The following is a 139,052-nucleotide window of genomic DNA, read 5'->3' on the forward strand; positions in this document are numbered from 1 at the left end:
CCCTGCTTGCTCTGAAATATGATGTTCTAACAAACAAGAATGGTTCTGGTTTGGTGAAATATTGCTGTTCACACTGTGGCAGCAGCAGAAGCATCAGCCAGTAAGCCAAGACTCCTCCATGCTACACAAGGTGCAAAGATACACCAAGAAGATTGTCCCTCTCCCAGAGGGGACATCCAGTGTTCTCAGCTTGTTTTAAAGATGTGAGGCATGTGCAGTCTATTACTACAGTGGGCTGTGGCTGCTGAATTCCGCTCCTGGCTCTTTCACTGACCCACAGCCTGGCCTTAAGTATATTTCTTCACTTCTGCTTCTCCTTCCTCATCTGCAAACTGGAGTCTGACAATTCAGTATAGTGGATTATTTTAAAAGGGTTTAGGTGTCATAATGGTACAACTCAGCATGTAAAGAGGGCTCTAAAGGGTTAAACAAGACACTCCTTTCCCTGCTTTTGCAACAGCTGTATGCTAGCAAAAGAGAAGCATGCAACCCATTGGGGCAGTTGCCCCAACTTCTTTACCAGCTACACATTTATATACATACATATATATGGTGTTGCCTCCTAAAGTGCTGCTGCTTTATTTTCTCCCCTTGCTGTTCTCACTGGGCTAGAAAGTGGCACTGAACTGAAAGTAATTTCCTTTCATTTTTAATAAATAATCATATAACAATGTATGCTGCTGCATTCAGTCTCTTGCATCAAAGGGAAGATGATTGCACTTCCCAGTCTGGAAAGACAGAGAGGGGAGCAAGACACAGCTTTATAATTAAATTTGCTTTCCCTTCTTCCATTGTGCATCTCATAAAAAAAAAAAAAAAGGAGAAAAGAGAAAAGCGCACACAGAACCTTGTGTCACAGCCCCAGAAAAAAAAGCAAAAAGTCCCTCTTGTTTGTCTCTTGCTGCTACTTCCATATGACAACAGGGATAACAGAGGTAAGGGCACACGTTCAGTTCTGCGTGGGTGCCCAGCACAGCGGGAATTAGCAGAACCACTTCAGATGCTGCCTGAGAAAAGAGCAGAGAGCTGAAACCTGGACAAGTTGCTAGGCATTTTCTTTGACATCTCATACACGCGATGTGCTATTAGGGGCACTATTCACATATGTTAGAGCCAATGTGCCACAGCAAAGAGCACTGTGATATGTTTAGGATTATCAGGCAATTAATTCACTGGCTAATTGTGCTGATGTGGGACCTTTCTGGTCTGGCTACTCTAGTTACAGCTGTCTAGGGCTGCTGAGCACCGTCCCTCATATAGAACCCTGATTTACCTGTCAATCTGCAGCATAGCCAACTAAAGACAAACAGTTCTCCTACAGACACAATTTAAACGCAAGGAAATAATAAAAAATACAAAAGTGCCATTACTGTGCATTATTAAATAATGAAACCATTTTTTTTTCCCCATTTTGTTTCTACCCCAAATAGTGGCAGTGATCAGCACTTTACAAAAGATGCTTCTTCCACATCCTGGCATATGTTATTACAGTTATTAATAGCAAGCCATTCGCGAGGGCAGCACTCTGTACAGGTACATTTATTTCCTTCACAGCCGTGTCACCCCCTCGCTGGTGCTCCTGCTCCTGCAGCACGCCCTGCGGGACAAGGGAGGCAGACGGACGTTGGGCACCCCTCTGCCCCACTCCAGACACAGCTCAGCCTCCTTCTGTCACTCAGGATGTGCCTGTTCTAGTTTTATATCATCATAATTGCAATACCTGTGTCTCATACTGCTGTTATTTCCTGTTCCTTTCCCCTAAATCAGAACTGCCCTTAGGGTAGGTCAATACTTGGACACTACCAGCTTCCCTCTGAGCTGGAATTACCACTCTCTGGCCAACCAGGGTGAGATAAAATAGACAAGCAGGTCAGTGTATGCCTGTTTCTCCACTTGTACGCTCTCTGTCTTAACCTACTTGAGCCACCAGCTCTCTGGGGAAGAGACATCTCTCAGTACCTAATAGAGCAGGAACCAGCCCTTTGGGATTCTGTGTGCTGTCCCAGTAGAAATCACAGTGATAACCTGGCCTCAAATCCTGGCAAAACAAGCGCAAGGGAAGCATCTTTAGAAAAACTCACCGCTTTAGAAGTTTCTTAGGCTGGATTCAAAATACATAAGGTACAGTCTCTTCTGAGACAGATGTTGTTCTGAGCTCCCTCCTCTGCTCAATTTGTAGCGACTTCTGTGGGTCACATTTGCCTTCCCTAGGCAGGATGAGGCTCCAAGCAGTCACTAAAGTGCTAAATCAACTCTCTGCCAGCAATGCAATCCAGAATTCGTGAGCACTGGAGAAATTAATACAATTGGGAAGCTTAGCTTCTCTTTGCCCACTGGCCATGTTCGTCACCAGCACAAGGTAACAGTGTAGAGCCATTTAATAACACAGCTCATTAGGTTTCTGACAACAGGAGATGATGGAAGTACGGCCTCAAACACAGAGCCTCATGAGTCTATTTGTACACGCAGTTTCAGGCCAGGTATGTTATACTTCCCAGCATGGGAGGAATGCATGTCCAGCACAAGATCCAGAGGGAAATTCCCTGGGAAAATCATGTAGGAATCTCCCTGGGGGAGCAAGATCCAGTGCAGTTGTGCTGAAAGAGTCTCATTAGTTGCAAGGTTAGAAGTTATTAGGTTCCTGCACCAGCCAGAAGAACAGAACAACAGGCATGAGGAGATACAAAGCACAGCTCTCCTGGTGGGACCATCATGCCATAGAAAATTGCTAAAATGACCAGGAGTAAAATCCTGATCCCTTTGAAGTCAGTGACCAACCCACCACTGATTTTAATGAGCTTTATCCACAGCTTCTCTATACACCCTTTATATTGCTATGAGAACGTAGGAGTGAAGTGGAAGCAAGAGCAAGGCTCCTAGCTGTTATACCCTAAGGAAACATTTTGATCATTAACCTGCATAACACGGTCTCCCACCTAGTGCAAGCCAGAAAACAGACCATATCATTTCTGCAACAAGCCTAGCCAAGATATCATACACTTTTTGGAAAGACACCCAGCCTGATTCAAAGACTTCTGCTAGCAGATAATCCACCACAATCCTAGGCAAGCTGCTCCAATACCTAATTACTGCATTGTTTAAATGTTATTTCCAGCCTAAGTGAGTCAAACTAGACACACTTCCAGCTATTTAGCTTCCAGGCACTGGATCTCACTGTGACCACTGTCTGATAGATTAATGAGCCTTCTATTATCAGAAATCTTTTCCTTGTACTTCAAGACTGTGATCAAGTCACCTCTTTAGCTTCCTTTGTATAAACCAGATGCAACTTCTTGGCACTGTCACACCTCACACAGTTGTATAAGGATAAATATGCACAAGTTGTGATTCTACAACAATGGTAAACAATTTCCAGAAGAGTAGTCATTATTCAGAGCTGCTCACCGAGTTTGTCTGCACTGGACATAAAATTTTGATAAAAATGTACCGGCTTGAGTAGCTGTTCCTTTGCTGTTGGCCAGGTAAGTCAGATAGAACATTTACAACTGAAGAGCACAGAAGTGTGTAAATGTTCACATTGACTCCACTGAGTGCTTGTGTGTGCAGCTTTAAATTCCTTCAAAAACACTCTGTGTTAGGAAAATACACCTGCTTAAATATTTGGGAAAAGCATTAGGGGCAAACTAAGAGTGAGGCTTCCCCTAAAATTCTTCTGCTTTTAACAGGAGGGGTAATATGATTTCGGTAGAACGTATGAACAGATTCGGTGCACACAACAGGCTCAGCACCTGGCTGAGTACAGGCTGCTTTTCTGAAAACCATGCATTAGGAACTTAGCTGAAATCATGCAGTTTAATCACAGTGCTTGTTTGCAATACTGCATTCTCGTTCCAGCTCTTTGGCTGTTGCAACAGCTTTCGTTTCATTATTCATACGTCCCCCTTGACCTGTATGAGTGGAGCAACCTATTTCTCTTCTCCCTCTACCTCATTAGAACTCATATAAAGCAGCATGACAGGTAAAAGATCTGAAACACATTAACAAACACAGCAACACAGCTGAACCAGAAGAATCAGAATTAACTCAGTTTGGTTCTTGCCTGATCAGTCCTGGCTTTCTTATTCTCTACACAAACATACTTCCCTCAGCTTGAAATTACCACTCCTTTTAAGTGTTTTCACACTCTAAAATTGTTCCTAAATGTGCATATTAGGTGGTGAAACAACTTACTAAGCTAATCTACACAAGCTAACATTCATTTCAGCAAAAGCCTATTATACTTAATATGCCTTTTCCTCACTTCTCAGGATCATAAAACTCAGAAGCACTAATGAAACCAGCATATTGATACTTCACCCAGAACTAGAGGGATCAGGGTGTCAAAGACAGCAAAAAAGCATAAATTTTAATTGTAAAAGCACAGGACAGACAGGAGTTTGAAAGCACTCATCTGCAAAATGGGAAGGGAGGTGATTTTAGGCATTGGTTTAACCCATCTCTGAGACAGAATTGGGTCAGACTCCTGGGAAGATGCCCACACAGCGCTGGCCAGGGAGGAGGGAGCTGGTAGTGTTGTCTTTCCCAGTTCCCAGCATAAACACTTCCAACAGTGAAAGAGCTTTGCTCAATCTATGTAACGTGTAAAGTCCCACCAGGAAATGCCTGTCAGGTTTAAATGTGCTCTTGCATTGTTCCTGTTAAGCAAGGAGTAAAGGGATTATGACAATTTATTTTGGGCAGAGAGGGGTTTCAGAAGGGTTTGGACAGCTGAAAGGTAGGTGAGTGTGCTTGGGACACTTTGGGGATGGTAAGGATTGAATTAGGGCTATGTTCCAAGCTGGATATGCACGTATTGGGCACTGGGGACTGTGGTGGCAATGAGACAGTGGGAATAGTGGGGGAGCCCAGCTGGCAGCCTCCATCATCAAGGGGAGCACAGGAGCTGCCTGTGGGATGTAGAGCACTAGAACCATGTGTATCCTGCTCAGATCCCTGCTGCTGCTCCACAGGAGGGAAGGGGCCGGGGGAAAGCTCAGCCCGTGCCTCCGCATTGCAGTGAGGATGCAGAGCCCCTCACCCCGCACAAGGGGAAGGGACAAACGTGCCTGGCCCCACCCCTGTCCCACCCATCCTCCCCAAAACCACAGCTCAGAAATCCAGCCTCGCTGGCAAGTTTCTCCTTTCCTCCTCTCCTCTTTCCACCTACATGTTTGCCAGGGATAGCGTAAAGGGGGCAGAGAATAAATCAGGTGCTATATCAGAGAATTCTATCCCTGACTGTGTAAAGAACAGCTTTTGTGACTTCCTGATGTGATTTACCATACAATGACAACCTTTAATGTCCGCTGGTGTTATAATCTACTTTATCTTAATACAATCTTCCCCTGCTGAACCCTCCAGAGTCTTAACAGCTATTTTCAATGGAGTTTTTTTTATTATTATGACTTGATACTGTGATTACTGTCGCACTCCCGCTCTTTGTGGAAGGGGAAATTAATAAGTTTTTTCTTAAGCACTTTGCGCCAGAGCTGAATACCAATCAGCCCCCAAGCTGGGTTCCAGAGCCTGCTGGATTCAATTACGAACCTCTGCTCCGACTTTCCAAGACACAGCACTTTTCAGATCAAGAGCATGCCAGCTTGTAAGGCCCTGTTCCACTTCCCAAAGGCTCCCATTGTGGGGAGGAAAGGCGACAGACACTGAGTGGGGGAATATGTGGCTTTTCCTCTGCTCTCCTACAGCTGCCCCATTCGCAGTTATCTCCACAGACGTGTCCCTGTATCAGGGCATTCAGACTCATCATGCCTTGGACAGGAGGGTTAAAGCAATACAAGGCAACGATTGCAAGACAGAGTGACTTTGTATCTGTGCCTTGGGTTAGGCTGTTCCCACTTTGCACTTTTTTCTATTACTAGCTACAATGCAAAATGATTCCTTTCTGCTAGATAGCATTTCACACCTTATTTGGACAAGTGTAATTGAGCACATAAGGGTGAGGATATGATGGGGCTCTCATTTTTTATTTTTTTCTTCTGAACATAGGCCTGAAAGGCATGAGCTGCCTCCTACAACGGGAGATGCGCATGGAACAGATGTTTAACCCAGAAGGCTCCACAGAATAGATACCCAGATGCCTAAACACATCCAGGCAAAGCACTTCCCACCTCCCTGGAAAACACACTATGGTACAAAAGCCTAGATTCCACTAGCTGTAAAATACTGCAGGAAGAGATCAGGGCACAGCGTGGGCACTGCCTGTACCTAGGCCCTTGGGGATGATACTACAGCATTTGCCTGTCCCTCTCCTGTTACTTCAGGACTAATGAACCCTCATCATCTCCCAACCAGCCGACTGCTAGGGCAGCAGGAGCAGCGGTGGAAGCGTGAGCAGGTCGGCTCGGAGCCCAGGCTGCAGAGCCAGTGCCAGTATTGATCAGGAAAACTGAAAAAAATAAACAACCTCTCCGTAATTACTCAACTTGATGGATGCCAGTAGGTTTGTTTGCTTTCTGCAAAGATGCCAATAGCCTAACGGAGCAAACACTGCCATTACGTAATAAAACTATACAGGTAATTAAAAAACTCCTGGCCGGACTACAAACAAGAACATTATCTATTAACTGTTTCAGTGGAGCAAGAGGGAATGCATGCTGAAGATTCTGTTTCATTTAAGGGAAGACAGATTTAATGGATACTTGAATAAGAGCTGAGCCAGTAAGGATTCACTTATCAGTGGATAGAATTCCCAAGGCAGCTTGTATTCTAAAACATGTGGGAAATAACATCTCTCAATGACTCTTCTCCAACACAAAAGGGTTTGTAACAACAGTGCTGACAGGATCTGAAACTGGAACTCCAGATTTTCAGCTTTGACAATGGAATTATCGCACATTATTCTTTCTAAGTAAATTAAACCCATTAATCATCATAATTAGTAATGTTCTGTGTCAGTGATATGGTAACACAGCTAGTCATTATACTGTGTTATTAAGAAACTAAAGAATGATACTACAGCCAGTACATGCTGCTGCTATCACTGGCTGGCTCTGGAGGAGTATGTTAATGCCCAAGGTTTAAGAAGGACTCCAACTTCAAAGAGATACCATCTCCCATACTGGCTTTAAAGCCCTGGGGAGGCTGAGAGACAGCAGAAGAGAACAAATTCATCCTTAGTATGATTCTGCTTGAGCCAGTGCAAGCATGGTGGAAATTATTTTGGCCCATGAGATTTCCATCTTGATTTATACTTAGAAAAGCCAATGTCATTTAAGTGTGAAGACAACTCGCGTATCCCCAGGGATGGGCTGGGTTGCACGCACAGTCCATTAGGATTCTGAGCTTTGGCAGTTTCCCTGCTGCTGCTCTCATTAACATTTCATCACAGTGTATATCAGAACTGCATTAAAAATGTGGTTACCAAACACTAAAGACCTGTACATTAATAAATGACTGGCAGATTTTTATAAACCTTTATCATGATGCAAGTGCCTCACACCAACCCACAACATTTAACACTCAGACACTAGGCATGTGTTGAGCCTTTACAACCTGTTAATGAAGTACTTTAGTCTTGTTGTAGTCCACTTTTATTAGTCTGACTTGAGTTATACACATAGGCCACCAGTGGCAGAGGGTGGCCCATGTGCTAGATGGGCAAAAAAAGGCCCCCGATGATCCCTGCCCCAAAGAGCTTATTAGCCAGGTAATCACATCAATAAGTTTCTCAACAAGTTTTTCTTCCTTCTTTTGCAAAATGCCTCTGGACAGAGGGAAAAAATTATACCTAATAGATTTGTTACTTGAAATCAGTTACCAAAATATTTCACTATTTTCATTAACTATAGTGCTCACTAGTCAGATGAGGTTGCTTAGTTACAATTGTCATTTGGAATTATTTTTGCTTTTGTGACTTGACAAACCATGAGTTCTCTGATTGATTCTAATGTTGCTGTTTCTTCTAAAACAGCCAGCTCAGTCACTAACACAGCATTTGGCTCTTCTAAGTCAAGTTTTCATGTTGTGAGCTCCACCTAGTGATGTATCAGAAGCCTTATCTCCAGCCAATCTTGACACTGCATGCAAGGTATTTCGTGCTGGACACAAGGGATCTGGGATTGAACAGCACTGGGATAAAAAGCCTTTCTGCCTGTTGGAATTTCTCTGAAGACATCAGTAACTACAGCGTATCAACATCTAAGAGTTGCTGTGCGGCACAGGCAGCGCAGTCAGCTGGGGAGATAGGTAGAAAGCTAGAGGAAAACAGGGTGAAACACAGCCCAGCAGCTTCAAAGGGGACTGTCTTTATATTCATCACACACAGGTCCTGGCAACTCTCTGCAATGAGACAGATCTCCCACCCCAGCACCCCCTGGCACCCCAGTGACACAGTCTATATAGCATCTCCCTTTATTCCCCTTTCAACAGCCCTGGGAGCTGCTGACATTTTAAGTACTCAGCGTATTTAAATGTAGATTGGAGGCTGGGAGGGCATATGAAGCACAACAGCAAGGAGAGGGAGGTGGACAAGAAAAGCAAGAGGCATGCAAGGTGTTCTGAGTACACAAAGTTTATGGATGACTTATTCAGTAATAGACCATCCATTATAGTGCTGCTGTCCCAGCTGGATTAACTCCTGCCAGACAGGAGACATTTCGGAAGACAGATTTGCTTTTCTGTCAGTCATGATCAAGACCAGCCTTCCCCACTCAGTCAAGCAGGTACATGTGCATTCTGTCCTGCAGAGGAGTTACTGACAGCACCACAAATTTCTGCAGGAGTTTGACAGCCATTTGCTGCTTTCCTACCTGACCTATTTGGCAGGTCATTGTAGGGAAGCCAGCACCACTGGTTCCCCCTTTGGCACAAACTCTTCATGTTCAGCAAGCATAATTGCAGAACACTCCAACTCAGAAGATGGGGGCTCAAGTCTTTCAAATATTTTAAACTGCTACCTAGAATCCACTGCACTGTGAGATAAGCAGCCTCCTTGCCAGGCACAAAGTGCTTCAGGACCCCTGGAGGGAAGGATTCCCATGGGGCAGGTGTTTATCACCAGCAAAGCACCACACACAAGATGAATCATCACACCCCAACGGCAGCCTCTGCAGTAAATTCCTAAGCGTACAGGCCAAGAAGCAAAAGACGATGCCCGTCTGCTTTCTCTTCAGCTCTCCTAGCTGGTCCTTGTCATCACTTGTTTGTTGCTTGTGAAGGGAGTTTTTGTGCTTGTGGATTTCTGATCCTGCCTCTGGATCTACAATAATCCCATAATTGTGATGCCAAGCAGCGCTTGAAGACAATTTTATCACAGTCTGTATAATGAGTAAATACCATTAAGTTAGACGGATTTTCACATTAATTCTCCATCCCAGTGACAAGCCAGGAATTAACACAATTGATTTTCCAGTCCCTGCTCATTATCAATCATCCAAGAACTTAGTCACATCTCATCTGTTCCACCTGGGTCCCAGCATTTATTTGTAGACTTCAACATACATTAAACTAATAAAAAACAATGGCCATAGAGACCTCCGTGCTCCAAACCCAGACAAGAACAAACTATATGTGTTCCTAACTCCTTTGGTGGGAAACTTCCCACTATGAACAACTATCCTGCAGAGAACAAGCAGTGGGGAGGTCAAGGAACAGCCTGTTGTATGCTGCCTGTTGCACTATTTTCCATTTTGCAGACAAAACAATTGCACACCTCTGTGTCACTCTCTAAAACCTTAAAGAAAACAGCAACTCATAGGGTGACACTAAAACAAAATCTGTTTGAAACCAAGATTTTCTCCTTTATCAATGGCTGAGCTCATTTCCCTCCACAGCCTGGTAAGTATATCCATTTGTGTGTAAGTAGTTCTACGGCAGATTTCAGACTGGAAAAGATTTTTATAACCCAACCTTGAACTGTAGCAAGTATAGAATCCCAGCTGGTGAGGCAATAAGCTGCAGCATCAGCCACAGAGCACAAGGACTACCAAGAGGTGCCACAGTGAGCTAACAGGCACTGGGGATGGGCTGAATAGGGCAATTGCTGCCAGCCAGCTCCCTCAGCTCCCGCAGGATCACAAGCACCCTGACACATCCTGGCAAAGTCAGACAGCTCTTCAGGTCTGGGATTACACAAAGCTCTGCCAGATCCCTTCAGCTCTATTCTATTTCCAGTCTTGGTTCCCCATGTACAGCTCTTCCAGCTCACTTCAGTCCTGCCTTGCAACCACATGGACAAGCTATTCTGCCCATCCAGGATGTCTACAGTGAGCACTGACTGAAATTATATTCATGAGCTAGGCAACAAGCCAGGGAACTCTTTTTACTGTCACTCACTTGGCAGTGACTGGAACAATTTATAACAAATTGAAGCGTAAGGACTTGATAATGAAACTATTTCATTCTCATCTCTGATTCAGCTGCCACCTGTAAAACAGCAGCCAGGAACAGGCTCTGGAAATGCACTATAAGACCATTAAACTTCCACCAGGCACTGCCTTCATCTTTATGCCTTTACTTCTGTGCCCACCCACATCAGCTTTGTTATTGTAGATGACTCCTCCTCTAGCTGGTCCCTGAACTGATCAAGGACCCCAGACTGATTTACTGCCACAAGGACACAGAATAATGCAGCTGTCTGCATCTTTTAGACACATATCACGTGCAGAGTCCAAAGCCCCCAGCACTCACATGTCCTTTCCTGTCCAAGTGTCACCCCAGAAAGGGGAGGCAGTGCCTGCTGGAACACCACAGTCTCTTGGGACAGAGGTTTCACATCAAGGACAAAAAAGTGGGGCAGAGACTGTGTTTAGCCACTGACATTTTACAAATGCCTGTGCTAGTATTGTGAACAGCCCTCCTGTCCCAGGAGCAAGTTTCTGATATTCACAGCTGGACTGGCACCGTTTGGTGGTGGTTCTTTCCATCAATGTCAACCCCTTCCCCAAGGTGCTTTATGCTACTATTTTAGCCAAACTGTTCAAAGCTACACAAATTTATAATCTGAAATAATTTTATCAGCTGTTGGGACAATGGCTAACAAGCCTGGGAACACGGTTTTTTAGAACCTCTTTCCATTAGGTTGAAGTCTGGGAAACTGCTGATTTCCCAGTGTGATGACTTTTCACAACCTTATTTGCAAACACTGAGATGCAAATTGGGTTACTGGAACACCTAAAAATACGTATTGTCTTTATTCTTTGTGCTAAATCAGTGACAAGGCCCCGTTTCCCATACAAATTGAACCACTGCTATAAGAACTTTCCATTCAAGGTAAGAAGACTCTAGCCTTTGTGAAAATTGCTGGGCTATTCAGCATTTCCCAGTTAACAAACTGCCCACTAATTTAGCACTAGAAGAGCAGATAGATACCAGGACCTCCCACCTCAATTAGCACCCGATGTCTTTGCCAGAACAGTAGAGCTGTCCAGTACTAGGCTAGGCTAGGCCAAGACACCTCTGGTCCATCACTTCTCTCATGGGAATCAGGTCTTTTTAGACTGTGGAACAAGGTCAAAGGCATCAGGACAATCCAAGAGCCCTTGGTGGAGGATCCCTCAGCCTAGGGTACAGGTACTCTGGGTGCTGCAGCAGTGCTGGGAGAGCAATGCTGCCATCTGGGGACAGCCATGCTTTAGGCTCATTTATGACACGTGGGACGTGTTACGCTGTCACAGTCCTATGGACCAAATAAAAATCATTACAAGTCAGAAGCAGAGACCATGGAACTTGAAGAATGGCAGACCACACAGGTGAGGATGAAAATATCCACCTTTATTTAAAAAGATATAAAGTTCAGCTGAAACCTCCTTACAAATGCTGAACAGTACATGGCAGAGAAAAGTGCAAAGAAAATTCTGCTCATTGATTAAAATGCTCTGAAGTCTGCCATTAGTATGAGATGATCACTGCTACTGACCTTTTTATCTGATGATATAGAAGGATAGGACTGTGTGATTCATAAAAGGACTCTTACACCAAAAAAATTATGATCTTTCATGAACTTGTACTATAAACACAGCAGACATAGATCCTTCTCCTTCCAGGAAGATGCTCCAATACATGTGCAAAAATACAACTGGAGTGATATAAAATAATCAAACACAGCATAATTAACAGAATAACATTCAGACACTTTATTGGATAAGAAGAAAGGCCAGGAAGTGCTTTAGGACACATTAACAGATGGGCTACAGATCTGTTCATCTACCAGCGTAGACTCATCACATTGCAACACAGCTTGTCAAGAGAGACCTGAAAGAAGTTTTAGAAGATTATATTCAGGGAAAGTAGCATGGGGTAGGGAGGAGAGGGGTAGGGAAAGAGACCCAGTACTCATCACAAAACAAACCCACAAAGGAATCTCTCTTACCACTCAATGTCTATGTGGAGATTTTTTTGGTCTACCTACATTGGTTAAGTCACCTGTTAGGTTAGTTCATACCTAAAATGTTTTCCAGTACTAACACGCTTTTTGGAAAGCACACAGAGATAAAGCACTTTTTACTTTCAAAGCTCTCTATGACAATGATGTCGGCTCAGCATCCCTGTGAGGTAGGCAAAAATTAGCTGTTTTCTGAGGCAGAGAAGTTAAATAACTTCCTCAAAGCCATGATGAAGAATGTGTTATTTATTATTAATAGCCTTAAGAACCTGGAATGATATTGTTTTTCACAGACAGGGAATTGGAGGCAACCAGCATCTGCTAGTAAGGAATTACTGATTTTTTCATCTCCTTCTTACTATTGAAATGCTTTGAATCCCCCCCACCTTAAGAAGTGTTCCACAAAGATACACATGTACTAGTGAGCTCTTCCTTCATCTCTGTAACAAAAAGCCCTGGTCCTTTCCCGCAGTAAGGAGACACCCTACACAGGGCGCTTTTTCTTGCTAGGAAAGGGCAGCCTAGATACAATTAGAGTTACATACTCTACTCCACCAATGATCAGATCCTAGATCTTTCCACCCTTACAATTCATTATCAAAGATTTGAGCCAAGTATTAGTTAAGGAATTTAGCTTGAGTACTCTAGTTTATGTAAAAGGAGTAGAAAAAATGTAACTGTCCATTGTTTTAAACTGATGGCTATACAAGAACAAGGTATCACAAAATAAAGCACGCAGCTGCTACACAGGGCAGCAACAAAGCCATGCTAGGATTAACCTAATAAACCTACATATCCCCAGCTGCAAGGTTATAGATTCACCAGCTCTGTCCATATCCCTAGAAAAGCTTTTGCTTTGCCAAAAAGTGAAGTGTGTCTCAGAGCCAGACTAACTGTTCTTTATTCTGTAGGTCCACAAGGAAGTAACAGTAGATACTGTGTTGTGTCTGTATTGAAAACAGTTTCCAAAAGCTTCTTCCTGCATCCAGCTGAGCTGAACTTTTGCATTTTCTCCTCATGTTTCCAATCTAAATGAGTATTTTACTGTAGCAAGCAGCACGCAGTTGCTGAAGTCCATCTCCTCTTTTCTTGTGTCTAGTCAGATTAGAGAGATCTTTTGCCCAATTTTAATAAAAGATGAAACTGTGGCTCATAAAATACACCTCCAAAGAATCCTTCTCATTGACTACAGCTCAGCTGTAAAGCAGGAGACGGACAGCTGGGTAGCACTGGACAACATGAAGCCATAAAAAAATCACTTAACTGTCTATACCACATAATTTTGTACCATGAACTCAGCTTTACCACTGTCAGCACACTCCACTAATATAACAGTCAGCACTTTCAGATGGATGCCCCAAGGGCAACACTTACCTAAGACAGATGTGAGATACCACCATGCTAGTTTATTGCTGGTTTATTGCTCATGTTCAAAAAGCCCTTCAATTAGTGGTTAGCACACTTCCACTTGGTTCAAAAGCAAGGGTGTGCTCCAGGCACCAGCAGCTCTAGTTCAACATCTCTATCAATCCCTTTGAAGCTTTCTACAACACCTGTAAACAAACTTTTCCCCAAACCCCTGCATACAGGAAAGGAATACTTTTTCTCCAACACAGAAGAGAATTCAGTTGCCACTGAGTAACACGGTATGGATCAAATGCATCTTTGCACTGGAAGTCACGCTTTTTCCCAGTTGTGTTTGGCATGTTTTTCACACTGCTACACAATTGCTGAAACAATCAGTTCTCCAAATGGCCACATGAATGTCAAGTGGCAACATCTGCAGGAGAAAACAAAACAAAATCATAAGGTGTATGGGGCAGAAAGAGGTGAGGAACTTCACTTCAGAGCTAACTTAACATTTAAATGTGATTCACTCTGGACTAGTAGGAAAAATCTTGTTAAGAAAAATGGTTTCTTCCTGTTTCCAGCCCTAATTTTTATGCAGAGACAATGCAATAATCCTGATTTCATTTTTCTAAACCTGTATTTTCTCCTATGTTGAACAGAGTTTCTCTTTGGGCTTCTTATAATAAGACACTTGACTGGAATAGTCCAGGCTCCTAAATAAATGGAGAACGATAATTGAAAAAATATCTATTTTTTTAAACTAAGATTTGTTCTTCCACTCAGTTATCCATTAGTCCATATCCAGCCAGAGAAATCTGGCACTATTTTGGCTCTGCCTTAACTCCAAGACTGCCATTTCAAATAATAAATTCTAGGCAATTGCAAAAATTGAAACCATTTGTTTTTCTAGGCATTGAGGGCTTTTCAGTTGTATGATTTGCATTTACAGCTTCAGTTTTCATAGTGGAATACAAATTTTGGCTTAAAGTTTGTGCAGTGGGCTATTCGTGCTCCATTTTAGCACCAACATTCCACAGAGATACATAACACTGAAATTTCTAGACTATCAGGACCAGGCAGAAACAACAGTTAATGAATTAGGATCTAGTGCATTTCAGGGGGCTTGGAAATAAAAGCTCAAAATTTGTCTTGGAAAAACAAAACATACAATAGATGAAGATGAACTATGCTCACAAGGGAGTGAAGTAATAGCACCTACATCGTTGTGATGCTAAACATTTGGCAGTGTTTTCTGTTTACCACACAGGAGACATGAGACTCCTTGACCATGGTAAGAAAAGGAGTGATAAGAGCAATCACTGTGCTTGTGAAGGTAACAGCAAGTGTGTATTTGAGGCTCAATCTTACTTTTGTTGAGTTGACAGTGAAAGAATTCAGTGGCAGAAGGATGAGGTTCTTTAAATGTTTCCTTGTCCTCATGTCACCTTGCTCCACACTGAAGCAAAGCTGTACAGTTCACACCTTCCGAAGAACTGACAAATAACTTTTTAAAGACTGTTGCACAAGCTAACCAAGATCAGAAATCATCAAATTCACATACAATCAACAACTCAACACGGTCTCTCCATTCTTCCCACTGTCCATAGTGGGTCATCTCCCCACATCATCCACTGTTAATTGGCATTAATACTGGATTGTGAGGCCTGTCTCTACAGCTCTCGTTACAGTTTGGGCAGAGCACCGGCTGGTGCCAGCATAATACCAAAAACATAGAAAAGCCCCAGGAGGAGGTTGAGTTTGGCTGTCCGCTGAGGAATTTTGTTGAAGCTCTGACTCCGAAACTGCCTCTCCAGTGAAAAGGCCATGGGGATGGTGAGGAGCGGCAACGCCATGCTGATGGTATAGCGTGTGGCCAGCACACAGAAAATCAGGTAGGGCAAGAAGAGTAGCACGGTGTACAGAATATAGGAGAAGGCAGGACCGATGAGGATAGCCAAGGTGACAATACCCGCCTGCCGATCAGACTCCATGTCCCGCGTGTTGTTGCTGTGCAGGATGGCCTCAGTACTGAGCGCTAGCGGGACAGCGTAGAGCAGCGGCGAGACAGACAGATAACCAACCTGCACAGCATGGGCAAACATGACAGCCAGGGGCCCAAAGGTGATCAGGATCACCACGTCTCCAAGGGCAACATATTTAAATCCAATTCCTGTGGCAAGACACAAGAATAAAATGAAGCATCGTCAAACAACTCAAATGACAGAAGAGAATGGATAACATAATAGATCAGCCCTTCCCACAGAAGTATTGTAAAACAACCAACACACATGTAGCTGTGACCGAGAAGCGTATTTTCTCTTTTTTTCCAAAGATAATAAAGGAAATGAAACTTCTGAATTTCTCCAGTCAAACAATGTAACAGAAACTAAGGGTCAGGTTCTAATACCCATCTTCACATCTAGAAGTACTGATTTCTGCAGAAATCTATAGAAATAAGGTACTTTCTAGTGTCATCAGGCATATTAGAACCTGATCCTGAAGAAATATACAAAGCAGTCAGAACAAAACACAAAACTGGCAGGATTCTTTCCAGGAAAGTAACATAACTGAAAGTTTGACAGCTTGAAACTGACTTTGTTTTCATAATAATTATGTTTGTATCTATTCAATACAGAAATACAATAAAAATATCCTCATCTTATTAAGAACAAACACAAACTGTTCTACTCTCATAATGAAACTCCACCCAAAGAATAACAACAAAACTTTCCAAACCAAAGTAAGAGATGCCACCAACGTAAAAGAACATATGCAGTAAGCTGTACTGCTGAGGCATACGAGATACACATCACAGAAAGTTCCAGCAATAGTTCTGATGAGCGTCTAAAGCCACATATGTAAATAACAATGTCTCAACACCACTTTTCAACTGAAGAACTTCGTGTACCTCTTCCCATGCCTTCCCACAGCAATCAATGAAGAATACAAGTTTATGAACCAGTACTTCAGGAAATACCACCAAATATTTTTAAGGAGGTTAACTAGATAGATCACTTGTGTCTTTTCGAAACCCTTGACAAGTCAACTAGTTCTGTCCCATTTACATTCCCACTCACAGCAAACGGGATACAGCGCTTACCTCCAGTGTAAAGAAAGGAGCTGGAAAGTCCTCCAAAGTAAATCAGGGCCAGGTGCTCCAGCTTGAGCGTTGAGAGAGTGTAGAGCCCGGCCGCACAGATACAGCCCACAGTGTAAAGGAAGACTCCAAACCACACCACGTCCTGGGGCTCCAAAATCTGGTCCACCAACGTCCTGTCATCGCTCTTCTTGTGATCGATGCCTTTGGAGAAGTCGTAGTAGGTGTTCACCAAGTTGCCGGCCCCATGCACGGCCAGGACGGTGACAGCGCTCCCCAGCAGCAGCCTGGGGTCCAGCGTCCCCTCGGCGCGGTACGCCAGGGCGCTGCCGAGCGCCACCGGCGTGAGGGACGCACTGAAGCTCCAGGGTCTGAGCGCCAGCACATAGGCCGCGCATTTCTGCCTCCAGGAGCCGGGGGGGCCCCTCTCAGCGCCCGCCAGCGCGGAGCCGGACTCGTTCCTCTCGCTCCCGCGGGGGGTCTCGGCGCTAATGCTGATCTTCTGCACCAGGTCTCCCGGCCCCATGGCCGTCCCGGCTCACGGCAGCAGCGCCTGCACGGGAAGGGCCGTTAGCGCGGGGTTCCCGCCGCCACGGCCGCGCGCGTGCGGCGCCTCAGGGGGCAGGCGCGCGCCGCCCCCACCCGCCCGCAACAGCCGCGCGCCCCGACCTCCCGCCCGCGCCCGCCGGCCGCTCCTCGCCGCCCCCACCGACTCGCGCAGGGGGTTCCGCGCAGGGGCGCGTACCGGAACGGCGCCCGGTGTAAACATTTAAACGGTCCAACGCCGTCAAGCGCGGCTGTAAGGAGTCACCCTGAAGCACAGCCCACCACGGCTCTACGCGCCATTACGGCAAGGGAACACCTACAGCCGGGCACCGCCCCGGCTGCCCTTGGTCCTGATGTGGACAGCCGGACGCATTTCGGCGGCGCACACTGGGTGCGGCCCCGCACCGCGCTGTTCCCTTCACGCATGCGCAAAAGCGCTACGGGAGGGAGGAGCCAGCCGGAGCCTGGAAGGTGGGCCTAAGCGTGGACGTTTCACCAATAGAACACTCTCAGCCTTCTGATTGGTCAGTTTTACTGCCACTCACTCCCGGTTAGCTTGATGATTGGCAGGAAGGGGACGGCATCTCCTTGCGATTCCTTGGGAAAAGGGGCGGAGCTGCGAGCGCTCCTTCCCTTTTGCTCTTTTTCTACTGGTCAGATGAGGTGCTTATCAAAGTCCTTCTGTCAGGCTATTGGCTAGTAGTGGCTCGCCGGTCCGTCAGGCGCGGCGGAGGGGAGGGCGCGGGGCCCGGAGCTGGGGAACCGGCGGCGGTCGGGGCGGAGGCGGTGAGTGCGGCTCCGGAGCCTCCCCTCAGCATCGCCTCCCCCTTCCTTCACCCCACCTCCCGTCACGGCCCCGCCACCATGGCCCTCCCGCGCCCTATCAGCAGCACCGGCTTCTCGGCCCCGCGCTGCGGTTCCCCGCCCAGACCCGCCCGCCCGAGCCCCGCGACCCCCGCGGTGCCGCTGGAGGCCCCGTCCCCGCTCCGGCGGCGGTGCCCGCCCTGCCCTGCCTCACCCTTCCCTCACTCCCGGCCTGTGGAACGCCGGTCATGCGATCCCCGCGGGCTCGGGCCTGCCGGCTCCTGCCCGCCGGCCGCCGCGTCCCCCCGCGGGTGCGGCGGGGAGGGAGCCCCGCGCAGGGCCGGCCCGGCCGGCGGGGATGGGGCTGCTCCCTTGGCCCGGGGGAGGTTCTCCGAGCTCCCAGCCGCGGGGGAGCCCTGAAGCCACCTCACGGTGTAATCCCGGTGGATCTTTGCGTGGGGAATATTTAGGGAGAGAGAAGTCGAATTTTCGGTGCCTTGTGTCGCTGTGGGGCCTTCTGTCGAGTACTCGGGTTGGGCTTATGTAACCTGAAAATCGAGGAGTTCAAACCTCTAAAATATTCTCCACATAAAGAGAGACTCGTGAGAGAGTTTGGTTATGTGTTGTGATAGTAAACATCCTGTTGCAATGATTGGTGTTGCTATAGTTAGACTTCCCATCTCTAAATATCTACTGGAGAATGTAACAGGCCCTGAGTGCTGAGTCTTCCTTGTGTTGGTATAAAATGAGAATTTCTGTGGAGAAACTTGGATGAAAATGTTCAAAGAGGAGTCAGATATGATAATGATATAATCATGGGAATGATTGTGGTGACTTGTTGTAGGATAAACCCTAATCTGACCTTGCTATTTTTCAGCTATTGCATGACTCTGGATTTAGAATTAGATCACCACGGGGTGGGCAGCTGACCTACTGGAGTGTATTTGGGTATTTGAGGAACTGGAGAGCAAGTAGACTGTTGTATGGTGATACAGTTTTATCACAGGGTTGCAAGGCTTAAGGAATGGTTGTGACTTGTAATTTTATGCTTTGCTGGTACAGCATCCTTGCATGCAATGGAATGTGTGTTTTGGAAACAGCAGGGACAGCATTAAGAAAGAAGCTCAGAGATTTCTACAGCTGAAAGCAGTAAGAAAAGTCTTTTTCTGAACAACTTGCAGGACTTGATGCCCCAAAGCCCCAACATACCACCATCATGTCGGGCACTGTGTCCATTCTCCAACAATTTGCCAACGGCTTGAAGAGTCGCAGTGAAGAGACGAGGGCGAAAGCTGCCAAGGACTTGCAGCATTATGTCACCATGGAGCTCCGCGAAGTGAGTGCTGCAAATGAGATCGTTTATCCCTGTTTGTCGTATGAGCGTAGGGCTGAGTACTTTGGGGATGGAGGTTTTGGAAATATGGAAGCTGGTCTTAAGAGAGGAGGTGGGGCATAGCCGGGGGCTTACCTTCACCCCAGCGTGTAGGAGAGATGAATGAGTTGGTGACACAGACAGTCTATCAAGCACCAGAATAAATAAACATGACATGTCTAGGGCACAAAGAAGAGACACTGTTTTACGTTTATAATGTATGGTTGGTTTAATTTGTTTCTGTTTAAGTGACATAAGAAGCATTGTCTTTATGGAGGTTTTGGGGGGTGGGAAGGAATGAAAAAATGCTAAAAGCTGATTTGAACTTTTTCTTTTTACAGATGAGTCAGGAAGAATCTACCAGGTTTTATGATCAGCTGAACCATCACATATTTGAGCTGGTCTCCAGCTCCGATGCAAATGAAAGGAAGGGTGGCATTCTAGCTATAGGTGAGTGAAAGTGCTTAATGCCTCTGGCGAGTTTTCTCTTCACACATCTGTCTTTAGGGACAAATTTTCAAAAGGAATGAGCTTTTATAACTGGGCCCTTACATCTGACTGCTCAGTATGCTGGGTGTGTGCTAGTTGCTGGGCTCTGAAAAACTGTCTGTAAGTGTCAGCACGGGAGCTGCTGAGTGGCTGAAAACCTGGTGCTTAATGGGCTCTGAGCTCTTCTGGGAGCCCAGCATCAAATGTGAGTGCTGAGCTCAGCTGAGAACAGCTTGTGCTGTCCATTTATATGTATCAGGGTGGTCTGACTTTTCTCAGCTTTCTTCTGAGGAGATTGATTCTTGTTATTGAATTTACCTGGCTCAATAACAGCAGCTTCCACCCCTGACTGAGGGAGAACCTACAGCATTGCTCCCTTTCTCTACAGCGAGCCTTATCGGTGTTGAAGGAGGTAATGCCACCCGTATCGGCAGGTTTGCCAACTACCTGAGGAACCTCTTGCCATCCAATGACCCTGTTGTAATGGAGATGGCCTCCAAGGCTATCGGGCGGCTTGCGATGGCAGGTGACACCTTCACAGCTGAGTATGTGGAGTTTGAGGTGAAACGAGCTCTGGAATGGCTGGGAGCTGACAGGAATGAAGGTCGAAGACATGCAGCTGTAAGTGATTTATTGTTTTTCTTCACTTGTCTTGGAATGGGATGGTTAGGATTAGCCAACAGTGATGGATGTGCACAGAAAGCTGTGGAAAAGCTCTGCTCAGAATCAGAAAGGCTGCCAGTCTAAGTATCTGTTACAGATATGGTGCTGCCTCATTGCTTCTGCCTTAGCCCAGTGACTAAAGTCTGAGACACCATTGTGCCAGGAGCTGTAAAAGTATGGAGCTGAAAACAGCCCAGGCTCACAGTCATTAACGGCCTAAAGAAGTGATCTACGGTCTAGAAATTAAGAGGTTTGTTAATGGGTGCTCATCCTCACAGATTGTTACTGTTTGTCTTCCCACCTCCAGGTTCTTGTCCTGCGTGAGCTGGCAATCAGCGTGCCTACCTTCTTCTTCCAACAAGTGCAGCCATTTTTTGACAATATATTTGTGGCCGTGTGGGATCCCAAACAGGCCATCCGAGAGGGAGCTGTTTCTGCCTTAAGAGCCTGCCTTATCCTCACCACCCAACGTGAGCCGAAAGAGATGCAGAAGCCCCAGTGGTACAGAGTAAGAAAATAAGTTTGTTTTGAAGCAGCTCCTCATAATGCAATGCAAATGATCAAATGCCAGTTTTTAGAAGATCAGTCTAAGTTAAGAACCTGTGTTACCTGTGTCAGAATGTCCAGTTGTCAGTAGAAAACTGCCTTCACTTGAAAGGGTTGAAAATATAATGACTTACAAAAATGAGTACTTCCTTTAACCCCATGTAAAGGTAAGCAAGAGAATTAATTCCATCAAGAATCTATTACTCTGTCTGCAGCTCATTTTCAGCTGTTGAGCGTGACCTAGTTTTACAGCCATGCAGTCATCTATCGTCCTCTCTTACTAGCAGATGGTTTTATTAGTGTAGATAAACCATGAGTGAAAAGGTAAGGGTTCTTTTGCCTGAACCTTAGCTTTGCTGCCACTGTCACTTGGATTCAAGCTTCATTATATCAAATAAGGATTTGGCAGTGCAGCCAAATGGTGTGAACTTGGATTTCTCATAGTCAAATATGTGATGCAGATATGGATGAAGTTTATACCATGGCATGGTTGACTGGCTGTTTGATTAATGCTGTTGAAAGTGCTCAGCAGCAGAGTCCGCAACTTCTGGGTGAATCTGAATTTTGTGGTGTTGTACTCTGTTATTACTCAATTGAGGTTTGTGGCTACTCTTGCAAAATTACAGGGCATCAGTAACTCTTGACTGGTAGTACTACTTTATTTCCGCAGGCTTTGTTTGTACATGATCACAGAGACTTTTTTTCTTTTTCCCCAAGCATACATATGAAGAGGCTGAGAAAGGCTTCGATGAGACTTTGGCCAAAGAAAAAGGAATGAACCGTGATGACCGAATCCATGGTGCCTTACTGATCCTCAATGAGCTAGTGAGAATCAGCAGTATGGAGGGAGAGGTGAGCAAATTAACAAGATGGGGATTATGGCTTTTGGTTGCCAGATTGATTGACAATGTGTAGCATCTCAGCAATCAGTGGAACTACCCCATTGTGTCTGAAATGGGGTTGCTGGGCTGAAAAGTCATCTGAACATAGTCAGAGTGTTGATTATTACAAATGAAAGTCTGTCAGAAATAACAGTGACAAGTTTGGGATGAGTAGGTGTTAAGCTCTGATGGAAAGTGCTATTAACTGGATTAATTACAACAAAAAAAGGATTTTATATAGAATGAGGGCTCTCTTCGTATTAGACACCAAAATATTTTTGCTGGATTTTGCATGGTTGATGCTTTACAGCCATTTGTATATCAATGATGCTGCTCAGGAGATTTGGATAGCACTGTGTTGGGAATCACTTATTCAGCTACTTCAAATAAAAAATCCTGTGTTTCTACTTTGTCCAGCGCCTTAGAGAGGAGATGGAAGAGATCACTCAGCAGCAGCTTGTGCATGACAAGTACTGCAAAGACCTGATGGGCTTCAGTACCAAACCTCGCCACATCACTCCCTTCACTAGCTTCCAGTCTCTTCAGCCCTCCCAGTCAAACGCTTTGGCTGGTCTTCTGGGGTACAGTGCGCACCAAGGAATCATGGGGTTCGCAACCTCACCTGTCCCAGCAAAGTCTACATTGGTAGAAAGTCGATGCTGCAGGGATCTAATGGAAGAGAAGTTTGATCAAGTAAGTGTTTGTTCTTCAACTTGTCTTCCACCAGCACTGATTCTTGTAGAGTGATTGTCCTCCATGTCCTTACTTAGCAGGTAATACTGCCTAGTATTGAACTGAAGCACCAAAACCCATTAGTTATATGTATCTTGGCTTTGTCACTGTCTTAGAGCAAGTGATTTACCTTCTTTGGAAGCAATCTTAATTAGCCATTTTTCTGATGGACTCTGAAGCCAAATGCCAGTAGAATGCCTTATAGCGTGCGGGTAATAAACATTCATGCATTACTGCCCATGGCCACCCTTCAAAGCCCAATCTATCTCTTTTCAGGTGTGCCAGTGGGTTCTCAAGTGCAGAACCAGCAAAAATTCTTTGATCCAGATGACGGTTCTCAATCTGCTACCACGGTTGGCGGCTTTTCGGCCTTCAGCATTCACAGGTGACAAGACAGATGGTTGGATATTAGAAGTGTTGCTGCAATTGAGCTGGAAGTTATCCAGTTTTCTTTGGTCCAGATGAGCTTGTGCAGGCAATGCAGCGGTACAAATATGCTTGTAAGATGAACGAATTCCTCTGTGGGAGGACAGTCTTTTTTTCTGAATAAGCGTGACTTCATATCTGATGCCAAAGTGTTGCTCTGATGAAGAAAATGGATTGAAAACTATTGTCTAAATTCCGTGATCAATACCCTAAGAGAGAGAACCTCCTTTTTGTGTTGTGTTCTTTTGTTGTTGTTATCAGAGTTGGAGGCAAGTCACAAGCTGCTCTAAGTGAGTTGGAACAAACTTGGTGTTATTATTTCAACTTTCCAATTAACCACTGTAAAAACAAGATGCTTGGATCTTATTTGCCTATAGAACTTGTTGCGATGTTTTTTCTCCCAGTTCTTTTATTTTGGTGATTTTTTTGTTGTTGTTCTTGTTGTTAAGAGAAAGCCTTCTGGGCTTTAAACATTTTATATGGTGAGGTGTGTTTGCTGCTGCTCATGTCAGCAAATTTTGTGTCTGTTCCCTTGTATTTGTGAAGATTTTGTTGCAAATGTGATGCAACTGCATGAATCTAAACAAGTTCCAATATCCTTATTTTCCTGTCTTGTGGGCAGCTGATCAGTATCTTCCCGACACCATGAATCACGTTCTCAGCTGTGTGAAGAAGGAGAAGGAGAGAACAGCAGCCTTCCAGGCCTTGGGTTTGCTTTCTGTGGCTGTGAGGTCTGAGTTTCAAGCTTACCTGCCAAAAGTCCTTGAAATCATAAAAGCAGCTCTTCCACCAAAGGACTTTGCTCACAAGTAAGTCTGTGAAGGTTAGAGAAAGAAACTGAAACACCTGTTCTTTGTGTAGATTTGTGATGTGGAATCAAATTATTGTATTAATATCAGTGGTGCTTCTGTTAAGACTGATGACACAGAAGTGGGATGAGGAGAGATGTTTGAAAAATAGCAGCTCCTCTTGAATAACTTTTATGTGGTCCCTTTCCAGGAGGCAGAAGTCTGTGCAGGTTGACGCCACAGTCTTCACCTGCATTAGTATGCTGGCACGAGCCATGGGACCCAGTATCCAGCAGGATATCAAAGAGCTTTTGGAACCCATGCTGGCTGTGGGCCTGAGGTGAGGACAAGGCACGGGAGCACATTGTTCTGTTAGCCACTGGATGGCATTGTTGATTTTACAGAATGAGACCTTGAAATTCTTCAGGTTTAGAAGGAGGATTCTTGCTTTTAAATGATCTTCCAGAAGATCAGTTTAGCTCTTTCAGAAGAATAATATGTTTTAAGTGTTAATGTGTTTATTGAGTTACTTAAGAGCATTGGTCTCTGTGTAAAGAAATCTACTTGTAGAACAACTAGTGAATTCAGAAGCAATCTCCTTTACTTCCTGCTATTCAAACACTTTTGGCAACAGCCTGCAAAAATTTAAAAAGCTTCTGAAGGCCAGCAGGTTTCTGCCATATCGAATTGGCAGGGAAGGAGAATTGAAGAGCTGAATTATTTGCTCCTAGCTTCTTTCACCGTTGGAGCTGACAGTTCCTATTGGAAATTTCCTAGCTTGTGAAACTGTAAGTATGGGAGGATATGGAGAAAGTACCCAAGTGATACAAAGCTGTTTAGATTAGATTAATGTTAACATCTGGAAGTGAATTTAGTTACCTTTGTGTCTAAAAAGCACAAGTATAAGGAATCACATTTGTAACAGTATTCTAACAGTGTTGCCAAATGTAGCAATGTGTGCTGTGGTCTGGGCAGTTTGCTCACCAGGTTCATGCAAGGTCATCCTGCCTGAGTTCATGCACTTGTGCTCCGCTTTCAGGTGTTGCTGTGATGTGTGAATGCCCACAATTATCTTCTGATGGGCAAAGGCATAAACAAAAAGGTGAAATATGCACCTCACTGTTTCTGTTCTAATGACTATCTGCCTGCTTCTTGCCCTCAGCCCTGCTCTGACAGCCGTGCTGTATGACTTGAGTCGTCAGATCCCCCAGCTGAAGAAAGATATCCAGGATGGGCTGCTGAAAATGCTCTCCCTTGTTCTAATGCACAAGCCTCTGCGACATCCAGGCATGCCCAAGGGCCTTGCCCACCAGCTTGCCTCCCCTAGCCTCACCAACATCCCAGAGGCCAGCGATGTGGGTAGCATCACCCTTGCCCTTCGTACGCTAGGGAGCTTTGAGTTTGAAGGTAAGATGAAATAAGGAAGCAGGGGGCCAAGGCATATGGGATATAAACACTAGTGCACTGGAGTAGAGTACAAGTAGCAGGAATACTTTGTTAAAACTCCTGTTTCCTGGTAAGACCAGTAATTGAAGTGTAAACCTGTGTTAAACTCCCCATCTTTTTCTTTCTAGGCCACTCTCTGACTCAGTTTGTTCGGCACTGTGCAGACCACTTTCTGAACAGCGAGCACAAGGAGATTCGGATGGAAGCAGCCCGCACGTGCTCTCGCTTGCTCACGCCTTCCATCCACTTGATCAGTGGCCATGCACATGTGGTCAGTCAGACTGCAGTGCAGGTTGTGGCTGACGTTCTGAGCAAACTGCTTGTGGTTGGAATAACTGACCCAGGTTTGTGTGGGGTTCAGGAAGAAAAGGAGTTCTCCAACATGTTAATTTTAGCACATGAGCAGGTCATATTAATGTTGTGGTAGAATTTGAACATATTTGCCACTAACGTAAGCTGTCCTTCTTTGCAAGATAAAAACATCTCTCAATTTCTCTTCCCATGTCTTGATTTTTGAGATATTGAGAGAACAGTACTGCAAAATGCTCAGACTGTGCCCTTGGTAATCCTTTGAACTAGAGCCTTGAGAGTTCTTTTGCTGCTATACTGTGTCATGACCTTTAACTTTGTAGTTTGGGAAGGGATTGGTCCCTCCTGTTGAATCTTCCTACCTGATTTTTTTTTTTTTTTTATGCTTTTGGTTGTAATAAAGTAACCTGAGATGAGTTTGTTTTCTGCACACTGCCTCTAAATGTGCCACTTGTACTGATCTGGGTATTGGGGCAGCACTGAATCTGTTGGGCTGACCTATGCAGTTTCTCCTGTGTGGAACACTGATATGTATTGTCTCAAGCTGGGGAAGTTCTCAGCATTTCCCTGAGGCTGTGAAGAATTTTTGAGGTCAGTTTGTGAATAAGGCCAATAATAAGGAGTTTACTGCTTTTAAAGAGAAACAAATGTGTGTTCTTGCAGATCCAGACATACGTTTTTGTGTGTTGGCTTCTCTGGATGAGCGATTTGATGCTCACCTTGCCCAGGCGGAAAATTTGCAAGCTCTTTTTGTGGCCCTGAATGATCAAGTATTTGAAATCCGAGAGCTGGCCATCTGTACTGTGGGTCGTCTGAGCAGCATGAACCCTGCTTTTGTCATGCCTTTCCTGCGCAAGATGTTAATCCAGGTAATGAAGAGGGTTGCCTGCAGTGAAAATAGAGTGCCTGGTGTTGAGATTAAGATGGTGCTAAAGAACTGGGCTATCTAGTTGCAGTGGATGTGTGGGAGAGTGGGAGAGTATCTCCCTTTTCGGAAAAGATTTATTACCCAACTTAGTAGGTTGCAGGAAGTCTTTTTAGTGATAGATGTTTCGACCAAAGCTCTAAGGGTGTAAGAAAAAAAACACCAGCTGTTGTAATTTTACCCCACAGTCATCATGCAGGAGTGCTTTCCGTCTGTATGGAGGAAGAATGTTCTGTGCTTCTTTTAGGTGAATGTATGGCACCACTTCATAAATGTAGATGGTTTTGGAGCCATCTATTCAGTTTTAGGCTTATTAATTTTAGCTTCATTTAGACATAAATGACTGAATTGAGCCTAAATGTAGAACACCCTTTACAGGTGCTGAGATTGTTTCTTTCTGTTGTCACTGGACAGAAGAGGAGGAAATCCAAAGAATTTTTGCCTAGCTTTATGTTTCCTGTTCTCATGCTTCCATTGTCTTTTCTGCAGATTCTAACTGAGCTGGAACACAGTGGTGTTGGCAGGATTAAAGAGCAAAGTGCCAGGATGTTGGGTCACCTGGTTTCTAACGCTCCACGCCTCATTCGCCCGTACATGGAGCCTATTCTTAAGGTAGAGTTTCTGTACATTTCCTGGTGACTTTGGAGTGAGATGATACAGCAAGTGGATATGTGACCGTCAGGAGCTGCAGTTCTTTTACTTCATCATAGCAGGAAAAAATCAGATTGGCGTGGGTAAAACCCCCAGTAATACATGTATGTGACAGCGTAGCCTATTTTGATTCTGGATTTGCACAAATGTTGTGAAATTACTTTTGTAATGCTTGCCATGATGCAAGTTGAGCCCCTGTGGAATCAATTTTGGGTGCAAACAAGCAGAAAGACTATTTTGGGTATTGTATGTACAGCAAGGGGTCTTCTAAACACATTCTAATTTGTTCCCCTGTCACCTACCAGGCACTGATTGTGAAACTGAAAGATCCTGATCCAGATCCAAATCCAGGAGTGATTAACAACGTCCTGGCTACCATAGGGGAGCTTGCACAGGTAAGGATACTGCGGGTACCTCTTTGTTGTCCTTGTCAGTTGTTAAGCTTCTGGCCATGCTAGATGAAGGACTTTGAATTTTGTCTTTCAATAGGTCAGTGGGCTGGAGATGAGGAAGTGGGTAGATGAGCTTTTCATTATAATTATGGACATGCTACAGGACTCCTCCCTGCTGGCTAAAAGACAAGTAAGTGTTTGATAACTACATTAAACTTGCCATCTGCTGTGACCAAAGCTGTAATGAAAAATCCATATGTCCTATTGTAGCTGCTAAAATGAACCTTTAAAATTGCTCAAGTTTCTCTTGTGGAGTGTACGGTCACACTCATGACACACAGACAGGGATTGCAGTGCCTGTCTGTTGTGACAGTGCAGAATTGTGAAGGGAAAAGAAGAAGAAAAAAAATAGGGAAGCGTTTTTATTGGAAGGCTTGGACTCACTGAATTTGAATTCTTTCTCTGAGTGGTGGCAATTATGTCAGTCAGAGTCTAACAAATTATTATCACTTTCTTTACTATTGCTTATTAAAAAACTATGGTTTGCAGTGTGATCCTAAAATGCTCAGAAAAACTTTACAGAAATTGAATGCCTGGTGGATCAGGAGACATAATAAATTCCATGGTCAAAACTAATCTCTGGGCTTGATCTTTCCAGGTGGCTCTTTGGACTCTGGGACAGCTCGTGGCCAGCACTGGTTATGTGGTGGAACCCTACAGGAAGTATCCGACTTTGCTGGAGGTGCTTCTGAACTTCCTGAAGACAGAGCAGAACCAGGGCACCCGTAGAGAGGTATGAGCATGAAGCTGTCGCACAACCATTTCTAAAAGTTTTTTGGGGGGAGAGAATCACTTTAGTTCTGGATCTTCTTTGTTTAATCCTTGGGACCTTTCCAAACATGTGGATTCATTTGTTGATTTTTACCTTGCTGGTGAAGTTCTGATCAGTTTTCTTTCTGTCTTGCCAGGCTATTCGTGTGTTAGGGTTGCTGGGTGCTTTGGACCCTTACAAACACAAAGTGAACATTGGAATGATTGATCAGTCACGAGATGCTTCAGCCGTCAGCCTTTCGGAGTCCAAATCCAGCCAGGATTCTTGTAAGTACCTGACTTTCTTTCAAGTGAATAGCTTTATAATATACAAACAGGTCCTGATATTTTTATTATTATTTTGTTGTTGTTTTGTCTTGTTGTTAGCAGTTTGCCTTGTCTTCTTAACAAATCATTAGTGTACATGTTTTCATGTAATACTAGTGTGCTCATGCATGTGCCTAATACTAGGGTTCTTCAAGACCATTTGGTATGCAGCTTGTGACACTGCCTTCTTTCTTCTAGCGGACTACAGTACCAGTGAGATGTTGGTGAACATGGGCAACCTCCCCCTGGATGAGTTCTATCCGGCTGTCTCTATGGTGGCACTGATGAGAATTTTCCGAGACCAATCCTTGTCCCAACACCACACTATGGTGGTTCAGGCCATCACCTTTATTTTCAAATCTCTTGGGCTGAAGTGCGTGCAGTTCCTGCCTCAGGTCATGCCAACGTTCCTTAACGTAATACGGGTTTGTGATGGTGCCATCCGAGAGGTGAGTGTACTAGGGACCACTCCTTCTTCCTTCCTGTTCTGCTGCCCTAACATAAGAATCTATTTTTTAAGAGAACGCGACTGGCTTTTCGCATTGCTGTGCTGTGTGTTGCTGCCAAGCATGCTGCAGAAGTGAGGTTCAGCTTTGCTTTTTCTGTCCTGTGAGCATTTTGTAGAATATCCAGTGGAAACCATTTTTCTGTTTTGTATTGAAACAGCTGCTTCTGAGCATAATCCTTGGAAGGCCAATATTGGATTTATTTTTTTTTTTTAATCAAGCTGGTCTTGTTCAGGAAAACAGCCTGTGCAGCTTCCAGAGCTTTCAGTGATCTCTGCATTAATACACTGTTGAAAGCAGTATTATTAAATAATAGACATAGATTCTTTCAATTTCTGATGCAACTGTGTGCTTTGACTCATCTGTGAGAAGGAAAATTCAATTTGCTCCAGTCTGTTAACATTCAGAGCAGCGTGGGTGGTGATTCCACAGCAGTGCTTTCTCTTCCTCCCCACTGAAGTTACAGCTTTAGAAGGAAATGAGAACTATGTGAAGATGATAATGAGCTTAAGGTTCACCCCACCAGAGATGGCTGCTCTTTGCCAAGCCTTTTCCCCAGGCAGCTGAAAATCATCTCTGAGGTGGGCAGGGCAGTTTGTACTGGTTGTTGGTGCTGTGTTTTATAGGTGGGATGGGTGCTCCCTTAGCAGAATCCCAACCCTGCTATAGAACCGCTGTTTTCTCCCAGACTGAACTACTACTCAAATTGGAAGGAAAACATCTCACACACCTGGGTTGGCCGAACTCCTAGACCTGACTGATCTAACTTGCTTGAAAGCTATGCAGTTGTGCACACTCTGTTTAAAAATTTTCAGGTAAAAGAAGATGGTGAAAGTGTACTGGGGAGAAGAGCTGAGGTGGGTACACGTGACACTAAAGCCTAAAGGAGGCAGGTCCTTGTCTTACATGTAAGCATCCTTTCACAACACCAAAAAAAGGCACAGGACAGGAGCTCAGGGTCCATTTTGGTAAATGTAGGTGTCCTGCCTTCACTAATGTAGCTGATGTTATTTCTTTCTTAGTTTTCACAAAAAACCTGTTATCTCTTTTCCTGAGCTCCATATTTTTTCACTATAGTCTTCAAATACTGCATGAAAAAATGAAATTTAATCTATGATAACTTACATTTTCCTATAGGAAAAAATGCTATATTCATTTACTTTGTGGAAAAAGTGATTTAACCCTCATTATTTTATACCAATCTCAAAAGTAAATTCATTGTGATGATTGGGGCAAAAGAAATTGCAATACTGTCATAGTATATCCAAATAAAACTGTCACAGTCAAAATTATTCTATGGTACAATCAACCATCTTTCAAAACCACATTTCTTGCAAGGACCAAAGTCTCTTCCCCAGTGACTTTTCACCAATATATCTCGGTGGGGATGGGAAAGAGTACAGAAAGAGTATCTTAAAATGTGTGCCAGTTTGGTTTACAGGCAGAGGAAAAAGATGAGGGACTACATTTTTGGAAGCATCCTTCAAACCTAAATTACAAAGCTCTGTAGTTGAGATGTTTGTGCTTGTAAGTCTGTTCTGACACTTTATAAATTTGCTGACACATTATAAACCCCTGTGTGTATGCCTGGCTGTCTAAGGCTTTGAGCTTAGAAAAATGTTGATGCAAGATGGGGGATAAAAAACCCAAAATAGACCCCCCCACACACACACTCCCAAAACCCCAGACCACTGAGCTGAAGCTGCCAAGAATTTAGCCCCAGATGTTGAGCATATAGGAGCTATGCATGCTATTTGTTTGTTAAATGAGCTTGCAATTGGCCTGTGAAACGCCGTTTACTCAGTGCTGCTTTGATGTTTGAATAACCTACATTGATCACAACACATTTCTTTTCCTTCCAGTTCCTGTTCCAGCAGCTGGGGATGTTGGTGTCCTTTGTGAGAAGTCATATTCGGCCCTACATGGATGAAATTGTCACCCTGATGAGAGTGAGTAGAATCTTTAAGCCAGCATTTTATTGTCCGAAAAGGCAGATAGCTTTTCTCTCATTATCAAAGCTATCAGTTACTTCATAAACTCATATGGAGAGCAGAATTCCCTGTATTTGAAGTAATAATTGTGTTTTGAAATAGCATGTATTTGAAACATTAATATACACTATTACTAGTAACTGCCGTAAGAGCAGCTCCTAGGTTCTGCTGGTGTTTGAGTTCTTTTGAGTGATTGTATTTTGTGCACTTATTACTTTCAGAAACCTAGCTTTAGCAAGAGGTGTTTGGAGTTCATAAGTAGGTGGCATTTCACTACATTTTCACTTACTGTTTGCAAACACTTAGAAGTATTAGGAAAAATCAGTTGCCTAGAGGCTGGTTTTAGCAGCTATAAATATACTGGAGAGAGAGAGTGTTTTGAAAACACATCAAAACTGCCAATTTATCTTAGTCTATAAGGGAAGTATAGCCCTTCCCTGCAATCTTGAATTTATTTAGAGACTGTCTCCTACAGCTTGCTTTTCTTGTAATTGGTACAGCTCAGATGAAGAACTGTTTAATTTTTTCCCTTTTTTTTTTTCTTTTGTAGGATTTCTGGGTCATGAACAACTCCATACAGAGCACAATTATCCTACTTATCGAGCAAATCGTGGTAGCTCTAGGAGGCGAATTCAAGCTTTATCTGCCTCAGCTCATTCCTCACATGTTACGGGTCTTCATGCATGACAATAGTCAGAGCCGCATCGTCTCTGTCAAGGTGAGCGGGAAGCTGCGGCAGCTGGGTTGGTTTGGCTGTTACCAAGGCAGGTGATGCCCAACATCTTGTGCTCCAGCGGGATTTCGTGCTGTGTTGCAACTGTAGTTCAGCAGTGCCTTAGTGTGAAATGATGCAGACAATACTTTGTTTAAAGGGCACTTCTCACTGACGTATCTAAAATGCATCTCTTTAATGGTTTTGAGTCATATTGGATCATTTTTCCCTCCAGCTATTGAATGCGATCCAGCTCTTTGGAGCTAACCTGGACGACTACCTTCATTTGTTACTACCTCCCATTGTAAAGCTATTTGATGCCCCGGATGTCCCAGTCGTGGCTCGCAAGTAAGCGTTGGTGGCTTTGCAGTCTCTTATTTTGCCTGTGGGATCCAAGTTCTGCAGTGGCTGCTTTAGCCGCTTGTAGAAGTGAAATACTGCTTAGTTCCTTCCATAGGTTTTCTCTCTGTTAAATCATTTTGGAAGGTTATTTTTGTTGGATGTCAGAGCACTGTTATTAGCTTTTCTTGGTTATAGACTGTTACTTTCTGGTTTTCACGTGCCAGTATGTTGGTCACTGCAACTTGCAAGCTGTCCTGCAAGTACTAGCTGCATTAACAGAGCCTGTTTTTCCTGTTACTATTGATGCCTAGGAGGACTGAGCATGAATTGCTGATGTATTTTTTACATCTCATTTCTCCTGTCTTACACCACAAGAGATAAGTCCTCCCTTCTTTCTGCTCTGACTTTAGAGCTGCTCTAGAAACAGTGGACCGCTTGACAGAGTCCCTGGATTTCACTGATTACGCTTCACGGATTATTCATCCCATCGTGCGAACACTAGATCAGAGCCCTGAGCTACGAACAACTGCAATGGACACCCTCTCCTCTCTGGTGTTCCAGCTGGGAAAGAAGGTAATATTCTTCTTAGGCTTGAAAGCTCATAGAAGGAGGAGAGACTGTCCCAAAGATCAAGGCTTTAAAGTTTATAGTGCACTCATTCTGGTTTTTAAAGAAAATAGATTTTTCTTCTTTGTTGTTTCTGGAATTGGGAGTTAGTTGGAATCAAACTTTCAGAATTGGTTTCTTGTAAGATGAATGAAACAAATTTTCTGCTTTTGGTGGGACTGAGTAACTGGCTGTTGATGCATTCCCCTCTACAGTACCAGATTTTTATCCCGATGGTGAACAAAGTTCTGGTGCGACACAGAATTAACCATCAACGCTATGATGTTCTTATCTGCAGAATTGTAAAGGTGAGTTGACAAGTATATAGGTGAGTTGTTTGCATAAGGGCACTTTGAGGATGTGTTGATGTTGGAACAGATGTAGCTGGAAACTGAGTTACTCGCAACATGACGAATGGTTGTTGCTCAATTTGTGTGTGAAGTGCAACTTTTTAAGGAGACATTGAGATTGCATTGGGAAAATTAGTGTCAACAAGTATCAATTATTTCCTACAGAAAAATCACTGCAAGTTCTAGGTAAGAGCTTAAACTTGTAGTCAATGTCATTACTTTTTTCTCAGTAGTTCTTAAATGTGGACTTATCCTATTTTTTCCACAGTTTCAGGACTTAAGGAGACCTCGTTATCTCTGTATTTTCTATACTACGTCCCACATTTCAAAAACTCAGTAATTGCTTTGCAGTTTGAGTGTGGAACAAGCAGCACACTGCTGTTCTTGCCTTACTAGTGAGTCAAAAAGGAAGGAGTACTTGTTTTAAGAAATCTTATCTCCTAGTATTACAAGTCAAAGTAATACATCTTAAGAGTTACCTTGACTAGAAAAGGGATATAATTTGAGTCTTCTGTTTTTTAAGGTGTAATCATAAAATGAAACACTGTTGCTCGCTTCACAAGTTTTGCTGTGAGACTGGATACTGCTCTGACTTTACCATCCATTTGGCCTGTAGAAAATTCCTTTTGTAAGTGTGGGTGTGATCTTCATTGTAAGCTCTTTACTGCAGGGCTATACTCTTGCTGATGAAGAAGAGGATCCCCTGATTTATCAGCACCGGATGTTGAGAAGCAATCAGGGAGAAACTTTGGCCAGTGGTCCTGTGGAAACAGGTCCCATGAAGAAATTACATGTTAGCACCATCAACCTGCAGAAGGTGAGACTGGAGCGCTGCACAGCATGAGTTTGCTACTGAAGGGAGGAGCTACTGTGTCACATCTAAGGAGTTAATCCAGTAAACCACATTTATTTACATCTCTCTTCTGTTGCCCGTTCTGTACAGAACTGAGGTCAATGTAGTGTCTGAGACTCTTTAAAATTGGGAGGTGCTAAGCAACTTTAAAGATAGGAGCAACTGAGTTATCAGGCTCTTAATGGCTGTGAAGTAATCTTGACACTCATTATGTGAAAGATTAACAAGGAATTGTCTGTAGCTTCTAGAGACATCTGTTGCAGAGCCTCTGTCTTTTTTATCAGTCACTTCTCTTGTATCTTAGTGCTATATTCTCTTGAAGCCTATATAGAACTTAATAGCTAAGCACTAAATAATTTGAACAGTAAATGCATGTAGTGCTCAGTTCAGTAGCAGGATGGATTGGTTTGAAAATGCTGGGCTCAAAAATGTAATTCTAAATGCATTAAGTATTTAAGCTGATGTTTCAACAGTGGCTTTCAGCTCTTGATGTATTTTTTTTTTTTTAGGAAAAGGATTATTCATGTTAAATACATGGCATGTCATGACAGGAATACATTTAGGGAATATTTCTTAGTAATGAGGCTGAAGTACTGCAAATTGTCTGGTAAAAGTAATAGATTTTAGGGAATTGAAAAGGGAATCTCAGCAACATGACTTATAGCTATAAAGAAGTAGTGCTGCCTGCTGATGGATTTCTTCTGCTTTTGGATAGTGCTACAGTTGGTAGTTGAATTGTCTTGCTTTTTACTGCAGGCCTGGGGAGCAGCAAGAAGAGTTTCCAAAGATGACTGGTTGGAATGGTTAAGAAGACTGAGCTTGGAGCTGCTGAAAGATTCTTCCTCGCCATCCTTGCGCTCATGCTGGGCCCTGGCTCAGGCATATAATCCCATGGCTCGGTAGAGTAATTCTGGTTATTTCAGATCACTTGAAATTGCAGATGCGAGCCAGATATTATAAGGAAAAAGAAAGTTACTTAAAAGCTCCTAGGTTCCATAAATAGAGATGTTTCCTGCTTTGGGACAAGTCAAATAGCTGGCAACTTGATTTCATTTCCACCCTTCCCAGCTGGCTGCTCCTTGATGTGCACAAAATCTTTCCATGGAATTCTGCGTATTAGTCTACAAATAACATAAGGCACATAAAAATGAACCTGGAAAAACAGCAGAGTATGAAATAGTTTTGAGGATCTACTGTGCTTGAATAAAAATGCCTCTAAGTGGAATATGCCACAGCACTTTATTTCATTTTCAACCGGTATAGCTGGAGAAACTTTGAGTTTCTGTAAGCAATTACCTGTTTGTCTCTTCTTGATGATATACACTTGTCATCTTAGTGCATATGCATCTGACTATTGCTGCTAGAAAAGTGTTCATTCCTGGTTTAATTTTGTTCTCATGTTTTGTTCTTCATAGCAGAAGAGAAGAGCATCCTTGCTGCTGTGAAAAGTTTGGTCTAGCTAAAACACTTGCTAGCATACGATAGTACAATAGTTCTACTCCTGTAGTATCTCATCTATTATATATTTTTAAATGCAGGTTTCACTAAGTATTTGGTACAGAAGGTAGCTTGATGAAAGCTAATTGCTATTTATTGTGGGTAGACATATAAATGTATTTTGTGGCTCTCTTCCTCTGAATAAGAAGGCAAGTGCACTGTGAAATAGACTTTTTTTCATGAATAGTGGATATGAATAATGAATCCCCACCTCTTACTCTCTTTTTTTTTACCTCCTCAGAGATCTCTTCAATGCTGCCTTTGTTTCATGCTGGTCTGAACTGAATGAAGACCAGCAGGATGAGCTGATCAGAAGCATTGAATTGGCACTGACTTCTCAGGACATTGCAGAAGTCACCCAGACGCTGCTGAACTTGGCAGAATTCATGGAACACAGTGACAAGGTAGAGATGCTGTTAGGCTGCTCTTTTCCAATTCTGTTTAGGTGGCTGATATCTAGTTTATAGAAAGGGTGTGACAAGTTCGTGAATACTTTCTTCTTGTTTATATCCATCCCACTTTTTATGTATATGCTTCTACCCAGGGTCCACTGCCATTGAGAGATGATAACGGCATTGTCCTCCTGGGGGAAAGAGCTGCAAAATGTCGAGCGTATGCCAAGGCCCTTCACTACAAGGAGCTGGAATTTCAAAAGGGTCCCACCCCTGCCATTCTGGAGTCTCTCATCAGGTAGGACCACAACTGCTGAGATTTCTGCTCTTGCATCAGTACCCAATCAGAACCCATCCGTTGTCATCTCTTGTTTTTCTGAGGAAAATATGGACTTGAGTGTATTCCCTTTCTTGGCTTCAATCACTTGTGCAGCTGTTTCTTTGTATCAAAAAACAAGTTAAGAAGCAAAGACTTGAAGTAAAGCAGGATTAAAAATGAAAGACAATTTATTAGAAATTAAGAAGTTTAGAAACCTTTAAAAATCCATTTTATAGACCACAGTTAAAATAGTTCCAATTCTAGTTCCACACAGTTGAAATTTACAGCATGAATAGTCAAACATGTAAGGTAATTCCCGAGACACCTTTATCTCCCATTTTGCACAAGACTCAACAATTTAAATCAGATTCGAACTCTCTTTAAGGTGAACAAAAATAGATATATTAACTATATCTTTTCCAACATAATAAACCTTTAGGTGATCTGTGGGTAGGAATAAGCATCACAGAGCATACAGGACAAGTCCTTCCTCTGGGGTTTCTGTCTGCTGGGTGCATCCTCTGGGGGGGCTTGTTTGAGGCAGCAGCAGGAGATGGCAGTACAGCTTCAGGAGAGAACCTGGCCAGGACTAATTAAGCCAGAATTTTTGAGCTGCTTTTTTTTCCCTCTGTGGAAAGATAAGCTGCTTACTATACACTAAAGAAAGATGCATCAAGGACACTTGTGATGGATTCCTCAGGTTTGAAATGTGTGTGTCATTTTTGTGATTTGAGTCCCTCTCGGAAGGAGTTTACTCAGCAATGCTTAGTGGACACGCTGAAGGAGGCATTCTTTTTTCAGTCCCTGCCTAGCTGGTTAATACTAAGACAACCCACTAGTCACAATGCTAGTGGAAACACACCAGTAGGTTTTCTGAAGGTGCTGTAAGTGCATTTTGTTCTAACCTATTCTAACGCAGTATTTTTCCCTTTGGAAAGAGCCTTAAGAGGAGGAAATAAGTTGGAGCCCTGATAACGCTGGTGGCTATGGCTGGTGCTCAGTGTGCCTCCGTGTCTGTGTGTATACAGAGCCAGCATGCAGCTGTTGCATGTATTAGATGAAATGAACGATTATTTGGCTGATTTTGAGCTGTCCTTTGCCCACCTTCTGTGCAGTGGCATCGTGTAGCTTTACAATCAAATATTGGTTCCCTCTATGGTTTGAAATCCTCTGGCCGGATCTTCATTTCAACTCTCTTCAGGGAATAGGTTGATCCGTGCCATCCGTACCAGGTAATGCCATCCATGTTCTTGGTGTGTTCTCCTTTGCGGTAGTAAACCCCGTTCAGGTTGGAATCTGTGCAGCAATTGTACCAATATCCACCTTTGCAGAAAACAAATTAATAGATTCCTGGTGAGCCATTTACTTAGAACAGGTATGTTTTGTATTAATGATAAGAATTATTGCTCTTTCTTGAGGAGAATGACCAGAACGTAGTATTTAATCCCTGGAGTTTATAGCTCTAATAGCTGGGATTGCAGGTAAATTCAAAACACAGATACTGAATATGTAAAGGCTTTACAATTAGATGGTCAAATTAGTATGGTAGTTGCCCATTCCTCTTAGACTATTTCCTTGACATGTTTCTGTCTCTGACTCTGAGAGTAGCATAGGAAATGAATTTGGGTTCTTAGGTTGGGCATCTTAAGGCATATAAAAGGTTTCTGGACTCTGCAAGTAAGCTGTCCTGTTTTATTGAGACTGGTATTAACAATTTTATTTGTGTGTCACATGAGGGCACAATGAGGAAACTAAAAATAAAGATGCAGTGAAGACAATTGTCTCTTATAAAGATAATAAGTTGAATGAAGAGAGTAACCTTATGAGAGGCTCTTAATGGAGCAAGAATCAAGATTAGAAGCCAGGCTGAACCTTGAGGTGCATGTAGGATAATAATATAGGGCAATAATTACAAGTCTCTAATACTAGAACTTGAAATCTCACAAAAATATAAGAAAAATAAAAAAACTTCTAGATATAGTACTAGGTATTTACCATCCAGATGCTACTGACTAGTTACCTGGAAAGAGCAAGCCCTGGGTTCCCTACAAATCACAGCTCTCAGGACAGGAAGATGTTAACATGTGTTTTACCTTTACGGAACTGGGCACAGTCATCCACGCACTTGTCATTGTCCTTGTCCTTCGTGCTGAAGGCTGTGTTGTTGTGGTACCTTAAGGAATCGCGGCCCGTGTTCCCAGTGTAGTTCCCCACGAAAAGACGATAGCTGTTTATTTCGTTGCTCAGCGTGAATTGCTTGTATTGTGCATAGCGTATGTTACCTTCCCAGTCCTGCCACAGAATGGTGAACAAGAAATACATCCTATTAGAATAGTTATGAAAAGACTCCATCTATGGTTATGTACACTGCCTGTATATATGTCTCAGCCTCAGATTTTTACTGGTTTTTGGTTTTGTTTTTTGTCTCAGACACAGACTGCAGAAACTTATATGTTAAGGCAAAGAGACTTTCCAGAGCAAAGCATCATATTTCCAAGTCTTATCTGCACTGGTATTAAACAGTATGTATGGAAACCCGGTGTGCAGCTCTTGCATTCAGCATCCTTGTCTCATAGTGTGCTGCCTCAAGTAATTTTTTGCTTCTCTGACAGAGTGACTTTTAGATATAAAGCCTTTCAGCTCGCTTTTTCCATTACACGTATCCCATCCCTCAAGGCTATTATACCAGCTATCAACTAGTCAAAGTCAAACCCAACCCTTTGGAAGACTGTAGAAATTGTTTTGGGGTAATACAATGCAAACTCTTTGGTACAGAGGCTGGAAAGAAGTGCTGCAAAAGGAGAAGACTCAGAGTCTTTGAAACTTTATCTGTGTGAATCTTTCAATCCGAGGTGGTCAGCGGTTTGATCTCTGTCTGCAGTGGGTTCTGCAGGTTCCTTTAGAACCCCATACATTCCTTAATGCATCATCTGTATCCAGACAGACGGTCGTCCTACTGACTTTGCATGCTGGAGAATGTGATTCTGTCTCGTCCTTGAATGTATCACTAGCTCCATCCTATCTCCTTTTCCTGTAATTAAAATATGCAAATTCTTTGGACCTCCTTTAGAGATAGGAGACAGTAGTTGCTACTAGAGAATCACGTTGTACAAAAAACCTTTTGCTGCTGAAATTGAGAGCTTATTAATTACCTCCAACTCCACTCGCAGAACAGTGGGGCGTCTTGAAAGTCGGTAGATATTTTCATTTCCCAGCCAAAAGTCTCCCCGAATATTGCCAAATCCATCCCTGTATTGTTTCCAGTCCCTATTGAAAGATGTCAAACCAACTTTACGTCTTTGGATGATAGTCCAGCCGCCACCATCTGTCTCCATGTCGCAGAACACCTAGAACAGGAAAAAATACAGTGTTTACTTGTCAGTGGAGCTAGAAATGTTCCGTTCTCTTAACACAAGACAGGACATTCTTCCAGATTTCAAAACTTGAAGAAATTCCTATTTTCTTTAAGTCATGGAAAAAAAATTATAACATGAACCATTTTTCTGTTTTCTTCCTTAAATGTGCATTCTTTCCTCTCTTAAAGTTTGCCTACAGAAAGATGCTGATTCAAAGTGCAGGGTGTCATAACTCAGTGTGCACTCTTTTAATCTCTGTGGTAGATAAGTATTTCTTGATTATCTTTGAAAAGACATGCCCATATACATTGTGTACTTGACATCCTTACCTCCAGATCTGGACTCCCCAAAAATTCATCAGGAGGTAGCTTGTAAACACCAGAGATTCGGTAGTTCCTCTGGTAAAGTGAGGAGCAGTCATAGACAGCATCTACTTGAATCAGAACCAGAAGGTAAGAATCTGAACAGCAAGAACAACTCCCCCATCAGTGTTTTTCTGTAAAGCTTGGTTCATAATATGAGGAATAATTAAGTAAAGACAATTTCCCACAGGTCTGATGCTTTCCTGAAGTGGTTTAGTTTAGATCTATGCATGCATTGGAAAAAGAGACATCCCTGCTTTCCCTTCACAGTGCTTTTAGCTGCGGTGTGTCAGTCTCTGAAGCCTCCTCCCTGTGTCGGAGGTAAAACGCACAGGTATTTTTCAGACAGAGATAAACTAGCTGAAGCAAGGCTTTATCCATCCTGACAGTTTTCAGTTTAGTACAGACTAAATGTCTCTTACCTGGTGAGGTGAGACACATGTTTTAAATACCTTCGGCGCCAGTTGTATTTTTTCCAAACCTGCACTACATCTCTGAAGAGATTCATTACAGTAAAATTTTTGCTTAAGACCTGCTGTAAACAGTGGTTTGGCAAAACCAGCTACACGAAGCTTTTTGTGAGAAGAATTTACTAAATAGATTGAGAAGTTTTTCCTTTGCATTTAAAAAAAAATCCAAACAATCTTTTGAGAAACCAAATCATCCTAGACACCAGCAGTCTCTTTTTAAGGAAGGTTTAATCTTGTTGCAGTGAATTTCATGTTAAGAGAAAAGCCAACAAAAATGACACCCTCTTCCAGAAGCGGCTTTGCAGGTAGCTGACCTACAAAATGCACCTGCATTCCATGTTTAGTACAGGCCTGTGCAATCACCGTGCACAGTGAAATCTTCCCCTCAGGGAAGAGAATTTTGAACAATTTAACTGTGCTCTGGCTGGGCTTGTATCGCAGTTTGCATCTTGCCTCATCTCAGCCTTGAATATTTGAGAATTATCATTCAAACAACAGATCACTCTTTTACTCTGGTTCAGAGATAGTCATAAAGATACAATTACAAATCTCCAGTAATGATTGGAGAGCAGTTCTAATTGCTTTACCAACTCCTAGTCCCCTGTCAGCACTGTGAACTCGGAGAATATTTCTGCCAGAGCTATTCCTGATGGAGCCAGCTCCCTTTCTTTTTGGATTTGCACTGTAATGCTCAGAAATGAAATATAAGACTGAGTTCCTCACTGAATACAGCACCTGTCTAGTTTTTCCACTCCCTGATAACAGACATACAGATATTAAGGTGCAGCTGGATCTTTGGACTTTTGACAGATTTCAAAATAGGATCACCTGCCTGCAGAAGTATGCAGTATGCATCCTTGCTAGTCACATTAGTGGGACATGCCAGCATTAAGAACTAGTTGTTAGTTCATATCATGCATTAAGAGGTTTATCTGGGAGCTTGGTGACTCCCTTCTTACCAGCTGAAGTTTGCGTGACCGTCTGAGCTGCCTGGAGTTGCATGATATCGATCTGGTTGTTCATTTCGGAGTATTTGCTCTCGGCGTCGATGAGGCGGGACTCCATCTGCTTGGTGCTCCCTTCCAGCTCCATCACCTGCATCACCACGTTCACCCAGTCACCTTCCTGCTTCTTGCTCAGCTCCTGCAGCATTCTGCTCAGGTTGGCCACTTGCAGCTTGAGCTCCTTCATCTCATCGCAGCAGCCTGTCACCTTGGACTGCGCGTTCCCGTTGATCGTTCTCCTTTTCGGAGGCTTCTGCAGCAGCGCTGGGTGGATTGCCACGGACACGGTGACGATGCAGAGCCATGCCAGCTGAGCGGTGGATCTCGCTGGCATTTTTGCTTACAGCAACAGAAAAAAGTTCCAGCTGACTGCGGGTAGTCTGAATGCAGCTGGGGTAGGGATGAACGTTTCTGCAAGTGCTCCAGCAGACTGGTACCTCGCTTTCTTCCAATGAAGTGAGACTCCGAAGGTGGAGCCTGAAGAAGTAGCTTGTTTCTTTTTTTTTCCAGACCCTTCCTGTCAGTCTATGCACTTTGCAAGTCTGTCTCAGAGCATCTTATATACTATTTTTCTGCTTACCTCCAGCCCCCTGGAGCTATGAAGAGCTTTCCGGCCCCTCCCATTTCATCTGTTCACATCAGGTGTTTACAGGGTGAAATTGGAACAAGTTTCAGCCAGGAGAGGTTGGGGAGAGCAGGAGAGACTTCGCTCATGTCTGTCTTGAAGGGGTGTGGGAGAAGGCTCGGAAATGAGGAGATTTTCCAGCAATTATTGCCTGTTGGATTGTAGCCCTCTTGATGACTAGTTCTGGCACTTCAATAACATAAGAACATTAGAGGTCCAGAATGTGGAAAGGCTGCCCAAATAGGATGAGTTTCTAAAGCTCAGAGGAGGTGACTGCCTAGCAGGTAGCCAGCCCTTGCTGCAACAAGTCCCTACGAGTATATTTCCCAGAAGCAGGGGGTAACACTACCTAAATTAACAAGTGCTGCAAGCATAATATTTCAGCAAATTCCTCAGTTCAGCATCTAATCCTTCTCTCTCTGGACACTGGTATCTCTGCACTATTTGTTTAGTAGAATTTGGTGCTGCTCTTTTGAGAGACAGGATGCCTGAGGGTGGGATGGAAAGCAGTCTGCAAAACATGGTACAAAAGTCAAAACCCAGGCCTGTGTTTGCTTGTAGTGAACAAGTGAAAGGACGTAAAGTAATGCTGAAAGACAATCCGCTGAAAATTGACAAGAGGTGTATTTTTTACAGGCAACGTGATCCATCTAACTCCAGTATTATGGAGGCCGGTTTATTAACAGGTTTTTAAGAGAGGAAAATCTATGGATAATTTAAATATCCACAGTTACATAAAGTGTAGGTAAGCATAAATCTTAAGTCTTTAAACATTCAGAGTATAGGTCAAGTATCATCTGGCTAAGATAGTGACTTCCAGTCTCCTTGTTTTTATAGTTCAAGCTGGTTATGGTGGTCTGACTCCAAAGCAGAACTGTTTCAGCAGTGGTGCAGCCTTTGCAAAAGGTCTGCAGCTTTTTTTTCTAGCTCCTTACAATAAGTTGTTTCTCCACAGGCCAGCTGCTCTATAATTGCCAGACATGTGGGTTCTTGCATCTTCTTGCGAAGTGTCTGATTGTGGTAACTGGCAGAGATAAGGTGCAAATAAAGGAGTAAATGGCTCGTGTACCTGCTTCTGAAGGAAATGCCATTAAAGCTTCTTGGTGTCCAGGAAAACAAAAGAAAGCTAATTATGCTCCTTTTACAAAGAAAATTAGGACAAACCCAACTGAGAGTGGCTATAACATCTAGGTTGCTTCTGCTGATCCAAAGTGGCTGCAGGATTTCTGCTTAATTAGAAAAGATTAGAGAAGCCTTGCTGATCTGACGCCCACTTTTAGAGAAATAAGAAGCACAATGTCTTGCTGGTGCAGTTTCTCTTCCTCCTTAGCTTTTTTACACTTGTTGCTGGATGCTTTATTTCTGCCTCTCTTTTCACCACAGCTGGCTAATAGTTTTCTGCACAACAGGAATGAGAGACCTTATGGGGTGCAAAGATTTAAGATGAAAGCATCAAAGCACTGAAGGAGTGGAATGTGAATGCAGATGTTTCATAAACCTGAGCTTGCTCAGAGGAGGAAGAGGGATCTTTTGGAGGAGATCAGAGTTAGACATCTCCAAACAAGCCGTGTGAGCGTCTCGAGTTCCTCTGTGGGTGACTGTGCAGGTGTTGTACATCGGGCAGAAATCACTGTAGTCTGGAGTATCAGCTGCTGAGGCTCCTGTGTGGTATCGGTGACCTGAGACATTGCCAAAGATCTGCAAGTACGGTTTGATTAAAGTACTGAGTAGTATTAAAGTACCTGCGCAGCAGACGGGAGGCTTCAGTCACATTTTTGTCATGGACATTCCAGAAACCTTCCATAGCAAAATTGCTTTTTGAGACTTCAGACTAGAAAGTGCCAGTGCACACGGATGAGAGCCTGACCTTTTTGTTCTGCCTGTAATCCTGTCTGAGCCCTCTTCCAGCTGGAGCTTCTGTCATTCCCAGGGGCAAATTCTTCTCAGGCTTCCTGTGATGAGAAACGTGTTTTTGTCAAAGTTGGAACAAAGAATAGTACAGGCCAGACTATGGTTTCTCAGCCCCAAAAAGCCACCCTGCAACCACCCCCGCACTGTGTTACATAGGTCTTCATTGTGCTGCTGCACTCGCTCCCCGTAACTTTTCTGTTTGTCTTGTACAGTCTGAATTTCACACTCACATCATGAGGGACAGATGTGGAAGAGGGGACCCACTTGTAGGTTCATACATTCCCTCTTGATACAAATTTTGGAAGGATCTAGGAATCAGCCGAACTCTCTTTTTGCGCACAGATGTTAGAACACTGCGCAAGAAGGCCTGTGAATCCCCTCTCTCAACTGGAATATTTAATTGGAATTTAGACAGCCAGGGTTTTATTTTGGGTTCAGCCTCTGACTTGTGTATTCTAGTGCAAGCCATCTTTTTTTTTTTTTGCCTACTTTGATTTACCTGTTTTAAAATGGAGATAATACTACTTTGTTCTCTCACTTTGCTCTGTGTAAGGGGTCACAACAGACATGCTATGCAGGAATGGAAAAGAGAACAAATCTTCCCATCTGTCATGACTTTTGAGGAAGCATTAAGAGAGATTTCAGCAGACAGATCTCTCCTGGCAGAGACCTTAGCCTTAATGGAATCTGACTTCTTTATGAGTATTTGGAAGATGAATCTTTCCCTGTTGCAAGGAGAACTGAGTGTAGCCACTTAGGCAGCAATAGCTACTGATGCTCGTCATTGCCAGATGAGATCAGCTGTAGAAGTTGACAGTGTATAGGAAACTCTTCCACTCTTATGTGCTGGTGTACTTACAGCTTGAATTTGGAATCCTGTTACGTTTTGGAAAAAGCATAGCTGTGGGCATAGCTATGGAGAAACTAGTGCTGTGATTACTGAGTGGGTCCTAGTCCAATTTTTTCTTTTTCCCCAGAAGTGAAAGAGAAATTGAGTATCATTTGGTCTGAAATTTATCACTCTGGTTTCCCTCTATTGCATTTTGTATGTGGAAATACTCTGCTACATGGTAGCTAGAAGGATGAAACCCTTAAGTCAAGAACATGAGGCAAATCCTTTCTGACTCTGTTAACGATGTAAGTTTGAAGCGGTTGGAAGAACTGAATCTAAACATGGTTGCAGTTACTATGTACCTTATGCTTACAATGTTGGTTGATGTTACCAAATTCAAGTAGATTGGTATTACTTGATTAGAACCAGAGATCTCTTGTCCCTGCAGGGCCAGATTAGAGCAGAGGTGGGTTTAGATGACTGCCTGCCCTGGGAAGCTGTTCTGGCAGGTGTACGTGAAGCTGAGACAAGAAGAAAAGCTCAGTGCCCTGTGGCTATTTATTTGGTAGCCAGTCATTGCAAAACCCTTAACATGCATCCGGCAAACATGTAGAATCCAGCATTCCTGGTGCTCGCTGGGGCGGCAGAGGCTCTCGGCAGCTCTCTGCGGGCAGGTCGTGGGGGCTGTAGGGCTCTGTGAAATCCTGCCTTCCCCTCCCAGGAAGTGCGAAACTGCTCCTCTGCCTTTGGAGATGCTCGTAAATGTTCTAAGAGTCACTCAGCTATAGCTTTACAGTAACCACTAAATCCCTAGTAAAGTCAAATAAAATTGTTGTCTACTGCAAATAATTATTGTAAGTCTCTGAAGTTAAATAGGAACGAGTGAGAGAGCCTGGTGAGAAACAAGACGCTGATACTTCCTACAATCATGTGATTTTTATTTAATGTGTCATTTCTTTGCATAACCAACACAAAGACTCTGGCTCTGTGTTTCACCTCTTTCTGCTAAATATTTTCCTTGGCAAGATTTTTTCTTGTCTGCCTTCACTGGTTCATAAGGCAGAGGTGATATAAAACCTTTTGCAGCCTGAGCAGCAGGGCTGGCTAAGAATCTTATTGTAACACTTTTCACTGCTTTTCCTTTCAAGGCTCATGAATGTTTTTATTTGATTTGCAAGCATTTATATCAAGATGGGGAATCTGGCCCATTTTAATGCCTGTGAGCAATGTGGGATGCTCTTGCGGAAGGGGCGGCTACTCTGGCCTGTGAGCAGCCGATCACCACAGCTGTTTATTGAAAACAGCTCTCTGCTGGTTTGTTCCCAGCATGGGAATAAGTTTTAGTGACATGATGGAAATGCATTGGGGTTTGGAATTGTTTGGGGGGCAACTGCTTGTTTTCTCAGGTTTGTTGAATCGAGGACTTATGGATGCCTGAACACAAATAAACTGGAGAAGTGGGGAAACAGGCCAACAAAGCCAATTACTTGTGCCGGAGGATTATCTGTTCCCCAAAGCAGCCACAAAATAGCAGTGCCTTCCACTTCTAATCCCAGGAGCAAGCTCTCAGCAGTTTTTCAGAAGGAAAAACAAGTTTGAGTTAGGTTGGTAAAAGCTATCGCATAGAGGAGCTTTTTAAACAAACTTGGGGAGACTTAGAAAAAGAGAAGAGTTTGTATATCATCCTGGCTACAGCACAGATATTGATTAATAAACCAGTGAAAAATCATCTGTAATCTTGCATATAACTGTCTTCTCCCAAAGTGTTCTGTGCTGGTCTCATTTCCTTATCCAGCAGCTGAAGATTGTGCATTTGGAATATAGGACTTAATGCTTCTGTTATTGTGATCAGCCTCAATTTAAATCCTACAGCGCTGCATTATGTAATTGTACAGCAAGTCTGGGTGAGCCAAACTCGTACAAAAGTTCTTTGATGAAAATCAGTTTTACAACTAATTAATCCTCATTTTGAAGGAGAGCAGAACTGAATACTTTCCTGAAAGATCATAGAATCATAGAAAGATGACGTGTAGCCTATGACCTACCAAACCTATACCTAAAAATTTCCAAGTAAGTAGATACAGCAGTCATATTTTACGGCCTGCTGCTGAGCCGTCCAGTAAAGTAGGTGGTAGTGATGGCTTTTTTTCTTCCTTCTAATCAAAAATGAACAGAGCAATGTATTCTACCCTCAGTGGATATGAAAAACAATTGATCTTAGTCTTTAATATTAAACTTCTTATTATCTTGAATTAGAAACAACTGCAAGGACACCACCCAGTAAACAAAGACTTAAGTTACTGTCTGCTGAATTAGCCAGCAGCATTGTTTCTATCTGGAGAGATGTTTTACCACCTTCTCCTTTAATCCCAAAAGATTTTGCAGTTCTCTTTTTTCCGATAAAAGGAGAAATCTAACCCCTGGATTCTAATCCCGTAAACTGCCCTGGTTTCCATCGTCAATACTGTAAAAACCCCCTGGCAACCCTGCTTGGCTGGAATATCAGCCCTTCAGGGCCTCCTCTGTGTGCCCATGTGCTTTTCTGTAGTGGTGTTCATTCTGTCTGCTCTCCAGCACAATAACTAGAAAACAGCTCTGGTGCTTCCAGAATATTACCCAATTTAAGAAGATTTTGCCTGAGTGCGGAGCTCATCACATCTGCAGGGCCGGGAAGCACAGAACACCACGGTTTCTAAACACATATTTTGAATATGTTAACTGGACTCCATGTGGAAATGTTTTTCTAAGAGAAGTACAGTCATCAGGCCCACTCTTGGGGAATCTGTATGCGGAGAGTTATGGGTCTGTTGAAAACACATTCCAGTCAGCTGTGGTAGGAGTGATTTTTGGGAACTGTCATACCCTTCCAGCACTCAGAGCGCACCGAATCCGGCCGATGAGAAAAACTAGAAATCTGAGGTCTTTCAAAACAAGTAAAAACTCCAAAACACAAGAACAGAACTTAATCTGCACGCAACTGTGTTTCCTTTAGCCTGTTAAACTGAACAGCAAAGCGATGCTGTGATTACCAAGGTTCTGTTACTCTGAAGAAATAAGTCGGTGAATGTTCAACCATGTCAATAACGCCCACTTTGATGCGTGAGTCTTGCTTTGGAGGGATTTTTGTACCCTTCCTGACAGTTGTACTTACCTGTGTTTAGGTTACTTTCTGGGAAAACAATGCAGGTTTTATATATGCTACTTTAGTGTAGTACATCAAAATATGAAATAATTGACAGATTTCCCAGTCGGTGGCTCATCCTAGTCCACAAAAGTACCTATTTTTACTCACTGTGTGGGCTAGATCATTTGTTACAAGAGAGTAATTTATTATTCATAATGACAACACAGTATTATAGCTACTGTAGTGTATTCTTTTAAATCAAAGTCTTTCTCCTTCCCCTTCCCTTTTTTCCCCTCCCTTTGCTTAAACTTAGCCAGAGGCAGCTTTGAAACATTTAATTCTACTTTGGGCAGCCAAGAAAGTCCAAAACAAAAAAAGAGTGATTGAGTGCACTAGGGAGCGTCAGCAAAAGAGCAGTGCTAATTGTCAAAGAATAAAAGATAATGGCCAATTTTGTCAGGAAGCTGTTGACAAGAAAGATAAGTTGGAAGTAATTAACTGTCTGATGTACTGGCAGTGATGTGTCTGCCAGTGGCTCTTTAAATCATCAGGATATGAGATGTGACAGCCATTTATCACCTTTCTGCAGCACTGTTGCCCAGCTTTCCCCTGGGAAGTCTGAAGGTACAATGTTCTTCGACTGTCTTGCTGAAAAAAGGCATTTTGGGGTGTCTGTCTTCTTGAACTGTGATTCTGGTGCATTCTGAGCCTGACTAAATCTGATTTGAGCTCAAGCTATTCTGAGGTCCTATTTGCAGAGTATTTGACTTGACCTTTCCAGATATCCAGAGTGTGTCTAGGAGCTTGGTTGTCAGGAAAGGGAACTTCCACAGACACAACAAATATAGCACTAATTAAAAAACTTCCCATTTTTCTTAATACTATAGAGTTCCTTGTCTGTTACTGATCAATGGGCTACTCATAGTGGAAAAAAATATGCAGTCGTTCTGATGACAGTGGGCAAGTATGGGCATTTCTGAAAGACACCTATACCTACAGCAGCATCTTTGAAGATGACTGAAAGTCTCTTTGCATTTCTCACAGTTGACACATTTTGTTTTGTTAGATTATGCTGCTTCCATTCCAACTGTTAAGCAGTATTAATACTGAACTGAAAGTAGGGTTGCAAGCTTTTGTGAAGTCAGCGGCTGTGCTGCTGGTGACATTTGGCAACTGTTCTAATGGTGTAGGTTGTTTCCTGGAGTAATGAAATCTCTACTCTGATTTGTAAAGGAGTTGGGTTTCTGTTGAAGAGAAAGGGGAAAAATGTCAATACTGTAAAGCTCTTAATAAGTGCAGCTGTTTGAGAAATTATGCCTTTCAAACTATTGGCAACTACTCTCTCTGTGCAGGCTGCTATTTAGAACTTAGAATCTCATACAATCACCGTTTTGTGTAATGAGTCTTGAGAATATATGCAGAGTATATGCATGCACCTATTCTTTTGCAAATATGTCATCATTGCCTGTCCTGTGTAGGCTAATCATTCACTTGAAAGTTTTAAAGAGTAAGGGAGGTGTTCTATTGGTATTTCTAAATGACAGAACTTGGTATTATCAAGCAGGAGCTCCTATCAGCCTCTAAGAATTGTCAACTGTGTTAAATGGTCATTTTCTTCCTGCCTTTTCAGCATTAACAATAAACTGCAACAGCCAGAAGCAGCTGCTGGGGTACTGGAATATGCCATGAAGCACTTTGGGGAGCTGGTGAGTCCTGCTGGGTAACTCTTTGCATGTCTTATGTCTTGATGGTTTTTGTAGGTTTTGTGTGTAGTCATGGCCATGTGTTTTTTTAGTGAATCGTGTTGAGGTTCTGTCCCCACTTAACAACATTGCTTCATGCGTACTGCAGGGGCCTGGTTGCCTATAGGGATATATACTGGTACTTAGTTCTATGCTATCAAAGACTGCACTCAAGGTAGCTGGGGAAGGCCACAAGAACTTGTGCAATAACCTAATTTGGAGGAGAATTTAGCAGCTATTGTTGACATTTACTTACCAACTTACTTGAAATATTATGGCTGAGCTGAGAAGTTAAAGGACTGGTATATAAATGCCCTGAGTGGAAGACCTGGGATGCAGAGTGTGGTTTATACTGAGCGTGGTTTATACTGACCGTGCCCACAGGGCTGGGAAAAGAATCTATTCTGCAGCTTATGTCAAGACCTGAGCTGCCAAGGGCTGAGCAGAAGAGCATTGGCAGAGATCAGTATGGAAAAAATATCAAGGCATTTTATTTCTTGAAAATTAGAAACAAAATCTAGAAACAAAGACTGAAGAAAAGTTTGTGCAGCTGATAAGGATCACTGCTTGGCTTACTTTTAAAGTCTTTGTTACAAACCACAGCCTTTCCTTGTGAGGACTTTGATTAGACCCCAACATTATACGTGCCTGGTGTATTAAATAATGGCCTAGCGGTAGCCAGACGCACAGTGTACTGTTTGGGTTTTCCAGTTAGTCACTCCATTCCTAAACACAGGACTGTTGTTTAAATGCAGGAATGCACAACAATGAGAAGTGGAATATTTGATAGATTTACCTTTTTTCCTACTCCACTCATGCCCCCTCTCCAAAAAGAAAAGCACCAACTACTGAGCTAGTATTTCAGTGGCAGTGAGTAGGGGGATGATGGTGGATTGATCCCTCTGGTAAACCTGAATTTATTTCTGTGCAGGTTAAGCAATACTCAGGATTTCTGCTTTTGCACTAGCTCAAGGCTTTTCTCTGTATCACAGCAGTCCATGAGGATATTTAGAATGAAAAAAAAAAAGGGCTAAGTGACCACTATAGACACAGAATTTTTCAGGAAAGGCTGTAGTAGTTAATATAGAATGGTAAATATTCATCCCACTACTTATTCTGATTTTTTTTTTTTTTCCTCCGCCTTAGGAAATTCAAGCTACCTGGTATGAGAAGCTTCACGAATGGGAAGATGCTCTGGTGGCCTATGACAAGAAGATGGACACAAACAAAGATGATCCTGAGCTGATGCTGGGACGGATGCGTTGCTTGGAAGCTCTTGGTGAATGGTAAGAGGGCCTGAAGACTGAGGAAAATAAATTACTCCCACTTTAAAACCCTTTTGCCCATCTTGAAGGTGGCTGAGTTTTTCATTATTATTCTTTTTTAGCATTCATTAATCAGTGTCTTTGTAGACACTGAGTATTTCAAACCCTGCGTTAAATATGTTTTGTCAATGTGTAACTGATTAGAGTCAGTTTTTTTGGAAGGGTAAGCTGGTACTCAATTATAGCTCTCTGTTTCTCTCCCTGCTCAATTCAACAAAGATAATTGGAGAAGGCATCCTGCGCGCTGTAGCGTGTCGTTCTACCCAGGGGCATGTGTGATTTGGTCCGGGTTCCGCCTTTCTACTGAACTTTTCATGTCACTAGAGCTCTCTCCTGATGGGTCCTGACGTGAACCCAGGGGATGGCACCCAGTGAGGAGATTCCTCTTCAGTAAAGTCATTTTGCTGTTAGAGAAACAGGGCTGTTTGAGAAACCTAATTCTGACAGCGTTTTTCTGCCCTTTTTGTTTCTAGATGTGGGTGAGGCAAATTTGGCGCAACTTTTTCAGTAGGAAAACCAGATTCTCTTACTGTTTCTCAATCATCATTTCTAGGAGTAGCCATTTCCCATCAGGGGTTTACAGAATTTCTCCTTTTTGCTGATCAGAAATTGTGGATTCTTCTTAGGGGGCAGCTCCACCAGCAATGCTGTGAAAAGTGGACACAGGTCAATGATGAGACTCAAGCTAAGATGGCCAGGATGGCTGCTGCTGCTGCCTGGGGTCTAGGTAAGGTATCCTTGTGTGGTGGGATATGCCAGCCCATGATGTGGAAGCACAGGTAGTTTGACCTTACTTCAGAACTACAAAACATAAGAAACAGTAAAATCAAGAGCAAAATTACTTACGTTGGGATATGAAGTGGCATTCAACACTGAAGCCATTTGGAAAACCTGCATTTACAGGAGGTCTCCCAGTGTGGTCTCAAGTAACAAACAGCCTTAGTGGTCTGAGCAGATACCAGTTGCTTAACTGGTCCCTTTGACTTAGTTTTACATTGAACAAAGCTCAGACTTGAGATGAGACTAATAGAATTTCTCTGATTTGTGGCAGACTCCTATTTACAAACTACAACAATATCTGTTGAGCCTTTTGATAGGTTGTGTCTGCTGAGTAGACAATCATAAGCAGAACAAATCTATACATGATCCAAATATCGGTTATGTTGGTAGCTAGATACTTACTGGAGAAGCTTATAAGTCACTTGCTGTCTACCAGCTTTTGCTAAGAAAAAATAATATTTTACTGTGTAAGACAGTCATTCATTCATATGTTCTTGAAATGTCAGCATTTCAACCTCTTCATCACAGAGAATGCAAGAACCTTTCCCCCATGGATGACAATTTGCCTAGAAGTAAAATGCTTCTGTTTCTGCTTGTCTATAGCTCTGTATGTATATATACAGTTCCTGTGTATGTATATATGCAGTTTCTGTGTGTAACGCAGACAAGCTGTTGCAGAGCAGACTGAAAGGCAGAAGCACCGCACAGCATTCAGACTGAGTTGCTGATGTCCGAGCACTGTAGCACAGTTCTACTCTTTTCTTGCAGAGGGGGCTGTTGTATTGCTAAGGTGATTGTGTCTCTGCAGGTCAGTGGGACAGCATGGAGGAATACACCTGCATGATCCCCCGGGACACCCACGATGGTGCTTTCTACAGGGCCGTGCTGGCTCTTCATCAGGACCTTTTCTCTCTGGCTCAGCAGGTAATCCTCTTCCTTGTAGGCTTCCCAAAACCTTACGGTGAACTGGGCTGTATTGCTGCACGGAAAGACACGCTGTTTTAAAATAGTTAGCTATAACCTATGAATTGGCCAATAACCTTTTTTCCATTGATGTGTTAGACCTTGGTGACTGAGCTTATCTTGTATTTCCAGAAACATGGCGGTGAATATATGTACAGGTAGTAGTGGTCCAGTGCTGCAGAGAGTGAGAATGCCTTAGTCGTTCTGAGACTTATTTGCTCTTACGTCTGTTTTCTAGTCAGACAGTGCACAAGGATTATCCCAGCAGAGGTTCCATTCTACAAGGCATTGCCTGATAAAAGGCATAACACACACATAAGACTCTCCATGGGAGTTCCGTGTATTTCTGTCTCTTGCAGCTTTTTCAGTGAAGTACCAACACTTTAGGTCTAATTCTTCTGGTCACAGTGATAAATCTTAGATTGAGATGAGAAATCAAGGCAAGCAATGAGTCTATTAAACAGAGCTGTATTGGTGTGCTTGTTTGTCACAGAGGAGATTTGCAGAGCGACTTTTTCCCCTCTGTAGATGTGAAGCATGTTGTTTACTTTCCAAGGAAGCTCAAGTACAATTTCTCAGAATTCTGCACTGACTTGCCAACTTAGATAGAGGAGTAATTCAGTCTGCTCTGTCAAAACCCATACATAGATTTTTGGATGATGTGCACAGTAAACTTAGCCAGGCATTCAAAGGGTAAGAGTTTGAGATTAACCTTTAACATTTTGAATAGGAAAAACTGTAGATGAGAGATTATGTAATGACTGGAACCAGAGCAGGATTTATTTTGTGCTTGAAGGGCATGCCTTAGTTGCAGGAAGAGAAATGGAATTTGCTCTCCTGTAAAATTCATAAAAACCTGTTCAGTTACATAAAACAGTAAAAGCTATTTCCTATCAGTGTATGTTATCACGAGACATTTCTTGAGGCTTTTTTGTAACTGACTCTCTTGCACTAAAATGTGAACTTTTCTCTTCCTCCATAAATGTTGCTAACAATGACCTCTACAATGACAGTTGGGTTAGAAACACTGCAAACTTTGATTTGATAGAAAGACAAACTTCAGACTATGCAGGTGATAAATGGAGCCCCCTTGGCTTCCCTTACAGCTGCCCCTGGACACTGTTTTCCTGTTGATTCTTTCCATCGATAGCGTCCTCTCCTGGGTCTTGTTGGGGAATGGGAGCAATGGCAGCCTTGTTCATGAAATGGAACAGATGAATAGCAGTTTCAACAGCTGACTCTAGATAAAACATACCACTTTCGCCACAATAACTTGTTCTATTTCAGTGCATCGATAAAGCCAGAGATCTGCTAGATGCTGAGCTGACTGCCATGGCAGGAGAGAGCTACAGCCGAGCCTATGGGGTAAGTGTCTAATTCAGCCTTCATTCTCCTCCTGGTTGCTTCAGACTGTCTCTAGAAGGTGCATAAAACTTCAGAGTAGTGCTTGTATCAAACATGAGACCTGTGTTAGGCCCACAAGCTAAATAGGTCTTGTTGGATAAGAAATGTAACTTTGCAGGAGCAGCTTTGGGACAAATTAAACAGTGAAGTGAGCTCCCGCCCTTGAAAGAAATAAGAATTGACGTTTAGAAAGTTTGAATCAGCAGCTCGTCAAGATACCAGCATATAGCAGTCTGTCCTTTACATGTGGGGCAGCATATGTACTTCAGATTTTGATGCCAAAATACTGTTCCTTAATTATAGATTTGTAGTGATTGGGATGGAATGTGATTGTTTCCTTCAGGCTATGGTGTCCTGCCAGATGCTGTCAGAGCTGGAAGAGGTTATCCAGTATAAACTTGTACCAGAACGCCGTGAGATCATCCGCCAGATCTGGTGGGAAAGACTGCAGGTACATCTATGTAAAGGTCAAGGATGGAGATGGTGACGTGCTGGGAAGAACAGCTTCCTTTTGAGTCAGTGTGATGGCTCAGCAAATCTTTCCATTTCTCTTTCTATCCCAATAGTGTATGTGCTTACATGGTTGCACACTTTCTGTCTCCATTGCGTTTGTCCTGGTTGTTTGGGCTTGTTTTGGTTAACGTTCCTGAGGTGTGTACTAATATGACACTTTAGTAGGGTGATTTAAGCCTTGAAATAGATGTGTACAGAACTGAGACACTAGTATCATCTCCAAGGCTGCTTATCTCACTGTGGAATCACACCTGGAAATACTGGTTTGGTTAAGGCTAGCTTGAACTTTTAACCTGGCTGGCTGCATTAAGGAGAAGTGAATTCTCTCACAGCACTGGAGAACTGGACAGAGAATTTACATACTTGTGAAAGATTGTCCTGTTCCTTTTTGACCTCTTAGGACAACATTTCCAATTGATTAGCCTTGTCCTCTTCTAAGAGACCTTTAGCAATGCTGCTTTCCCTGTGTTTAAAGGGAAGTTTGTGCCTTTCTTATGCTAAACAGTTCTGAAGATTTAAATCAGCCAAATGTTTTGAGACTGTTTCCTTATAGTGAAAGTGAACATCATCCCATGAAGCAGTACATACAGGAGTACTGTTCAAAGAGGTGATTCCTGTAAGGGAAACAAGGGGTGGGGGAAGCAGAATTGGGGTAAAATGTTCTCATTATACCAAATTTTGGCACACTGCCTGGGGTAGCAATTTCTCCCTATGCAGAGTTCTTCACTGTGACTACTGTTGCTGCTGCATATTTTTTAGCTGTTTGGGAAACTGTGACAAAGCTTTTAGTCTCCCATCTGCATTCCTGTCTGGAAAAGCTCAGGAGCATTCCACTGGGCTAGAGAAACTGAGAGTGACAGGAAGCGTAACATCTGAGTACAGCTGTTTATAGACCTGAAAGCAGTACATGCAGTTCTTGCACATTTTATAGCTGCTTTTTAATGATTTTAAAATGCCTATCAGATGAGGTTTACTTGGGTGTGAGGGAACAAGCTTTGCCGAACTTCTCCACCCTCAGTTTTGGGGAGAAAGGGAAAGAAGTAGATGCTTTGGTGCAAAGGTATTTTCTGCCATTGGAAATTCTTTTGTTTACCTCTGGATCAATACAAACTTCAGGGCATCACTGATACTCTGAAGTACTTGGCCATTGCATTGTTACTGTCTCTTCCACAACTGTCCTTCTCTGTAGCACCATTGAATGTTTGAAATACAGACTCATCCTGCTCTGCCTTCAGACAAGAACCAGACAACGCCTGCACAAGCAGCGTAGCAGTTGGAGCTGCAGTTTCTGGCAGAATCTCAGTTCAGCCATGCCAGCCTCTAAAAGCAACACATGCAAGAAGAAGAAGGGCCATAGCAAAAATATCTTTGCAACCATTTGCTTTTGTACCATCCCCGCATTGAGAATTGTCACTGTTTAAACCAAAAATAGGCTTTAAAACTAGGTTGAGAAGGATTATAAAACTCTTGACTTGTTTTGGAATTGTATAAAGAGCTTCCTTGATTTTTTTATTATTTTTTATTTTTAATACATTTCTGCTTTAGAAGTTTTTCTCATTAGAGGTTATTGTTAGGCTGCAAACACTGAGCTGGCTGCAGAGAATAAGAGTCAAGGACTTAACCAACTTCTCGCATTGCAGTGTTGGAGAAATAGCCAGCTACTTGGTAATGTCGGTCTGCTGTGAGTTACGGGAACTGAAGTCTCTCCATCTTGGGAAAAATCCCTTCAAATTCTGAATTAAGGCTCTGTGGAGTATATTGGAGATAAAATGCTAACAAATTCTCTCTTCCCTCTTCTCTCAGGGCTGTCAACGAATTGTGGAAGACTGGCAAAGGATACTGATGGTCCGATCTCTTGTTGTGAATCCGCATGAGGACATGAGAACTTGGCTCAAGTATGCCAGCTTGTGTGGCAAGAGCGGGAGACTGGTGAGCGTTGCCAAGCTCTACCCTCTACAGCAGATTCTTAGACGATTGGCTTTGTAATGCTGCTTCAACCTTGAGCATTTCCAAATACTTTAATTGCCCAAGTGGAATGGGCTTGTGTCTGAGGAGGAGACTGGTCAGAAATTGTTGAAATACTAAAACTGGAACCAGTGTGGAGTTCATGCTTGTAGCCAAGGTTATTTCTGTGGGACTAGTGCAATACCGGGGAGTGTCAGAGCCAAATTTTTGTTGTATGCTGCACTGGTGATTATTAATAATAACTCTCTCTGCTAAAGCACTCTGTCAAATCTAGAATGCAATGTTGTTATGGTTGAACACTACAGTCCTATTTCTACATACACTACAAGATTTGCTACCAAAAATACTTGAAACAGACACTTCACACTCTCTACTGGATTCTGAAATGAGAATCTAATGTTCTGATCCCAGTGAAGGCTTATGGTGTATCCTGTGATATTCTTATGAGCCCAGGGAGTCTTCATAAGGCTCCTGTGTCTGTGTTTTATGTGGAGGGTTGGAGGTATTTTTTAGTGGTGGGTAATTCTACAGTCAATATGAAATGGAGGCAAGAACGAGCTTTTTTAACCTGCTTTTTCTCTTTGCAACTTTCTCCAGGCTCTGGCCCATAAGACACTTGTCCTGCTCTTGGGAGTAGATCCGTCTCGACAGCTGGATCACCCGTTGCCAACAGTACATCCTCAAGTGACTTACGCATACATGAAACACATGTGGAAGAGCGCCCGTAAGGTACGAAAGAACATAGTACTCTACGTTTCATTGCTCAGGTTTTGTGTGATGCTATGCACGTTAGCTCTTCGTAATCCCCACTGAACAAAGTCAAGGCTGAAGGTTTTGGGTTTGCTCACCTAGAAAAGCGAAGAAAAGTTTTTATTAATACTAGTTTTAGAAAAGTATCCTGAACAGTTTGTACTTAGTTTCTGGGCAGAACTGACCTTTATTAAGGACATTATTGAAAATTTCTAACTGAAAGACGGCTGAAAAGTACATAGGGCTTTGTCATGGGAACAATTTGGCTCCAAAGAGCCTAGGGTGAATGTTTTTGACATTGCAACACAGGGAGAATTTACATAATCAAATCCAATAAGCTCCAGACTGGATAACTTCTCTCTTTTTTTAATATACATTAAAGCCTCCATTTATCCTCATATTCTGCCACATCTTTTTTTATTTTTCCTGTCTCTTGGACTGCCAGCACTGGAGCAGAGCCTGTGCTATGGGAACATTGCCATGACCTAACTACTCTTTATTTGAATTTAAAAAACAGAAGGAGCTGCTGATGAGGCCCTGTTCTATTGGCTTTGCAAAACAGTGTAGTGGTCTCTTATTTTCTTCAGTAAATGACCCAAGAAGTATATGGGTTTTCTCTGCCTGCCTATTTGAGCAAAAGTGGATTTTTCTGTGTTTGACCTGTGATAAAGAAATAGGCAGATAAGATACAGGAAACCAGTGCAGTTGTAGAAAGCAGAATGAAAGAAGGCACAAAGATTAAGGGCTGGGGGAAAGAGAATGTATCTAAAATCAACTGACTCAAGACTACATGAAGCCCATGAAAACAGAAAAAAAAAGATACCGTTCATAAGCTATGAATATTTGCTTGATTGTTGAAGTTGCTGGACTGGTTTCAAGGTGCATGCTCAGTGCATGCAAGGATATATCCCTGTCTCATTACTGGAGTCTCGCTCTGCATGAGCAGTAAAAGGTCATTCTGTGTAAATGACTAAAAGGCTTTGAAAGAAAACGAACCTGTATTTTTTACTTTCAGTGAAAGTTTATTTCCACATTGTCTTCCTCTCTCATGAAGCTGTATTTAACCCCGGCAGCCCTTAACCCAGCCTTCATCCCATTGCAGATCGATGCGTTCCAGCACATGCAGCACTTCGTGCAGACGATGCAGCAGCAGGCACAGCATGCGATCGCGACCGAGGACCAGCAGCACAAGCAGGAGCTCCACAAGCTCATGGCACGGTCAGCACCTGGTCCTTGTCACCCTTTAGCCATGTAGTGAAACCAGCAGCTTTCCTGCGGTTGTGGAGCCTGTGCAGATGACACATTTCAGACAAGGCCTGTACTTAAAAACAGTAGGGGGTTTCTCATTTAGCTGGTAGAGACCTGTTTGGTATTACACTCTTATCTATCACATAATTTCAGTAACTGCTCTCAGGATGGCTGTTTCTGTGGTTTTCAGGAGATCCAGTCAGTTGGAAAGAAACACTTTGCACATGCTTGGCCCAGCTGTGCCCTTAATACAACAGCAGCACTTTGGGCAATAGGTGCCCAGCATGTGATCATCTCTTAAAATATTGTTGTATTAAAAACACATCTTATAATCTCCACTTTCCTCTGTGGATCTGGAGGTGCCAGATCTGCTGTTTCCAGTTTAAAGATGAAACTGCATAGTGCTTATTACTGAAAGTTTGCTTTTTTTTTTTTTTTTAAAGGGAGTCATGCATGTAATTTGCTTTTATGAGAACAGGAGCTTGATAGTAGCATCATCTTATTTTTTTTTTAGTGACTGTCATGGAAGGCAAATTAGTAATGAGATGCGCACAATACTTTTCTTGCTTAGTGCTTTCTGGAAAACTCAAAAAATAGGGAGGATGTTTGTGTAACTGTGCCATTTAAAGCCTGCTGAGAGACCAAAGTATTAAGCTTTGCACAAGCCTTCACAGCCCCACCTTACTGCAGTAAAAATATGTTGTTTTTCCTTTCTTCAGGGAGGGGATGACTTAACGGGGTTCTGGCTTGGGGGAAGTGCAGTTGCTGTGTTTCCACTGTTTCTGCTGCAGTGTTCTCTCCAGAAGGCTGGCTCGTATGGTGATAGGTGTAGCTAGCCAGCACATATGCTGTGTGCTTTTTATCACTGCCGATGAAGTCTTTTGATGTTACCGTTAGCTAGTTCTTACATTTATTTTATAACTGATATAAATTAGGAACAAAGTTTGGCCCTCACCTCTTTCCCTAAACCATTAACTCCACACTTACAAGCAGGATGTGGGTGTTTTGAACCTCACATGTTAACATGTATGTTCCCAGTTTGCAGAAGAGGCTCACTGAGTGGGTTCACCACGTGAAATGTCTCCAGATAAGAATTCTGCCTCTTAATCCAGCAGGCTTCCTTCTCCTTCTAGGTTCTGAGTCAATAATCCCTTTGCTTAACCAGGTGTTTCCTCAAACTGGGTGAGTGGCAGCTGAACCTGCAAGGCATCAATGAAAGTACCATCCCCAAAGTCCTGCAATACTACAGTGCTGCAACAGAGCATGATCGCAACTGGTACAAGGTCAGTAAGGAAAAGCTTCCAGGTGCCATTGCAGAGAGATCAGTAAATTTGTTCACATCCCATACTACAGGGAAGGAAGGTGTTCATAGGAAGATCTATAACTATCTGCCTTGTTACTGCAAGTAGGATTAAAGTAAGAAAGCAGCATATGGCAACCACAAGATTCTTGTTTAGAATTTTATCTGACTGGTAAATCTAGGCCACAATTCAACTTCTATTCTTGCTTTTGGGACTTACTCTCCTGTCAGTTAACAATGAAGGAGCAAGGATAGTCTAAATGGAAAAAAAAATGTAACTTATTCTCACTCAGTAAACTTGAACTAGGAAAGCGTCCGTGTTGGTGATTCTCCAAAGAACCTTTGATTTCAGGGTTGTGAAATTTCAATTAATATTTGTTGCCAGATCTCTGGGGCAGCCATCTCCTGCATTTCTTCCTGTTACACCTCCCCTAGTCCTAACATACTCATCTTCATTTTAAGGTGTGAAAAATGAGGTGTACAGAGCTCCTTTTCTTTGATATCTAAACGGGAGCTTCCAGCCAAGAACTCACCATGATGTTACTTAAGATAATAAGGCAGTTAAAACTACAAGTGATTAGAGAAAGCAAAGCATTGTGTTGCCTGCGGGGTTGTACTTACTACTGTTGCCCATGGACTCAGAAAAGTTGGGTTATTATCTCTAATAATAGTACAGGTTGCAGAGGGCATTCCTTTTGACTTTTGTTCTCCCTTGTTGGCAGGCCTGGCACGCCTGGGCAGTGATGAACTTTGAAGCAGTGCTTCACTACAAACATCAAAACCAGGCCAGAGATGAGAAGAAGAAATTACGTCATGCCAGCGGAGCCAGCATCACCAGCGCTAACACCGAGGGCAGCAATAGTGAGAGTGACGCAGAGAGCACTGAGAACAGTCCCATCCCATCTCCAGTGCAGAAAAAAGTCACAGAGGTACCTTCCTTCCCTCTTTCTGCCGAGGGATCGGTACTTTGTGCTTAGATGCAGGAAAATGTTATGGTGGGGAACAAGCTACTAGGCATACCTGGCTTGTGGAAGCTATCTGTATATGTGTCTGTATAAATATATATATATATATATGCTCATAGCTTACAGCAAAAGGGAGGAAGTTCAGGTTAACTCAGTCTTAAGGGAAGAGGACTAAATAAATGGAAATGATTGTAAGTTAACTGTGAAATAAATTCTAGGGACAACGTGCCCTGTGAGGAGTATTAGCAGAAGTCAACTATAATGTGGATTAGATCGCTGTTCCCATGTATTTCTCCCTCTCTTCCCTTGCTAAGTTTAGGATTCATGTGGGCTGATGTGCTTGTGTAGAACTAACGCAGCAATTTTCATTCCAAAAGGATTTATCCAAGACCCTCTTGATGTACACAGTCCCTGCTGTCCAGGGTTTCTTCCGATCCATATCTCTGTCTCGAGGAAACAATCTACAAGACACTCTAAGGTACATAATAAAGCACATAGTAAATACAATCCAGCTGATAAGGCACATGGTTTAGGATTAGGTAGAACCTGTTTCAGCTCTTTATGGTTAAACTAAGTGAGCGCTTCAGTCCAAGCTAATTTATGTTAGGTGCATTAGCCCTTATCCTACTATCTCCAGGTTCTGGGAAGAAGAGTCACTTGTAAATGGATCTGAAGGTATTTGACTGGAATGGGGATTTTTTTGTTCCATTCCTAACAAATCTATTTCTCTTTTTCAGAGTCCTTACTCTGTGGTTTGACTATGGTCACTGGCCTGAAGTGAACGAGGCTTTGGTAGAAGGAGTCAAGGCAATCCAAATAGACACTTGGCTGCAGGTAAGGAACACCAAGGGCTAAGATAGATCTCTGTTCTGGGGGGACCTTGGGTTCTGTTACATGGTATCCATGATGCTCCTTTGCTAAAGGATCCTCTGTAGGTGTGTGCTGAGAGCAGTGTGCAGTACGATGTGTAACTGATTTAACAAGCATCGTGAAAAGAGACATGAGAAACATTCTTGTGTGCATTTCTCTATTTATTTGCAGATGAGTGCATATGAATGAGAAAGAATGAAAATTTCTAAATTGAAGATATGCATTCAGTGGCGATCAAGTCTAAAGCACCACTGTGCTGCTCTGGGCCTGTCTGTCTCTTTGAGAGACCGTGAGGTCTCTAGCAGAGGGCAGAACAGCTTGTGAACTGGACACATGAGATGACAGGGATGTTTATTTTACTTCTCCTTACTACTAGGTTATCCCTCAGCTCATAGCAAGAATCGACACTCCTCGACCATTAGTAGGACGTCTCATTCATCAGCTCCTGACAGATATTGGACGGTACCATCCCCAGGTAAGCTTTGTGTTGGAGGAGAAATTTCCAGACTAGTAACCAATTGCAGCATTTTCTGTTCCGTGTCACCTAGTCTAGATGCCTGTGCTGGAAGTCACAGCAAGGGAGGATAGTGAGGGTGGGGATAATTTCTGCTGCTGCTTTTTTCACCTCAGCACTATTCACATAAAAATGGAGAGAAGAGGTGGATGAGCCATGCAGTGGAGGAAGCTCTCTCTGTCTGATAGAATACTGGGCAGTACAAATCGCCTACTTAAATCTCATTAAGTGACTACTATGAGACTCCCCCACAGACAGTTTGTCTGAATTATTCCGTACAGTGTGGAAAATCACAAAATGCTAAAACCAGTTTTTTGTTCTTCCAGTTTGATACAGGCTCTCAAACTCATTCTGCTACACAGTGAATTAAAGTCTTGTGAGCTTTTCAGGTTGGAAGGCATTGAACAGCAAATTTCTATCACCTCTTCCAAAAGCTTGCTTGCTTTCTCTTGTCTAGCCCTAAGGCTGCTATTTATTAATGCTTTGCTAATCCTTCCATTTATGCAGCTCTTCTGCACGGTTCTAAAATTCTAAAAGTTTTGGTTGATGTCCCTTGTAGGCTTTGATCTATCCTTTGACTGTGGCCTCTAAATCTACAACCACTGCTCGGCACAACGCTGCGAATAAGATCTTGAAAAACATGTGTGAGCACAGTAACACTCTGGTGCAGCAGGCAATGATGGTGAGTACTTAATGGGACATAAAGTGTATTGTGTTTCAGGAATGGATGTACCACACATATAATAACACAAAATTACTATTAGTTGTTAGTTTTCTTCAAGTACAATTAATTTGGGTTTTTATATTTGGAAGATGTTACAGTATTAGTATAATTTGATTCATTTGCTAAAGACTTTTATGAATAAATGAAAAGTAATGTTTTCAGGCCAAGCTGCACAAATATGTAGAAAATTTCAAAGGCAACAAATAAGGTAAGAAAAGCCCGATTGGCTCCTTGCAGAAAGAAGTGGAAGAGTACAGTGGGAGTTCTTGTGGCTCCCTCTAGCTGCCAGCAGCAAATATAATCATTAGAGGAGAAAGTAGTTTCACATTTATAAGTCAGTATATAGTCAGTGTTTTTCTTTAGGCTTTTAATCTTTTTCCTGTCCTAAAACAGGTGAGTGAAGAGCTAATCCGTGTAGCCATCCTATGGCATGAGATGTGGCATGAAGGGCTGGAAGAAGCATCTCGTCTGTACTTTGGAGAACGGAACGTGAAGGGAATGTTTGAGGTGCTGGAACCACTTCATGCGATGATGGAGCGTGGGCCTCAGACTTTAAAAGAGACATCTTTCAATCAGGTATCGGCAAAGGGCCGAGAGCATCACCTTCTGCACACCCTCAAAAACGGGCAGGACAGCCACCTGCCCAGGTGTGGTACAGTGACCTTTGCAGTCTAACACAGAGTAAATCTCTTGGGACTCGCTAAGTTTGTTGCAGAGTTCGTCACTGACGTTTATCTTCAGATCTGTGTCGGTTTTGGTGACTGCAGTACTACAAGAGCCATGGTAGTATGGATGTCTCTCATAGAAATGTTTATTTTTCCTGTGTTTTTTTCCACTTCCTCCCTAGGCCTATGGCAGAGATCTAATGGAAGCTCAGGAATGGTGCAGGAAGTACATGAAGTCAGGAAATGTCAAAGACCTAACTCAGGCTTGGGATCTCTATTACCATGTGTTCCGGCGGATCTCAAAGCAGCTGCCTCAGGTGGGGGGAGAGATACAGTCCCTCTCCAGCATGAACTCTTCAGGTGTCTCAGTGAGATTTAGCTGTAATTCTGGGGGGTTGTGTTTCTTTTGTTTTTGGTAGCTCACTTCTTTGGAACTACAGTACGTATCGCCAAAACTCTTAATGTGCCGGGACCTGGAACTGGCAGTGCCAGGAACGTACGATCCCAACCAGCCCATCATACGCATTCAGTCCATTGCACCCTCACTGCAGGTCATCACCTCCAAGCAGCGGCCCAGGAAGTTAACGTTAATGGGTAAGAGTGCGCAGTTTTCACTTAGCTATTCTAGCATTTAAATAGTTACTGCTTTCAGTCAAACTGCATATTTACAGGTAAAACCTCTCCAACATTTCCTTTCAAGTGAGATGTTTCTTAGTTCTCTGGTCAGTCTAACTGCCACACTTTCCCGTTCTTGCGTGCACGTGTATTTGCTCTTGTCTGTTTATTCAGCAAGAGTAAACTTTTGTGTATTATTTCTTCCACAGGAAGCAATGGGCACGAGTTTGTGTTCCTTCTGAAAGGTCATGAAGACCTTCGCCAAGATGAGAGAGTGATGCAGCTTTTTGGGTTGGTCAACACTCTGCTAGCAAATGACCCAACTTCTCTTCGTAAAAACCTCAGGTACGTGCTGTGGGGATGTGCTTATGCTCAAGTGACACTCGGCATAGGTGCAGTTTCCAAGTAATCCTTGGAACAATCAGCTGTTTTTTGAGGAAATGACAAATCTTGGAACCGAGTTAATTTAAAAAAAAAGAGAGAAAAAACATTCACTGAATTCAAACTTGGAGGAAATGCATCCTGAGGGACTGGGTTTTTTATTTAATTGAAGTCTCATCTCATAAATAGTTATGGTCTTTGAGGTAACCCTTATTTTGATAGCTTGAGTGCTGCCTTAGGAACCTGAGAACAGGGATCTTTATCAAGGATTCTTTATTATAGTCACTAAATAGCTTGTTGAATAGTTGCTGACTGCAGTTCTGTGCAATGTCTTTCAAGGATGAATATATCAAATGTGATGTGCAAATCATAGATCACGATGAGTGAGATAACGTGTACCTTCTGAAAGCAGTCTTTCAGTGAAAACCACGTAAGCTTTGAGAATGTCTGTAGATTATCTGGCAGCAGTCTATCCAAATGGATGTTTCATGTCTGTTTGAAAAGAAGAAAAGCAGAGCAACTACTGAAGAGACAACCTGGACGAGAACCAGATTTAGTAGCAGTTGTTTTAAGTGTCTTGAAATGTCATAATTCACAACATAAACCATTTTGAGCTATGATTCTCATTTTGATTTTTTCCTGTAGCATCCAGAGATACGCTGTTATTCCGCTGTCTACAAATTCCGGCTTGATTGGCTGGGTCCCCCACTGTGACACGCTGCACGCGCTCATCCGAGACTACCGAGAGAAGAAGAAGATCCTGCTGAACATAGAACATCGCATCATGCTGAGGGTAAAGGGCAAAGCTGACAGAGTTTTTGGTACATCCTTTTAGGACTCCAGTGTGTTAATGAAGAAAAATGCTGTGCAGCTTGTTCTTCTGTTTTCTGATTGTTATTGGTACCAGTAATAAGTGCAAAAATATCAGATAAGAGTTATAAAATGCTATTGAGAGGTAAAATTGGCTATGCGTGTATTTGTTTCTCCTTTCCTGTTTTAGCAGTGACCACAAGTTGTCACCATCTGGTGACTAAAATGTGTTTGGAATTTTGCGTCACTGTGATGTGGCTTGTACAAGGTCCCGTGCTGCTGGCACTTCCAAATATTGTGTCTAAGCAACGAGGCCAAAATTAGACAGACTGGAGAAACTGAACATTGCTAGAAAAGCTGGAATTGCCTGCCAAAAAGGAAAGCGTGTGCCAATCCAGAAGACTTATTTGGATAATGGTTTTTGAAACATATTTATTTTGTGGTATTTTAATTAAATATGGCTATGAACTCCTTTGTGGATGCTAAATCATTTGCTATCACGTTTTAAATGAAGTCTTCACTGTTGGGTGGTCATCTCACTGTGTTTGGGAATGGAGTGGTCGGTCTACAAATAATTTCAATGTAAACCTGATAGGAAATTATTTGTCTTTACTGTGTTTCTCATAGTATAACTAGGATTACTGGAGGTGGTTTGGGGTTTTTTATTGTCTTCATTTTTGAGTTGCTGAATGTCACTTCTCAATTATAGATGGCTCCAGATTATGACCACCTGACTCTGATGCAGAAAGTAGAAGTATTTGAACACGCTGTCAATAACACAGCTGGTGATGACCTCGCCAAACTGCTGTGGCTGAAGAGTCCAAGCTCCGAGGTGAGTTCAGCACAAATAATGGCTTGTGTTTGGCAATCAGCATAACGTGGATTTACCTTCTCTGCAGAATGAGTGAGAAGATGGTGTTTATTCTTCCTAAACTCCAGATGAATTGCTGCAGAATGTGTATCCACACATGTATGCAAGTTGTTAACGTACACATTAAAATATAAGCTCAAACATGCAATGTGCCTGCCTGACTTTCTCTATTTTTGTCTCCACGTGTAGGTGTGGTTTGACAGAAGAACAAACTACACTCGTTCTCTGGCTGTGATGTCAATGGTTGGGTACATTTTGGGCCTTGGGGACAGGTAAGTGAAATTTTAAAGGTTTCTTTAAATAAAAGCACAGAATGTGTAGGCCTATCTATTCATTCCTTGGGTCTGTTCATCTTTCATTGTGGTTATTGCTGAGTTGGAACGATACCGTCTTTCGGGACCTAATTGTGCTCTGTTATTTTCAACCCTGGTGGGCATTTATTCTGTGAAGCAGGAACTTGCTGATAGTCACTCTATTCCCTCATCCAAATCATTGATGAATATATTGAATAATACAGGCCCCGGTACTGACCCCTGAGGCACTGCACTAGATCCAGGCCTCCAACTGGACTCCACCCCATTGACCACGAATTTTCTTCTCTTCTGGTGGGAATCTAATTTGCATTACATCACCTGTACCATAATTCATTACATTTTTCTATACTGAAAAAATGAAAAACCGTGAAACAAGTAGAAAAATGTATCCAAACTGGAAAATAAATGTTCATATCCAAGAAAATGTACTGATGGTTCTGGTCCAATAGGTTGTTTATCTTCCAAGGTGAGAAGATTTCTAACTCCTGAGAGGTAATTACAGAAATAATGTGATAGATGCACTGTCAGGAAGCAATTCTGTTCATCCTGAGATTGAAGATCTCGGACAAGCGAGCTGTCACTGGCTGTTCTTGTTCACGAAGATAAATGTCATTTCAGACTGGAACTGCTGTGATTTACTTTGGGTTTTTTATAATGGTCTGTCACCCTGTTTTTTCTCCTACTCCTTCATCAAAGACACCCCTCCAATCTGATGTTAGACAGACTGAGCGGAAAGATCCTGCATATCGACTTTGGGGACTGTTTCGAGGTAAATCTTTGTATTTGGACATTAAATTTTTCATAATATTTCACATTTTCTGATGGCACAAAAATTAATCTATAAGCCAGGACAAACTGACCTTGGAATGTGAGCCCTTTGGCTCTCTTTTGGGCTTCACTTTATCAGCAGGCAAGATGAAAATAATAGATGCTTTATTTCAGAGGCTTGGTTTGGGGATTAACTGACCTCTGCGACGAGCAAACAAGTGCTAACATCACTTTTCCATACAATTTCTTGGAGTAATTCAAGCTGCTGATAGGCAGTCTGTGTTACCTGATGCTAGCAGCTGGGCACATGCTTTTGAGTTTTCCCTCTGTTATCAAGTTAATTATCTAGCTTAGCCCAAGAATTTGTGGAAACTGAGGAACGTAGAGCTGTGACTTTATTTCCTACTTGAAATGCGACCTTCAAGATTACAGCAGAAAAACACCCAAGAGTTCTTAAGTCTTAAATAAAATGTGAGCTATTAATTTACTGATTTTCTACCATGTGTGTTTAGGTTGCAATGACAAGAGAAAAGTTCCCTGAGAAGATTCCGTTTAGGTTAACGAGGATGCTGACAAATGCCATGGAGGTAAGCATCCCCTCTTTAATACAAAGGGGATTGTTCCTAAGGAAAATGGCACCGATTCTCAGTTTTTCCTGTATTTTCTGTTGTGGCTCAACCTCTCCACTCCTTAAGAACCTGAGGTGTTAATATTGCAGAGGCATTTTCTGTAAGTTAAAATATCTCCTGTGATCTTTACAATACATTACCCTGGAAAGCAACTTAAAATTGATGAGGAGGAAAAAAAAAGGAGCCTGAAATCCATCCAGTTTCCTGGGCCTTCCTTAGTTTCCTCATTTCAAACAGCTGTTTGCATCAACCAGACACAGCCAATGGCATGGAACTCCCTAATGGTCAACTTAATGGGAGAAGGGTTCTCAGTTTGTAACAAACATCTGTCTTGTTCTCAATGAACAGACACAGAGAATTCCAGTTCAAAGCACAAGCTCACAAGCTACTTCAGCTCCCCGCAGATCAGGGTTGGAGTCACATAGTGAACGAAGCAGCGCGGTTAAGTCACTTCTTTCTCCTCTGAAGGTGACAGGTCTCGATGGCAATTACAGAATCACCTGTCACACGGTGATGGAAGTGCTGCGTGAACACAAGGACAGTGTCATGGCTGTGCTGGAAGCCTTCGTGTACGATCCGTTATTGAATTGGCGGCTGATGGACAGTAAGTGATTCTGATGAAACAGTGACAGCAAGAGAATAATCAGTCTGATTACATACAAGAAATCCAGACACGTGAAATCCAATGTCTCTTTGAAGACAACCTGATTAAACTGTTGGTTTGCAAGTGTTATTTCTGTATGCACATGGTTTTATGGATTGTAAATTACCACAGTGGTTAAAACTCTTTTGCCTTTACACACAAACACCAAACTAAGCTACACCGAAAATGGTTTGGGTTGTTTTTGTATTAGTTGTCATAAGGAAATTGAAAACTATTTCAGGTGGCGTAAAATTTGGAGAAAAGAGACAGGTAGTCAATCTGTATTGTTTGTGGGCGAATTTGCTACGAAACACTGAAATTCCAGTTCATACTTTTCAACTCCTTATTTTCTTGCAGCAAATACAAAGGGCAACAAGCGCTCACGAACAAGAACAGACTCCTACTCAGCCAGTCAGTCAGTAGGTGAGTAGAAAAGATGGATGCCATGAATGTTTGGAATGGTTTGGGTTTTTTTTAGCACTGCACAAGACAGTAAATATTTTCAGTCCTCAAAAGTGGACAGATAATCTTATTTTCATTAGTTTTAGGACTGTGGTGAGTTCAATACTTTGGCTCAAAAAGCAGATGCTTCGTTACAGTTACGTTAACACCGTTCTGGGGCGTCTGATGTAATCCAAGGTCTAGTTGGTGATAGTTAGTTACGTAGCTACCAAATATTAGTGTGCAAAAGCTGGCAAGTAATCATCGGATCTGCTTTTCAGTTTCACATTTACACTTTTATATTTGTGGGTTTTTTCAACAGAAATGCTGGACAGTGTGGAACTGGGTGAGACCGCCCATAAGAAAACTGGGACCACAGTGCCTGAATCCATCCATTCCTTCAGTAAGTTTCCATGTTGTTTCTATACTGATGAAGAAATGGTTCTTAGATCAGAAAATTCCTTCATGATCCAATTACAATTACGTGAGGTGGGGCAGATACAGATCTTGACAGCATAAATGAGGAATATAATTAGCGATGTAATGTGCTGGTGTCTGGGTTTATTTGCTCTCCAAATGGTATTTGTGATGTTTGCGAGGAGCAGATGTAACAGCAGTACGGATATTTTTGTTGTTCAGGTGAAGTCCTAATTTTCTTTCCTCTGTCTTTTAGTAGGAGATGGTCTAGTGAAGCCAGAAGCTCTAAATAAGAAGGCAATTCAAATCATCAACAGGGTTCGAGATAAGCTCACTGGTGAGCATGTTTTCGTGTAAGATAAACATAAAATCTGATGAGATGGATCAGCACCACTTTTGGTGTTTGTATTTTGTGTTAATTTTCTTGTTTCAGTCTAACACCAAAATGTTATGCTCTTAAAGTTTATAAGAAACTACCCCCCACCTGCCAAATAAAGTACTTGAAGGGATTAGGACCAGGATTCCAGCTACTGGAAAGTTATCTATTGTTGGTTTATCTATTATTTGGAGAAAAGGAAGAAACCATAATAATAGGGAGAATGGGGTTCTGGGCTCTGTCTGCCTTTAGAGGTTCTCCATTTTTGGAAAAATTTGCATTTTATGTACCGGAAGGGAAGGGTGGTTAACAGTCCTATCAATCCTCAGCTTGCCACCCAGCAGCAAGTTATGTTGTGATTTGTGATTTCCATTTATGTCGTTTTCCATCCTTTCATTTCAAAGGTCGAGACTTCTCTCACGACGAAACTCTTGATGTACCCACACAAGTAGAACTGCTCATCAAGCAAGCGACTTCTCACGAGAATCTGTGCCAGTGCTACATTGGATGGTGAGTGTGTCATTCAACCAGCCTTGCAAAATTCATCTCTGAATAATCCACGCAGAAAACAGCTCAGGAAAATGTCACTACTGTAGTTAGTTTTATGTAGGAGCCTTTGCACATGTTGCGGTGGTAAATTTTGCAGAGCTGTGCCAGGGACTCAGTAAGAAAGTTGTTGTTTCCTGGAATGACAGGGATTTTAGAACATTTAAACCACAATCAGCCTGAACGTTTAAGCATTTGAAATACAGCATGTGGTGGTCACTGATTTTGGTTACAGTGGAGAATCAAATGTTAAGTAAACAAAGATGATTTACTGTCCTTTTGAGTTAGCCAACTTTGGGCTATGCTTAAGGAAATAGATCTTTTTAGCTTTTTTAACCGTTAATTAGCTGGAAAGAAGCACAGAGATCACCTGTCAGCTTTTCCTGTACTAAAACGGTGCTTAGTTACTGTGGAATCTCAGTCCTTCTCAGTGTTGCCTCTGTGAAACTATGCAAGCCAGCACTCCTACAATATCTCTGTTTTCTTCAGGTGTCCTTTCTGGTAACAGAAGATTCCAAAGTATCCACAGCCTTTTATTCCGGAGGCTTTTGCACTCCAAACTTGCTCTTCTACAAATACAAACTGAACGTTGGACTGAAATACAGCCTTTTGTCAAATATTTTGAAATGTAAATGAAAAGAGTTATTGTATATTAAAAGTTGGTTCAAGCCAATGTAAAGCTGCTGTTGGAGAAACACAAGCTGTCTGAAACACAAGGCGTGATTTGGGCGTCCAGGACAGCGAAGACTGATTGTACCACAGATGTCTATGGGGACACTTGGTCTTTGGGGAACTGGTGATCCATTGAAAATAACTATATACGGGTTTTGACTTACTTTGCAATGTAACTAAGTCATTTGCAGATTAATTATTGCCCTGGTCAGTTCTGTTGGTGTGGCTGCAGTGAGCTCGATACACAAGGCTTCGTTGAGGTTTGGGGATGAGCTGGATAACTGGAAGGAAAAAGAAGAGAAGCGGAATTTTACCATTGTTTTATCATGTTACCATGTTTTCAAACTCTATTCTTGCCCCAAAATTGGAAGCTGTCTATCCGCTCATGTGCAGGAGTCGTGTTGTGGACTAGATCAGGATAACAGAGCGGATCCCAGAATGGAAAAGCTCGAGCTGAGCAAAGTCAGGTGCCTCTGTGCAGACCCATCGGTGGCAAATTTGGTGTAGGGTACAAATGAAATATCACTTGGGAGCTTCCTGCAGTGTCTGGATTAAAAAGCAGTATTGGGAAATAACCAGGGACGGTGAGTACTTGGCATAGGAGGCAAATGTTATAACTTGAAACGCAAAATAATGGTGGTTAAACATGAGGGTGAAGATAAAGTTATGATTTATGAATTAAAAATATTAAAAACAATGCACAAAATACAACAGAGTAGCTGTGTTTAGATGCAATGTTGTATTTGAATATTTTTGTGCCAATAAATTACACCAAAATGTATGTATTTTGACGGTGTTCTTGTTTGTTCCTAAGTACTTAGGAAGAGACAGGGAAGCAGGTTAAGAATTGTTTTTTGAAGTTTCCTGTTGCCATGCTTGTATTTGTCTGCATCAGTTCAGGTGCTTGGCTGTAGTTCTGGTAGCAGCTGGAGGCCAAAGTCCCAGGACTGAGTGATGTCACTCATGTCATAGAAACTTGACCATCCAGCCCTTAAATTTTGGTTTCCAGCAGATGCCGTCATCTGTGCAGTAAGAACATCAGCTTTTTTGGTCTCAGAGTCCAAGCCACTGCTCAAAGGACAGCGTGGGTTATGTCACTGTCCTGCCTGGGCTTCCCCTGTGCCAGCACTGCACCCCAAAATAGGGAGGTGGCAGTCAAGGGGCTTGGGGGGCAATGCTGCCCCCTTTCCAGGCTGTGTGGCAGGGGTGAGAACTGCTCTGTGGGCAGCCCTTGGCCCCACGGGTGGGTGTCTGTGGGGCAGAGGCCTGGGGGTTTCGCCCCTTTCCAGAGCCTTGGGCTCCCCCGTCTTCCCGACTAGGGACGGTTCCGCCACGCCGCCTGGGGGCGCTAGAGTGCAGCCCTGGCGCTTTGTCCCGTGCGCACGCGTTTCCGCCCGTTGCTCGCCTCCCCCTGACGCCGCAACGACCGCGTTCTCGCGAGAGTTTCTGAGCGTCGCGTGGCTGCGGCGGCACCATGGCGGCCGCCGCCGGTGGGGGGAGCGGCGGCGCGGCCTTGGGGAGCCCCGCGGGGCAGGGGGGACGCGCCGGGACCCAGGGCCGGCCGGCCGAGACGGAGGGGGGCGGCGCGGCGGCGGCCCTGCCCGGCTTCGACAGCGTGGACGCCTTCGTCAAGGTGCGCAGCGATGGGGCCTGGGGGAGCGGGGGAGGGGGCGCCGTGCACTACCGCTCCCGGCGTGCCGTGCGCCGCGCGGGGCATGCTGGGAGCTGTAGTTTTACCTGAGGGGCTGCTGGGGTCCCCCCGTCGGGCGGTGCCTCCGTGAGGAGCCCCGGGGACCGGAACCGCCCCGGGCTCGGGCCCCTTGTCGAACCGGGGCCCTCGGTGGACGCGTGGCCATGGGCATCGGGCCTGGGATCGCCGGGCTCGGGTCTCACGTGTGCCCGCTGCTGCTGCTTCCGAGGGAGGGGGCGGCTGCCGGTCCGCCAGCACGAGGCGCTGCAGGTTGTTTTGTTAAAATAATAATTGTCTGTGTTCCTGCTGATTTAACAAGCGTTCTTTAAAACTGCAAATACTAGACTGAGTTTTGAGTCTTGTTTGTATTAGGCTGTCATCACTTTAAATAGACAGTGTGAACTAAACTGCTGTAAACTTACTCATGTTAATAAGCACCATAATATATGTTAGAACCACGTAGTTCAAACCATACAAAATGTATTTCTATCCTGGGTAAAGAGATGAACACGATACTGAAGAAAATGCTGATAACGTGGTGTTCTTGCTCAGTATGCTCTTGGCACAGTGGTAGCTGCAACAAAGGCGTCCAGTGGGCTTCCTCAGCCTGGCGACGAGTACGATTTCTACCGAAGCTTCCCTGGCTTCAGGGCGTACTGCGAGACACAGGGTGACCGACTCCTGCACTGGTAAGGATGCGTTTGCGTCTCTGGGACGTTGCTAAGAGCTCCTAATCCGAAACAGAAGGCAGCACCCTTCTTTGAAGCCCCCAGACTTGCTGTATGTTTTATTTCACATATCTAATTTTAGTTACTTTTCTAGCAACTGGTAGTTTAACAAGTTTAAAGAGGGCCTTTTGTAATAATTTGGATAAAGAGCTGTGCAGAGAACAGATGCTGATAAAAAACACATTAGGCTATCTTAAAAGTCACGTGGTTCATAAGAAATTAATTCTAACAATACTGTATAGGTGTTTCTTCTGTTCACTGCTCACACGATGTTGTCTGTAGGTGCTGCGTTTAATTGATTTTCAGTCTTTGAAGATGTAGAAAGTTGAAGAGAATGGGAAGGTTTAGTGTTGAACGTGCCTGTTTTCACGTTGCTAATCACTGTGCTGTTCTTCTGCAAGCATGAGCAAGGTGATGCAATACCACGGCTGCCGCAGCCGCATGAAAGATCACAGCAAAGTCACGGAGCTGGAAGATAAATTCGATATGCTGGTTGACTCCAATGACGTCATTCTTGAAAGAGTGGTAAGCTAATTATTTCTGGATACTGTTCTTGTAAACTACCGAGTTGCCTAGTTCTTTTTTCATTATGAGAATTTCAGTGAAAGTGCTTTAGTGTTTCCTCAGTCTGGTGGTTTTCCTTGTTATTTTAAACCCCATCTTTTCTGGAATTTAGGGTATTTTATTGGATGAAGCAGCAGGAGTGAACAAAAACCAGCAACCAGTCCTCCCTGCTGGGTTACAGCCCCCACAGACGATCATTTCCAGCTGGAATCGCAAGGTGAGGCCTCTGCTTGCAGTTTGCTGGGCTATTTTAGCTTTTTTCCCCAGCACTGGTACTTCCAGTGGAGTTGAGTAGTTAAATGTTCTGCCACATTTTTTCCCTCCCTCTTTTTTGCTTTTTGTATTTATTCAAACCTGATTCCGGATTCTCTGCACTTTTGATTGCCATTTCAGTTTCATGTACACAACAGCCTTTCCGTTATTTATTCATCTGAATTCAGGATCCTGATTCAGAGAACTTTCATTCTTAGTTGCTGGACTCACTGCAGGAGAGTGACTCACTTTTGAGTCTGGGGTATAGCTTTATTCCTCTGAATATTGGGTCAGGCTGAGTAAAAGAAACTCTGAATATCTGACTCCAAATATCTGTTAAGTCAGGTGAGTTTTACCTGTGGTTTACCTTTTTTTTTAAATAGGCAGGAGAAGCACACAAGAGAACTCAATCTGAAACCTTCCGACTGCTTCACGCCAAGAATATCTCTCGACCACAGCTTAAGTTTCGGGAAAAAATTGACAATTCCAATACTCCCTTTGTATCTAAACTTTTTATTAAGCCAAATGCTTTGAAACCTTTGCCTGAAGGTAAGGGGTTTATTTTTTGTTGGGTAGTGTATTGAGAGTATTTGACACAAATCTGTCCTCACAGTCTAGAGGAGAAATCAATGACTGTGAAAACAGGTAACAGCAGGAGGTGTTGACCATTTTGGTGCAGTAAGTTCTGTGACTCTCTTGTTTACGTATATGTGATGTAAGGGTAGGTCAGCATACTGCATCTTCTTGGTAGCGTACAGCAAATAATCTGTTTCAAACAGATGTTCTGCTGCTTCTCTTTACCACCATTGAATGTGCGTGATGAGAGTCACTCTGGCACCAGAAGTGGTCTTGATTAGTCTAGTTGCCTTTACAGATAATTTTTTCCAATCAGTTAGGAACACCAGGTGTATGGTTAGACCTGCCTTTGCTTTGGGTGCTTTGTCAAAGTCACCAGCATAAGATCCTGTCTCAGCAACGTGTCATTCTGCTGCTGGTGATTCATCCACAGTCTGCACTAATACCATTGTCCTTTTAGTAGCTGGGAATGATTGAAAGATTTTTCTGAAGATTTTTCAATCTCCTTCCAAGCTCTGGAGCAGAACCACCTTGCATCTTGCTTAACAACAGCCTGTTAGAACCTAGTAACGGACTTGTTATTAGAGGGGTAGGCAGAAATCCTGCTGACACAGCAAAAGCTGCAGATCCAAATTGTTAAGATTTTTGATGCTTTGTGATTTTAATAAGGTCTTGTGGTGGGTGGAGGGGAGAGAGTAGTAGGCTGAGAACATGTTATGTATGGGACCCAGTCCAGTTGTTCCATATTGGTTGTTCAGCCCTCACAAAAAATGGACGGGAACGAAAGGAGCGCCCTGAAGACTTGGATGTGCCAGCTGCTTTGGCAGACTTCATACACCAGCAGAGGACGCAGCAAATTGAGCAAGACATGTAAGAAATTGAACTGAGAGCAAGGTGCTTGGAGTACCATTGGTGAACGTGCACTTGATGGTCCCATTGTGCTGATGCTATTCATGTGTGACAGCTCTGCATGTGTTTGTGTCCGCACACTACGTTGCGTGTGATTTGTTTTAGACATCTGCAGTTATTTTAAACCTGTGCTTAATAAGAGACAAAACTTCTACTCAGTAGGGAAACTGCCATAGCTCTCAAAGTCTCTGTGCTCTGGCTTCATGAAGGTGACTGAAATTTAGTCTGTGCCTGTCTTCCTAATTTCCACAGGTTTGCTCACCCTTACCAGTATGAACTGGAGCATTTTTCTCCACCAGATGGAGTTCTAAAGAAACCAGAACCCCAGGTTGGTGCCCACATTAATGTAAACTTATTGCAGATGCAGTAAGTTTACAGCTGGCCATACTTGATGAGTTTCAGAGTTGAGAGTGGAGGTCAGGGGTGGGCATTGCCATAGAACATACCATGCCTAATGATTTGCTTTGCCAGATGTACAGGCCCATCAAGGAAACACCCTGTCATTTTGTCACCACGCTGGATGAGCTGGTAGAACTAAATGAAAAGCTCATGAACTGTAAAGAATTTGCCCTGGACTTAGAGGTAATCACATTGCCTTTTCTGTTGAAAAGTTACATGTGTGCTGTTAGTACCTAGGGGACCATTATATTCTCATCTGTTCTGTAGTCTTCTCTTTCTGCTTTTTATCCTCTCTGACATGAAAAGACAGTTCATGACCCTGACCTGTCAGATATTATCTAGAAGGTTGAATTAAACTGTCAATATTATAAATTTTCCAGTGGTAGTACTGGCTGCACACTTCCTGCTGAATTTTATCTTCTTTCAATTTGTCCCATGTTTTTTTATGTCATATTTGTGACTGCAGAGAGAAAGCTTGCTCATCCAATTGTCATTTTCTTTAGGAAGTCCTCTGTTACTTTTTCTTCCTTCATTTGGTGTGCTGTTTGTATTAGAGTGTTATTTTGTAGTGAGTCCTAGCTTACATCTCTCCCCCATGTTTTTCAGCACCATTCATACAGGAGCTTCCTGGGCTTGACGTGCCTGATGCAGATTTCCACCCGAACAGAAGACTTCATTATTGATACACTGGAATTGCGCAGCGACATGAACATTCTCAACGAGACCTTCACAGACCCCGCAATTGTGAAGGTCAGCTGCCAAATACATAAGCCCACCATCAGAATTCCTGTGCAGCCTGGAGTGGAAACGCTCTTCATATCATTCTCGATTTGTTTTGCATTTCAAGGTTCTTCATGGTGCCGATTCAGATGTGGAATGGCTGCAAAAAGACTTTGGCCTGTACTTGGTGAACATGTTCGATACCCATCAAGCTGCTCGTCTCCTCAACCTCGGCAGGCATTCTTTGGACCACTTGCTAAAGCTGTATTGCAATATAGATGCTGACAAGCAGTACCAGCTGGCTGACTGGAGGATACGGTAAAAACTGACTCCTTGAATGGGCTGGAGCTGCAGGGTAGCACTCATCTGTCTTTGTATTATCGTTGCAAGCCCCGTAGTAGTAGCTAAGTCTGAAAGTGAACCTGGCTGTGCTTTTAAGTTCTTTCATGAATGTTAATTTTCCTGTATTTCGTTGGAAACTGGGTTCTTTTGGGAAAATTAAGAAAGATTAAGTAATGAAAAGCTCCTGGAAGCTCACTTCTTAGGAATAGCACTTAACCACTGCAGTATTGATGAACCCTGCACACCACAGAGATCCAGGTCTTCTTTTTATAGGCTCTGCAAAGAGAAGAGAGTTATAACAAATACTGTAACTGGCAACTCTGCCATCTGACTTAGCTGCGCAGCAATCCTGCTCTCCGGCACGTGAACAAGATGCCGTCTGAATGAGAGAGTGCACAGCACGTTGCTGCTATTGCCCGACAAATCTTTCAGTAAAGAAAAAGAATTTCTATATCAGTTCTTGGCATGTTTTACATGCAGTTTGCCCTGTTATGCCTTGCAAGAGAAAAGTGACAGTTTGGTGGGGCAACTGGAATGGATTAGTGTAATTTTGACTCTCTTTTTCTAGCCCTTTGCCGGAAGAAATGATTCAGTATGCCCGTGATGACACTCACTACTTGCTCTACATCTATGACAAAGTGAGGGAGGCGCTGTGGGAGAGAGGGAACGAGCAGCCCACTCAGCTGCAGGTCGTGTGGCAGCGCAGCAGGGACATCTGCCTGAAGGTAAAGCCTCAGCTGGTTGGATCACCTGCATTCAGAGTATGGCCTTAGTAGGACAGAAAGTCCTTTGCCTGTTCTACATTTGTAGATGCACACAACTTTCCTCTTTGTGTATCTGAAAACAGCTTTATAAACTCTGACTCATTTGTATGCGGTCATTTGTTTCACTAGCGAAAATCCTTGGATTCAGGTGCCCCCTTGCTGTTTTTTGGAATGCTGGTGTTCCTTGGCCTCCCGATGCTTTCAGGTGTGTCTTTCCCAAGAGAGATGTTACATTTCCAGTTCTACTGGACATTCATAGGAGTTCAAAGCCTGGCTGGAGTTGCGTTATGAGATAATTATATTGTGCCTGTGGAAAATACTGTCTATGAAAGCAGGTCTTGCCTGATATAGTAAAGCCTGAATATTTTCTATGAATATTTCTATGAAGCTGCTCCTGGAGTTTGTGAGGGTGGTTTTCCCCTAAATATGGATGAGATGTATGTTTTTCATGGATAGGGTGAAAGCTCCAAGACACACTGTACCTGAGTTTATTCAGTCCCCTTATGTCTTTGTGAGATTCTGTCTCGGTGAAGCAAGGCAAAGTAGAAAGCACAAACCTGATACTGATCAGAAGTGTGTCTTTTTTTCCTGTCCAGAAATACATCAAGCCCCTCTTTTCAGATGAATCCTACCTTGAGCTCTACAGGAGGCAGAAAAAACATCTGAACACGCAGCAGCTGGCAGCGTTTAGGTTGCTGTTTGCATGGAGAGACAAGATGGCCCGTCAGGAGGATGAGAGTACGGGGTAGGAAGGCTTTTGTTACTGACACTGGCTTAATACTTCAAGGAGTTTCTTGGACTGGGTGGAAACACTTTGTTACCCGTAGCAATTACTGTGCTACCTCAGCCTGTTTTTTACACAGTAGTCATATTAGCGGTAAATTCTCCCAGACATCTAGATCAGCCTTACTTTATTTCTTTTTCACTGGTTTCGCGTTTTCAGACCTTGTAATTGGGGCAGACTTGTGCATTTTGAAGTCATTTGTAAGAGTTTCTAATGTTCTGCTACATTCACACCGCCTCTTTGTGTTGTAGATATGTGCTACCAAATCATATGCTGTTGAAGATAGCAGAGGAGCTGCCCAAGTAAGTTTTGTTCACCCTTGAGGAGTCTCATTTGATTTTAATATCCAGCGAGTAATTTCGTAGTGTGCAATTACTTCTGCAATTGGTCCCTTCCAGCTGTCAGTAATGCTTCTCTCAATAGTTCTTCTATATGGAAGAGAAGTAAATAGCAGTAATACTTCAGAAGCCTCCAAACTTCTTCTGGGATACATCTCTCTGATTTTATTCCACTAATAAAACACATTCCTTTCCATTAGTGTATGTCACACATTCCCCCTTGTGATTCCTCCAGTATTACAGAGCAAGAGGGGGATGAGTTCTCCCATAACATTTATTTGGTTTGGGTTTTTTTTCAGTTCCTAAAGGGATTGGGTGGGGGGCAAGGGGCAGATCCCTTAAAACTCTCAATTTATACAACATTTTCCTCAAATGTTTTGCTCTCATAATTTAATATCCATACTTGAGAATAATAAAAATGCATCTTTAAATGCAAGCCTACTGCTTGGCTCGAGTTCCATAGTTGAATACTTAACAAGGAATGAAATGAAGGTGTGGACAGACAGACCACAAAAAAGATAAATGAGAGGAGAGCTGAATTAATGTTTTTTCCTTATCTGCACAAACCTGGTACAGAAGAATTTTTCATCACAGAGAATAAACTCTGGCAGATTAATCTGACCTGTCTTATTCTGTCACAGTCAGGACCGGGGTAATATCTGGTTGCGCGTCTTTTGAATGTGAGTGCCTGACACAGCGGCCGTAAATACAACACATTGAATTTTTCTCTTCTCTCTTTAGAGAACCCCAGGGCATCATTGCTTGCTGTAATCCAGTCCCACCACTAGTTCGCCAGCAGATTAATGAATTGCATCTCCTCATTCAGCAGGCCCGGGAGATGCCTCTTCTCAAGGTAGGAGTAGCTCGTACCACACAAGAGACTCATCACTGGCTTTCCGTAAGCCAGGAACTGGAGCTAAATGGTGACCTATGGTGATGTGTGTGCTGGAGTTTGCTTTTTGAGCACAGCAAATATAGTGTTCAGAGCAGAAAGAGACACTGCAACTTCTTGCCTATTATCTGCTGCATACTGGCTTACACACAGTGTAGTTTTCTGGAGAACTAAAGCAGTAAAAGATCAGACGCTACTCAAACAAGGTGCAGTTGTCTGTTATTGCACATCTTGTTTGCCTGTGTGGGGAAGAACTGGACCTTGTGGAATTTGTTGGCCACGTAAATAGATTCATAAAGCTTTTACAGCCATGATGAAGCAAAAAACCACCCCGGGTGTAAGAAGTTTATTAGTTAAAATATATCATCAACATGTTGATAATAATACAGTCTTCTTCTAGTGAAACAAAACCATTTGTGAGGTGTTTAAATGTATCCATATGTAAACACTGCAGGAGAAGAAGAAAGAATATAATTTTAACAACCTGCTAGCTGGTAATAAATGTCTTTAAAACATTGATAAGGGGGCCAACATAGAAGAAATATGGCAGGTGCATTTAAGTGACTTCTCTTTCTCTCCCATTCTAGTCAGAAATCACTTTGGCAGTCAAGAAGAGAACACCTCTATCCAACCCTGAGGTACTGTCGACAGAATGTGTGTTACCTAATGTCTTCAGCCTTAAATTCAGAAACAAATGTAGCAAAATTCTGGCTTCTAGTGAATTGTTTACTCTCATCCGTTTTACAAGTCTCTCTTCTTAAGTTTAATGTTCCTTTTCTGTGCTGGGCTCATAACATTCCCAGCTGTAAATCTGTGTTTTACAAACCATGATAATAGCAGCATTTAAGGTTTCGTCAGCAAACACTGGAGCTGCTGGACAGTTTAGCGTGAGTTAGTCTGTATTGACTGATTGTAAGAAGAGAAGTTTCAGATGAGTTTTTAAGGCCAACTCGTTTACTCTCCTCATCGTATGAAGTAAATAAAGCATCTGCATTAGCCCCTGGGTGTTTGCACAGAGACCCTTTTGCTGTCAGGTGCAATGCACTCTAGCAAGTGAGCGATAGTAAGAATATTCAGTCTCTGAGTTTCACCCCTTTATTTGAATTTTCCGTAATGTGTCTCTGCAATATGTGAAAACATATTCATAGAGTTAGTGTATTAATGGTGTTTGTAATTCGAATCTCCCTGCAGAAGCTGGAGAATACCTTATTTGGACCGCATGACAGTTCCCGGATTCCTACGGATGATTTTCAGAACAACTCTGCCTTGGGTAATTTGGACTTAACCTAAAAACTGTGCTGATAATAACATGATGTGGCTTTGATATGGGGAAATAAGCATCCCTGAAGTAACTTTTCAGTGAAAGGTCATTAGATAAAAGACCAGTAAAATATGCAAGTATCTAATAAAAGCTTTGTCTCCTTTTCATGTAGAGCCTGCACCAGTTTTGGAACATGGTTGTCTCTTTTCAGACAGTGGGAGTACAATGGATATTCAGGGTTTACAGCCAGAAACAACATGTCTTGTTGGTACCGCCACTGTCAGCATATTCAGTGTAAGCAACATGTTTGTGATCGTGTCAGTATTTAAGTATTAGAAAACATACTTAATAATCTGATAAAACTGTGTGAAAGTGTTGTAAGAAGTAGTAAGGAGGGTTACTGCCATCAGTGGAGTTTCAGATAGAGTGAGAAATAACGTGTGAAACAGCAGTAGCCAAAACCAAAAATTATTACTGTTAATATTTTTTCCCTTTTATTTTTTTTTAAGGAATGTGATGAAGAAAATGAGAAAGCTTTGACCAGTGCACAGCAGAAAGCTCAGCGTATAATGGAATCTTTCGAAAATCCATTTAGAATGGTAAAAGCTCTCAATACATGTTTATAGTGGGACAGGTGGACTACCAGAGCAGTGCTGCTCTGAGCTGATAGAGCATCAGCTGCTGCTCCCTTAGTGGAATCAAGAGGTTGTCCTTCCTGCAGAGCACACACGTGTGGACTTGTTTTCAAAACACACTGAAATGCCTCTTAGATAAATGTCTTTCTACATAATAAACAGACCTCTCACTGTTGTTTTTTTTTAATCAAGTTTGAGGTTTTTTGAATTTGCATCACATTTTCCTCTCTATGGCTAGAGTTAGTGAGCTGATTTTACTCTTCACATGAATCAGAACAATAGAATACTTTGTTATAGATTTAGAATGGCAAATTACTAGGAAATAATATCAAACCAGCTTTTTCTGGTGTGTGTTTGGGAGTTGGGTTTTGGGGTTTGTTTTGTTTGTGTTTTCTTTAATGTTTCTCTTGGCCATAGCTGTGGTAACTTGTCTTTTTCCAAAATGTGAGCTATCTGCGGAATGTTTCTTAAATATGAATTTATTTGGAACATTTTAAATAGCATTTTAGCAATGAGCTAAATGTCATGTGTTGTGTTTAAAGCTAAATGTTTTTCCTCTCCACAGTACCTGCCTTCAGAACAGAATCCTGCCTATGTCTCACAGTCTGCAAAGTTTGACCCATCGTCAAAAATTTATGAAGTAAGTTTTGAAAGTTTTGAGCTACAATTTCCTGACAAGTAGTACAAAATAAACAAATAAGTAGATTTTGATTTGGGAACCTTAGCAATATAGGATTTTTTTTCTCCTTGGTTTATTCTTAGAAAAAGAAGTTTTGAGAAACTTGAAATGTTTCTGAATGTGTAGTTCGTTGTTTCCATAGCATTCATATCCTTCGAAGAACCAGGGATTGGAGCCATTCCACTATATTCCCTGTCCATCAAAGCTACAAACTACTACTGAAGTCTGTACCTGCCTTTGTTCCGATGGCTCGTTTGTAGCTCAGAACTTGTAAAGCACGTGGTTTTACTTTACCTGCTGCAGCAGATCTTAATCTCTTTTACAATCCAATTTGATCTTTTGTACTCTTAATGAAGACCAGCATGTGGTAGCAAGTTTATAAACTCCCTTTTGCCATAAAACTTCAAAGACAGTGATCCCAGGTAATTTTTTCTTGTTGTAGATCAGCAATCGATGGAAGTTGATGAGTCACACACAAGCACAGAAGGAGTCCAAGGATGAAACCAAAAAGAAAGCAGCCCAGCAGTCAGGTACAGCCATTCTTCCTTCCTCAGTGCATTGGCTCTCGTGCTTTTCCCAATGCACACAGGTTGTTTCCCAGTTACAAGAAAACCTTAGGTAATGGATTTTCTGATGGATGAGATTGTTTGACAAAGATTGTACTCTGTTTAGTTTGAGACTCGCTACAAGCTGCTTTGCTTGCTTTTTCTAAGCTCCAGGGTAACTTAATCCTGCTTTTTACAGTAAAGCTTGTTTCGTTTCCACAGCTGCTCGTGACCAGGCACAGAAGGCGTATAAAGAGGCAACAGAAAATATTATATCTGTTCGTCAGCAGGCGATGGTATGTCATCAAGTTCCCTGCTTCCAGCCTTTACCCCTTTTAACCTTATCACATAGTTCAGAATGAAACCCTGAGCCCCATAATTCTGAAATACCTGAATACCAGTCCTTTGATCGCAGTCTTTCGGGGTTCTGCCCTGTGGAGCAGCAGGGCCCTAGCTACTGTGCTGTGCAAATCCTCGCAGCCCTCTCTGTCTTTGGTATGGAACGCTTTGCACTGCTGCACCTCACTTGCCTGAAATCTGCCTGTGGGGCCACAGCAGATCACAAATCTCAGCCTCTGGTATCCTGTGAAATGGCAGCTTTTCATCTGAACAGTGCCTGCTGTGAGAGGAGAAAAAATAATTGAAAAAAGGCAGTTTAGGCCCAAAGAAGAACACAGCGCTCTCTCCCGCGCTATTCTTGCCACAGGCCGTCACTGCGTCCATCGGGCGGTTCATCTGCATGCTGGTGTTCATGCCTACACAGAGATGTTTCATTCTCCTCTCCTCAGCTTGGCCTTGTTTCTGTTCTGTGGGTTGCTTTCACAGCAGGAACAAGCTAATAAGAAAAGGGAGAGAGTTATGAGTGAAACGGGAACAGAGTTGCCAAAACAAGAGAAGAAACGGCCAAAAGCCTCCCAGCAACCAGAGGAGCTGGAGGAACCGAAGCAGTTTACCCCCTTTGATTACAGCAAGTCCAACTTCAAAGTGTTTGCGGGTAAGATCTGTATCTCTTGCTCGAGTGCTGCGGGCTGTGGAAAATGTTGCCAGCCGAGCCCTGAGAAGGCTGCGTGTGAATGCGTAAGAGGTGCCAGGGCTGTACAAACTGTTAGGATGCCCTCACCTTACACTGGGGAAGTACTACAAGAAATTAACTTGGGGAATGCACAGTGTAGCATCCCTTTCTGATTTGGAAAGAAAACCCTGAGACCGTTGGCCAAGGGGACTGTAGATTCTTACTTTGCTTCTTTTCTCTATAGGGAAATAATCTGTTTAATTGGACCTCAGGAACTGGGAGGAAAAGGAGATAAGGAGATTTGACTCCTTTGTAACAAGTATCTATTGAAAAGCATCTCCTGCCCTTAAGAGACCATTCTGGATTTTAGCATGTGGGAGACTGCAGTGAAACCTCCTTATCATCAGAGGAGCACCATGGAATGTACTGTTCTTTCTGGAAAATTTTAGTGACAGCTTCTCTCCTCTCTGCCTTAGGAAGCAGCAAATCGAAGCAGTCGCCGCAGTTTGATCCTGCCAAGCAAGCTTACACAGGCAAGGTAGGGACATGTCATGCGAGAAGGAACAGAAGGGTTGGTGATAGCACATAGCCAGCTGGGGGTGGCAGGTGACTTTTTCTGGCTCTGCAGAATGTTCCCTAACTCAGTACTGAGGTGCCACTTCCAATCACCAGCTCATACTCCATGTGATGGCCTCTTCCCATTCAGGAAGAGCTTTTTTGGGCCCCTCAGACTCTCTTGTTGTCTCCCACCTTTTCATACACACTGTATTCAGCAGGTACTTCACTGTGGTGCTGTTTCATTCTTTCTTTTATTTTCTGTGCAGAAATTTGCTGGATCTAACAAACTTCAGCAATCTGGAAACCGAAGCATGTCCTACCTGGCGGGGAAAGCCGACAGGTGTGTTGTCAGCGGTGGAGTATTTTCACACCTGTGCCCCCGGAGCTATGGGCAAAGCGTAGCTATTGTCCTCTGGTGCTGTGGGAGCTTAAGCACATGGGAAGAGGTTGCGTAACACCTACTCCCCTTCGTTTCACAGCTTGACGTCAGTTTAAAGGAAAAAAAGAAAAGAAAAAAATCTTAGGATTAACGCAATCAAAGATAATTCTGGGTGGAAGGTTTAAAAAGCTGAGGTAAAAGCTTGTGTTAATTGATGTGGGAGTCGCTTTCTTTGGCCACAGAGATAGGTAGAGGTGGGGAGAACATTTGCGTAGCTTGGGAGGAAGATAAATAACAGTACTGCCAAAGACGAACATTCTTGTTCTGAATAGATAATTAACATGTAGTTTACGAGGCGTGATCCTTGTGTATTATTTAGTCAACAAAAGAGCAACTACGTAAGAGCAGGGAGAAAGGTTTTCAGTCTTGAGTGAAATTAGAGCAAGAGTTAAAGTCTGTGTCTCTTGCAGGGGTTCCAGGCACCAGTGGCCAAAGAGATAGTCCTTGTTACAGGACCTGTGGGAGTTGCTGCTGAACCAAACAACAGTCAGAAGCATTGTCACCACAGGAAGGCAAATACTGAGCGCTTTTTGTACAGAAATATTTTTAAACCCATTAAAATCCTTTTTTTGCCAAAAGGAAAAACATCTTCTTTCACTTTTGTTATATTCACATTGGGGTTTTTTCTAATTATCCTCACAATGTTGCTTTGTTTCTAATTTTGTAAGTTACCCTGTGTCTTCAGTTAGACTAAACTTGTCACTTCTTGGAGTTGCTTGAAGTCCAGAACCAGCGTGTCAGTGGAGTGTGAGAGGAACCTCTTGGCATCTCTAAAGCCAGCACAAAAATAACAGATTCAGTAGACGTGACTCAGACCCCAGCCGTCCAGAGGAGGGAACAAGGCCAGACTCTATCTATGTTAGATCTTGCTTGCAAATTGAACTGCACAGCTCATCTCTTATGAGGTAATATGAAAAATAAGTGTGTTTACCTGGGGTTTTTTCAAGCACAGATTTTATTTTAAGGGGAAAAAGAAGAGTTGGGGTACTTCTTGATTCAGAGACCAGTGGTTTCACCATAAAGTTTTTCACCATAAAGTTACAGAGTGAAAGCAATAGCATTAGGGAGAAGGTAAAAAGCCGGAGCGCGGTGTCAGGCTGGGGAAAGCGGGTCAGGTTCTGTGCTGCAACTGAACCTCAGTACAGCTGTACTAACATTTCGTAGTTTTAAATACCCACAGCGAGGTATCCTGAAGTCTTTATAGAAAGAGTATCAGCCCATAATTTGACGGATGGATGGCAGAGCTTATTCTAAATGCTGACAGCTGCCGGAAAGGAGGTAAGAGACGTCAGCTTAACCGTCGGGAGTACCCAAGGGTAGGGCTGACGCAACTTTGCTCGAAGCCACGTTAAATCGGTGGCAGAGCTGCCTCCTGGGTTACAGTTGCTGCGCTGACCGATGGATCTTGTGCTATTTCCCAAAGGCCTTGTCTTTACTCTGTGATTTCCTTTTCTGACTAAGGATTTTCCATTTCATGCTCCATTTTGGCAATGGCAGAATTTACTTCTCTTGGTGCATGGATTGAGGGCGTAGTGGTGAAAACTTCCTTCTCCGTCCCTAACCCAAGGCTTTTACTTTACAGAGGCTGTGAGGAGGTCTGGCATTTTGTTTGTTGGTTTGGTTTCGATCTTTTCCCATACTTCTGGGGAGCAGAAGGAACAGAGGAAGGTTTTCCCTCCTTAGGCATCTTGGCGTGAACAGCATTGTAATGGTAGAACAGAGTCTCTTTCTGCTCACAAAATCTGCTTGCGTGGCTGAATATCAGAGAACGTTTTTGAAAAGAGGCAGTTAGGCAGCAATTGTGTCCAAGTGCATTTGCAGGGGCTGCAGAGTCCCCTTCTTGTCAGCTTTACCATACCCGATATTTCCGTAACTTAAAGAACGAGCAGCTCTTACCAGAAGCCCCATTGACTGTGGAGGTACTATCGTTTCTAAGTCCTTTACTTAAAATTCTATGCAAGGTGACATTTCAAGGATGATCTTGGTCTGGTTTTGTTTTCCCAAGTTACCGCCATCTGTTTTAAAAATGGGTTTAATGGAAATGATGAGCTTTGTTCACCTGGTTCCACCCGGGAATGGGATGGAGCTGTAGCACTAGAACCCTGCAGTCTAAGTCCGTTTTGCTGTCCTGTCCTGTGGCTGGAGCACAACTTTTGGTGTCACCTCGGTGAATTTCTCCCCAAATCTGCCCTCTGGAGCACGTGCCACGCGTGGCGCTGGGCAGGAATGTGGCTTTCGTAAGGTCGAACCGGTAAAACGTCCCGATGAGAGGTTTTTTTCCCCCAAAACTCGTTCTTCCCCGCCGTTTCACAGGCGGCTTCCGCCCGACCGCCGCTTGCGGGGGAACGCGGGGCGGGCGCGGCTCCGCTCCGGGCGCGCCGCCCCACGTGGCCCCGGGGCGCCGGCCGTCCTACCCTGCTGGCGCCGACGTCATCACCGCCTTGGGCCAATGGGGGCGCGGCGGCGCACGGCCCGCCAATGGGAGGGCGGCGGTCTTGGGGCGGGGCCGGCGCGTGGGCCCCTGTGCTCGGCTCCCGCGCCGGCGGGGTCAGGCGGCGGCGCGCAGGTGCCCGCGGCGGCCGGGCCGGGATGGAGCGCGGCGGGGCGGCGCTGATCCGCGAGGGCTGGTTCCGCGAGACGTGCCGGCTGTGGCCGGGCCAGGCCATGTCGCTGCAGGTGGAGGAGCTGCTGCACCACCAGCGCTCCCGCTACCAGGAGATACTCGTCTTCCGCAGGTGCGGCGCGGCCCCGGGAGGGCGGCGGTAACGGCGGCTTCGCGGGGGGGAACGCGGCGCCCAGCGCCATGCGGTGCGGGCCTGGCGGCGCGGGGAGGGCTGGGGAAGCGCGGCCCCGGGGCGCGGGCCGGCTCCAACCCCGCTTCCCCGCTCTGCCCAGCACCACCTACGGCAACGTCCTGGTCCTGGACGGGGTGATCCAGTGCACGGAGCGGGACGAGTTCTCCTACCAGGAAATGATCGCCAACCTGCCCCTCTGCAGCCACCCCGACCCCCGCAAGGTGAGTCATCCCTAGTTCCCTCCGTGGGGTCTCCCCACGCAGACCGGCCCCGTGCTCCTGCCGCCATCGCTTTGGGCACAGCCACACTCCGTGCTTGACAGAGCACCCCACGCACCCCCGTGGCCCCTGTCCCAGCGCAGGAGGAGCCCGGAGGGCTGCTGGCTTTCAACCCGTCCTCTAGGCCACGCTGCAAAAGTTCCCCGCAAGCCAACCTCGCTGACGGCCGCTTTTCTGCCCTCTCCTCTCCAGGTGCTGATCATCGGCGGCGGTGACGGGGGAGTGCTGCGAGAGGTGGTCAAACACCCCACCGTGGAGTCCGTGGTGCAGTGCGAGATCGATGAGGTGCGTTGAGCTCCCGGCTGCCTGGAGATGCCCCAGGGCTTCGGTCAGACCCGGCAAAAAGCAGCTGTGCTTCATAGCATCCACGGGAGCTGCTGCTTCACCTGCTGTCCCTTGTCAGCAGCGGGAGCGTTTGCTGCCGGTTCTGCTAGCGTGACACTGACAGCGCCACCTCTTTGCCTTACGAGTCATCTACGTGGCAGCTGGCCGCCTCTTTCATGTGATTTCTTTCACACACGTACAGTAGAGGCCCTTCCAGGCCAGCGCGGGATCTGGAGAAAGGCAGCTCTGGCGCTGGGAAGGTGCCGTTTTCCCCACTCCCCCGGTGCAGAACAGAGCGCTGCTCCTGCAGCAGGATGGTCGCTTTGTTAAGCCGTCTCCTGCGGGTGTAGGCAGGAAATAAGCTGGGGGTATTTGTTTCCATGATGGGTGGGCTGATCCTCCTCCTCTCGGTCAGTGTGTTCTGATATTTTACTTTCTGAGGAAGTTTTGCTGTGTCCCCAGAGCAAAGCTGTATGAGGAATGGGACGTGCTGCTAACGAGGCCGTGTGCGCTGTCTGCCGGTCTAAGTAGCCGTATGTGCCTGGTTTTGAACCAGCTCTGCCTGACACCAGGATATCTTTTTCTCTGCCAGCTGTGAGAAGCTGGTAGTGTTCAGTACAACTGTGGGCCTAGGGCAGTGAGTGGCTGTCTAACCATTCTAGAGAAAAAACTATATATTATGGGGGGATTGATATAGCGACTGTAGAGCAGAGGTGGGGATATTTCTTATATCCAGAAACCTGCTGGCATGGTTTTATTTAGGAAGAAAAAAGTCTTGAGAGTGATGTCTCTAGGGAAAAGGAGCGCAGAGGAGTCAGATCTGTAAACGTGTTCTCTTAGTTCCTCGGGGAGCTTTTGAAGCTCCGAGTTCTTGTTGAGTTTGGCAAGGACAGACCGACAGTGTCACTGAACCCTGAGGCCGTAGGAAAGGGCTGAGCGTGGCTCGTTGGCTGGAGATGCTGACAGCTCTCGAGGATCTCACTAGCGAGTCGGATTTGTGTTGAAGGCATGGAAGGAAATGACTCACTGTGCTGTCCTTGCAGCTGCACAGTAGCCGGAGAAGCAGCTCCTTGTGGCCCCCGCTGACCCACTTGTGCTCTCTGTGTTGCAGGATGTGATCCAGGTATCTAAGAAATACCTCCCAGGGATGGCAGTGGGGTATTCCAGTGCTAAGCTGACCTTGCACGTGGGAGATGGTTTTGAGTTCATGAAACAAAATCAAGAAGCCTTTGATGTGATTATCACAGACTCGTCTGACCCTGTGGGTAAGGATTCTGCCCATAAAAGGGTATTGCTTTCCAGCTGCCTCCTTTTCTCTTCTGCTTACCTCCTGAAAGTAAAGCCAGCCTGCCCAGGCTCCTTTTCAAGTGAAAAGACTGTCCCTGACTCGATTATTTTGGTAGAGAATTGGAAAGATGAAGACTAGAAAATATATTAGGAGGGTTTGAACCAGCTGTCACGTTTCTCTCCTCGAAATTCAACTTAGCGGCTATTGCTGCCGGCAGAGACTTGATTCTTGTGTCCAGCAATCCCATGGGGGAGGCAGCGCTGTGCTGGCACAGACAGCTTTGCACGTGTGCCCGCTAACGAGGCAGCTGTTGGTGGAGCTGCCCAGCCTAGAGATGGCTGCAGTCAGGTTGCTGTATTTCTGAAAAGGAAAACTGAGGTAGAGAGGGACCAAATGTCATTATAGTGCTTCGTTTTAGGGAACTAATTGTGAGTGCCCAAATCACCTTCGCTCTTGCTATAGTCAACACAAAGAGGAGCATCTCTAAAAGGCAGTTTGGAGCAGGAGTTTGGTTTAAAAACTGCTCACTGCAGCAAGAGGCAGCTGCTAGGACTGACTTTATCTGATAAAGTTCCTAAGCTTGCTGTTGAGCAAAGCTGAAATCCTGATGGTTCTGTTGTGCAGGCCAGGGTTCGCCCAGGGTCAAAACTTTTTGCTTTCAGATGATCTACAATTCTTGTGATCACAGAAAAGCCGTTTGAAGTGTCTCTTTTCAGTGTAGTCCCTGTGCAGCTGAAAAGCTCTGAGAAGCCTACGGTCTCAGTCTCTCTCTAGACATATCGCTGTGCTCATTTTTCTCCCAGGTCCTGCAGAAAGCTTATTCAAAGAATCTTACTACCAGCTGATGAAGACAGCGCTGCGAGAAGATGGGATTCTCTGCTGCCAAGGTGAGGCTGCTGACTCTGGGCAGAGGCTGGTGCCAGGTCGTTAAATGCACCATGCGAGGCACAAATCGGCCTCTGCTTGGGGAGACGTGACGCAGGCAGTGAAATCCATTTTGGCTCCCAGGTACAGGAGCATTTTTCATCTGCGTATGTCGACTCGTTAACTGCTGGACTGTACTTAGTAAAACTGGCGTAAGGGTCTTATCTTGCCTTTGGAACCACCCAAGCTGTGCAGAGTAGAGCAGGTTTGGGCTTGGAACCACAGTTAACCTGGCACAGGCCTGTGCACAGGAGAGGGGCAGCTCTCACCTTGCGTCTTCCTTTCTCCCTGTAGGTGAGTGCCAGTGGCTGCACCTGGATCTCATTAAGGAGATGCGTCAGTTCTGCAAGTCTCTGTTCCCTGTTGTGGAATACGCCTATTGCACCATCCCCACATATCCCAGCGGGCAGATTGGCTTCATGCTCTGCAGCAAGAACCCGGTGAGTCTCAGGCACCTGAAGTGCCCTTTTCCGCTCCCCGATGGCAGCGCAGAACCTGGCTCGGGCTGTCCCATACGGAGCTGGGGCTGCGGCACTGAGCCTCTAGAGTCGTGCTGGGCCCTGGACCCGCCAACCCAAGGCCCCAGAGCTGCAATGCAGCTTGCTCAGTGCTGAATGAACTCAGGAATGGAACGAGTTGCCTTAGAAAAAGACACCGTTTTCTCTGTAGTGCAACAAACTTAGAAGGGAGGAAGCTGTAGCAGTTTGCAGAGCCCGTTAAGGCTTTGGCTTATTGATGCTGGCTGTTATAAAGTGGGCACCTGCTCGATAAGAATCAGCTTGTGACTGGTAATCTGCTTGCACAAAGGCCTCCAAGTGAGAGTCTGTGTTAGGATGTAGGCTGGTTGCTCTGTCAGACCACTGAGGTCTGTCTGCTCTCTTCCCAATCTGCTGTGCTACAGCCAGCCCGTAACGCGACCTTCGCGTTGGCTTAGGGAGCCAGCAGCACTTGTGCAGCTGCATTTGATTTATGTGGGGCGCTGGCAGCGTGCGCCGGGCCTGACTTAGCGCAGATGTGGATCGTGCTCTGAAGAGCAGCAGCCTTGCTGCCGAGACGCTCGGGCACAATGTGACGGCATCGTCTGGCACGTGGCTCACGCACAGCCTGACCTCATGCGCTGACATCTGTGAACAAGGGCCAGTCACACGAGCTGCGGAGTGCAAACCCTTGGGGCTGGAGCTGCGCGTAACCTTTGGCTTACACTAGAACAGAAAGTCATCTGTTTTCCCGCGAGTCTTCTTGCTTCTCTGCCGTAAGTCGGGATGCCTGTCACGCAGCCTTTTCCTCGTTACCCAAACGCTACCTGTCTTCTTTGTTGCAGAACACAAATTTCCGGGAGCCTGTGCAGCAGCTCTCGCAGCAACAGGTAGAGGAGAGGAGTCTGAAATACTACAACTCGGACATTCATCGGGCAGCTTTCGTTCTGCCGGAGTTTGCACGGAAGGTAAGCGAGGCTGCGCTGCTGTTCCTCCGTCAAGGACGAGCTGTGGCTTCTCCTTGGCAGGAGAGGGAGTATCCAGGACCGAGGATTTCCTGCAGCCCTAAAGGGTTCTGTGGGCAAGTCGGAGCAGGACGGCATTTTGTGCGACACAGCAGGGTATGAGTCAGTCTGGGAAGACCGGAGTTCGGTTTGGAACTGTTCTGTGGGTGGATGTCCCATGCCCTGGTGGTGGATCACTCCTACATAGCAAAATAAGTCCGAGTGCCTGCTGAACTGTTCTTTCCCATTGAAAAGCTCCAAATGTCTTAGATAAAATGTGGTTGTGGTTTCTAGTGCAAACCGGAGGGTAAAGAGAGGATACTGTAGCACACAGTCTGACTTCATGAAGGATACTCGCTATTTCTCCATCATTCAGTTATATCCTAAGACAGCTGAAACTGCAGGTTCCAGAACAAACCTCCTCAGAGTGTCCAAGGGGTGAAGGCAAAGCCATGGTGGTGTTTCAGAGCCCCGCAGCAGGTCCATCCTGACACACCTTTGTCTTTGTCTCCAGGCCCTGAGCGATGTGTGAGACTGAGAAGCTGCTTCCTTCCTTCACGTTGGACCCTGAGATCGTCAGTGATGTGGTGGGGACCTTCCCAGCAGACTGCAGATTTGCTCTACACTGTGTGGGATTGTTTAACCCTTTGCCAGCCAACATTCCCTTTGATGATGTGTTAAAGATGATGGGGCATAAGCCAGATAAGACTATTGAAAAGGTCCAGTGACTTATTGCTTGAGGTCAAAACTGTTTTTTCCAGTGCTGGAAACGTAAGATGTATTTTTTCCTTTCTCTCCTCCCTGCACCCATTCTAAATTCTCCCCTCCCTGTGCCTACCTCCACCCCCCACAACTGACATGATATATTTATAACTGACACGTATTTCTGTCTGGTGATCTTCTGAAACCTGGGAAGAGTCCAGAAGGATCACTGACTCAGCCTTAAGCACAGAGGGCGAGAGCTTTGTGCGCAGAGTCCGCTTGCCCTCTGCTCACAGGAGCTCCCTGCTGCTCCGAGGTGTGATGGTAACAGCTCGGAGCCTCGTGTCCCACTGCCCTCCTGCGACACCTGCGCTGTGCGGTCGGAGAAGTCACAGCGCAGACCGTTGCCATTCACAACAGGTCTCCCTCCAACCCTGATGGAGTAGCAGTATTGAACACCAGCCAGGCAGGCTGGCAGCAGAGTCTTGTGGCTTTTTATTTTTAAATTGGTTGGAAACAAGTGCTGAGGTATGAACAGGCTGACTCCTGTTCTTACCTCCGCCGTCAGAGTGGTTCCAAAGAATGTTTATCGATATGGTGATAGGCGCTTTATATATATAAATATAAATATATATATATAAAAAACAAACCTTAGATCCATTGCCTGCTGTTAAGTACTGATGTTGGGGAGTCAGTTGTGCTGATAAATCTCCCATCTCAGTCGTGCTGAGATGCCTCAGGCCTGGGTATTTGCTAGTCCTTAGGAGGCATCGTTATTTCTAATGCTGCCCCCAGAATCCCCAGATGCGTAAGTTGTTTTTCGTTGTACTCTGTTGTGAGATGGATCTGCCTTCACTTCTTTTGTTTTAAAGACTCCGTACCGCCGCTGTGCAGTGGGTATCTTCCCAGCACAACCACTGCGCGGTTGTCACTCCCTTGCAATCAATTAAACACTCGGCTCTGGTTAAGGTGACATCAGTGTGGGTCGGTGTGCTTCTTCGGGGAGAGTGGGGGGGTGGAAACAGAGATCCTGAAGGTGCTGTGCTTGTCAGGACACATCCACGGCCGCTCTGTAGTTGCTCTGACTTCCTCTCTTCCTTGTCTCTAGGGATGACAAGTTATCAAAAATCAGCTCTGAAGATGCATGTTTTTGTAACCTGACTGCATAGTAGCTCCAGCTTCTCTTGTCCTCTGTGCTGCACAAGTCAGTACCTGTGTCCGAGCTATTCTCTAGTCCAAATGCTGCCTCTGGCGCAGCTTTCCAAGCTGTTTTCTAGTTGCCCATCTCCCTGTTAGCATCAATCGCTGGCCGCACTCATTTGCACCATCGTTTCCTCTGCAAAAACTGTAGCTTAGTGGCTCTGAAGGCCTCAACCAAGTTCTGAGCTCAAGCTGAACAGGCTGGGAACAGTCACTAGGTGGCATCAGGAGAAGACAAAAAAGCTCCTTCTGAGGGAGGCTTTTTGACTTGGTAAGAGAAAAGGAGAAGGAGCAGACCTTTGCAAAGGCTGGGGTTGAGCTTTACTGTAATTGTGACCCTACAAACAGCACAGGTAGCGCAGCCACCGTGTGCTACTGCCAGTATCAGTGCAGCTTTTTTTTTTTCATTGCTAAGCTGCAGAGCCAAGTCTGGATCTTCTTTATATTCTAGTGTTGAGAAGATTACACCAGTTTGTCTCTTGATTGTCTGGGTAACTGTTTCCTATCTCCCACAGCTACTGAGAAGTTAGGCTATCGAGGCATTATCATTGCTCGACTCTTGTATTTTCATTATAAAGATCAGCCCAGTAGTGGAGGCTGGTTCTAGCTACTCTTGTTTAAATTGCTGTGGGACCTGGACCCCATTCAGCCCTTCATCCTGGAAAGAAAACCACCGCTGGCACTTTTTCTCCCCTGGAATGCGAATCAAGAGCAGGACTGTAGTCCAGGAAGGCCTTAGAGCAGCTGCCAAGTAGTAACAGGTTCAAGCTTTCCACCCACCCTTGGTGAGTACAACAATGCCCAGGAGGGAAAGAGTTTCCTCAAACCTATTACCAGCCTCCACGCAGCTAATTATTCCTTCTGCTTCTCTGAGCTCTCTCCAAATTCGTAATTTCAGTGAGTGGCCAGTGATGGGAGCAGGAACACAAGGCTGTTTGCCATCCAAGTCGCACAATCTCTGTCCATAGGGTCCTATGTGTAGTTTCTGTTCCATTCCGCTGTTCTTTACAGGCAAATATTTCATCGCCTTGCAATAGGTGAGGACAGAGATCAGTTATTAATAAAAGTCAGCCCTGTGTTGAGCTGCCACAAGGTTTACCTGGCGTTCGAGCTGCTCGAAAGGCGTTTGGCACGGCAGTCACCTGTCAGGCGGTTGTGTCTGCAGATTGATTATCTGGTCCACAAACGTACGAGGTCTGAGCTGTTCTGCTGTGGCCAAGGACGCTGGGGATTGAAAAAGAGATTGGCAACGTGTGTAAAGCCCAACAGGACAAAACTACTGTGGCCTCCTGTAGAACTCAACACTCCAAAGCATCTTTGCAGCATCTCCAGGTGGGCAACTAAAAGACTTGGGTAACTTTTTGGAAGTTTTAGCTGGCTTTTGCCCAAGGCTGGTCGAGCAAGGCTGTTCATAAGCGAAGATCCACAAAGATGTTTGTCTAGACATGCTGCAGTCGTGTTCCAGCATCTTATTAAGCTGGGAGCCCATGAGCAGGGATCGGCTCTGTCCCAAGTAACGTACAATGAAATATCGGTCAGAGCAGGTGGAGACAAGCGGGGGAACAGCCTGATGGGCTTCAGCACAGCAATTGCTCAAGGCTCTTGGCGCCTTTCGAACGGTGTCAGACTCTGCTCTGTGCTCTACTCGGTGAACTAACTCAATTTTTCAAAGTTCAGAAAAGAGCTTGAAAAAAATGAAGAGAAATCTCTTGCCTGTATCTCTTGAGGCCTTTCAGCCAGTTAATTGGCATGAGCGTTGTGTTCATCCAGAGGTAATGTTATCGAGGCCTGGCTGAATTATTGATGGAGCTTGGCTGGAGGAAGAGACTGCTGAAGTACTGTAAGAATGACAATTCGTCTGTCATCGGAGAGCAGCAGCCTCAGTAAGCAAACGGTCAGAAAAAGTAATGACAAGTTCCACCGAGTTCAGGGAGAGGAAAGTTCCTTTGGTAAAATGGTGGGGGAAGAAAAGGGGAAAGTGTGGACAAAAGTGTGAGACAGGAGCTGAGATTTAGCTAAAGGGTCAGACAAAATGTTGTTAAACAGTAAAATGAGAAATTTAACCAAGTTAAATACTGAGAAGTCTAGGTGTTGCTCTTTCCTGGTCATGTATAGGATGGAGTTAAGTGCTTCTAAAATATGCAGAAGGTGGGAAATTAGAGCCAGGGTATCTCGATAGCGCAGTGATGTGTGAAGCAGATAAAGTGGGGAGGATTATTGAGAACACTGGGGATCTCAGCAGCTCCGCGCTGACGGGGTTTGCAGTGCTGTGTCCCCCCCTTGGCACTGACCGGCTGCAGCCGTGTCCGGGCATCTCCGGGAACGAGTTTGCTTAACAAAGCTAATTCTGTGTGCCGGGAATAAAGGCAAAATGATGTATGTCATGACCCCGCGTGTTTCACCCCCCTTTGACTGTAGGAGAGGAGTAACCACAACCCCGGGCTACCTGGAGCGGGTGAATTCCTGTTCAAAGCTCTCGCGGCCGAGCGGTCCTGTGGGCGGCTCGCGGTCCCGCGGGTCGGCGTCCCCCGTGAGCTCTTTCTGGCTGAATTCCCACAAGGCGGAGTGTGTACATAACCCCCCAGAAAATCCAAATGGTGAAAAAACATCTCTGCCCAAGTCTTGTCCAGGCAATCTCACCGCCAGCAGGACGAGTCTGGTGTAAGAGGTCAGTTGATATGTCAGTGGGTGTAACCCCAAGCATCCTCAGCCTGCTTTGCAGCCAGAAATGCCTCCTACCTGGAGCCAGACAAAACATTTTCAGTGAAAAATGGAGGCATTTTGAAATACAAGTGTTTCATAGCAAGTAGTTATTTTTCAGGAAGATTTTTGGTGGAACAACCGCTATGTTTTAACTTTGCATTTTGAAAGAACAGGAGGTTTTGAGCGCTGTGCTCACCCTCCCTCCATCCTCCTGCAGCCCCTCTGGGGTCGACAGACAGCGACGGCAGCACAGCTCCCCCCGCTCCCCTCCCTCGGGAGCTGTAACAGGCTTGTAGTCGTGCGTGCTCTGACAGCAGCATCCCCGCGGCTCTCCCCTCCTCCTCCTCCTCCTCCTCCTGCCCCTGCTCTGCAGCTCCTCTCCGAGATGCGCGGGAGCGCTCGGCTCAGCCCACGCTCGCAGTCCCTTCCTCGGCTTTGTGAGATCGGTGCCGATGAAAAGCCCTGGCTGGAACAGCCACCTGCACGCTGCTCGCGGGGCCCTGGGGAGCGCAGAGCGAGGGAATTCTGCAAGCCTGGCCTGATAAATGAACTGTGATTTCAGGCCCATGAACAAATTGGTTTCCCCTTCCAGGAAGGCTCACAACTGTCAGCTGACTATCGCTTGCTTTATTACATTGGCCTTCGCAACTAGGGACAACTGCAGAGACATGGGGTTCCAGTGACAGGAAGGCAGAAGCATTCGAACCCTTCCTTCAGCTGCAGCTGAGCGCCTCACCTTTGGGAACCAGACTTTGCTCTGGGAGCCTGGTGCGATTCTGCTACGTGCTTCAAGGCATGGTGATCTGAACCCAGACCAGGCAACAAACGGGCAGAAGATGGCAAATATCCAGGCCATACAGGAAAGCAATTGAGAAATTATCTCATTCCTTAATGTGGCATTTGGTGCCAGACATAGTCTTAGCTTTTGTATTCCAGCAATGCCCAGTCTTTGCGGCTGTACAGACTCACCGAGATGTCAGGGACCTCTATTCTGAAAGATGAAACGTCTCCCGTTGCATGTTGCTTGTGTACCCTTAATCACAAAAAGATGGATGTTGTCTTAGGTGATTGTGTAATCATGTTCTGCTGTCTTCCGAACCTGCTCCGCATCCCTGCTGAAGCTGTGAGCCAAAATCCCTGAAAGCCGGGCCATTTCAAGTTGCTGTGTGCCGAACTTCCTTCCGGAGCATCCCCACAGGCGTGCGGATACCAGATAGATCCAACCGCGCTCTGAAGTGGTAAAAACCCGCTCGGACCACGTGCAGCTCCAGAGAGTAGAGAGAATCAACGAAGACAACTTCTCAGGGGGTGAGTCAGATAGCAGGGAGAAGGTGGTAAGAGGAATCAAAGAAAGAATTGTCAGAAATGTTTATTACTCCCAGGGAAGACCTTTAACCTTTCCTGTACAGAGTGATAAGCATTTTATTGCTGCCCTTTAATTCCAGGATCACGGCAGCCCAGTCACCGTTCACATCCCTGTGGGCTTCCCCAGAAGCTGAGCTCTGGCTCCGCGCATCATCCCTTTTTTAACAGAAGAGCATTGACATACTTGTGACCCCATTCGCTCAATGAAGCATCATAGAAAACAGCCCTTTCAGAAGGCAAAGCCACGAACAAAACAATATTTATTAGAACAAGCACTTTGGTTTTACCAGAGGGCCTCCAGCATGGACTCCTGGCTGGTAGGTCCACAAGGTTTAGTCCTGGCTCCTAACCACCAGTACAGGATTCACCTTCTGCCTGTCAGCCCGGGCACATCTCATGCTCACAGGTACCTGCAGTTCCTTCTCAAGCAACAAACTGTGCTTTCTCCATTTGCTGTTCTCCCACTTGTACGTCTCCAGGAGCAAATCCACTGCGGGCCGTTGGGCAAGTGCCTGTGGTTTATCTGCTCGCTGGAGCCTGGTGCTTCACCGCTGTCTCCAGCCCCAGACTGGCTGGGAAGTGTGTGACAGAATCCATTACCAAGGGCTAACACAGCAATTCTGATAAACTAGCAAGGTCAGTTTAGAACGAAACAGATAATGTTTCATCTGAAACCGGTGCATGGATCCGGCTCTCACGGGGAGGGGATAAGAAACAATGAGGTTACAAAGTTTTCTGAGGAAAATTTATTTCTAGAAATGTACACCTTTCTGTGTGACTCAGAAAAGGGTTATTTTTCCCTTTGTATCTTTCAGTGAGGGAATCCAACATTTCCTTTCAAACATGCATGGAAGTGATGGCATCTTTTCCCTCAAGAGCATCCAGGGTGCTGTAACTGGCACTGGGAGCTGGATTATTTGCAGGCAGAGCTTCATCATGCTGTTTCCACAAGCAGCAATGCTGATAAGCATTACAAGTGGGGAACAGGTGTTTCTGCTGTCTTAGTTCTGTCACAGCATCCCCTTGGCCAACCCACCTCCCCGTGGGGATTTTCTAATGTACTAAGTTAGGATAACAATTTACCTTTGACTGCTGTTAGGGTCAGAAGAGGCTTTGCCCTGAGGCAAGTGCATATTGCCATTCCACAGTGAGATGCATCACTGGACACAGTGGACACAGATCCAAATATCCCTGGAGGCTGGAGCTGAGGGTCCAAGCCCATAGCTAAGCACCTGTGGCCAGACGTTTTACCTCTTCCCTCTGAATCATCCAGCACTGGCCAGAGGTTTGTGCAAGCTGGTGGCCCATTCCATCCAACGTTCCGTTGCCAAGCAGAATTCAGCTAAGCCGGAGAGGCACAGGTAGTGCTGACAATTTCTCGGGGTGAAGAAACAGTGTGTTACTGGAGAGTCCCAGACCTTCGCTTCCCCGCTCTCTGCAGGTCTGGCACATGGAAAGCCCAGAGGCACTGAAGTATCCCACTCAAGCAGCCAAGTGTTAACAACCTCTCCAAAGTCTAATTTGCCTTTGATATAGACTTAATTGTTTGCGTCACCCACCGGGCTAGGGGGAGGGCTATAAAAGGGGCTGCAGCCATTGTCTGAGGCAGAAGAGAGCCCAGAAACAGCTCCCTCTCCCAGTCTTCCTCATTCAGCACAGAAGTCACAGCCTGTGCATCATGCAGCTGGTGGCCAGCCTGGTGTCCGTCCTGCTGCTGGTGTGGAGCGTGAGAGCCACCGCGCTGCCCGGAGAAGAGAGACTGGCACTACAGAACACGAGGGTGAGTCCAACGCACCCCGAGCAGGGGCTGGGTGAGCGGGGAGCACACAGGAGCCCGGGGAGCGCTAAGAAGGACAATCGGGCTTTACCTGATGCAAACAACTCTTCCACCCTCTTTATTCCGAGGCACTACAGCTTCACGCGCTGCTGAAGCACGGGCTGTTAGCACAGCTTACTAGCCAGTTTGTTTAGGAAAGGTACCAGGGCAGACGCCACAGAGCTGCAGAAGTGAAGTCTGAGCTAAGCAAAAACACGAGAAGAAACGAGCAGAGAGGGGAGGGGAAAGGAGAAAATAGTATCGCTGAAAGAGTGCAGCACGAGAGAATAGCAGAGTACTAGGGAGGGAGAGAAAAGATACATAATTGGTAAAATGATCAAGGGACATGATATTTTAAATAGGACTCAGGGGAAGGACAAATGTTTAAAAGATGGGTTCAGTAGGAAAGTAACAGAGGAATAATAAATGAAGTAATTATATCAGAATAAAATTGCTTTTTCCAGAGTAGTATTCACAAGGGGAGTTATACTGACATAGTTCTGCTAGAATAATTACACTCTGAACCAGCACAGCTCTATGCAGTGGCAGAACTTATTATAGCAATATAATTATCCTACCAACTGGCAAAACTCTAATATTATAATGGCTGTAGCACTATAATAACTTTGTTTTGCTGGACTATTTCCCTGAGAGGCCGCAGAGGTAGGAAGCAATAGCATAAGACAATCACAAACAAGCGCTGCGTTCTGCTTGCCCTCACCTGCACGTTCCCCGTCACCCTGCGGATCCGCGGCGCCGGTTCATCACCCGCGCTCTGCCGCTCCGGTTCAGAGCTGCAGCCGCGACGCTGCCGGCGTCTCAGCCCTGCAGACGAGCTGCCCAGAGAAGCGCAGGATCCGCTTGGTTTGAGAGGCACTAACTTCTCCTTTGTGCGTATCCACGTAGGGGTTTTTTCTGTCTTAGCGCTGGCTCCAGCTCATCCATCAGTGTCTTGCTGCTTCAGGAGCGGGCTCGCATCCCATTAACAACAAAACTGGCTGTGAGAAAGAAACGTATAGAGTGTGAGGTGCTGGGGCTCGTGTTCTGGTAGAGATCGGGGCTTCTGCAGCTGGCTGGGATTAACCCTTCTGGGGAGAACTGCAAACTTTCAGCTGGACATTCTTACAATAACGGACCCAGTACTTAAAAAGTAAACTTGTTCTGGTGCAAATGCCAGTTGCAGGGGGAAAAAGAAACAAGTTGTAGGGCATAAATCAGTAAATAAGGTTTTGGTAAAAATAAATTCAAGTGTAATGACTCTTCGACATGCTGTTGCTTACAAAATAACAATATCATTATAATTGATATAATTATCCTCTTCAGAGCATTCCACAAACTGAAAAATTGTTAGATACTGATGCACCAATCCCTACAGTCACCACTGCTGTAACTCAGACAAATGTTTTTAAGTATAAAGAATGTTGTTATTTTAGATATAAACCACCGTAAGATGCACAACAATGCAAAAGAAAGATGTGCGCATTCTGACAGGCTGGTGGACCTAGTGCAGGGAACTGAGCACCCCAAAGGTGCGCACGACCCGCCCCTGCTGAGCTCCCTGCTGAACGGTCTCGATCTCTTGCAGCTCGGGAGCAGCTACACACAGAAAGGATGTTTGCAATGGGAAAGAGCTGCCCGGTTCCACCAACAGCCACAGCTGATCGTGCGTAAGGAATAGCCCGTAAGAGCAGGCTGAGCTTTGCCTTCCCCAGCCGAATCTGAAGCTGCTGGCTCTGCTTGGAGCAGGTTATTTCAGAACATAGCACTTAGAGCTAAGAAAGAGAATTATGGGGGAGACGTGACCCAGGAAACACGCTGAGCTGAGTTCCCCAGTCCATCTCCCTGAGGCTCCAGACGTTTCTGTTCTTGCAGCGCAGGAGTAGGAACCAGAATGTGCACAAATTAGTTTTTATCTTCTGCTGCAAACATAGCATGTAATTTTTCTGTGCCTCAGTTTCTCTTTGTGGAAGCAAGGTTGGTTTCTAGAGCTAAGAAAGTGATTAAAAAGATCCATAAACATCCTGTAACGTAAACTCAAAATATTTGCTGCTGTTTGTATTTATCCATCCTTGCGTTGCTCACCAAGTGGTCCGTAGTGAACGCTGGCGCTGACAGACACAGCGACAGACGCAGCAGTGCCAGCAGTAAACACGGCATTTGTGAAAAGCGATGTGGAAACGTGCTGCCAAGATTCCCATCCACATGGGAAACGGGATCTGCTCCTGTCAAACCGTCTATCCCAGCTGGTCCTGTACCAGCTGTTTCTGTCAGAGATGAGGAACTCTCAGGCAAGAGGTGATTGCTCAGATTTGCTGGATATGAAAAGGAACAAGATAACTCACAGCCTGTTACCGATGGAAATCCCTTAGTCCCAAACCTCAGGCTGTGCGGATAGAGCTCAGCAACTCCTCTCATTCTGCCTTCTCCCGAGGTCAGGCTATTGAAATACAGGTTCTTGTTCTTGAAATACAAGCTGTTTGTCCCCGCTGATTAAGTATTTTGCTCCAGATACTTAGTGCGTCTCTCTCCCCACCAACCCAGCCCTTCCCTTCCTTACATTTATTTCTCAGCATTTTACAGTGGGTTGCAGCCCTCGGTGCGCTTAATTTAATATCCCTCAGACCTCGGTGCCTCTTCCCACAGCGCAGGCAGAGCAGTGAAGGGAGCAACAGGCTTTACTGGGAGAGAAGGCAGATTGGCATTTACCGAAATTTAATTAGCACAGGCGGTGAGAGGACTTTACAGCCAGTTCATGCCCACTTGTTAGCAGCTCTTTTCCGGTTGTAACGCAGCATGTGTGTGGCTCGCAGTTCAGCGGCTGAGCTGGGTGGGGGACAGCAGAACGGAGTGACCTGCAGCCAGGTTCCTCAGCTCCGTGATGGGAAAAGCAACTGCTGAGACAGGGAGGCAGGAGATGCACAGGGACCCCATGGGGGACGTTCACACCCTCCAACAACCCCCTGCCTCGGTGGCTGTGGGGGACAGGCCTCTGCCCGTCACCTTCCCCGCTCTCTGTCCACAGGAACAGAGCACGGCCCGCAAAGACGCCATCCTGAAGATGCTGGCGGGGCTGCTGGATGGCGTGGACGCCGGGCGTGAGGCGGCATCCCCGGAGCTGGACGAGGACAACAAGCTGGAGGAGGAGCGGGCAGCACTGGGGCGGCTGGCCCAGCTCTCACAGCGGGACCGCAAGGCTCCCTGCAAGAACTTCTTCTGGAAAACCTTCACCTCCTGCTAGTGCCGCCCGGCTGGGCCCCGCCGGGCCGCCTGCCCGCCAACACCCTCCCCTCCGCCGCTCCATCCCCTGAGCTCCCACCCTTGTCCTCCCCACCCCTGAGAATAAAGCATGGCGCCTCGGGGGACTTGTCTCTGGTTCTCTGCGCCCCGCCGGGCAGGGCTGGGGTGGAGCGGGGCCGCCGGTAGCCCCGGCCTCGCCGCCGGGAGGGGTGGGATGGGCGGGTCGGGGGCTGTCGGGAGCCATCAGGGTGGCGGCCATCTTGTGGGGCGGCCATGGCGGGCGGCGGCCATTTTGGGGTTGTGTCCTTTGGGGAGGACGCTCTGTGGCGGCCTCTGGCCGGGGAAGGTGCCGTCTGGAGAGGATGGCATGGGCGTGTGGGAGAGCTCCTTTCCACACTGGTGGGGTGGCTGGTGAAGCAGGAGGGGGCGCAGGGGCCATGTCTGGGTTGTGGGAGAGACATGTAGGAAACAATCATCTTGCCAATATATTAGGCCCAGGCAGGATCTCTCAGCAAAGCATATTTTATTAGCGATTTTGCAAGACTGGGTGTTCTAACTAAAGGTAGCCACATAATAGGGCAAAAAGCCCCTGTTTATATCCTCCCCAAATCCCAGCCGCTGTTCCCCATTGGTTGGTACTGCAGCATTTACAGACCACCCAACCCTGCCTCAGTTTACATATCCATCTAATTATAACAATACCCTTCCCCTTATCAATCTATTTGAAATATGAGTTCCTGGCCCTTTGCCTACCCTACCCCCTAGATTGTCTTTTGTAAATACAGGTATCAATATGCATTCCAGGAAGAGACTTTGTTTTACGTTAAGGATTCATAGTCTGATGTCTCTCAGTCCTTCCCCCCATGCTGGGGTCAGGCACCAGGTCCCCAGTTTTGTAAAAGCAACGTTCCTTCGTTAAATGTTCCTTGCAGACAGACAGGCCCAGAGCCTGGCCCGCTTCTGGTTTGACAGCAGGTATTCAGAAGAGATAATTCAACACCTGGATGTGTCCCTGTGCGGCTGCTCCAGGGGAACCTGCTCCAGCAGGGGGGTCGGGCTGGGTGATCTCCAGAGGTCCCTCCAGCCCCAGCCATTTGTGATCCCCAGAGCGGTTCCCCGGGTGCTTTGTGCATCTTGAACACTGAGCTCTGCGTCTCAAACCGATTGAAATAATCCAGCTGTGATCCCGGGGCCAACAGCTCTAACTGCTCTGGTTCTCTCATGGTTTCTTGGTGTCTTGTCATCTTGTTTAAAAAAACAAACAAACCAAACCCACCACCAACAAAAACAACCCCAAACACACCACAAAATGCCTGATTTACTTTACTCATCTCTTAGGGTGCTGTTTGCTGTCTGGAGAGTGGAAGGGCCTGTTTTATTTCTTTTCACTTGCTGAGGAGCTTTTTGAACCTTTGTTTTAGAACTGCGGTAGCACAGAGATAGGAAACGCAGATGTATTTTGAGTTCAGAACAGCTGTTTGTCTCCGAAGGAGAAAGCTGAGGCCTTGGTCTCATATGCTGGCAAAGAAAAAGTTGCAAAATTTAGTTGCTTTATTTGCTTCAATTCTCGGTATTAACAAGTTGACTTTTGGAGCTGTATTATGTTGCTGGGAATGACCACACAAAGACTTCAGCTTCCATTACCCAGCCTGTCCCCAAGGCCTGACTGGCCACTGGTAAGAACTAGACAGTATTTATTTGCAGTGGTTTGCTTTTGAACCTTTACATTTTCTTCTTGGAGGCCAGTGACCATGAGGTCTCTCATCTCGACAGCAGCATTTTGGATTAATCAGCAGCCAGCCTGTGCTCTTGCAGTCGAAGTAACGCTTCCAGCTCCCCCGTGCTCCCTGAATAATGAGGGTACGACCGCGCCGGCACCCGGACGGGCTGGCTTGCTGCTGCCGCTTTGCTCAGTGTCAGGCTGTGTTTTCACTGCATCATTTGCCATAGAAATTTCTGGCTGTGTGTCTCTGGCTTGCAGGAGGAGTTAGAGCCCTGTGGCTTGTTTTATTTTTCACTCTATAATGAAAAATAAGATCCTTGCTGGGGGAACTCAGCGACTCAGTATATGGGTAATGGGATATGGAGCTTTCCAGCTGCGTTGCCTGGAGCACCCAGCTAGGACGTGGGAGACCTGGTTTTATGTCTCGGTTTGCTGCTGGCATTTTGATTTTATCAATCATTACCTCCCTTTCAATACCTCAGTTTCCCTGTCTGTAAAATGGGGCATTAGCTCTTGTCACTTCTTATAATTTTTCTTAAGATATGTGGGTGACAAGTGCTGTATAAAAGCTGATTGTAGCTGTTATTGTTACTAAGACCTGTGTAGCAGCGTAAGACCAACCAGGATGCTAGTACCTTACAAGTATTGTCATTAGACTTGCCTTATTATTCACCATTAAATCTTGTCTGTGATAATAACATTCAGGACAACATGCAGTGAAAATGAGAGACCCCACAGCACGTGGACGTAGACATTGCCCCTAATAGAGACTCAGCAGACTGTGTATCCTGCATTATTTAGCGGTTCCTGCAGGAGAGGGGAGTGCAGCTACTCTCAAGGTTGCAAGCAGATTTGGGAGTTGAGTCTCCTCTCGTCCCTACAGACGGCTGGTGGTGGCGGCTGCGGCCAGCGCACGTGCGGTGGAGCGGGGCCAGCGCGGCGCGGGCAGCTGCTTCCATCAGCGCTGGATTCCATTCTGCGGTTGCCGTGGTAAGTCAGCGTGCTGAGGCTGGAGCGGCGTGAGATCCTGCCTAATGACGGCGTTTAATATTAGGGAGTGTGGCACAATAAATGGGATCCAGTGGGAGGGGCTTAATGAAGGGTTATAAATAACGTGTCGTATACGGGTATTTGCTGTTTAAATTTCCACAAAAGAATTGTGGGTCTTAGAGTGGTGTATGTCAAGTAGAGGGGAGCAAGAGTATGTTATTTGTTTTGTAGATGCAATAGCCAATGCTTTTAAAACCTTGTCACAGCTCAGAATAATTTTGTGTATGCATGAGCAAGTGCATAATACCTATGAGCTATTTCCAGACTTTTAAAAAAGTGAAAAAGGCACATTAAAAAGTAAAATAAAAGCCAGAAGGCAAACTTTTAAAGTCAGCTAGCATACCCATTGCTGACCTTACCTAATTCAGTGCGTGGTCCAGTGGCATTCACTGTACATATCTATTATTTTTTTTAACCTCAAGCTAGTTCAGGCCTATTATGAAGCTGCAGGCAAGTAAAGAAATCAGCACAGGGACAAGCTCAGCTGTGAACCTACAGCGTATTCAGTTCCTGGGGTAAATCTGTATGTGCATATCCCATCCCTTGATAAATGTGAAGTAGTCCAAGGGAGCTTATTCCTGGATGAAAACAGAGTAAATCTCATTTACTCTGAGATCAAAGCTTGTGCTTATGTGGACAGATACGACAGAGGAACTAGGGAGGTATTCATTTGAAATTTAGTACCCTGCATGCTGACTCATTTGTACCTGCTTTTAGTAGTGAAGATCTTGTTTTATTATACACCGCCAGGTAAGCTGGCAGCGAATCAGTACTTGACGGAGTGCGTATTCGGCCTCGGACAAAGGAGAGAGAGCTGCCATCTGACCAGACTTCACAAAAGACTCTGTCTGTCTGCAGGTGGCTGGCAACAGGAGTTAAATGTAGTGGGAACAGAGCAGTACTGCCTGGTCTGGTGGTCGTACGGCTGTCATTCTCAAACAGCACATGGCCTGGGAGGCACCTTTAGCTCAGAAACACTAAACTTGTGTTTGAAAAGCAGCGAGTCTATTTATTTTTTAAAAATAATGTGTTTCGAGGTTGGTGGCAGGTAAGCAGTCAGATGTGTTATAAACAGATACCAACTGGGATAAGAGTAGCAGGGTTTGCACTGATGGGGAGTGTTTTCTCCACGGAGTGAATTCTCCTGTTGCTCTAGGTCATAGATTAATGTAGTGGCTCACAAAACGTGTTCTGATGGGATGCTTGGTTTTGACAACGTTCGTCTGATAAGTTGTTGGTTTAGATAGCAACAAATGACAACATCCCTGTGACACAGAAGCGCTGCTTTTATTAATCTTTCTTGGCAGTGTGGACTAGGAACTTTGCTTACGCCTTGGGCTGGGTGGTGGGAGATAGTGATCCAAGAGAAATTGCTCTGTTTGTTGTTCTAACCGTGATCCGCGGGTACCTCTGCCTGTGGCTCTGCTGGCTCTCCTGCCACACTAGATTTCGTTGAATGGAGGAACAACACAGGTCAACTAGGGCATTTGTTCACTGTCTATTTGTTACTCACTGTAAATAGTTTGTTCAGTGACCTTGTTCTCTGAGCTCTGAAAGCCTCTCTTGTGAAGTGGGCTTTGAAGATTTAACTTCAGTTACTTCTCTGAGCTCCTATATTCACAAAACCCTCAGCAGCAGCAGGCTGTAAATGCGTTTTATATTCCATGGAGGCTGCTCAGTGAAAGAAGCTGTCACCCCGACCATTCAGAATGTACAGGAGCTTCATGTAAGACACATGCAACAGGAAATCCTGAGTACAAGTGACCTGTTGGTGAATGGGGAGGATGTCTTACACAGTGGGTTTTTCCTGTCTTTGCTGAACCCTTACAGAACTTGCAGGGGTTGGAGAGCAGGATGCCAGGGAGGGAGGGGGAGTTGCCAGAGCTCTCCAGTCTTTCAGACTAGGTCAGAAGGACAGGCTGTGTTCATGGGTTGTGCTTTTTGAGGAAACCATAGCGTGAAGGTCTGCATGCTCTAAATACCTAAGAGATGGGAAATCAGGAGGTGCTCTCTGCTGTTCCAACAAGGATTCAAGAGATGTAGCTTTTCTTCCAAGATTCATAAGGAGGTAGAGTTACCACTAAGGCAGTAGACAATGAAGTGCAGGTAGTTAAAAATCAGTTATCCAAAGAAACACAGCAAACTGGGACTTGGCAGCATAGGGGGAACTTGCAGAATGAAGATTCTACAGAGCACTACTGCAGAATATCTGTTGTGGTTAAAATTGATTTTTATTTCATAATAACCACCGAGCCTTTAAAGCAGGAAATATTTGGGAGTCAAAGGGCCTGTGTCACGTAGGCGAGACAGGAGCGAATGGAGAACAGCCACGCTGCTCTTCATCAGCTTGTGTGAATCAGCTTGTGCAGAAGCCTGGGAGTACAATCTGTGTGTTCCCCTGTGCTGACTCCAGCACCTTTGGAGCTGACCGAACTCTCACTGTTAGATTTGTACCTCCTTTGGCAGCCTTGGGAGGGAAGTACTAGATGATAAAAAGCCAGCATTTCAGTCCCTTAAGATAGGAGCTTTGGAGAGAGCTCTTTGAATCTACGTTCAAACCTTCCAGTGTGTCTGCTTCCCACTTGTTAAAATTATGTAGGGTTCATAGAAAGTCTCAGAGGAAGCATTTGGGAAGTGGAGGAAACCTCAACAATTCAAATCCGTGTCTTCCGCCTTCCCAGAGAATGTCTTGGTCTGACGCGTCAGGCTGGGCTGCAGGGGCTGTGGGCTGGCAGAGCACGGGCCACAAGGGAATAAATAAGTAGCTGTGCCAGAGCAGAGGGAGAAGCGTTTCCCTGGGCTCGGGGCATTCAGCTGGGAATGAGCAATTTCTGTTCTAGCAGTACCTTGGGGACCTGGAGGACTCTCGTTTAAAACCAATTAATGTTTAGTCTAATAAATAATTACATTTTAAGCAATCTTTTATAGCTGGGACCTTGCTGATTTTGGCTTGAGCTCAAGCCTGCTTCCTGTTGTAAGATTGTTTGCTGGTTAGGTAAGTTTGATGTTAAAAATGTCTTCAGTTTCACTAGGCTGTGCTTGGCTGGTGTATTTTAATCTCTTGACAGAGAGGGAGAAGCCACAGATTTATGGCTGTGGAAAGCTGCCCACTCCTGGCTTGGACGTTCCAGAAATTGTCCAGACTTTTGGTCCCTTAGATGATGGTTTGGAGTGCATCATTTTAGACATATTCTAGCTTCTGTCTCTGTTGCACAGAAGGAGTCGTTGAGTTGAGTTGAGTTGATTTCTCTGTGACTTTATGTATTTGAACAAGAGCAGATTGTCTGCATAGCACTGGGTGTATTGCTCTGCGTTAGCCAGTGAACCTAGCACAGGCTGCAGCTTAATTAATAGAGAAAGGAAAAGGATAACATTATATACAGAGCTTTAAACTCCTCCAGTTGGGACGAGATGCTGCCCAGAGGGAAATGTAGAGGTCAGGACATGTCTCATCACAAGCCTCTTTTGCTCTGAGAGCTCTGCCTCTGTCCTTGTGCTGCTGATCTGGTCAGAGGTAAATCAGTCCCATGGTGAGAGGTTCCCTGCCAGAAGCCTGGGTGCAGGTGTACAGAGAGGGAGCTGCAGCTGCCTCAAAAGCCGTGGATTTGTACTTCAGGAGCCCAGAACCATGGGGAGCAAGCAGCAGTCTTAGTGCTCTGAAGTACTGGCTTGCAAACAATGCTCATCCTCATCCGCGAACTGATGAATTTACCCACTGCTGGGAGCCAGCAGGCTGGAAAGTGCCTTGTGATTGCTCTTCCGAAAAGGATAACTGAACCCCGTTCAGTGCTGGAAGGCAGCTTGTCATGCGATGGTACAGAGTGGGCCAGGAGCAGAGTAACTGAGAAGAAATGCCACTGGTGTCCTTTTGCTCCATTCCAGAACAAAAATGGGAATGTCTTCATACTGCAGAGCTGTCTAAATAGTGCGTGACTCAGAAGCTGTGTGAGAGGGTACGGAAACCCAGTAGAGTGAGGTATGGGAATGTTCTCCCTCCCTTTAACCAGTTAGTCACAGGCAGGTCTGCATTTTGTCAGTCATGTTGTTACTGTGGCTTGCTATAAAATATGAAATTACTGAGTGTCATTGCTGCGAGGAGAAAGTGGCTGTGCATGTGTGTATGTGCATATTCTTCTTCTCAGATAAGTAGTCGCTTCCATTTTTATTTAACTAGGAGTTTCCATGAAGCCTTCATGAAGTGATCCGCCTCTGCCAACATTCTCGTGCATCACACAAGAATGATCGTTCCTTTTTAACAGGAGACAAACTGAAGTCCCAGCCAATGTCGCAAGGATCCTGCAGGAAGGCAGCAGGAGGGTGGGGACTGCAGTCCCCGAATTCTCTTTCTTGGGGCACAAGATCGGTCTGTGTGTGAATCACTGCATCTGGGGAATCTCCACGCCCATTCTGGGTGTCTCCACCTTTGAACAGTCACAGCCCCAGGCAATGCTCCGGGTGGAAGTGATGTGCCAAGAACAGCCCATCTTCGTCAGCTCCTGTATCAGTTGCGGGATCAAGGCAGGCGACCAGACAGGTTAATATGTTTCCTGTTTGTGTCAGCCCTGCTCTGACAGCTGGTCAGCTCTGGCTGCAGGCCAGCGTAGCCTCTGAATGGCAGGCCATAAATCAGAGCTGGCACTTAAAAGAAGAATTGTAATGAAGGCTGGGAGGTTTGAGGAGAATTGCTTTCGTGAGTCCCATCCCATTTTCACATGTGCACTTACAGACACTTGCCCTGTCCCTCAGAAACATTTAACTAGGCTTCACTTTTCTGGGAAGATTGACTGCCTTGTAAATGAGATGTCATGGGCAAACACTGCTGTAGCATTAAGGAGATTATTTCCAAATTATTTGAAAAGACTTAGCACGAGGAAACCATAAATAACAAGGAAGGAGCACTTTGGAAAGTTGGAGACAGCCTCGTGAGCCCTTAAGAACTTCCCCGTGCAGAGTAGAGATGCAGAACACGAGGGAACTCCATCTCCCAGAGAGTGTCCCACAGGACAAGTGGGTCACCAGGGCGGTCACCAGGGCGACTTCATTCTCTGGTGCTTCCCAGATGGCTGTTGCTGTGCAGGCTGCAGCCGAGTCCTGTCTGGTCTGTGTGGAATGGAGTATGAGATGCCCCAGGCTGGCCACCAAGAGCAAGTCAGTGTAAGAGGTGTGTGAAATGCTGTTCGCAAAACACTTCAGGGCTATAGGGTTGCAACTTCTGGCACAGGACGCTTGGCCCAAGATACTGATGGCTCCCATCCTGTAGCAGATGTTTGCCTGCTGCGTACCTTAACTCTGCACATTTGTTGGTGGGCGTGTGGTACCGCGCTGGTGTCATCTAAAAGATGAGTTTTGTTTTCCCACAAATTACGTGGAAGTGTTTGACTCTTCTCTGGCATTTGGACTTTGCTTGTGCCGTTTGTTCTTTGAATACAAATATGAACAAGAAGGATAGCTTAACGAACAAGGAATCCTGCTGGGAGATGACCCTTGATTGCCATGCCATTGCTTGTGTTCTCATTTGTGGCTGTGAAGCTCCTTTTGGTATGTCTGCACAAGACTTTCACCATAGTAAAACATTGTTTACTTCGTCATTACTACCTGTATTGCGGGAGGCAGTACAGTCCCTCAACTGGGACTGATCAAACAGCCTGTCAGGCCTTCTTTTAACAGAAGGTCTGCCCCCAAAAAAGCTGATGCTTATGCTGAAGGTCTTTCAGTGTGAGTAGAAGAGGTGAGATAGGAGGAAAGTGAGAGGACATGCAAAAGACTGTCAAAGCCGCCAGCAGAGCAGCAGGACTAGGATAGAACATTGGCCTGTAGACTCCCAGATCCAGTTAAACTGAAAGTTCACGACTTTGAATTCCTCACCTGTCTAAAGATTGCAGTGTGTTAGAGGGGAGTATTACAGTGATACAAGAATAAAAACCTCACAGTCTTTGGAGACTTTCTTAAATGAAAATATGTTTCAAAGCATTTGGTCCATCTGCGTCCCATTACTAAGCTGGGGCCATCATCCATTTTCATTAGACAGGCCCTGAACGTGTGGGTGGGGACAGAGGCCCAGGCAGCTGCCCTGGACACCAGGCTAAAAAGCACCATATGGAAAAGCCTAATGTATGTTAACAGGCATCAGAGAGCAAAATTGAAAGAGTAATGGCCCATCCACATGCGGTAGCCTCAATGAGACAAACTCTCAGCACCAATCTGTCAGCTGCAATTTTGGGTCATTACAGTGCTGCTAAGCAGAGGCTAACAGGCGAGTTAGAGTGATCTGACTTCAGCAAGAATAATTCTTCCAGCTGTGCTAGCGCCCTGGCTCAGTTTCCTCCTTGATAACATACATCAAACAAAATACCTTCCTTTCCTCAGAGATTCTCCCTCCCGGGCTTCAGGAGATCCCAGCCAAACATTTAAATTAAATGCAATGATCTTTTAATTTGCCGGCTGCTTGTGGCTCTGTATTACTCTTGCCACTTCAGATAAACACGTGCTTATGGCAAGACTGCTTCCCTTTGCCTGCTCCACAGAAGCGTACCCAAAGAGTTTCTTCTTTTAGTTTTAATTGTTAACAAAAGAGGCTCAGAGCTTGGCTAAAACCCTTAAGGACTCTGTGCTGTAAGTGCCTTGGCATTCAGGTTGGAATCCAGGTTAGATCCAGTATCCTTGTACCAAATTAATTCTGCTTGTAGCCAAATTATTTTGTTTGCATTTCCAGTAGAGCTGAGCTCTTGCAGTTGTTTGGTGGCCAGCAGAAGTCACTGGTGGATATTATGGTCAGGGCAATTTAGGATATACTTTCGTAGACTCTATGGCTAATTTTAAATTAGAGGGCTATAGCATGTGCCAGATGTCCCTTTGCTTGCCAGCAGGGCTAATCTAATGCCTCCAGGGTGTGTCAACAATTGCTAGTGGGCTTTTTTTTTGCATGCAGCTTGGAGACTCAACAAGTGGTGGACCTGCTGTTAGTAGGTAACAACAGGTGGCAATATGGCCAGCAGGTGTGAGAAAGTCACATATGTAATCACTTCTGCTCAGCAGTGTGGTAACCTCTTAATCCAAGGAGTGTTTGACTACCAACACCTAAGCATTTGTTTTTGCACAGCCAGGTAATATCTCTACCTATCCCTGAAATGCAGATTTTCCTGACATAGAATATAGTGCTGTGTTGGAATGAGCTCACTCTTCCTTGTTAGCCCTTCAGTTTAATTGTATTTTGTTGAAAACTATTTAAACGCTGTTATTTTCTTTTTGCAGATGCCCTCTATTGTTCAAGCTTTAGTCATGACTCCTGCAGAAACTTCAGTGTTATGCATTTCACTAACTGTTGAAAAACAAGGAGCAGGAGACTCAGGTAGGTGTCCCACTCATTTAAAAGTTAAATTTCTCTATGGAACAATAGCAATCTCACCCCAAACCCAAGTGTTTGACATTACCCAAAACAAAAGCACACAGGAGCAAAGGATGTTTTGCAGGTTATCGCTCTGTGAAGATTTCTGTGAGAGGAGCAAAGAAGCTGAGGAGTAAAATGTCTATGCAGCACAGAAGTCTTGCCCTGCATTTTGGTGGGCTTGTTTGTGTGTGTGTGTTTATTTGTTTCCCTGGTGCAAGAAACAAGAGCTTTAGGGTGGAATTCTGGCAAATAAAGAGCTTAGATTTAGGCTGAAATTTACTGTTCAGTTAGAACACTTACAGTTTGTTTGGGCAGAAACAGATTTGACATTCCTGCCTTAAAAATAAGATAGATAAGGCCAGTCTTTGTAAAAGGCAATACATCTAGAGGGTACCTCGTTTATCCTGAATTTCTCCTCCAAAGAGAGGAGAACAATCAGGGATCCGAGACTTCTTTGAAGGGGCGTCGATTAGAAATAGTTGGGAAAGGCACATTAATCCAGTGAGGTGGTAAGCAAACATTTAGCACAGCTGGTCGCTTGGTAGGCTTGTTTTGGTTTTTGTTTTGTTTTCTTTTTCCCCAGAGTGCTACAGGCATTTTAATATACGGGTTCTGATTGATGCGACTGTTGGCTCTGACATGGCCTTCAATCTATTTTCTCCAAGGCAGCAATGAGGTTGTGTGTATTCAGAGAGGGATTTAGCCAGAGGGAAGGTTTGTCCATTTCAATGTATCATGCTAACTCTTCAATGTCTGAGCAGGAGCTCTTATTTTGGGAGTGCTTTGGGTGGCTTTACTTTTTATTTAGATTAGTGGAGTAATAACCTCTTTGTTAGAAAAAAAACAAGGTTATGGACAATTGCGGAGGAGGAGAAATGTCGAAAAATGTCTTTGAGCTGAACAGGGGTGAGTAGAAAATGCGTTTGGATGCCTGTATGGACAAGGAGCGTGTTGCAAGTGCGTTTAATGAATTTGCCAGTCCTCATGCTGTTGACACCTATTCTTGAGCACATTCCTACCTCCTCCTGATAGGGCAGGGAACCTCAGGAAGTTGCTGTCTCCTCCAGTTTCAGCAAGTTATACGTGTGGGAGGTGAATTCAGTTCCTCACAGTGTTAATTATTGCATGTAGAGGAAGAGCAGTCATGAAAGATGAAGTAATGAATGAAAGGAGATGGAAATAGAGAGAAGCAGCCAAGCTCTGACTTCCAAAGTCAGACCTGGTGCTCTCAGCTGAGAGCAACTTGTCTGCCATGGTTTCGATGCGAAAGATGAAGTCTGGATTCCCCTTCTTTGAAAAACAAGAGCTTCATCCCAAACTTAATGGTGATTGTGGTTGCTTTATTCTTCAAAGTCTGGTTTTGCAGATAGGAAAGGGTTTAAGCTTTGTTTAAGAAAGGATGAAACAGTGGGGGTTTATATGGAAAGGAGATGGGTATGGCTCTTCTGCCAGGGTTGCTTTTCAGTTCTCCCTTGGCAGAGAGTGATTTTGGAGAGGAGCTCCGGCTCAAGCGCATGGGTTTGCTGGAGGGAATGGCACATGCTGATGGCCTTTCCGAAGCTGGCGAGTGACTGTACAGTCACTTCCAGTCACCATGGCAGGTGTGTAACCCTAAGCTACTCTCTCTAAATGAGATTGTCATTCCTGGGTGCTGTTCTGAGAGCTGAAAAGTCTCCTAATTACTTTGCTAGGCCAAGCTGCTTGCTGAATGAGGCTGTGGTAGGTTCAGGGGAGGCTTTTGATCAGCCTCACTCTGATGGGCTCATCCTTGGTTGGTTTTTGTGTCCTTTACTACAGAGACTTGTCATATTTTTCTTGCTTTTCTTTGTTGTTGCCCTTTCCTGCTTTGAGACTTCACGTTGGAGCAGAGATCCATGTTAGACGTGTGTTACTCACCTACCCCCTTCATTCCTCTTGGCTGTTTGGAGACAGGCTTACCCAAAGAAAATGTGCTAGCTGTGCCTGGAACGTGCACAGCATCATTGCTTGGAGAGAAGACAGTGCCGTATTTCATAGCTTTGGCTCTAGCTGTATCTGAACTGTAACCAAACTCTCTTCCCAGCTGCTCCAGTGAAGTCACAGAGTTGGAGCCAGCCCAGCAGACATGCTGCAGCTACCAAGGATGTGGGCGGGAGCGAGACAGTAGCTTTGTGAGCTAGTTCAGTTTTTGAGAGCCAGGCTAATGAGTCTGGGAAGAGAGGCGAGGGGAAAAGGGAGTCTGACTTACGCAATTCTTACGCTTTCTTCTCCATGGCAGAGTTCAGAGTTCCAGGAGAAGGCAGCGTAATGTGACCAGCATCTTTTAGTTGTGTGCCGTCATATTCTTTCCCCAAGGGGATGAGTGTGCACAGTGCAGGGCTTTGCCCTGGAATTTGTATAGTCATGTGCATAAATACATGCACATACATCCGTGCAGTGGTTGAAATGGGCTGGCATACGTGAAGATTACATCCTGTTGGATTCTGCAGCTTTGTAGCTGAACAGAAGTTAAACAGGTATTTGCACGTTATCGTTTAGATTGTGTACACATACATGAGGTATAAATTGCCTTGCGTGGTCTCTAACGTGCATGTTCGCATGCAAACACACACAGATGCACGTGTTCAGAGATACGTGCTTTGCTCTCTGAGCTTTGTGGTGCTCCTGGAGAGGTCGTGTGTCACAGCCAGGAACCAGCCCTACACAGATGACGACTATCCTTGTTTTTATGAGCTCTGTTCATGCCAGACGAGCAAAGCTGTTGACCAGTATCTTTACCCTAGAGCTTTTGTACATCTTCTTAGACAATTCGAGCCCAGATCCGAGTGCTTTCAGGTGAGGACGACACTGTAGAATTGCATTGACTGACTGTCCTTTGGAAGTCAGTCAGTGCAGAGTAGAAAGAACAGTTCCAGTGGTTTTTTTGCTGCTGGAGAAATGTGCCTTAGCGCTCTGTAGCAGCTGGAGTCCATCTCTGCAAAAAGAGTATAAAACAGTCAGGTAGCAGTAGACAGCGTGGGAAGGAGAAAAGCGTGCCCTAGCTGAAGAGGGAAAGTATCTTGTCCCATTACATGAGCTTTCTCTGCCAGCAATTTTCACCCTGGCAAGATGATTTTTTTTCCTGTTTCACAGCAGCCAGGCTCTTCCCCCTGCCCCACTCTATGCTCTGCTTGCTCTGTCTGCGTGCTTGTCTTTTGATGTCAGTCACGCTATTTGATTTGCAATGAGGAATCAGAATGGCTTTTCCTCTGCTGCATCCTCCCCCCAGTCCCCTGAACCTCTCAGTGCAGAGGGATTGGATTTAGCCACGGAACAGCAAGCATCCAAGAAATCTCTTAGGGCTCTGCAGAGGCAGCTGGCGTTTGAGAACGAGGGGCAGTGGGGAGCAGTGTCTTTGGGGATCACAGCAGACAGCTCTTGGTTCATTTGCTCTCCTGGTCTGTGACGCAGGGACAGTCACTGCCATGGTAGATGTCTGCACTGTCTCATCTTGGAAGCCAGGAAGGCCTGTGCGTGCTTTTCCTCCATTTGTTAACCAGCCACTTGCTTTGGCACTTTACCTGTGTTTTGGATCTAGGGGCACGCTCACTGTCCTTATTACACCTGAAACATCTGGTGCTGACTGCAATCAGTCATTGCGGTGCTTTTCACGGAACTGCTGTCAGAACGCAAGAGCTGCCTTTCAAAGGCCCAGAGATGTTTTTCTCCCCCAGCACAAGACTGGTTTCTGAGGCAGTGTGTGGTTTTGCATGGTCCATTTGAGAACAAAGCTGTCTGGGACTTTTTTGATTAAGTGGATGTGAGGCTGTGTTGACTTCATTTTTACAGGATCTGAGTTTGTCACAGCTGAACCTCTTTCAGTAGGAACACAGTTTTGGCAGAATTTACCTCAGGTAACATTTTCCTAGTTTTGAAACTTGGAGTCAGATGGAAATCTGAACTGAAGATCTACTCCGGGACTTAGCGTGGATCTCACACGACTTTGATGAAGGCCCTGGCTGCACAGCTGGTTTCCAGCCTTCCCATCTTTTAATCTTGGTTTCTGCTGCTGTCTGGTTTTGCAGGGAAAGTGGAGATCAGACCTCTGGATTTTAGTGATGCTGGCCTGAGGACACAGCAGTCTTGTCTCTGCACAGACCTTGCCAGAGGAAAACCAATATGGGCACCAAACATGCAGTTTCTCAGTTTCCAGGATTACAGTTTATTAAGTCAGCTTTCTCATTTCAGTGCTAGGTGGCAATCAGCAGCTTCAGGACTTAATAAATTGTAATCCTGGAGACTGAAAAACTACATGTTCGGTGGGTGTATTGGATTTCCTGTGGCACACGCTGGGCTTCCTGCTCAGTTGAGTAGCAGAGGCACGGAGAGTCAGTTCTGCTCTTAGGGCTGATAAGTTTCTCACAGCCCCATTATTTTGTTTTCAACACCTTCCCGCTCTGACAATGAAAGAAACTGCACTTCCAGCAACGTGCTGTTTGCACTAATAGTCGTTGCGGATGAGTTGGTTAGAGGGAAGGCGCGTTGCCCAGCTCCGCGCACTCCCCCATGCAGACGCTGTTGGAGCCGCTCTGTACATCCTCCCACCGCCTGCCTTCCCGCAGAGCTGCGCTACTACCGCTCCCTCCAAGAGCCTGCAGCGCTCCTGATCCGTCCACGCCATCCCTGTCTGCCTCTCCCTGCGCGGATGGAGGCCTCGTGTGCTGAACACAAGCCTGGTTTTTGGTGATTACTGTTCCCAGAACTCAGCAGGCTGAAGGGGGTGGAAGGGAGATAAATGTCAGAGTTCAACATCCAGACAAACACAGCAGAGCACACACAATAAATACATCCACCCCCAAATGCAAACACGCCAGAAGAGGTTCCTTCCCCGGGCTCAGAGCGGAGCAGGCTCAGGCAGGAGAGCAGCGCGATGAGGTGAGTGCGGTCGCGGCAGCTCCTCTGGCCGCTTGGCTTCGTGCAGGCCTTAGAAGGCCAGAGCGTGACTCTCATCTCGTTTAGCTGTTACTACAGCACAGTTCCACTGGTACCTCCAGATCTCTTCCATTGCCAAGTGAGAAAGGCATTGGGCATGATGATTTCATCTAACACTGAGATACCTCTGGTTTGGTACCAGGATTGGCAACTTGGATGTATGGCTTTTGGGGAATGATCTGAGCTGACGCTCACTCTCTCTGCAATAATCTGTGTTCCTTTGACACAGGCTGTTTGTCTTGCTTGCTACGCTCTACAGTGGGCTAAGCAGCAGCCTTGTGCTGCAGAAAATGTATGGAAGGATCACATCCCCCAGCTTCCCAAATGTCTACCCAAATAACAAGGAGAGGATCTGGAATATTACTGTCCCTGAGGGATATTCTGTCCGCATCTACTTCACCCATTTCAACGTGGAGCTGTCCTACCTGTGTGAATACGATTATGTGAAGGTATGTGTAGGGCAGGGCCATGTGTAGCAGGCTGAGTTGTTAAAAACTGCGTATATGTGATCCTGGACATGCGCAGGACCAACATAGCTGTTGTAAGCACTTTATAGAGCTGGAACTGTAATAAGTGCATCATAGAGCAAGCGAGTCACTAATTTAGAGACACCTTTTACTATGCATTTGAATCTGTCAGTGTATGAAACCTTTTTACCCCAGTTGTGTCTGGCTTTGCCAAGGTCTTACTGTCTCTGAGAGTGCAAAGTTAACAAGAGCATTATAAACAAAGCATAGTGCTGATAACCCAGGCTGGCATCACAGCTTTCTGTGGGCCTCTGAAAGGAAAAAGGGAGACAATATTATGGGCGTCAATCACAGAGAATAGGGGAAATCATCTCTTATCTGTCCCTGGATCTAGACTGACCTCTCAAAGAGTGTTTTGAGAGCGTTCAAGCTTGCTTTCTCACACCATTCAACACATTTGCCAGGCTGTGGCAGCAGGTTGGGAAGAGCAAAGCTCTGTGCTCATCTGGTAGATGTGTCTGTCCATTTTGCAGCTGAGCTCTGGTGGGAGGACCTTGGCTACGCTGTGTGGGAAGGACAGTACAGACACTGAGGAGGCTCCGGGCAACAAGACCTACATCTCCATCGACAACAATCTCACGGTGGTGTTTCGGTCTGACTACTCCAATGAGAAACCATTCACAGGCTTTGAGGCCTTTTATGCTGCTGAAGGTGAGAGACCAGCCCCTCTTGTAGGTGAAGGAGACACAGCCGTGGTGGGGTCAGTGCTTCCCTGTGCTCTACTGGGCGGTGAGTCACATCGTACAGAGGCAGATACAGAAGGGCACAGCAAACAACCCAACCTCACAGAACACAGAGTGGCTCAGACCAAGAAGAAAGTGTCATCAGAGGGTGTTGGTTTCCTAATTCTGTGCTTCACCCATTAGATATCGATGAGTGCAAACAGCGGTTTGATGGTGAACCCCTCTGCAATCATCACTGTCACAACTACGTGGGGGGCTACTATTGCAGCTGTCGGGTTGGCTACACACTGCACGAAAACAAGAGGACGTGCACAGGTGAGCTCTTGCTAGATCAGGAGACACTTCCCTGCTTCCCTGTTACAAACTCTCTCTGGCCATGGCTGCCTGGGTCTGATTCAGGATTCAAACTCCTCATATCTCCAGTTTATTGGAACAGACCTATTCATTCATCCTCCCCTTCCTGAAGTGACAGCTTTTAGCACAAGTGTATGGATTTTCTTATGCTATAAAGCGTGCGCCCGGGCTTAATGTGAAGGTGCAAAATGAATAGCTGTGAATTAGTGGACTAGGGGCTTTGCATTGTCCGTTCATGTGTGCACACCTATGCCGCCTCCTTGAACATAATGCGAGCAGAGGGACAGAGGGAGCTTGTCAGCACTATTGAAGGGCTGGGCTAACCCCTGGTGGGTGGAGATGTGCGCATTGGGAATTCCTGTGGTGCAGCTGATGTGATGGATCCTGTTCACACTTCAGAGGCCTTTAGCTGCAAGCGCTGAAGCTGCTCCAGTTACTGGGCTGCGGAGCAAAGGTCTCTGTGGATTGCCTTCACGAGAGGAGGGCAAAAGCTGCCCCTTTGATTTTGGGCTTCTGTCTGAGCAGGCTGATATTAACAGACTCTGTTTTCTCCTTTATTTTCCAGCATGAGATAATTAAGCTTCTCCTCGCTTAGGCAGAGATGGAGACAGTTGTGCTGGGAAGAGCTGGTTTGCGCTCCCTCCCGAGCTGCGGTTGCGTTCCACCCAGGGCCTGCAGCCTTCTCGTGCTCAGTGACTTGGGTGTCTTGGTTCATCCCCTTTCAGACCTTCCCCCCGCACACAATAAAGAGGCTGTTCCTTGTTGAAAGCTGATGGCAGCTTTCTTTTTCTTGTATTTCCCATGTGTCATTAGGGAAAAAAGGTAGATAAGGCAGGAGCTGGGAAGAGAGAAGCTGCCTGAAGACTCTTGAATTTCTTGTCCAGCTCCTGTTGCTTGATCTTCCATAGTTCTTAAACTTCAACGAGACCAGAACCACACATTTGTTCCCTAAAGTTCCTTTTAGATATGCTCTTGTCTGCACTCAGACTTGTAGATTGTAACTATTTATATTCAGATCCCATTCACTCTGGTAAGTGTGAATATTTCTCATTGGGAACCTAGCCTTATGGCTGGAGTGTGTTCTGGTGAGCAACTTGATTATTGCAAGAGGTTAATGAGTCAGAGCTGAGCAGCTCTAGGTGAACTGCTGAAGATAAAACAAGGCCTTGTTTAAAAAGCTCGAGGGATAAAGGAGCATTAGTTAATGAGCATTTCCTTATTTCTGCAATTTAACAAGGTATCTTCTAATTGTAATTGATGAGTCTCAGTTTCTCCAGCCCCATCTCTGCTCATTAGTGCTGGGAGTAGAAATGAAAGGAACCCTTTTCCAAGTGGGCATGGGAAGGACAGAGAGTCTTTTAGGTGGGACACTTGAGTCATTGCAGGTCACTGCATTTGCAGACTTCTGTGTTACCTTGGGCCAGTCACTTGATACCAGCTTTGAACACCCATCTGCAAAACGAGAGGTGACATCGCTGCCCGGACTTACTGGGAAGATGTTCGGTAAGTGTCACAGAGGTGGATGCTGCAGAGAATGGTTTGGGGACAGAGTGGCTGGGCAAAGTTCTGCTGGATTTCATCTCGTTTGGAAGCTATTTCCATGATTGCAGTGAATTGTGATCAAAGCACCTTGAAATTTTGTCATGGCCTGGTGATAAAATTTATGACCCACCTTTCATTGAGGACCTAATGAGCCAGTCACAATGAACTTGGAAGTTTTGAGGGGCTCATTTTTCAGAGTTCAAGCCCCTGGCCTAAGCATAATTGAGCACTCTCTGGACAGCTCTAAAGCTTGGACTGAGAAGCGAAGGGATGGCATTTCTGCTGGCAGATGTTAAAAAATTATTTGATCTTTTTTGTGCTGTCTAGTTTATGACTTTCTTGCTTGCAGAGTTATGGAAAAAAATACTGCCCTGACAAAGAGAACTCTCAGCGGCCACATCCAGGAGATATTAGGAGAAACGTAAGGTCCAGTCTAAGCCTTTTCATCTTCATGCTGCGAATTCCCTTGGACCAGCAGAGTATCTTCTGTTGGGTCAGCCAGTTCTGGCCACTCACAGGAGCACAAATCAAGGGAGTTAATCAGTCATGACTCGCATTTTCCCAAACTGTAAGTTAGGAAATGGGGTCTAAAGGAGACCGATGTAATGAAGCGTGAAGAACTCTTAGTCTCTTAATCTGTCTCCTTTTTTTAGTCCTTCAAAACAAGGTGAAGGCCAGTTTTCTGAATTAATGGGGCATTGTTCTTATTTGTACTAGGACGGCATGCGGGGATCCCAGCTCTGCGGAGGCGCGGTGCTATTTTTTGCTCCGTGAACACAGAGCAAGGAGATCCTCGCAACCAGCACCTGGGCAGCTCCAAGCAGTTCTGGAAGATGCATTGCTTGAGTGCATCTGGGCTAAGGATCCAGGGAGCCCAATCTCCCACCTTTGGTACTGCCCAGCATCTCACGCTTCAGTGGAAGACACAGTTCAGTAAGTGATTTTTAAAAGTTTACTGCCGTACAGAAGCGTAATCGCATGCAATACATCCAGTGTTGTCTGTACGCTACTTAGCTTCAGCTGAACTTACAGCACTAGCGTATAAAAGCTTGGTTTAAATTTCATAGGACAGCACATTGCACAGATTAATTATATGCTATTTGTTAGTGCTGGTTTTGTATCAGGTTTGTGGTTTTCAGCCTTCAATTTTGTCGTGTGTCCATTTGCCATTGTACTACTAGAGAAAGTAAACAGCCCTCAGGAGCTGCAGAGTTTGGTTACGTGCAGCGTTTTTCTGTCTCTGCGTGTGTATCTCCGTGTGGTCTTTCCTCCACCATTTCCCTCTTACATATTTTTATGCTGCGCTTTACTAATACTCCTTTAAACATACTTTAAGGAAGGAAACTGACATGATCATTATGGTAAATAGAAGACAAGGTGTTGCCCCCTTCTAGCTCTGAGGTTCTCGTAAGAGATAATTTAACGTTACCAACCTGAGTATCCCTGCTTTACCCAGCAGATCCCGTGCCTGGGAAAAGGTGGGTTTGGAGGTCGTAGGAAAATATTCTGATGCAGAACTAGCAGAAGATTTGAGATTCTGACTTCCTAATGATTTCAGTAGGGAGTCAGGGGTGCAAAGATAGTCCTCATTATATTGCGGCTTGGATGGTGAGGGTTAGACTTCACACTGAGGCTTTTTTCACACCCAAGGATTTCATGTTTTCAATCCTATCTCTTCTGTAATTGCCTCCAGACTGCTCCTGCAGGGGCTGGAGAGCAGGGACAGAGATTAGCATGAGGAAACTTCAGTTGTTCAGAGAAGCAGATTTCTTTGCGCTTGCATGGCTGTGAGCAGTGTCTTGCTGAAGCTGCGTATCAAGTAGGTTTTGGGGTGTTTCCCACCCTGGGGTTGCAGGAGGTGGAAGGGAGCGTTACAGTGGGACCGTAAAATGAGCACCGTGTCACTGGCAGTATTTTAAACGGCACCTGCAGCAGCTGGGACGAGTGTGCTGGAAAACACGCTTTATTCTTACACAGCCATCCAATGCTTCTGTAATTTGAGGCACAATCAGTGGAATTACAGAAATGCGCATTTAGTTGGGAAGAATGAGGTAATAACAATTAAGGAAAAAACCCACTTGCTGATAATCCTCTACAAGTGCAGCATGAAAGGAAAAGCTGTAATTCCCATTGTAGCTCAGCAGATTTGTGCTGGTGCTCAGCACTGAGCTCCTGGGCTGGGTTCGGAGGCAGCCAGACCCTCCAGGTGAGTCAGTGAAGCTTTCCCTGCTGCTTCGGGCCAAGAGAGGTATTTCAAAGAGGATTTAAAAATCAGGAGAGGGCTCAGTTTTAACAGAATAGGCATTTCTAGGTATTTATTAACTTTTTGTACTCTGTGTATTTGTCAGCTGTGTTTGAAAACCTCGGACAGTGAATTTGGAGCAGAGCACACGGAGCTGCTCAGTCGCTGTTTGGTGTCAAATAGAAGCGGCTGCTCCACAAGTTCTGGGAAGATGGGCAGGGAAAGATCGTTCTGAATTTACAGCTTGTGCTAAAAGACACACTTGGTACCCAAGTGCATCCTTACTTGTGTTGTGGTATTGTAGTTGCGCCAAGAGCCACACAAACGTAGAAGATGATCCTTTTACCCATTCCTGCTTTCCTTTCCAAGCCAACGCTTGTGTCCGAATACATCCCGTCACAGCACATAGGGCTGTTAAATGGGTATAGGGTGGAAGCGAGTTTCATTCTCTGAAGAAAAAGGAACTTAGAAACTTGGCTAACTAAATCCATGGTTAGTTAAGGGACAATAAAGTTCATTTTCTCATTCACAGCTTTGTCTTCTTCCATTAAAATGGCAGCCTTCAACTCTATGGTCTGTTTTAGGTGATAATCTGTAATTAGTGACTGGGAACTGGTGTTTTTGTCGGTAGAGGTTAGCGTGGTCTGTTTGAGGATACAATTCAAAGTCAAACGATTTCCCTCTTAAAATTAATTCAGTGTCACAGTGGTGCAAAAATATGCCGGTGTTATCAGCCGGTCCAGCATTCCTCGTCAACTAAAGGATTGCTCATCCAGCTTAGCAGCACATCATAAAGCCTTTGTTCCCAGCTGATCAAAGCACCACTTCACAGCCATCAGATGCTGTCAACAAGCAGAGATCCTCGGGGCACTTGTGGATGTTCCTTCTTGCTTCTCTTCAGCAGGGAGCATTTGTGGCTCCAATTGTGCCGGCAAGAGGCACAGCTGGTTTTGCTCAGAGAATACAATTACATTTCTAAATGTCTGGCAACAAAGGCATTAAAAAGAAAGAGCTACATTCACAGGCTTCTGGAATCGAGGAGCTGATAGCTGCCCTACCACTCTGCAGCCGCTGGTGCAGCAGACAACCTGCAAATTTAACACCTCGCAATGTTTCTGCTGTCACGCTGCTTTGTGAGCTCCAGCGCTGTGGCGGTGTGAAGTGGTGCTTGCCCCGTGTCCTCTGAAACCTTCTCCAACGGATAAACTAGTGTAGAAAAAGATCCACTACCTGTATCCCATTCGGCCGAACTGAGTTAGTACAAATATTATCATCATATTCTGTTGGTTTGTTTGGGTGTTTGGTTTTTAGTTCTTGGGGTTTTGTGGTTTGTTTTTTGGGGGTGGTGTGGTTTGGTTTGTTTTTTTCCTGGCCCACTGTCAGAGTCAGGTTTCTACTGAAAGAATTGGAGGAATCCCCAGCCCTGACTATCCAGCACTATCTATCAACACTGACTACCTATGGTGCCCCCCCAGCTCCTGCCATACACAGCTGGGAGACACTTCTGATCCCGCTGGAACTGATGGGGACATTTCATGTGGAGACACCCCAGGAACACTGTGCCCCACGATGTCCTTAAGCTAAGGTGAGGTTCAGTGCATTTCATCACAGCTTTCGTGAGACAGGCCCAGTCCTTGTACTGCATCTTTTGTCTGGGATTCACCATGTTAATTTACAGGTTCATCTCCCTGTATCTCTCCTCATTCATTTCTTCTTGTCCCTTCAGTCAGTCAGTTTGTTTGTGGGTTTTGTTTGGTTGTTTTTATGTGGTTTTGTTTTGTTTTGTTTTTCAGCAGCTTCCTCTTTCCAGCAATTCACCAAAAGCAAAGGCAGGCACACAGCTGTGCGATGACCTGATTTCATCACAGTCTCTGCCCTGATCACAGACCAGTGACGCCAGGGGAATCAGGTAAATCTTTTCCATTTGGTTTGCTTGTCTATAAAACAGACCCAGTTATCACTTTCTGGGAATTTTGTAGCACTTCAGGTGCTTGGAGAAAAGGCAAACAGGAGCTACGGGAGCGATGAGCCGTCACTGACCGCCTGCCCGGCGTTTTAACCTTTGCAAGGAAGGACCATTCAAGTTCAGGGACTCATTGTATTAATATCAGTTCGTTCTTCCTTAAGCCTTACGGGGGAAGGAGTAAAGACAGTTTGTTTGCAGGTTCCTTCTGAAGTGAGGTTTTCAGAGAACTCCAGAACTCCAGCTGATCTGCAGTTCAGCTCAGGTCCAGGAATATGATTTTATTTTAGGGTACAATTTTCCCAGCTTGTCAGGAGTGTGTGTTGAGGCAACAGACATTCCGGACTGGTCCTGTCAGCGCGCCTGGCTCTGTGCAGGTCACCACACACCGTTGACGTGAGAGCGTCACAGTCACACTTTCTCCTTTTATTCTCAGGAGTTGCGGGTCTGTGTCCATGGCCATGAAACAGCACAGAGAAAGGGCAGAGGAAAGGTGGCTTTTCCCCTCAGAGCCTTTAGCAGTAAGTAACACATTCTTGGCTGTTAAGGGGAATGCTCTGTTCTCTGATGCTGTGCAGGTTTGCATGTCCCGGTCCTGAAGCACCACCCCATGGTCACAGCGCAGCACAGCTGGGTGGCCGCTGGGCCATTAAACTTGTAGGTGCCATTCTCGTTAACAATTTCTGTTGCTCACATACTGTAATTACGAGGTGTATTCAGGACACTGAATTTGTTAATAAATGTCCTTTCTTTGATATCCTCCCCAAAGAATCACATTTCTGGGGCTGTCTGTGTGTACGCCCATGCTGCTGCTCTTTGAATGCTGCTGCTTAGAGATTTGCTTGTAATTATGTTGGAAGAAAAGAATGATTTTACGTAAGATTTCACAAAATCAGTGTAGCAAGAATTTTGAACGTTCTTTCGTTACTGTGTCTCTCCGGGGAACTAAAACGGGAATACTTAGTCATTCCTGCTGAATGCTGCATTTCAGACTTAGCACTTAACGTCCTGCTTCCTAGCCGGATAACATCCTGCTTCCCAGCCATCAATTTCGGGAGACCATCTAGATGTTACAGCAAGAGTTTAAAATCACTGTTAGGTGATTGTTTTTGGAAGGCACAGGCTTATCTCAGCTGTTATCATATAGTCTGTCTGCTTTGATAGCTCCACACATTCAGTGTTCACTGTTGATTAGAACCCCAGAAACTAAAAATGTGGCTGCACAGTGTGACTGGCACTCCCTGGAGTTATTAATATTGACCTTATATTTCTCTGTTAAATGTACCTTTTTAACACGCCTTGGTCTTGCCCAGGGCTCCCTGTTGCTGTTCAGCATTTCAGGTTAACGCCAGAAACTCAGTTTCCCTTGAAGAGAGTAAAAAGCTGAACCCTCGTTTATTCCAGCTCTTTCAGAGAATGCAGTTTCTTAAATGACTAAATTGTTGTTGCTTTTAAATCGCTTGGCATTGTTTAACAGGAAAATGGAACCACACTGCAGAACGAGTCACTGAACATCCTTATTGCAGAGTGCTTGGCTGAGGCTTCTTTCTTTAATGCTTGAACTGCTAAATTAGCTACTCCGTCAAATTACTCAAGATTCAAGGCTGAGTTTTGGGAGAAACATTTCCCAGTGTAAAAGCGTAATTGTTCCTCTTCTAGATTAGAATATCCATATATTCCAATTACCTTAATTTACATTCAGAACAAATACACTTCTCGATGCCCAAATTCCTTAGCAAAACTGTCTCTCTTGATTACAGAACTTTTCCAAAGGATTTGCGTAATACTGACTAATGAAAATGGTGCTCTTAAATCAAATATTCATTTGCAAGCAATTTTACCGCTCCAAAACAATCTAGGAATTACATTTAGAATCATTAACTTAATTCAATCCATACAAGCATAAAAATTCAGTGTCCAAATCTTAAAACGTGTAACATTTATTGCTGCGTTCATTGTTTTGCAGTTTGTGGAAGGCAGAGGAGCGGAACCGCGGGGCGCAGATCCGGAGGGTGAGGAGGTGGGTGTGTGACAACAGGGCTCCCACAGCTGCTGCTCGTGTAGATGAGCAAGGAAACCCCTCAGCTTTGATGAGTAAAGTGAGGATTTTGGACAAATACTCATTTTGCTGTGAAGATGCCTGGGCAGACAAAAATGACACTCATGGTTACAAAAATGATCTTGTCAACTTTAATATTGTGTTGGTTAGACTGGAGCTAAAGCCTTAGTACCAGTATCACAGCTGGGTGTTCACCAGGAAAAGCAGATTCCTGAAGACGAACGCAGGGTGGCTGCAGCACCTGCCCCAGAAGGCTCCTCAGGACCCAGGAAACGTGTTTGCGTTTAGTGCTGTGGATCGTTGTGAGGCTGCAGCTGCTGAACCAACACAAGTTCCTGCTGACAGCTGCTAAAACGCCTTCTGAACAGTTTTATAAAGAACAAGCTTTCCCATTCAGATTGATAATTTCAGTACATGTTCAGCTGACAAGAGATTCCTGGAACTAATCAGTTCTGCCTACAATATACATCCCCTTACGATTACATCAACTTCCTCTTCCTTGCAGTTCACATTCTATCATTAGTATTTTACTTTCTAGAAAACTGAAATCTTTTCAAAGAAGACTCCAAACACTTCAGTATGTTTTCAATAGTAGTTTATTCACTCACTCATGAACACTAGAGTAAGCAAAGCAGTTAGAAAATACTAATGAAATTATTCTAAAACTGTCAGGGATTTTGTTTGAGGGTGAAGAAAGGCTGAAATAATTAGCAAAGACAACTCGGTGCTGCCAGCCAGCCTGTTGAAACCTACGCCTGGACAATTTAAACAAAATTAAAACCATGCTAATTACAAAAACTTACCACGCAGTTCCTTGCGGGGATCACCGTTAGTCTTTGCAGGTCCAAGAAAACCATTTTAAGTGTTACTCAGCAGAAGTAGCTGGTAATAGTGCAAGTGCTAAAATGCAAAATTCACAGACGGTACAGAGTTTGGAGATTATTCCGACTTAGGTGCAGAAAAAAAAAATCTCAGCAACTTTTTGCAGTGGGATATGAACAACAAGTGTGGGATTACTTTGCAGCCTGAGTGTTCAGAACCCCTCTAGATGTATATTGAGACCCAGCTGATTTTTTAGTACTGCAAATGGAAAACTAACACTAGTGCAGTTTTATCCACTGTTTAAATGGTCTTCTGTTCACAGGCCTCAGTGTAATACGTGGTAATGAAGATTTAACTTGAAAAGTTTAGTAGGTTAAAAACTGTAAATATCCGTATTCAGAACGTTCAGAGCTACAGTGCAGTATTGTGTATAAAAAATACCCATCAACCTTCAGGGGGTTGCAAGCGCAAGTAGATTTACCAATTCCTCAACTACCCACCAGTGGAAACAATCCCACCAGTTTCTGCCAAAACATCCTGCTCTTTGTCAAAGTCTGTGTACACTCACTAATGCTTTGTTCTGCTGGAAAGTCTCCTGGGACTAGTTTTAAACGTGAGTTTCTGGCTCTGTCCTGGGCTGAGCGTGTTGCAGAACCCTACTCGGACTAGTGGACCAGTCTAAAAACAAGTTAAAAACCCACGTCCCCAAGGAGATGCTGTGTGCAGAAACACATCTTGACAGTGTTTGTTTTCCCCACCCCACTTCAAGGAACTGCTCAAAGAACATGTGAGGAACGTTCCCTGGTACAGATGCAATCTGGAGGGAAGCGCTTACCCTTCTAGGTGCGGACACCCCAACGGGGGAACTGGATTTTAGCTACATACGGCTCACTAAACAGTGCAAAAATAGAGTGGAGTAAAGGTGGGGGTCAGGTATCAGTACATGACGAGTGGTGGCTCCGTTTGAGCTGCTGACTTTTAGAGCGCACTTATCTGAAACAAACTGAATTACTGCAAAAGAGCTTTACAGAAATTCATCTCAAAAGTGTAAAATTAATTAACTGCTATGAATTCTTTGCATTCAGGGCTGCAAAACAAAGACACATATTACTTAAATCAGTTTTATTTAAGAATTTCCTACAGTGACAAATCTTATAAAAAGCATCCAAACACGAAACTGCAGCAAACAGCATTCTTATGGGTATCTTACAGACAGAGGAACGTCCACCCGAGGCACACTGAGCTCGCTGTGCTCTCTGCTGCAGCAGCTACCGCAAAGCTCACCACAAGCTCAATGTTCTCCTCACAACCCCCACCAGCGGCAATTCACGTTACCACACTTACAGATCATTAACAGAAAAAAAAAACAACACACACCATACAGCATTCACAGCAGTTGACATAAGGGAAAAAAAATACAAATATTCATTTCACATAACACATTCAACTAATCCATTAACCAGGTATAAAACCCACTTAAAGTCTTCCACGTATGGATGTCCTTTGAATGCAAGAAACACTCGTACTTTATTTGCCATCATTGCTCTCCGCACACTCTCTCACCAAAGCCACAGGATTGAGAGACATCTCGCCAAGTAAAATAAAATCCATAATGCACCACCAGGTCTCCGCACGCGCTCTCTCCTGTACCTCGCACATACCAGCCCTCTCATGCCTCGGCACCACCATCAATCCCACACAAGGTTTCAAAAGTTCAAACAGCCTTCTGGTTCCATCTCACAGCCTTGCGTTCATAGCGTTGATACGACTCCATGAAATAAAGAGTAGCGGATAAAAATGGAACACCCACCGTCTAAGACGCAGCATGTGCGGTGTGATGAAGTATTCTTGGATGAGAAAGCATGTAGACAGAAGTATTCCTAAGGCAGAATATTTACAGCACTGCTTTCAATGAAGTGCTTCTTCCATAGACATTTGAAATGAGATGAACTGCGGAGATTAAATGAAGCCTTCATATCGTACTTTAGTATGGAGGGGAGACAGTGTTAAAAAAAAAACAGAACACAAAACAAGAGCGACACCGTGTTCTCCAACTGGGGCGCTTGGAGAGTCTTATGGTGGGATCAAATTAAAAACAAGAGGGAGAGAATGCTGTTTCTGACCAATGGTTTCCATTTTGAACATGCAAAGAATTCAGGTAGCCAGGAAACAAGGGACAGAGTATTACAGGAGAATCCTTTCCTATCGATTGTAGTGTTAGTTCACCTATGGGGCAAACAGCAGTCCACTTCCAAACATTCCGTATTCCAACAAGATATGTAACAAAACTTAGAAAATTCTTTTTACCTTTCTTTTTCTTTTTTTCTTTTTTTTTTAAAAAAAGAAAAATGTCAAAAATACTGCTGAATATACTGCACACTGAACAAACTGATTCGGAAAACTTTAGTATATATGTAATTTACAGTATACTTACCATGTGTTAGAAAAATTTGATTTCCCACCATAGAGTCAGTATCAGAGCCCACTGCGTCTACATTCCCCATCCTGACGATTTGGAATCCATGCTTGAACCAAAGCCTCCGTTAAACCCGCTGCTGGAGCCCGCGTTCGAGGCCGAGCCCCAGCCTATGGCCGCCCCCGAGTTGGACCCGCCGTAGGAGTTATTTCCTGAACTAAAGCCCTGGTTCTGCTCCCGCTGCATGTTGCCCTGCGGCTGGTTGTTTCCCGAGGGCCCCGACTGGTTCTGCTGGCTGGCCAGCATGCCCATCATCCCCCAGCTGCTCTGCAGCGCTGCCTGCGCCGCGGCCATCATGGCGGGGTTGATGCTAAAGGCTCCGAAGTTCATTCCTCCACCCATGTTGCTGCCCTGGTTGTTGCCCAGGCCTCCCCCACCTCCTCGGCTGTTGCCAAACCCCCCTTGGTTCCCAAAGCCTCCCGGGTTACCACCAAATCTTCCACCTCGCTCTAACTGCCTATTGCTATTGTGCTTAGGTTCAGCATTGGATATATGTACGCTGATTCCTTTAATGATCAAGTCCTCTCCACAAAGAGACTGGGCAACCTATAAGAAATAAGGGATTGATTAAATGTATGTTGGACTTTTGTTCAATGTTAGTAGTACAAAACAAAAATATCCCACATGATTCTGAGCAGATATTTAACCTGCAAAGGAAGCATATACATATACTTAATCCAATTTGAAGTGTTTTATCCTCATATTTACTACACTGACTGCAGTATAAAAACCCATCTGTACAACGGCATCTGGAAAGTGTAACCTCAGACAACTCAATAAATCAAATCAAGCTAATACCACTGGGATTGTCATGATCGTGGACCAAGTGTTCCACGCGTAGTTCCAGAAATAATGCTTCATCAAGTCACTGTAACCTAGGCTGTCTAAATATGAAGTTTAAATATTTAAAGATGTACCTGATCATCTGCAAACGTAACAAAAGCAAAAGCTCGGAAGGGTTTAGGAATGAAGACATCTACCACTTCTCCATACTGGGCAAAGAACTGTTGGAGTTCATCTGCCGTCATGTCCTCAGTGCAGCGCCCAACAAAAACTTTTCTGCTACGCAAAGGTTCGTCGGGACTTTGCTGGAGAGAATTTAAGAGAAAGGAAAAAAAATCAAAATTTATTAAAAAAAAAAAAATATATATATATATATATATATATAAAAATATCACAACTATCCTTGAGAACTGAGCTACATTTTGCTAAAGGCCCCTTTTAATTAATCTAGCCTGTTCTGAGGACTGAAGATCAAGAAAGCTTGAGATTGTAAGTTAAAGACTTAAAAAAAGCTCTGTTCAGAACACACATGCGCCTTGGTACAGATGGAGAAGAGTCACAAGAAAATGAACACAGGAGCAATACAGGACAGTGACAAGGCTTCAGGTTCTGTTTTGAATTCAAGGACTCTGATCTCCCATAGGTTAGTTATTCCACCTGCTCTATTCTCCATGTATTCATGCAGCAGACAAGTTAGGCAGGTACTGCTGGACGTGAGAACACATTATTTTCAGATTTCCATCTCTACTTAATTCCCCACATGACGAGCTATTTTCCCAACGCTTCTCGTTCACTTCCTGCTCACCCACCACCTCCCTTGCTCTCTCTTGTCCATTCACAGACTGAAAAGCCACATCCAAGAATGGATTATTAATCTATTCAACTGCTCACCTAACACAGCTGCTAAAAAAGTGCACTTTGGAGTGTTTGGTAAAACTAGTAGTAAATACAGAAGTACCTTAGAATTGGGAAGTTTACAGTCACACCATCTTCCATCTATCATGTGCCGCTGAGACATCACTTTCACCTGCGTTTCATAATCCGTAAACCGAACAAACCCAAATCCTTTCGAGTGGCCAGTTTTAATATCCTTCTTCACCTAAGTAAAAAAAACAAAACCAGACTTTTAAAAAGATCACAGAAACAGTGCATGCTTGTGTTTGTGACTTAATGACATGCTATTTACCAGTCATCTGCATTAACCTTGATATTAAGATCACCAGAAAAAGTATACAAAAAGTTTTTATTATCTCACTGTATTTGCCTGTCTCTTCTTACAAAAACTACTATAATACAATATAGTCAAAGCAGGGGCTTATGACACCTACAAATTAAAACGAGCCTGCCTTGAGCCCAGGCATAACCTGTGCACGCAGGTGCGGCGCGACACGCGTGTCACAAACAGGCGGGCACAGGCAGGGACGGGAGCGTGGTGTTACTGGATTCATTTAGTAAAGTTCTGTTGGAGAGTTTAGCATCTTGTAAACGTTCCCATCACAGCAATCTCTAATTCCTTAGCACACACATATTCAGCTACGACGAGTGACAGCAGTAATAACAATTAAAAAGTGCTTGAAAACACTGTACCCATTAAGCTGATCTGCGTGAATTGTCACTCCCAAACGTCCCTGGCCACCTGTACCTGCACAAGCTACAAAGCTTGCAATGAAATGCAACCGAGGAAAAGACACACAAGCTTCAGATCTTCTGTGAGGTTACGTGGCTCTGTTTGTTTCTACTGGCTTTGTCAGAAGACTCATTTCTACTTGAGCTGCAAAGATTTTACCTGCACCATCAGAACTTCTCCAAATGTACTGAAATATTCCTTTAAGTCTTGTTCCGTGGTTTTCCAGGGAAGACCCAAAACTATTAAATCTGAAGTCTTCTGTACTGCTCGTTTCACTTTCACAGCTGATGATGCATCTGTTTCATCCATTTTTCTCTTATTATCTGAATATAGAGGAATACATTAGACATCAACCTTGACTCTGCAACTTGTTTCCACTGATTATGAACTGTATGGTATAAAATCATAATTATAAAAAGTACAGATTACAAAAAACACATGCTAGCTGCTGGGAGCTTATTATTATAATCCATATCTACCTGTCCACAAAGAGAGAAGAATAGTCTACGTTTAAGTCCTCCTCCAAAATGCAATTTGACTGAGTTAATTTACTAAAGTATTATCCAGTAACAATCACAGTCCTATAAGCATGTGGAGAAAACAGGAATTTTTAAGATGAATACTTCATTAGCAATTTACTTTCTTCCCTTGTTTTTCTGGGAGGGGGACAGGGTGGTCAGGCTCCTCTTTTCCTGATCATTTGTTTTAAATGGTACCTCTGACCAAACCATGGCTTGAAGAGAAGCATCTGTGAGTACAGAGATCTCATTACACCACAGTCTTAGACGGTCTACATAGGGCTGTGAACTCTCCAAGGATAATGCAAGACTGTCATTAAAGTGCTTATATGGGTAGAGAGTTAAAGACATTACTGCAAATCTGCAAACTCAGTGGGGCCAAATACACGAATAAAACTGCTGAACTTCTGTAAATCGGAGGGTTCAGCGGTAACACTGGAGCCATGTGAAACGATCAGCAACTCGCAGGGGCCTCTTGACTGGAAAGAGCTGCAGAACGAAGACAAACCTTTGGGGTAGTTGACCACGTAGACCAGGTTTCCCCAGCCGGCCTCGGGCGCGTGCAGGATGCCCTCCACCAGCCGCACGCCCCGCATGCACTGCGACACCGGGTTGCGGTAGCGCAGCCCGCAGGCCCCGGGGAACTGCGCCGTGACGGTGGAGAGCAGCACGGTGCCGTCATCCTCCGACGGGATCTCGATGGGCTCGTCGTTCTCGTCCTCCGTCACCCGGATATACTCCGACATCTTCGCTGGGAGTCACTAAAGTACAGGACAGGGGGGGGAAAGCAGGCGTGAGCCATCACCTGGTTGCCCTTGACTTGGTTTTCCTCTTTCCAGCCTCAATGCGCGAACCATCTGTGTTTATTGCACAACGGGGTACAGCGAAATGCGTTATTCGCTGTCGGTAAAGCCTCGGGCCCTGCCGTGCCCACAGACACCGAAACAACACCTCGGCCCGGCCCAGAGCCCGCGGAGGGACCGAGAGCAACGGCGGGATCTCCCAGCACCACCGCGGCCTCCGCCAGCGGGGCCGGGACCGGCGGCGGGGGGGGGAACCGCCTGCCAGGGCCTGCCCGCACCTGTGACCTCACCGCCCGTCCCCGCCGGCGGCCCCGGCCCTAGTGGGCCCTAGTGAACCCCGAGCGCGCCCGCCGCGCCCCGCTCACCGGCCAGGGAAGGGAGCGGCGTGTCCCGGAGACCCTCACCGGCTCCGCCGCGCACCGCCCGCTGCCCGCGCTGCCGCACAAAATGGCGGCCGCGGCTTCCCCTCACAGGCCGGGCCGGGCCGCGGGGCGAACCATTCCATGGGGAGGGGAAGGAGTTGCCGCGGAACGCGTCCGGCCGCGGGAACGCGGTGAGTCCCGGCCGCACTGCGGCCACGCATTGCCCGTACATAGCCGAGGCCGCAGCCCGTGTTCTCGGGATGGGACGGTGGCAGCAGCCGGTGAAGGGACCGCTCCCCGCTCCGCTCCCCCCCCCAGCGCCGGTGGTACGGCCCTCCCCGCGCCTGCGCGAAGCGAGCGCGAGGGCTGCCGGGAAGGGGTGGTGCCGGGGCGGCCACAGCGCGCGCGGGGCTCCCGGCCGGGGGCGGGGTTCCCACAGACACCCCTGGGGACGGGCGGTCCCATCCGGCCCAGACCCCGGAACGCTGCGGGGCGGGGCGGCTGTTCCGGTCAGTGATGACGGTAACGGCGGAGCCCGGCAGCGCCAGGCCGCGGGAAGGACCCGCTGTCCCGGTAGCGGCTGTCGCTCAAGGTTAAAAACCAACCAGCCAAACCCCACCAAGACCCCCACACTCTGTCCAACGAGTCCTAAGCAACGGAGCAGCTCATTGAGCTAGGGTGAGGGGTCTATATCACTAGGGAGAACTCTGCTGGAAACGGTTTTGGGTGTATCAGGAGCTTCCAGTTGGGCTTGAGACCCCATATGCACTTTCAGGTCCCTTTTTCACAGAACATGGTGACAAAATTAGAGATGGTGAGTATGGCGATCATTGTGGTATCTCAACATCAACCTTAAAATGCAGGTATTTCCAGGCTATAACCCTCTTGCCAAAGGACACAATGAGCGATACTGGCTGAGACATGTGAAGGCTGGAATCGCATCGTTCTGCGCTGGTTGGAAGGTCGGTCCCACGCGCCTCCACCTGCCGATCTCCCGCAGGCGTTCCCCAGGGCCTGGGAAGAGCTGGATGAACCAGGGTGACTATTGCAGGCAGTTTACGGCAGCTCCGTTCTGTATCTCATATTTAGTGCGTTTGTCTGACACCCTCTCGTCCTTCCCCAGCTATCGGTTCATCGCTCAGAACCAATGTCTTCATTAATTCTTTGAGATGTTTGGGGGCTTTTTGCCTCTCCATCCACTGTCCTCCTCTGACCTTGTATAAAACAATTGTGTAGGATTGCTAGAAGTTTAAAGCTAGTAGTTCTAGCCCTGTCCTTTAATACCCGGTAAGTGTTTACCATAACACGCTTAATCCTCTCTAGGCCCTATTTCCCCTTACTTAATGGAAAGACTTAATGGTTAAATCTCATTATACAATATTATAAATTTCTGAACTCCAAAGCCATTATGGCTAAGGGACACTCATTTTCTTGCTGCCACTTTTCTGACTCAAAAAAGAAAGTTATGCAGCAGAGCCTGTCTACATAAGGTTTTCCTGAGCTGCAGCCCCAGGAAGGGCCGCTCACTGGCTGCTGTGCGGAGCCCTCTCTGCTCACACAACTCACACAAGTCTGTGTGCGAAAGAATCACACAGAGGAGGAAAACAACGGCGGCAGCAACATGGTATTTTCCACCTGGCCTGGTTCCTTTTACAAGGTTAATCATCTGCTTTCAGTAGCATAACCCTCTAGATAAACACTTGCTTTTTATTTTGCAGTGATAATGCTATGAAGCTATAAATTAGTAGCTGTTAATCAATCATTTGTATCTGGATAATTGCCACTCCACATCTCCACGTTATTTTATTCTGCTACTTTAATAATAAGCTTATCTGGTCCATCAGTCACATTAGTTGCAAGTCGCACCAGAGACATCTCTAACAGTTTTCATTACAAGATCTCTATGAACAGGAGCCCTCCCAGGGATGTCGTCAGCAGAGCTGTGGAGTCCTGCAGCGCACTGCAGAGCTCGCTCGAACCAGCTCGTCCTGTGACTCAACCAGTGTGCTGTACCACACTATTAGAAGGAAAATAATTCTCCCACCTTCTTCCTCCTCTTTTCTCCTCATCTGTTGTTCTGTGACACTCATCCAGTCCACACGTGCGCTGTGTTCCCAGTGCCCATCCAGCTTGACCTTCCTGGCACCCGTCTCCTAAAAAGAAATAAAAATAAGTAAGGAAAGGTGACCCTACTGCTAGCAAAGGCTGATCCAGTCCCTCGCATTAATGTATTCTACTGTGTATCTAAGACTCTCGCTTAAGATTTCCTTCGTTGCCAAAGTTGGCACCCAGCATCACTGAAACGCAGCCCATCAGTGCCCAGGTAACTTCAGACTCAGCCTTATCATTTAATTACCATTTTTCAACAGAGTTCTGAGAGGACCTGACTAGACACAGGCTGACAAGATAAGCTAATGCTCCGTGTAGGCGTTCTCCTGAAATTCCTACATTTTCTAGTCATCCACAATAGACATCCCAAACCCAGTTCTGGTGTTGCCAAGTCAGCGCTGAGGTAGTCAGTGTTGTTTGAACACGCTGTGAGGACTGAGCAGTAATTGCAGCGTGTCAAAATTACCTACTGCACCGTTTGGAGTCAAAGCTATAGTTAAGCAATCATGCTATTTGAAGAGGTTGTCATGGCATTCAGCCAGAGTGACCTCTATCTAACAAAGCATCTGGTGGTAATTTCGCTAATGAGCAGAGTAAGCATCAACCCCGAACTAGATATCATGCAGGTAAAAGCTTGGAGAGAGCAATGAGCTTGCTGGCTGTAAAACAGACAGGGAAAGAAGGGCAATTATTCACAACAGAGGCTTCTGCCCCAAGAGCTTGTTCCTCAGTTTTGGCAACAAACAAGCTTAGAAGTAAACAAACATTACTATCCATTTTCTGTAAGAACTGGGATTCTTGCAGCGCTTTCTTTCTGCTCCTTTGCATTATGATTAGATGCAAGTTAAGCAATTAACAGTAGTATTGCTCTTGAAGTAACGACACCAGTGGGCATACAGCTAGTTAATTCACCAGTTCCCTCCCACTGGCAATTTGGGGTGCCCACGGGTGCAGACAAATGCAATACCATGGTACTTGCCATTGCGTATACTGACTTAAGTGTGCCCACAGGCACAAAGCAAAATGCAATACAATAACTGTTTGCTGCTCTGGGTTAACTGTGCTCATGGGTACAAGCAAACTCAGTGTAATGATCATCCGTTCACCCTCCCAAAAGCACTCGGGATGAAAAACGACATCAATGGGCATCTAAATATAACCTCTTGACAAAAACCCCCACACATCTGTGGGTATTGAAAAGCATGGAGTGCTGGAGCCTGTTTCTAATGCTAGTTAGAGCAGTAAAAAGCAGGAGGATTTAACAAATGGTGACATGTCCATGTAGTCAGGATCTGGCCTGACTTTGCTAATAATTAGTAGGCTATGTCTCTCACCCTTACTCAGTGGAAGCATTTCCCCCCCCCGCCAATCAAGTTTTTCCTGCTTTATTCTGAACATAAGGAGGATGATCACGGTTTTCCCTCTGTGGACATGAAACAAGTGTTCTCCGCAGAAAAGTCTGAGCAATGCAGGCGCATTAGATCCTGTGTGTTGGTTCTCATTCTAAAAACATTTAGCA

The 139,052-nt window shown here is 44.9% G+C and overlaps 8 protein-coding genes and 1 long non-coding RNA gene across 15 annotated transcripts; 6 read left to right on the forward strand and 3 right to left on the reverse strand.

Moving 5' to 3' along the window:
* Positions 1-11,706: 11,706 nt before the first annotated feature.
* UBIAD1 (UbiA prenyltransferase domain containing 1) lies at positions 11,707-17,741 on the reverse strand. 2 transcript variants are annotated; one of them, XM_082069560.1, is made up of 4 exons: positions 17,530-17,741; positions 16,788-17,337; positions 15,769-15,857; positions 11,707-14,117 (listed from the first exon to the last, which is right to left on the reverse strand). In XM_082069560.1, the coding sequence occupies exons 2-4, from the start codon at positions 17,308-17,310 to the stop codon at positions 14,049-14,051; spliced, it is 681 nt and encodes a 226-aa protein (XP_081925686.1). In that variant the 5' UTR covers positions 17,311-17,337; positions 17,530-17,741; the 3' UTR covers positions 11,707-14,048. The 2 variants fall into 2 exon arrangements, with proteins under 2 accessions (XP_081925686.1, XP_081925685.1); XM_082069559.1 differs by having other exon boundaries at positions 11,707-15,857.
* Positions 17,742-18,044: 303 nt separating this feature from the next.
* On the forward strand, positions 18,045-72,135 carry MTOR (mechanistic target of rapamycin kinase). Of its 3 annotated transcripts, none has more exons than XM_082069680.1 (59): positions 18,045-18,116; positions 19,316-19,470; positions 19,848-19,956; positions 20,384-20,616; positions 20,966-21,166; positions 21,922-22,056; positions 22,503-22,778; positions 23,094-23,202; positions 23,866-24,052; positions 24,243-24,371; positions 25,194-25,438; positions 25,606-25,821; positions 26,450-26,655; positions 27,201-27,323; positions 27,668-27,757; positions 27,852-27,944; positions 28,413-28,547; positions 28,723-28,852; positions 29,090-29,340; positions 30,213-30,254; positions 31,260-31,346; positions 31,939-32,106; positions 32,336-32,448; positions 32,853-33,015; positions 33,264-33,356; positions 34,069-34,215; positions 35,008-35,150; positions 35,990-36,152; positions 36,293-36,438; positions 49,774-49,849; positions 51,032-51,171; positions 51,837-51,937; positions 52,799-52,914; positions 54,241-54,318; positions 54,701-54,808; positions 56,674-56,799; positions 57,433-57,564; positions 58,688-58,803; positions 59,999-60,116; positions 60,856-61,062; positions 61,476-61,576; positions 61,836-61,932; positions 62,345-62,443; positions 63,042-63,164; positions 63,600-63,782; positions 64,054-64,188; positions 64,291-64,465; positions 64,696-64,831; positions 65,513-65,660; positions 66,387-66,509; positions 66,738-66,820; positions 67,559-67,631; positions 68,143-68,217; positions 68,728-68,863; positions 69,260-69,325; positions 69,666-69,746; positions 70,017-70,097; positions 70,541-70,646; positions 71,172-72,135. In XM_082069680.1, the coding sequence occupies exons 2-59, from the start codon at positions 19,351-19,353 to the stop codon at positions 71,185-71,187; spliced, it is 7,608 nt and encodes a 2,535-aa protein (XP_081925806.1). In that variant the 5' UTR covers positions 18,045-18,116; positions 19,316-19,350; the 3' UTR covers positions 71,188-72,135. The 3 variants fall into 3 exon arrangements, with proteins under 3 accessions (XP_081925806.1, XP_081925807.1, XP_081925808.1); XM_082069681.1 differs by having other exon boundaries at positions 70,020-70,097; XM_082069682.1 differs by lacking the exon at positions 30,213-30,254.
* Positions 36,636-42,165, reverse strand: ANGPTL7 (angiopoietin like 7). Of its 2 annotated transcripts, none has more exons than XM_082069739.1 (5): positions 41,607-42,165; positions 40,145-40,245; positions 39,612-39,806; positions 38,553-38,751; positions 36,636-37,782 (listed from the first exon to the last, which is right to left on the reverse strand). In XM_082069739.1, exons 1-5 carry the CDS (start codon positions 41,983-41,985, stop codon positions 37,613-37,615), a joined length of 1,044 nt encoding a protein of 347 aa, XP_081925865.1. In that variant the 5' UTR covers positions 41,986-42,165; the 3' UTR covers positions 36,636-37,612. The 2 variants fall into 2 exon arrangements, with proteins under 2 accessions (XP_081925865.1, XP_081925864.1); XM_082069738.1 differs by having other exon boundaries at positions 40,145-40,248.
* A 679-nt stretch (positions 72,136-72,814) lies between the features above and the next one.
* EXOSC10 (exosome component 10) lies at positions 72,815-86,020 on the forward strand. 2 transcript variants are annotated; one of them, XM_082069778.1, is made up of 25 exons: positions 72,815-72,987; positions 73,597-73,733; positions 74,174-74,297; positions 74,449-74,553; positions 74,972-75,137; positions 75,923-76,034; positions 76,326-76,401; positions 76,545-76,655; positions 77,079-77,222; positions 77,320-77,510; positions 78,103-78,259; positions 78,895-79,043; positions 79,334-79,384; positions 80,162-80,273; positions 80,900-80,950; positions 81,504-81,582; positions 81,746-81,867; positions 82,083-82,172; positions 82,774-82,848; positions 83,330-83,417; positions 83,655-83,728; positions 84,258-84,426; positions 84,921-84,982; positions 85,269-85,342; positions 85,852-86,020. In XM_082069778.1, the coding sequence occupies exons 1-25, from the start codon at positions 72,829-72,831 to the stop codon at positions 85,880-85,882; spliced, it is 2,709 nt and encodes a 902-aa protein (XP_081925904.1). In that variant the 5' UTR covers positions 72,815-72,828; the 3' UTR covers positions 85,883-86,020. The 2 variants fall into 2 exon arrangements, with proteins under 2 accessions (XP_081925904.1, XP_081925905.1); XM_082069779.1 differs by having other exon boundaries at positions 84,261-84,426.
* A 1,930-nt stretch (positions 86,021-87,950) lies between these two features.
* SRM (spermidine synthase) lies at positions 87,951-93,409 on the forward strand. The gene is made up of 8 exons (XM_082069780.1): positions 87,951-88,176; positions 88,337-88,457; positions 88,707-88,799; positions 89,950-90,103; positions 90,930-91,013; positions 91,345-91,490; positions 92,372-92,494; positions 93,045-93,409. The coding sequence occupies exons 1-8, from the start codon at positions 88,031-88,033 to the stop codon at positions 93,060-93,062; spliced, it is 885 nt and encodes a 294-aa protein (XP_081925906.1). The 5' UTR covers positions 87,951-88,030; the 3' UTR covers positions 93,063-93,409.
* An 867-nt stretch (positions 93,410-94,276) lies between these two features.
* On the forward strand, positions 94,277-99,457 carry LOC309448337. The gene is made up of 3 exons (XR_014185788.1): positions 94,277-98,443; positions 98,581-99,136; positions 99,316-99,457. It is a non-coding gene; the product is annotated as an uncharacterized lncRNA (long non-coding RNA).
* Positions 99,458-99,613: 156 nt separating this feature from the next.
* CORT (cortistatin) lies at positions 99,614-103,615 on the forward strand. Its single transcript, XM_082069781.1, has 2 exons — positions 99,614-100,280; positions 103,339-103,615. The coding sequence occupies exons 1-2, from the start codon at positions 100,179-100,181 to the stop codon at positions 103,552-103,554; spliced, it is 318 nt and encodes a 105-aa protein (XP_081925907.1). The 5' UTR covers positions 99,614-100,178; the 3' UTR covers positions 103,555-103,615.
* Positions 103,616-116,146: 12,531 nt separating this feature from the next.
* Positions 116,147-120,797, forward strand: MASP2 (MBL associated serine protease 2; the record flags this gene model as incomplete). The annotated part of the gene is made up of 5 exons (XM_082069865.1): positions 116,147-116,208; positions 118,893-119,112; positions 119,664-119,841; positions 120,057-120,188; positions 120,793-120,797. Exons 2-5 carry the CDS (start codon positions 118,954-118,956, stop codon positions 120,795-120,797), a joined length of 474 nt encoding a protein of 157 aa, XP_081925991.1. The 5' UTR covers positions 116,147-116,208; positions 118,893-118,953.
* Positions 120,798-129,962: 9,165 nt separating this feature from the next.
* TARDBP (TAR DNA binding protein) lies at positions 129,963-135,563 on the reverse strand. 2 transcript variants are annotated; one of them, XM_082070003.1, is made up of 6 exons: positions 135,428-135,563; positions 134,768-135,020; positions 133,901-134,064; positions 133,073-133,213; positions 132,249-132,419; positions 129,963-131,877 (listed from the first exon to the last, which is right to left on the reverse strand). In XM_082070003.1, the coding sequence occupies exons 2-6, from the start codon at positions 135,003-135,005 to the stop codon at positions 131,347-131,349; spliced, it is 1,245 nt and encodes a 414-aa protein (XP_081926129.1). In that variant the 5' UTR covers positions 135,006-135,020; positions 135,428-135,563; the 3' UTR covers positions 129,963-131,346. The 2 variants fall into 2 exon arrangements, with proteins under 2 accessions (XP_081926129.1, XP_081926130.1); XM_082070004.1 differs by having other exon boundaries at positions 135,467-135,539.
* Between the last annotated feature and the right edge of the window lie 3,489 nt (positions 135,564-139,052).

Source organism: Streptopelia decaocto (assembly GCF_964273445.1).
Source record: "Streptopelia decaocto genome assembly, chromosome: 20".
Classification (NCBI taxonomy): domain Eukaryota; kingdom Metazoa; phylum Chordata; class Aves; order Columbiformes; family Columbidae; genus Streptopelia; species Streptopelia decaocto.

Excerpts from the sequence above, each read along its gene's own strand:
- UBIAD1 (XM_082069559.1), bottom strand. The coding sequence starts at position 17,310 with ATGGGGCCGGGAGACCTGGTGCAGAAGATCAGCATTAGCGCCGAGACC. Across the intron at positions 15,858-16,787 it reads CTCCTTTCTTTACACTGGAG|GAATTGGATTTAAATATGTT; the intron begins GTAAGCGCTGTA and ends GTCTTGCCACAG.
- MTOR (XM_082069680.1), top strand. The coding sequence starts at position 19,351 with ATGTCGGGCACTGTGTCCATTCTCCAACAATTTGCCAACGGCTTGAAG. Across the intron at positions 25,439-25,605 it reads AGGGAGCTTTGAGTTTGAAG|GCCACTCTCTGACTCAGTTT; the intron begins GTAAGATGAAAT and ends TTTTCTTTCTAG. Across the intron at positions 29,341-30,212 it reads GTGATGGTGCCATCCGAGAG|GTAAAAGAAGATGGTGAAAG; the intron begins GTGAGTGTACTA and ends AAAAATTTTCAG.
- ANGPTL7 (XM_082069738.1), bottom strand. The coding sequence starts at position 41,985 with ATGCCAGCGAGATCCACCGCTCAGCTGGCATGGCTCTGCATCGTCACC. Across the intron at positions 38,752-39,611 it reads TTCTGCGAGTGGAGTTGGAG|GACTGGGAAGGTAACATACG; the intron begins GTAATTAATAAG and ends ATTCTGTGGCAG. Across the intron at positions 37,783-38,552 it reads CTGTGCCCAGTTCCGTAAAG|GTGGATATTGGTACAATTGC; the intron begins GTAAAACACATG and ends TTTTCTGCAAAG.
- EXOSC10 (XM_082069778.1), top strand. The coding sequence starts at position 72,829 with ATGGCGGCCGCCGCCGGTGGGGGGAGCGGCGGCGCGGCCTTGGGGAGC. Across the intron at positions 81,868-82,082 it reads CCACTGTCAGCATATTCAGT|GAATGTGATGAAGAAAATGA; the intron begins GTAAGCAACATG and ends TTTTTTTTTAAG. Across the intron at positions 84,427-84,920 it reads CAACTTCAAAGTGTTTGCGG|GAAGCAGCAAATCGAAGCAG; the intron begins GTAAGATCTGTA and ends TCTCTGCCTTAG.
- SRM (XM_082069780.1), top strand. The coding sequence starts at position 88,031 with ATGGAGCGCGGCGGGGCGGCGCTGATCCGCGAGGGCTGGTTCCGCGAG. Across the intron at positions 88,458-88,706 it reads GCCACCCCGACCCCCGCAAG|GTGCTGATCATCGGCGGCGG; the intron begins GTGAGTCATCCC and ends TCTCCTCTCCAG. Across the intron at positions 91,491-92,371 it reads TGCTCTGCAGCAAGAACCCG|AACACAAATTTCCGGGAGCC; the intron begins GTGAGTCTCAGG and ends TCTTTGTTGCAG.
- CORT (XM_082069781.1), top strand. The coding sequence starts at position 100,179 with ATGCAGCTGGTGGCCAGCCTGGTGTCCGTCCTGCTGCTGGTGTGGAGC. Across the intron at positions 100,281-103,338 it reads TGGCACTACAGAACACGAGG|GAACAGAGCACGGCCCGCAA; the intron begins GTGAGTCCAACG and ends CTCTGTCCACAG.
- TARDBP (XM_082070003.1), bottom strand. The coding sequence starts at position 135,005 with ATGTCGGAGTATATCCGGGTGACGGAGGACGAGAACGACGAGCCCATC. Across the intron at positions 134,065-134,767 it reads CGTGGTCAACTACCCCAAAG|ATAATAAGAGAAAAATGGAT; the intron begins GTTTGTCTTCGT and ends CTCTATATTCAG. Across the intron at positions 132,420-133,072 it reads GTAAACTTCCCAATTCTAAG|CAAAGTCCCGACGAACCTTT; the intron begins GTACTTCTGTAT and ends AATTCTCTCCAG.